General features: G+C 39.7%; 1 protein-coding gene across 1 annotated transcript; it reads right to left on the bottom strand.

Annotated features, from left to right (window-relative positions):
- Positions 1-65,005: 65,005 nt before the first annotated feature.
- On the bottom strand, positions 65,006-106,967 carry EMC2 (ER membrane protein complex subunit 2). The gene is made up of 11 exons (XM_040546748.1): positions 106,830-106,967; positions 100,256-100,369; positions 97,016-97,080; positions 93,125-93,210; positions 90,383-90,440; positions 77,648-77,733; positions 77,422-77,481; positions 74,843-74,924; positions 73,596-73,706; positions 70,348-70,452; positions 65,006-65,409 (listed from the first exon to the last, which is right to left on the bottom strand). Exons 1-11 carry the CDS (start codon positions 106,915-106,917, stop codon positions 65,323-65,325), a joined length of 942 nt encoding a protein of 313 aa, XP_040402682.1. The 5' UTR covers positions 106,918-106,967; the 3' UTR covers positions 65,006-65,322.
- Between the last annotated feature and the right edge of the window lie 37,212 nt (positions 106,968-144,179).

Raw genomic sequence — 144,179 nt, 5'->3', positions numbered from 1 at the left:
CCAGTACCAACATCGTCTTCCCACTGATTTGAAAACTGGCAGTCTTAGTATCAAATTTCTTTTACATTTCTGCTCTGAGGAGCAGAACTATCAGCACAGAAGAGCCTCACAAAGAATCACCAACACAATTCCAATGGCAGCAATGCTGCAATACTGATTTTATGCAGTGGACAATGTACATTTGTAAACCTCTCTCTTAATTTGCAATTTGGAGATCAATTACACATAGCTGAATTAATTAAGAGGCTCGTGAACAAGAAAGCTAGTATGTGGCTTGAAAGTAGGTAGGTGCAAGGGACACATACACAAAACATGGAGGAATAGTCTTGCTGGGTAGATGTATAGCCTAGCCCAGAGCCATGTCTCCATCAGCCACCAAAAGCAAATACCTAGGTGAAGAGCACAGGAGCAGCACAAGGACCTGGCATTACATCCCTCAGCACTCTCATAGTGTCCAGCACCTTATGGCTTGGGAACTTGCTGGGGAAGAGTCGTTGTCTTCATATTAGTAACCTTCAGCAAATTTTGTCTTCAACAATCAGTCCAACTTCTTCTGAACTCATGGGAGCTGTGTCCCTACAGTCTCCTGTGTTGAGCAGTCCCACTACTCTCTCACACCCTGAGCAATAAGCTGCCTCCCTTTGTCTGTCCTGAACCCATTACACTCTAGCTTCATTTGATATCCTGTTATTACACCAGCAAAGGTGGAAAAATGCACACACCTACTCCATTCCACTGACTTTATAGCTCACCTTTCTTGGTGGTCTCCTTGCTGTGCTGGACACTTGGCTGTTCCTTCATGGCAGTCACTCTCTGCAGTGACCTCTGCCACCAGGCACTAACAGTAGGACAGCCAAGGACACCAACTTAGAGCTACCAAAGCCACTAGGGCTATGAGCACGACCAGCCCCTAAGGATCTGCCCCTCTGCTCAGAGCGGCGTCACGCCAGCAGCTCTCGAGGAACCTTTCCAGCCCTGCTGCTCAAGCTGCACAAAACCCCAAGGTTCTTTGTCTGCAGCACATGCTGCAGTGTGGTGTGCTAATAGCTGAACTCGAGTTAAATGAACCACAGCCTAGCCACAGCGGCACGGAGCTCAGCAGAGGGTAATTTACCCTGCCTCTTAGCAGGGATCCTAAAGAGTCATGACAGGTCCAAGTAATCTGTCAGAGAGCAGCCTGACAAGCCAGCAGGCTCTCTCTGGAAGCTAATGCGTTACAAACAATAGACTCATTATATGCAAATTAACAGAAGAGGTGCTGATTGGCCACTGCATCTACAGAGCCAACTGCTCCACGTACGAGTTAGTCGGGTCTTTGCTTGAGCTGCCCTGAAATCTGCAAGTTTAGAGAACGAAGTTCCGGCAGCCTGCACCTTTGTTGGGAAAGGACCGGGTTTAAAGCTGGAAACAGTGCTCAGCGAGTGAAGTCCATGGGGGAAACAACACTAACAAATTGGTTCAGACACTCGATTTCTGAAGCAGCCCTGGTTTTAATTAATTTTAATTCCCAACTCCATTACACGTTTACTTGCTGAATGTCAGAAAACCCATCTGAATCCACGGAGTGAGTTCTGTATTTGTGGAACAGATATACTGGTGTTTTTTCTATACATTACACAGAGCCCTTTCTTACATCGGAGTCCAAGCTGAGCTGTATGAGCAGGGCTGCAGCAGGACACTGCATGAGAAACTGGAGCGAGTTCCCACCTTGGTTCAAAGCTGAACACAGAGCTGCAGTCAACTGCTCACTGTTTTCTCCAATGATATTTGATTGTGGGAAGGTTGTGAGTCTTCTGATGCCAGTGTGCAAAGCTGATCTTAATTAAAATATTCCATTGAAAATGTTTCATAAGATAGGAATACAAGGCTGACGCCAGTCTGTCACAATTCACTAGACCACTTGAAATCTGGAAGCAGCCTGGCAGGTCAGGAGCTGCTGTTGCTGTACTGCAGCCAAGTGGAGTCCCGGACACAAGTTTTGGCTTCTTGAGGGGTGTTTTTGTCTTTATTTTTTTTTAAAGCACACAATTTCCAATGTGTTTATAGTGTTTTTAGGTAGATAAGAAGCCTGTGGGGTCTCTATGATCCTGATCTATTCATGGTAACAACATGTAGGCTAAGTAAATATTGACTTCCACAGATTTGGCAGGAAACAGAGCAATTTTAAAATCAGAGGTATAGGGGTGCATCTAGTTACCCAAATACACACATCTATTTCTGAAAATCTCAACCAGAGCACCATTTTGTAATATGTCCTTAATTTAAACAACAACAACAAAAATCCCATCCCTCTTCCCTGGGAAAAAATCTACATAACTGGGAGGCTCAAGGCATCTACAGCAGATGTACGCATTGGTGAATATGGGGTTCACCTGGATTCCTGTTGTGTTCCCATTTTTGATTTTTTTTGCATAAGAAAGTACTTAGCACAGAGGACCTCCAGCACCAGTGCTGTTACATCAATGATGACCATACCATACAGCGCACAGAACACTTTGCAGGCTTTTCCTAATTAAAGCTAATACTAAACAGCTATTTCAGCTGTACACATAGGATAGGGGAATGTGACTCAGCCGACATAAAAAATATTTTGCACTTACATTGTGCTCTCTTTCCAAGGATTTCAGTATGCTTTCCAAAAGAACTAATTTAGCCTCACAATATCTCTGTGTGCTTATTGAAGGAACAATTTCCCCCCACTTACTGATGGAAACATTGGCAAAGAGGCTGTAGACCTAATTTTCAGATGTTTTAAGTACAGAAATATGCGTGCAAAATGTAGGCATATAGCTGAAAACAATTCTTAATTTCACTAACTACACATTCAGATGACCAGCCAAACACATGAATGGTCACTTTAATCCACATCCAGCTGGTTTTGGCCAAGATAGGCATTTAAAAAGTATGTATATTTGTAACCCTTAATCACCTGAACTTCAAGCTTTAAGGTTGTGAAGGAAACCTGTAGGTTTATTTGGTGATGTCTTGCAGGTATCTTTGCAGATCCTGCCTGCTTTCCTACCAAAATATATGTCCTTTTAGACAAAAGCCATGAGTGTTCTTGAATCGTCTGAAGCAAGAGATCGATCACTAGAGATCTTCAGTGATGCTGTTGGTGATGAGAGCAGTGAGGATCTTTGTAGAGATCAAGAAGAATACACACTGAGAAGTCACACACTCTGGTGGACCGACCCCAAAATTATAGGAAAGGAAGAGCTGGAAAGACAGATAGCCTTTTTCTATGCAAAGTTTTGTAAAAGAAATTGTTTTCACATAATGCAAAGGGTTCTCCTTTCCTTCTCTCTCTCCCCTCCAACCCCCACCCCACCCCCCACCCCCCATTTTTATTATATTCTGAGTAATTTCCCATCTAAATTTCTTTTTCTTCCCTCCACAGGCCACCATCCCCAGAAGTATCATATTCAGCCTTCCTCTGACTGGATTTTTGAATGATTATTTTGGAGTCTGGCTTTATCTCCCCTGAGTCTCATATCTAGGGATCAGCAAACTGGCTCATATAACTTAGAAACTGACTTAACCATAATTCAGAACTAAGGAAATGTTTTGAGGTTAAAAAAATCAGTGTATATTTCACATTCATACACCTCTCTACTTCCACCTCCTGGAATCAGCTAAATGCCAAATGATGCCAGGTTACCTGGTGCCTGAGGAATTTGGATACTGTTTTGAAAGCCCTGGGGGTTTACAAAACATCTCATTTCTTCGGTCCTTTTTTCTACACCAAATTAACAATTGTTAGTGATTGTCGTGGAGAGTTTTTTTGTCTGTTTGTTTTGTTTTGTTTTCCCGTTTTGTCATTTTCTTTAATTCAGTTGTGCAATAACATCTAATTGGTTTCATATTTGGAACTATATGAATCAGGGGCCAGTTTCAAGAGGACAATCAGAAAGAAATAAAAAATCCAAAGAAATTAATGGAAAGGAGAACACAACATTTGTTCTCAACTTCCAAACCCACTTCCCCCTCCCTTCCCCCCCCCCGAATATTTATATCTTTTTTTTTTTTTTTTTCTTGCAGTTTTCACTGTGTCATTTATCCCAGATGAGAAATTTGGCATGATTGTTTTGTTCTGTTCCCCCTTTTGCAACTGTGTAAAGATATGTAATCCCCTACATCTTTTATAGAGATAGCAAATGCACATAAATCTAACCTAAAGGCTTTCTATATATCATTTCTATCTTCAACTTCACATTAGGTGGACCTAAACTTACACGGCTCCACACCTCTGAGGGGACAGAGATGCCTCCCAGAATCATTGGCTGGGTTTTGCCAAACTGTCAACTGTTTTGCCTGATTTATGTGGCATCTAATCTCCACTGCTCACTTTAGAATAAGACTGTGTAAACATGCAGGCTCCTTCTCTAAAGGGGAAGAGAGATATTGGAGAATCAGCAGAGTAGTTTTGTGGGTTTTGTTAGTTCAGCAGCTACAAGGTGGCCTTTTATTTTTTATTAATTATGTTCCAGTTAGCAATGACACCACTAAAATGCTCTCGTTACACTCTGTAAGTCCTTTTCATGATACAGAGTGTTGTTCCTTGAACAAAGGACAATTGCAGACACAGTTTCATCAAGACAGAAAGAAGTACTTGATATCATAAGTTCCTGGCGTAGAACTTATTTCTGCTTTCACTGGAAGAAACAGGAATTTTACCATTGATTTCAAGGGAAGTAGTCTCAGGTCCTCAGCTACTACAGCAGTTTTAATATCTGCTAATATGATTTATTTATTTATTTATTTTTAAACAGAAGTTCATCTCTTTGCATCTGTGTACACCAAGTTAACAAGGCTTATTTGGAGTGCAGAGCTGGGCTGATGCGATACTGCTGAAATAACAGATGTTCCAGTGGTTGACTAGGCACCCAAAGTGATAAAATCAAAACTTGCATGTCAACTAGCATTTGCTTCAAACATGATAAAACATTGCCCTGTTGTCTGTCTTTCTCTGCTCATGGCTTTAAAATCATATTAAAATCTGAGAGAAAAAAATAATAATGCGCAGTGTCTACAAACTGTTCTTTAAAATATCCTTTTTGCTTTAACTATTCATTTACCAACACAGCTGCTGCTGTAACCTTTGGCTCTGTTAAAGTGTTTTGCTTTCTATCCCATCAGCCCTTAGAGTAACTGCTAAGAGAAGGCACTTAGTAACACTTTAGAATTTACAGACATTGGTCAAAACTATTGGACATGACCTTGCCAGAAGACATATGACTAATAACAAGAGAATGCTCACCTAAATGGAGGTACTGCTATTAGCAACATTTTTTTTTTTTCTTCAATGATTGCAGGCCCAGGATCAAGACCTATTGAATATTAATTTGATTTGACAATTTTATTAGCATTTTAGCTCCACCATTTGTAAGTGAAGCATCTTTCTTACATGTTAAAATGTACTGTTGGCTTTTGGCTTTGGCATTTGAGGAAAAATAGAGAAGTTCACAGATTTAATAGAACAACAGTAAGATTGAAGTGTTTTCCAGGGAACTCAGACATGTGTCCTCCTACATTTCAGCAGTGTTAATTCAATTAGTCTGAAACTAATTCAAATAAAGCATTATGGTCCACAATGGTGGAAGTTCTAGGGTCTTCCTTTGAAAGCATTTTTATCCCCATGAAAACTGAATGCCAAAAGCTAACTTAAATTTTCCTGCAACAGTATAAAGAGGCAGATCCAATTCCCACTGCAGCTCACAGAGTCATTTCAATTACTCCTCCAGTATGAACAATTTATTATGACAGTGTCTCACTCTTCATTGACCCCTGTTCAATTTATCTTCAGCAATAATACCCCCACTCCCAATCTCTGTGTTAAACTACTTACTACTGAACCAATTTCCCTCTCTTCACCTATTCTTATCAATTTCATGATTTGTTCTCCTTCCAACCACTTCAAATTGGCCTTCATCAGATCTTGGTGATTGATTTCAACTCAGTTTGCCAAGATGTAATTCTAAAGTTGATTGGATTTTCAGTCCTCCCAGATTTCCTTCACCCACAATTTGAAGCCTGCTATTGTCAGCAAGGAAAACGTTGGGAACTTTAAGTTGCTGGCAAATGAAGTAGAAAAACGTGTGCAGACTTTGATTATTGGAACATTGGGAGCTTATTTTCTTGCATCTTTTCTTTATGGATGTCAGGAATAATGTAAGAAGAAACTCAGAGCCACTTTGTCATTCACAACTTTGGCAGCTGATTCCTTTAGAAAAGCAGCTGCTACTGCCAAGGTTTTTTATTGCCAATGAGTATCACCAAAAATTACTGGAGGTGCAGGATGCAGGGGAAGAATAAGTACTCTGTTACTTGACTGACAAATGTTATTGTTTTATTTGCAATTAACTAAGAACTCCTAAAGAATATACCTTGGCATAACGATATAGCAATCACTTAAACACCCTGCTGAATTAGGTGTCAGAAATGACACTCAGAACTAACTCAGCTATAAATTGGAGGGAGCTTTAATGGCTAGAAGCCTATTCTGACCAGTATTAACACAGAATTTTACATCCTCAAAGTCCTGGGCAAACAAACTCATAGGCTTACAGTTATCCATAAATCTGTTTCAATATACTTTCCTGGATATCACTATCAGTGTGCACAAGTCCTGTGTCCACTGTAGGTTCACACTCACAATTAAGGTGCTGCAGCTGAAGACATTTACAGAGGTGATGGTGACAGGTCTAACAGCGCTGCCGGTCTCCATACACTGGTGTAAGAATGCAGCTGTCAGGAATCAGACAAAAGATCTGGTGGCCAAACTCTGTCAACAGCTGGTGACAGGGGCCAAGAGAAGAGTCCAAAGGCAGGTCAAGCATATACTGATGATTCCCCAGTCTCCCCTTCCAGCCTACAGCAGTCTGCAGCTCAGCAACCTCCTTTCCAGAAGTGGGATCTATGTATTCAATAGCCCTTGAGGAATTTCTCTCCCACAAATTTGGCTGCTCATGTTTGAAGCCATGTAACCCTTTTGGCATCCACAATTGACCATAAAACTGTGTGTTCCACAGCCTCACTAGCAGTGGCTTAAAAAATGTCATCTTCTGTTTAATCTAAACTTATTACCCAGTTATTTAATTTGATGATCTCTGCTTCCAATATAGAGAAACAGTAAACAAGCATTTCTTACTTGCATCCCTCATACCACACATTGTTTTATCTATCTGTTAGGTGTCTATCTGTCCTATCTCCTCTCATTTATCTCTTTTTCAAGATGAAGTGTCCTAGATCATCTCTTCCTGGTGTTGAAGTTCTTCCACATTTTTGATCATCTCTGATTTCCTCCTCTGAATCTTTATTTATACTACTACATCAGTTTGAGTCAGGCATCTGAACTGTATAAAGTTCTCTGTAGATGTACCGTGGTCTTACATGATGGAAAAACAGTGTTTTCTCTTGCTCTTTGTTTCCTGATATTTCATTTGGTTTTTGAAACAGCACCCAGATGATGGGTTTCTTGCTTTTACTTGGAACCCTTCTATGCTTACCTATATCTACACTGCAAGATGGTGCATTTTAAATCATTTTATTTATTTTGAAAGTCTGGCGTTAAAATAACAGTGAGAATAAGGTTTCAGTTCCTACTGACAGCTTGAGTTTGCCCTCTGACTTTCCTGTTGTCTCCAAGTCAAATCTCTGACCTAAATTGACTTTTATTCATTCTCACTTTAACCTAAGGTAGCCAAAATTTTGCCACTCCAAATAAAGAATGGTGCTTCTCACTATGCATCTTCCACTGAATTCAAACATTTTTGTTTCCTCACTTCAAAAGCTCGCAATAGCAGTACTGATCAAGGTCCTTTTTAAACTAAAACATTTAAAAACAACAGTTGAAATGATGCCGTGCAGTCATAAAGATGTTAAAATAACAAACAGTTGACACACCTAATTAGTCTCATTACTCTGTGCTTCACAATGTAAATTGTGTTCTAAATCCTCAAGATTTTAGCTAGAAAGAACATTTTTGTCAGCAGAGTTTGGCTAGTAGCAATTCTACGGAATAATTAATATGTTAATTATTCAGTCCTTCAACAGATTATTTCACATTTTTAAAGACCAGATTAAATTACATCAGAGAAAGCATTTTCATGTATTCTTGCATACTTACTCTCTGTGAGGGCTTTTGTTTTTGCTAAACCATACCCATCTCTTGGATCCAGAACAAACACAAATGCTATAGATCAAAGAGCCCAAATACTCAGCCCCTCTGAGTAAGATGTGCCACTAAGCAAATGAAAACAACATCTGACAACAGCTGTGGATTTTGAATGTTGCTCAGGTGAGCCCCAGTGGAGTTCAAACTTGAATATCAAACCTGAATAGACAACACAACCTAATTGCTGCTCTGTGTTTTTCACCAGCCTGAGTACAAGAAGGGATGGAGGGAACAAAGAGTTGATGCACAGCAGTGAACCTTTGAAGCTGATGATAAATTTTACCATCTGGTTCTCTGGGTGACAAAAGAATGCAGTCATTCTGCTTCTGCCCCACTCACAGACAAATACAGGCTTTGACTTAATGACTGATGATGGGCAGAAAGGTGAGGAGATGTGTAACCATCAGCTTTTCTTGGTTCCTTCTGAAAGGAGACTTTCTTTATTCAGGCTACAACATTTCCAAGTTTGGTTTCATAGAATCATAGAATGGTTTGGGTTGGAAGAGACCTTAAAGATCACCTAGTTCCAACCCCCTGCCATGGGCAGGGACACCTCCCACCAGACCAGGTTGCTCAAAGCCCCATCCAACCCGGCCTTGAGCACTTCCAAGGATGAGGCATCCACAGCTTCTCTGGGAAACCTGTTCCAGCGCCATACCACCCTCCGAGTGAAGAATTTCTTCCTTGTATCTAGTTTAAACCTACCCTCTTTTAGTTTAGCTTTAGTTTGGTTTCATTAGCTGAGATGTGTTTCCATTCTCAGCTAGTGGCGTGAGTCTCCCAAAGTATACAAGACATCGAGAGGCCCACCTTATGCGTAAAAACGTCTGTCATCCACAAAGAAATTAGCCAGTGCTCCAAATTAGAAAGCTGTTCACATCAAGTTGAAATGAATATTTCCATCTAGCAACAAATACTCAACTCTTCTTCCAAGTGTGAAGCATTATAAATACTGTTGGTAAACATATTACATGAAAGTAGAACCAGCCTTTTTTAAAAGATAATGAAAATGAAATATTTGAATGTAAAGCCAAAGTCACACTATCACAGCCACCATTTCCTTGTCCGATATCAGGCAGGCCTGAGCAGCTATCAGTCTTGATGGCAGCCATCTGCACTGGCCGACCAAACGGTCACTGATTTTTCAATTAGCTGGAACCCAAAGCCAACAACTCTCCAGTGCTGGCTGTTCTCTGAGGGGATCTCTTCTTGCTCAGACTTGGCACTGGTCCTCTGTTCCTCTACTACAAGAATTACAAGAGTGAAATAGACTGGAAAACATCAGATCACCAAGGTCATGTGATGAATGAGGCTATTAGAACAATTAGATGAACAGTTACTGAGTTTTATCTGCTTTGCTTGGTAAAATAAAATTTTAAGTGGGCTCATCTATCTCACCACACCTGATTACTCTGGAGGTCAGACTTACAGAAAACATTTACAACAGCATGAAAACTGCACATATGGGCATCAGATTACTTGTAAACACATTTTGCCTAGCCTATACAACAGAAGACTACAAGAACAGGACCTAACTGCAGAAAGGGTAAGGCTCATTTGACCTAAGAATATCTATCAAATGATTAGGCGTTTAGTTTAAGCCTGCTCTCCAGGCTCACACTGTAACCAAGGAAAAGAGCCAGACCCCACCAACAAGGCATCATTCCCTCACAACTTAAGACTCTAAAAGAGGTGAGAAGAATCACTCTCTGCAGATTTCTTTCTCTCTCCATTGCCTATAGAGCAACCCCAGATGTTTAGATCATGGCTGAAATGATCCCATGCCCAGTGACTGAGTGATGGCACTTAGCATTCCATATTGATGCACATAAGGGATTCACACTGGAAAACACAATGGTAATTGTATCAAGTGAGCTTTGCAGTAACTGAATCTACCCTGAAAAGGACCCAGGATACATATTGTATAACTCTAGGAATAGCAGTCAGGAAAGCCAAACTCATAGGGGGCTGTATTAAAAAGCATAGTCAGCAGGTTGAGGGTAGTGTTTATTCCTGTCAATTTCAGAGGAAAAGCTCATCTCAAGTGCTATGTCCCACCCTGGGCTCCCCCATACAAGCAACACATTGACAAACTGCAGGAAGTCCAGAAGAGGGCTTTGAAGGTTATTAAGGAACTCAAGCAAGGAGGGACATACAAGATGAGGTTGAGAGAACTGGGATTTTTCCAGTCTTAGGAAGGCTAAGATAAGACCTTACTGCTGCTTACAACTACATCATGAAAGAATACAGAGAAGAAGATGGGCCAGACCCTTCTCAGTGGTGTACAGTGGAAGAATGAGACACAAGGGACACAAATAACAGCAAGGGAAATTCAAAATAGTTATAAGGAAAAAATCGTCCTAATGAGAGTGGTCAAGAACTGGAACAAGCTATCTAGAGAGGCTGAGGAGTGTCCATCCTTGGAGATATTCAAAATTTGAGAGAACCAGTCTCTGAGCAACCTGAGCTAAGTTGGCTCTGCTTTGAGAAGGAGTTTCCAAAAAAAACCTCCTTGAAGTAGGAGTTCCAAAAGAAAACAAAACAAAACGAAAAAAGAAATTTTATGGTTTGTAAAGAACAGTATGGAATGTAATACTGAAATGATTGGGTGATATACAAATCCATGATACTGATTCAGGTTCAGTCATGTGGGTAGGACTGATCTCATTTAACCTTAGCTGTCCAAAATGTCAATATGCAGTCTTATAACAGAGACTCTATATTCTCCTCTGTAATTAAAAGAGACAGACAGACAAACCACTGAATGGAAATTGTCAGAGCTATTTCAAAAACTCATCTTACAATACAGTGAGACTCTCTTTGTATATTGGTGTTCCCATCAAGAGATCCTAGATGACTGTCTTGGACTAGACACATTTTAGGTAGTTACTGAGGAGGATAAAGCACATTCTTGTGCCAAAAAACAGAAATATACATTTATTCAAAGAAATATAGAAATGAATGATAAGAATTATTAGAAGGAAAACTTGTTTTAGGATAGAGGAGAATCAAAGTAACAAATGCAAAGGGACATGAATATTCCAGGTCCTTTCACATCCTACAGCGGACTTTCAACAAAAGAACAAGATTCAAATACTGAAGAGATGCATCATCTTCCCACAGCACATAACGCAGTGGAATTCGCTGCCAACAGGCACCATCAAACCAAAGACAAAACATAAATTAAATACTAACAACTTTTTTTTTTTTTTTTTTAACTGAGATTATATGTTCTTAAAATAATCCCAAATAAAACTACATTGGCAACACTGAAGTTAAGATAAAAACAGCAACTAATCATATGCCTATTAATATAATTAACTATCCAAAGTTACTTTAAGAGACAACAGCACAAAATAATCAGTTTAAGATAATGTGCTTTGGTTAATAAATAAAACTAGAAGATACCACAGACTAGGCTCAGAAACATACACTCAGCCTCTTTTCAACAGCCATATTGAAAAAGCAACGGACTAGGAGTTACACTCAAGAACAAAAAGCAAAAACTCAGCCATCACAGTACAAGTGACTTACTGATACGAGCTAGGAAATTCCTTGCATATTATCCCATATACAGTCTGCTCTCTGAAATATCTGTTACTGACCACGCAGTTGTTAATGCTCAATGCTAAATTAAATGATCTAAAATTTAGAAGTCTGATCTAGTACAGGAATTCTCATGTTTCTATGTCTAAATCCATTTACAAAAACTAACTGTGCATTTTAGATCTCTCCTTTTTCATTAAAAACATATTTTAGTCAGGTTCCTTTCCAAATTAAAAAAAAAAAATCTTTTTGATATGTACTTTGTATATTTTGTATATTTTGTATATTTGTACACAATTGCACAGATATTTCAAGTCAGATACACCATTATTATCATCTAATTCTTCTACCATACAAAAAGTTACAACAGTTCTGGAGTCTAGTCAAATATATCTCCATGTTATCCTTGAGAAGGAGTGGTCAACATGGGCCACCTCTAGTTTGCCTGATTTGTCTAACTGATGATCTGATTCCTGTTCCCAGCCTCCCTGTAGTCCCTCAAACACAATTAAGGGCCAAAGCATCTCACACTTTACTGTCTGCTGCCTTCTCTTAACAGACGGGGGTAGCTCCCCTTCTGTCATATGGTTCCTCTTCTGTCAAAAGCACATTCAAGTGAAATAAATACCATGAATTGAGTTAGTTACATGAAGAGTCTTTGAGGCTGCTACACACTATGATTCTATGATTCTATGATGATTTGACTGCCCTTTAAACCTATTTCTTGTTAAATATATACCAGTCTCATAGGGCTCCAACTGTAGGGATATATATAAATATATATATATATATATATATATATATATATACTTTGCAGGTCTTCAAACTGTTTCCAGCTTTTCAGTGACCTTTTTGATGCCACCACAGGACACACCTGAGCTCATCAGCCAAGCTGGTGGTGCCTCTGGGAAAAGTGATTGAAAGAAGGGTAAAAAACACTGCAGCAGCAGTGAGAGCAGTGAGAAAACATGAGAGACAGGCCTGCAGCTCCCAAGGGGAGTGCAGCAGGAGATGCTCCTGGCACACAGCAGCAGTTCCCCTGCAGCCTGTGGAGAGGCCCCTGGTGGAGCAGGCTGTCCCCCTGCAGCCCATGGGTCCCACATGGAGCAGATCTCCACGCTGCAGCCTGTGGAGGAGCCCCCGGTGGAACAGGTGGATGTGGCCTGGAGGAGGCTGCGGCCCATGGAGAGCCCCCGCAGGAGCAGGCCCCGGGCCGGAGCTGCAGCCCGTGGAGAGGAGCCCACACAGGAGCAGGGGGTCTGGGGGGAGCTGCCGCCCGTGGGGGACCCGTGCTGGAGCAGTTTGCTCCTGGAGGATGGACCCCGTGGTACGGAGCCGTGTGGGAGCAGTTCTTGAAGAGCTGCTGCCTGTGGGCAGCCCCCACAGGCTCAGTTTGGGAAGGATGGCATCCCGTGGGAGGGACCCCACGGGGAGCAGGGACAGGGACTGATCGTGAAGGAGCAGCAGAGGCAAAGTGCTATAGACTGACTGCAACCCCCATTCCCTGTTCCCCTGCATACTGGTGGGTGTTGGGGTGCAGCCCTAGAAGATTTGAGAATGAAGGAGTAAGTTGAGCCTGGGAAGAAGGAGTGTGGGGGTAAGATGTTTTCAGTTTTGTCTTTGTTTCTCAGTGTCCTATTTAATTTTTGATTTGCAACAAATTACTTTCCCCAAGTCAAGTCTGTTTTGCCCATGATGGTAACTGGTGAGCAATCACCACGTCTTTATCTTGAACCATGAATTTTTCCTGTCTTATTTTCTCCTCTGCTCCTGTTGAGTAAGGGGAGTGAGAGAGCAGCCAAGTGGGCATTTGACAGCCAACCAAGGTCAAATGCACCGCAGTACCATTTAGGGTTAGACTGAGTTTCGTTACATATACAGAATAATCTCACTTTCCTAGTCCTTTTTGCCTATTCAGTTTTGCTATCATTTTATCCAAGGATTGTATCATCTCTCACTATCACACTGAGAACACAGGGTAAATGTCCTTTAAAGACTGTCATCCAAAAAAATGCTTTCCTGAATGCAGCCTACCACCCCGTATGAGATCCCCTTTTCTTAATCTCTGGCCTTCTATTAAAGTGCAGTAGCTGGATTACATCCAGTTTGCAACATAAACCACACTGTCCTGTAAACAAGTGTTGTCATCAATGTTATTTTCCCCTACGCACCTGTGTTCTGCCTGTAGATTTTTTTCAGTAATTATTTTACCTCTTCTAACCTAACAAATATCTTAAGTAATATTGATCCAAAACAAGTTCTTGCAGGATTTCAGTAGAAGCAGCTCAAGTTAACAGTTTTCTATTGATAATTCTGCATTGTTATTCATTCCCTAGATTAAGATAGCTGTGTTGCTTTTTTTTTTTTTTTTTTTTTTTTTGACAGCAGTTGCTACCTGAACCAAGGCCACTAACACAGATATGCAACCCTGAGGAAGCAGAGATCAGTGAGTGCCAGCTGCACACCAGTTAAAATGAACCCTTCTGCAACACAGAGAAGAGGGGTAGAAATTTCTTTTTTCTAATTCTAAGAAATTTTTCTAATTTTAAGAAATTCTTCTAATTTCTTATTGTCTTTGCATCAAAAGACATCATTTTAATGGGAAGAATATGGTACATAAACAGGACTACCATGACAGCAGAGTCAATCTTGAGCAAAAAGGGAGCACTGTGCTGCCATTGTTCACTCAGTGTTACTTAGAAAATGCATACGTATCTAAATTGAGTCTTTGGCTTAGGACTCTGCACATGAAAATGTATTTGCCTGTAGGGGAAAAGTTTCATGGACTTTGCATCACTGCAGAAGAGATTATAATTAGGTACAATTGCAGTTTCAGAGAGTAACTACTCAAAAATCACTCAGTGAGATATTGATACTACTACCCCTTGCATATGATTGCACTGCAACTATCATTCTGCAGTTTCATGCTAGCACAATGTGAGCATCAGTTTTCACTGAACCAAGTACTATAAAATTCTTTATGAGAGTTATATTCTTAATGTGGAAAAGTGAGAAACTGTCACCAGGGAATTCATACAGTTCTTCTGGAAAAGGCCAGTATTTCAAATATGTGCAGGTATATCCATTAGGTGCAATTAAAAGGTCTAGCCAGTCTGACTAGGATCCCTGGGCACTCATACAAACACGTTCAACTCAAGATATCTGGGAATACTTTGTGGGCAGTGCTGTGCCTGACTGCTCTGTCTGTGAATGCGAGTGTTGTGGGTTTCCTACCTGAGACGGGGACGCACTTGAGCAGGCAGCTTGGGACTGATGAGTGCAAAAGGTAAGAGAAGAGATCCAGAAAAACAATCAAATTATGTTTTAATGAACAGAAAAAATACAATCTCCTTTCATGGCTGTTTGAGAAATGATCAAAAGCTCATGATAGAGCTGGTGCAAGATAACATCTGTGGGTAGAGAGAATACCCTTGCTAGACCATGAGATATAGCTGGACAGAATGGAGACGCTTCATCAAATCTGAAACAGAAGACAAGCTTCAAGTTCTGAATTGGCTGAAGACCTTGACAGGACAAACAGACTCATGTCCACTAATAGTAAGACTTCAAAAACAAAGCGCATGCAGATAGTCATATTTCTGGCAAACAAACAAAGGGACCAGACTTTCAACAGCAGTATCTAGTGGAGGCTGAGCCGCTGGGGAATATGGTTTTAAATCATTTATTTAAACAAGGCAAGATTCTGGTCATGTCAGACTGGTTAAAATCCAAAGTAATTCCTAAAGCTTCTAGACTGGGGTTCAAAAAACTAAATATCATAAAAAAAAAAAAAAAAAAAAGAGATCTTTTTCAAAATTGACATAACAGTTCTGTTTGATCTGAGGGGGCATATGCTTCAAATATTGTTTCGTTTTATTAAATAGAAAGCTTTGTTTTCTATTTTTTTTCCAAAAGATCATCTGTATTACTTCTTCACTAGTGCTGCCGCACTACTCCAAGATATTTGGAGTTTTTCATTTTCTGTTTCTACCCTTGCCAGTAGATTTATAACAAAAAAATGCTGTATATGAAGATCAAAGCTCTCATCCTTAATCTAGCATAATTATCAGATGTGAAAAAAGAAAAGAAAAAAAAAAACACATAAATATAAAGGTTTCTTAAAAAGCAGGGTGGGTGGGGAAGATGGAGACTAATTTTGCAGTTTGAAGTAGGATGCAGACTGGCAGCAGCTTTTGCATCAGGGAATAACTCTTACATAAGGCACACATTCTTCCAGAAGCTCTGAAGATATCCCAAGCAATTCTCCAGGCCCTTCTCCACCACCCCTGAGCCACACCAGCTGACTCTTTCCAGCCCTGCCCTAAAAGCCCTATGCTTGTAAATTTTACGTCTGGTATCAACTGCATTGACCTCACTGAAATACTCCACGTGTGCTCCCGTGGGTGCTGCAGAAGGTGAACACGCAGGGTGGGACCAAAATCCAATCTGCTGCAAACTCTTTGCCTGCGTAAGACAGACAAGATGCGGATACATCCATGGGAGATGGGAACAACTCGTGGGTAGCCAACCTGTGCCCCAAGGCAAGGTGCTCCTGGCACTGCCCTGGCAGCACCACCAGCATCAGGCCCTGCTGCTCCAACACATCTCCCTCCTCCTCCCAGTGCATCTGCCCCATCTCATCGGTGGGGTCCGGACTGCGGGTACCGAGTCTGCTCTGCAGGCAGAAGTCCCACTGCCATCTCTGACTAGCTACTTGAAAATGAGACAGCCATCTCCGCAAACTCGTCCTCAATTTCTAAATGAATGATTGATTGTTTTTAAACTAGCACAGTGTATATTTTGGGAAGGAATTTATGATTTACAAAAAAATTTCCTGCTGAAATAAAGCCAAATGGAGGCTGGTGTGGGCCAAGTTGCTCAATGTTCATGAACATGTTTTTCTTTTTCTTCCTTTCTTGTTTTATGCATGTTTCTGGACTCATTTCATCAGCTGTCAGTATTTAAATACCATTTCAGAAAAGGGTTTATTATTGTAATTTCCTCAATTATTCTGTTTGTTTCTGCTATGGTCTCTTGAAACAAAATCAGTCAGCTAAAGTACTAATAAAATATTTTCCCCGGCTGCTCCTTGCTAAGGGCCCAGTCTTCAAGGTGCTGTATTTCCTGTGCTGGTTTGCACCTCAGAGACCGTGGCCTTAAACGAGGGCTTTTTTTCAGTGTGCTGCATTGCTGTTTTCCAAGGGACCTCACTGTGGTTCACGGTCAGCTCATATCCTCAAGTCAAACTCAATGGCATGACAGTGCATGATAACCAGAACCGGATTCCTATAAGAAATAAAACTGAAAGCAAGAGCCCTTTTTCATCACATCTACGCAGATGGAAAACAGAACACATTTGATAAGTGGTGAAAGCAATCTAGCTTAAATACATCACTGGCTAATTGATTAGCTTAGGCAAATGCAGGCACTCATCTAACAGCATGTGTCTTTCAAATTGTTGAATTACGCATGCATAAAATATTTGGAAATTTCTGTTTTTAAAACTATATTCCGTATAGGAGAGAAAAGCAAATATTTTCTGTAGAAGGGCTAAGCAGAGCAGAGCCCAGCCTTCGGCAAATGGCACATTCTGGGCATGCAGGGGCTGCTCTGACACCGTGGAGATTGTTGGAAAGCTCTCACTGGACCTCGCTGGGCTTTGGATGAGGAACCTGGCAATGACTGATGGCAGAGCGTGACAACACCCAGTGACATCAGGCAGCCTCGGTTCTCTCTCACTGCTCCCCCAAACCAAGAGTGGATCACAACACGTGACAAAGACACTGAGCAAGGCAGCCAAACAATCATCAGCCTCAGATGTTTAGACCATGACTTTCACTTCTGGCTCAAGCAATTCTTATGTTGAATTCAGTTGCCTTTCCTCCAAGACACCTAACAGCAGATAACCTCAATTTATCAGTTCCCATTTCCAATACCATTTATCTTGAATAAGAGCTGAGATTTATTTGGCGCACAATGGAAATGCAACTATTTAAAAATAAAAACTAAGCAAAATCTATTTACAGCTCTGTAATTTCCCAATGAATCATGAATAACTAGGCCAATGCTTCCAGTGTCAGACATTCACAGTTATGAATCAAGCCTTGAAAATTAACATTTGGCTTTAAGAACTTCAATTTTTAAAAATAATACAAGCTGTTTTTTTTAAATTAATTTCTCTGCTTTTTGGCATTTGTATCTCCGTAGTCATTAGAATGGGAAATTTACATCTTCAAAACAGTGCTGAGAGTCTCCCTCACCCACATGACACGATGGGATGGAGCTATAAAGGAGCAACCAGCAATTCTGAGTCTAGCAATAAATTCCCAAGACTTGTGATTTCACTGCTCTGCTTGGGCAGGTTAAACAGGTATCAAACATAGATACTCATATTAGAAACAGCTTGCACTGAAACAGATCAGTGTCTTGGTATTTCAACATATGCATTTCACATACATAACTTTGCTGTCATCCAGAGATGGGATAATGAAGTGTCTGTTGAAATCATCAGGGGTCTTGAACCGTCTCAGGACTTTGCATCATTCCTACTTTCTGTTTGAGTTTAAAATTTTAAAATTTAAAAACATATAAAAACATAAAAAATAAAAAAGATGTTGCACTTTACTGCAAAAATAAAGGGAAAACTCTAGATCATTTGTAAATCAACACCTATCCATTCTATTTGTGAAGTGTAGCCCTCCTTCATTTCCTTTGTAGATGGTAAGTTCACTGAGGCAGGCAAAGCTGTCTGTGCCATTATGTTTGCACAGTGTACAGCACAGAGATCTGATGGGGCTGTGTTTGGTCTGCTACTTTTAATTTGCTCTTACCTCAGTACTTCAAGGCTGTAGTGGGCAATAAAAGCAAAAGTGCCAAAATATTGCAAGTGTGTGTATTCACACTTCATTTCTAGCCTACCTGGAAGTGAAGGTACCAGGGAATTCTGTGAACTCTTACGAGACTTCCAACAGCCCTAAACCATCCAGATTAGATAAGCAGCAGATAAACATCCGAACACTGGGAGGTTTATCTACAAGAAATCAAACCTTTTGAAGTTCATCTTTTACTACTCTAACCACTATTATCTGTTGCTTTGAGATCCTGCATCCATCCCTATCAAAGTTATGTAAGCTCCCCGTGATGCTCATAAACAGTCTCTCTATCATTTGTAAAAATGCAGCCCCCCCCACCCCCCCAGTTAAATGCATTTGTGGCTTCAGCACTTGATGCATACAGTATTTTATTGGCTTTTTCTCAGAAATACACATTTATTTTATCATCTGATACTTAAAATAACTACTACAAATAAATAAAGAAAAAATGTGTGTACCACAGAAAAAAAATAATACCATACAAAAGCTTGAGCTATGCCAAGATTGCTTAATTCTGATTAGCAATGACCATTAAGCAATCATTTATGGATTTACTGTGAGTGTTCATAGATACTAATGGGTTTTAGAATTCCTTGGGAATCCTCAAAGGTCAAAGGAAGAAAATGAACTATGAAGTGATAAAAAATGTATTAGGTGACTAATGGACAGGTTGTATATAGAACAGTTCCAGCAGAAAACGTTGAATTTTACTGCTCAGATTTAAGCAAAAGTAAATCTTGAGAGCAGTAGCCCTTCCTCACTGAAGTAACTAATGAAGAAAAAAAAAAAAAGTGCTTCATGGGGAGTCATTGCACAGCGTCTTACCCTGTCACTAAGAATGCATAGGCTATGGCAAGGTCGCTGATACGAAGTTAAAACTTATTAGATTTTTCGTTAGAGAAATAGCTTCTTGCTCTTTGTTTGGCTTCCTTGTTTTTAACCTTACATGCGCATTTTCTTGATTATATTTGCACCACCACACTCTGTGCGACTCAAGACTCAAGGCCCTCGCCAGCTTTAATGAATTTGCCTTTATAGCACTTAGAATGACAGCACGGCCCCCACTTCTATGAGAAGGAGAGGGAGATGGACTAGCTCAGAGGACTCAGTGTGCCTTGCTGCAGGCCTGGTCCCAGGACCTCAGCACAGGCCTGAGCGTCTGCCCCAGCCCCGTGGGCTCTCTGACCAGACTAACGCTGCTGAGGGCACACGAGTCCAAGTGCTCAGCCGGCACAGGCTCATTTTACGTGGTCAGATACGTTCAGAAATTTCTGAAAGGGTGCCTTGGTCTCAGCAGAGCTCGGGCCAGATCAGATAGTGTGTGCTGGGGCTGCCGGGAGCCGGTGCCAGCTCCAGCGCGGCTTTGTCTTCCCACGGCTGGCGGCACGCCAGCAGCTGGCACGCAGCCTGCGTAAACACCATGGCCTCTGCTCCGGCTAATTTGACAGAAATGCAGGCCCGGTCCACAGCAGATTTATACGGGTGGGTGATTCAGCCGTGCACAGATATGTTATTAATGACTGTGGAGCTGTGTGCGGAGCGAACATCCAGCCTGCGAGTGGCCTGCAGATTTTACTCAGCCCTCCTCCTGGCTGGAGTCACCTCGACCATGAAGTATTCTTCCCGGTACCATCACTCAAACGGTGATGACAAATCCAAAGGGTTTTTTTGGAGGCAATTTTAGAGTATTTTTGCATGGTGAACAGCAATTTCACTGTGCAATGAAATGGAATTGGATTCTTGTTAGCAAAATTTTCAGTCAGGGCAGAAGAAAGCAGTCAGCAGTTAATACAACCTGCAGTGTGATATATGCCTCTTACATAAATTATAAGGACTGGTACCATACTACATAACTTTAAAGTTATGTTATTAAAATGAAGTAATTCCCATTCCAGTTTTCTCAAGAACTTATTCAATCAGGTGGATACATATAGGCCTAACTTCTAGTTTGTCAGCAAAGCTACTAAGACCATCCATGTAGAAGGACAATTACTATTTTTGAGTTCATAATAGTTCCTTTTCTGCAAAAAACAAGGTTTTGTTTGGTTTGATTAATTTATAAATTCAAGTTACATAGAGAGAAAGAGAGATAGAAGGGAAGGTAAAGCAAAGGAAATGAAGGGAAGGGAAGGGAAGGGAAGGGAAGGGAAGGGAAGGGAAGGGAAGGGAAGGGAAGGGAAGGGAAGGGAATTTAACATCAACTTTTCCAAACCGGCTATTTTGGTTTCAGAAGCTGAATGCACAGGAGCAGTGGGAGCATGCAGTGCTGCCAGCTTCCCCTTTCCCTCTTCTCATCCTCTCCAGCCCAGTAGTTAATAGCATGCACGTGGGTTGTGAGAGATCCAAGTTCTGGTCCTCCTGCTGCTTGATTCAGTGCAGGGGATTGTTCCAAGGTCTCCCTCTCTCCTTGTGGGTGTCCTACCTGCTGGATTAGGAGCTTTACAGAGAAGGACATCTCCTCAACCTTTTTCCACTCTAAATTGCTTACACATTGCCTGGATGAGAAAGAAAAAGCTATGGCATATAGTGACTGAAGAAGGTGCCAAGACAGTCAACATACTGAATGGCTACAAAAAAAAGAATTATTATTTATGCAAAGGAAAATATCTTCATCCAGAGGGATTAAGACAACCAGCCCATAAAACCTTGTAGTGTACTATCAAGGCCTAGTCCTAGAAAACAGAGGAGAGACTATTAGCAAAGCACTGTTAATACTGAGCCATATATGGGAAGAATATTACCTCTCACTAGCTTCATGAATGCAATCTTTTCATTTTATTAAGCATAACTGAAACTACTTGAAAATATTTATTTAGTGAACAAAATAAACCATTTCAATAATATGGAAAACCTGCGTTAATATTGAGTGATTTGATTTTTACTTTTAAATTTCAGTTTATATAAGGAAGGGGAGATGGAAATAAAAACTGAAAAAATGAGTGGATGCAACAGTGCAAAGGAACTGAGGATTTACCATGGACAATACTGTAGGTTTAAGTACTTCTTTGCAAGAGAAAGATCATGCTGGTGCAGCTAGCTTGCTAGACTTCAGTGTGTGCATGGTAGGTAAAACCTTTGACCATTTCTATCAGTTAAGAAAACAGGCAAGGTGTTTATGTTCTTTCATCTCAATCAATAGCATTGAATATAGTAGCACTGAAAATGGCCCAAGTGTACTACTGGATGTTCACATTTGGAAAGAAAATAGAGTGCAACTGATCAATGGTCATCTCCATCAAGATGTATTTAGCTGGGATTCTTCCTTTCCAAATTATTTTGTCTGAAGGTAGTAAAAGTTGAAAGGAGGATGGATATCTGCAAGGATAATCTTTAAGGTGTCTGTACTGTTTTCACAGCTATTAGATCAAAGCCCTTTACTGAACTATTTTATTATCAGACTTATAAATCAGCCTCAGTTCATTTTGCAAACATTAGTACTGCCATCAATTACATGCATTTAGGACTAATGGTTTTACAGGAATGTTAATAGTACAACATTATTTCCTGAAAACCAGCACTGAAGGCTATTAAAAGGCTATTAATTGCTATATGTAGCAGAATTATTTGTTTCTGGTCTTAAACAATCAGTGAGTTGGCATGTAAGTACATTTCTAACCAGTTAAATTTCATGGATATCAAATTTAGTCAAAACAAAACCATTTATAAACTATTCTTGTCCAGGTTTCCTTCATGGGCACAGTCTGAGCAGACCATAGACATTTTTGCTGCTACCTTTTAAAGCCCCTGAGGTCTTGCTCCAGGCACTCCCATCATCCCTGCAGGGTGGCCGTCAGGGCAGACACTGTCCCCAAGCAGAAGACTTTTTATTAGGCAGAGGCAAGTGTCTGCTCTCAGCCTGTTTGCTCAGGTTCCAGAGGGAACAGTGCAGTACTGACACCTGAACAAAACATGAATAATGTTAGCAGATGTTTGAGGGGTAAGGGGTTTGAAGGAGAGAAGCTCTTTCGTGTGGGGGGTGTAAATCCCATTTCAGACACCCTTTGGGCTCTGGCTCATCCCATACCCCAGAAATGATGAAGCATCTCCAACATTTATTCAGGCCCCTCCTGTTTCTCTATCCAGCCCCCGGCTAATGCAGTAGACCTCCTCTCCAGGGGCACAGGTTTACCTCCAGGGGTACCACAGTACAAATTATTAAACATGATGTTCCTTGTTTTGTGCTGAAATCAACTGCTTGCCCCACCTGGACCTACCCTTAGTCCATATCAATTGCTGCAGTTCTGTTTCTGATATACTAAATAATAAAACAACTGAGTCTCAAGACTGTTACATGAGTTCATCTTATCTCCTTTCCCTTTCTAACTGTGGCATGAAACTGAGATCTCTGTTCATTAGTTTAAGAGGCTAGTTACACATAAGAGGAGAAGGGAAGGCAGATCCTGAAGCATGTGGAGCTACACCAATTTCCACCAGCTGAGGAGAGACTCCCAAGAGAGCAGTCAGACAATTTTTAATGAACTCCTATGCAGAGCACAAAGAGAACTTCAAATCTCAGACTGAGCACTATTCACTATTCAGCTTTTGTTAAATCAGACATTTATTATTACCTCAAAGGTTTGCAAAGTAGGAATAGAAAATTTCCAAGAAAAATTGTAATTACCTTTTATAACCCATCTCTAGGATATTGCCTTCAGCTTTGTTGAGGAATGGATATAAACTGTTTCACTCATGGCTCTTGGTAAACCATGTTGCCTTAAAAGTATTTCAGTAAGTTGTAGCTACCATTTTATGGCTGAACCTTTATGTCAATCCTTCATTCCAGAGTGGTTCGACATTGCAGTGACCTTCACATCCCCCTTCAAATTGAATCTGTTACCCTCAGTGAATATTAGGCTATAAAGAAGCACCTGATCATAAAATCCATTTGGAATGCTTTCTTAAACCTCCACCAATTATCCATTAAAAATTCTGCTTTTTACAGGCTTATTCCCCTAATGAAAACCGAACAATAGTATATTTTTAAGAAGTTTTTCTGGTTGTCTGGAGAAAAGTCTTGACAACTCAAAATAATCATTGATTGATGTGACTAAATAAAATCATCTGAGTACTTCTATGGATAATAAGAGACATTAACTATTGCTTTATAAGCAAGGCTCTGATCTAAAAGAAAAGATGTGGACGGTCTGACAATCGCCTCCCTAAATCAGCCACCAGACAGCCTTGAATAACAAATACGATTGATCTGATATAGGTAATCTAGAAAAAAAATGCATGTTGTTCAGAGGAGACTGAGGTGGATCAGGATTACATCCTCAGCTGGAAGCCTTTTAATTTGCAAGGAGCTCTCACACTGAGGAAGAGCAGCGGCCGGAGCTGGGGCAGAGCCTGCAGTGAGTCACTGGGCTGAGGAAGGCCGTCGGTGGCTGGAGCAGGGAGGTTGTGGCAGGCTTGAACCAGGCCAGGTCAGGAAGCTGGGCCATGAGGACAAAACAGCAGATGGTGTGTGTATGTGTCTGTGTGCTAATGCAGTCCTGCAGCCTTCCTTTAAAATAGACAAAATAGGGATTTTTTTTTTTTCTTTGCCATTTTCACATGTTTATCTCTCCTTATAATAAAGCCAAAGCTAATCCCTCTGCTTTTAAAAAGCAGCTCTTTGACTTCACTGATGCTGCAGTTATCAGCTCATCACCTTTTCCTCTCAAAGAGCAGTGACAGCTCTGTTCGCAGGTACTGTCTGGAGCTTTTTTCCAATCCTGTCACAAACTGCTTTAAGTGCAGCTTCTGCCCTTGGTGCCCCAGCACCGTCTGTCAGAGCAGTCTCAGACCTTACCTCTTGCTTCATCATCCTCAGTTTATCAGGATCTTTAACACCGCTGACCCCGATCCTTTTCTCATAATGTTGGCCTCTTCTGCACGCCCCTTTGGTATAACTTCTACGCTCCCCGCTCTGACTGTGTATCATCTGCCCTTGCTCATATCTCATCCGTAGAGCTTCTTCTCAGAGTTTTCTGTCAAGTAGCTTCAGACAGGCAACAAAAGTGCTCATAACTAAGTAAATATATGAGGAGTGACAAGACAAATCACACAACCCTCGGCTGCAATGCTTTCTCTGGTCCTCACACAATTAGCTATTTCCCCTTACTTAATGCTTTGGTTTATCCACTAATAATTTAATGTGTGTCATGAAAACTCATGCCATGTTTTGTAAGATAGATCCCAGTGTGAAAATTACATCACTGTGTGGTATGTACAGGCCTTTGCGCCTCACTCTTTGCTATTGTAAACTAAAAAGGGCAACAGTCACATAAAGCACTCTATTACTGCATCGCACTCGCATTTCTTTGCATACAAAGTACATACAGCTCAGACAACTTGAGAATTAGTTATGGCTCTTGGTTTCAGAAAAGCAAAGACAGCTTGAGGAATTTAAATTAATCTTAAAGAGAGTAGCACCACACCAGGGACATGACAAATTCTGCTTGAATCCCAGCTGAATACCTAGGACCAAAGTTGAAATTCGTATGACATTCCTTCAGAAACTACATATCCCACCAGGCGTTGACATTTTGTGACTGATTCCACTTCCCCAGGGCTAAAGGCTTGCTGAGGGGTGTCTGCATGGCCCTGCCGAGGAGCAGCGAGGCCTTTTGCTCATGCAGAGGTGCACCAGGACCTGCAGGCCAGGCCAGGCCGCGTCTGTAGCCTCCCTGCCAGGCTGCCCCTGCTCATCGTATCATCTCGCTCTGACAAAGAAAGCATTCCCTCTGCCAGGGTGTAGGAGACCAGAGCTCAGCTCCTCCCTTTAAGCACTAACTGGAACCAGCAGAAGGAGCAGCTGCACTTTGCAAGAAGAGAAGGACCACAGACTGAGGTCCGAATGACTTTGCCAGCACTGACTTTCAGAGGAGAGTTGAAGGCTCCTTGCAGGAGATACTGCAGGGCAGAACAAGTGGTCTGGGGCATATCCTTGCCCTTAGCAATTTTCACTTATATGGACAGGATCTCCCCAAAACAATGCTGTCAGCTTCATGGATACCTGCGCTTGTTGCCTGCTTTGTAGGAGAACCTAGGGATTTCGTTTGGGGATGTTATTATGATTTGAGGATGCTGTTATAGTCCTGTGGCTATGGGGTCTTTAGTGGAAATTAGAGCACAAATAATTAAATTCAAAAGGATTACAGAATTCATGCAGAGCCAAATACCTTCCTTAGCCAGGGGCATACAAACTGTGCTTAGGGTTTGCTTGTCCAAGTCACTAGTACTGCTAGCAAAAATGAATATATTTTTGGTCTAGGAGCTTTAAAAGGAAGCTCAACAGCTGAGAGACAAAAGTTATTAATTCTGAGACTAGTTTTTGGCAGGAGTGGGAAGACTACTGAGATTGCCTGAAAAGTCTCTGGAAGTCCGGTGCTGTCCTAGCAACCGTGAGAATGGCATTAAAGAGAGCAGATACAGGTCCTGTCCAGACCACAAACCCCACAAGTACCAATCCCTGGGCCCACTGGGCTCTTTTAAAACAGCTGACATTATTTTCCAGCTTTTTAAATTATCCCAGCTTTTCTTAACTGACATAAATCTAGACAACAGAAACATATCCAGCTTTTCAATTCCCTGCTGAATGCTGAGATGGGACTCGAACTGGCGAGAGGTTTGAAGTGAAGCTGCCCCAGACTTTTTGTGAAGCCAGCATACCAGAAGGCCTCCAATCCCTGAAGCAGTTTTTATTACTGAACAAAATAATGAACCAAACATTAAATTCAGTAAATAGGAGAAAACTCAGAATGTCTGGATGAGACAGATTGAGCAGAAAGTTTTAAAGCAAAGCTCCTTGGTGTCCTGCAGGATGGGGCATGTCTCCAGCACTGTGCCTTGGAGGTTTCTGAGCCACACTGGCTCATGTCCTCCCCGCAGATGCTCACAGCTCCATTTGTTCAGGAGCCTCTAGGACTTTGCTTTGCATTACCTTTTAGCTCTTTTTGCTTCACCAAGTTTCTGCTTCTTGTCCAAGCAGCTTGTATGTCATAAAATAGCTTGGGAGGGGGAAAGAAGGTGCACACCCTTGCTGGCTGTGCCTGTTACAGATCCTCTGGCAACCAGATGATTTTGTACCTCCACGGGGAGATGGCAAAACATGGCCACTGTTACTCCTGGTACTTGCAGACCCCGGTCACTGTCACTGTTGTTCCTGGTCCCCTGTGCCTCTGTCACAGCAGAAACAGACAGCAGCCTCTCTGGGGAAGGCACTGTGGCCAGCAGGTAGGGATGAGCCACTGGTGGCTGCTGCCTGTTTTGCCTAGTGCTTATGTCCTCTCTCCGGGCTGTGGTCCATGTCACATTCAGTAGCAAAAGGAGACAGACAATTCAGGCGTCTTAGCAATCAGCCTCAAATCCCGGCTCCAACATATACTTAACACAATAGAAAAAAACAGAGAAAGGTACAGATTAATTCTTATGCCTCAAAAAAAAAAATATTGGTGACATCCATCTCTTCTGGAGTCACAGAATTAGGAAAAGTGATTCTTGAGGCATTTCCTTTCTTCCGCCCCAAAAAACAGCAACAGTGCCTTTTATATGCAATAGTAGAGTTGCAGGCATTCTCACCCTGAAGTCTGGAGAGAACATCAAATCCATCTTCTGTTTTTATTTGTATTTGTGAGTCACAGTCAGATGAAGCTGGCAGAGGCAAAGGAGGAAAAAAATAACAGGACTGGCTTAATCTCAGCAGGGAGACAGCTAGTGAAATATAAAAGGCAGCAGGGTCTAGGCTTTATGCTAATGAATACTTAGTACATTGATAGAAAGTGGAACAGCATGGAGAGGAAACACAGATGTGTCCCGGAGTACCAGACGGAGGAGATAGGAAAGTCTGGGCTACATCCAGTTGAGCAGACAGGGATTTGCACTGCAGAACCCCATGTCACAGGCGATGGGATGTCCATGTGGTCCAATGGCTGGGACAAGAGAGGAGGACTTCATGGGTGGGTGAGGTGTGCTCAGGAAGCGCCCAAGCATGAAGCAGGGAAATGCAGATGGGAAATGAAATGCCTGGTTTGGGCACCCTGGCAGCATATGGCTATGAGACGTGTCACAGCTTGGCAGAGCACATATGTGGTACAAAACTCCAGGCACCTACCAGGCACTGGTGGCAGAAGTGCCAGTGACAGCTCCCAAACAGTATGTTGAGGGAAGTAAATTCTGGTCTTTGGGTCTGAAGCAGCCACTGTGATCTGATTACAAGGCTGCAGAAAGATAGCATCTCCCACTGCAGCTCCAGTTCTTCTCAGCAGGGTCTTTGTGAAAGATGCAGCAGAGAAAACCACGCCTCCTGTCAGCCTCAGTGAGGATGGAGGCCTACATCCAATACCCTGAATTACAGCTCTGTGTTCTTGTGTCAGACAATAATCACCAAGGAAGACAAATACCGTATGTATTCCTCTGGCCTCCAGGTGTCTGTGTGCTGTATTGAGTAACTCACTCCTGTGAGTTTTTTAATACGGATAGTGTAAAAACCAGAACTGAATTCAATCCACTGTAACGAGTACAAACACTCCAAGAATTTGGTCTGGTGATGTTAATGAATAGCTGAAGAATATGTGTCTTGGAAGACATTTCGGGCTTACCTGAAGGAGAATTAGTTAGTTCCACAGCTCATGCACATCAATCATTTGGCTCCTCATGGATCCCTTAGCAAAGTAATTTTCGTGACCCTTGATTTCTACTTCTGTATGAACTTACTATCACAACAGAAACCTTAATTAATTCCAGGCATTATTCAGAACAATCCCCTGAAATGGGGATTCACATTTTTGCCTCTTTTCAGTATTTCAAAGATGTTTGAAAGAAAATACAAAGCAAAGATGTATTGTTTTTAAATACAACGGGTTCCGGAAAAATATACAGCAAGTATTCACTGTGTTATTTGGACTCAGGTTTCTACACTGGACCTTCACAGTGCTGCTCAGAGCTGTCTGAGGCCATGAGCCATCCTAATACTCAGAGAGGAATGTGATTGTGTAGTATTGACTGAAGGATCCAATGTCTTTCAGCGAAAGAAAAACTGTATGTATCATCAGAGCAAAGAGATCTCAGATTCATTTCATCCTTAACTCTTATTGATTGATTGTAATATCGAAATCAGCTGATTTTGCGTGTAAATCAATGTGCTTATTCCTAGACTCTGTAGATGTGGGGACCATGCACCAGCTTGAGGGGTTACATGAAAAACTTCTTCCTTGGGGAGGGTTAGTTCTAGATCTAATGATGGCAGTGAGAAAGTCTAGTTTATGGACTGCAGTTTCATCTGCAGAACAGGTCATAATCTGTGATGGCTTACATACACTATGGGCCAAATGTTGTATAAATATGTACATATTTTTTATGCCAGGATGGAGGGAAGAGGCTTTATATCAGAACCTGTTTCAACATTTTCCTTGAGAACGTTGACATGCTACAAATAAGAGTATTAATTAAAATGTTTGTAGTTTATGTACTGCTAGGATACCGCCATTACTGTCACATCAAAGCTATAATTCTGCTAAAATGAACTGCAGTGATGAATTAATTATCTTCTGCTATATGAAGAGCTGGGAATCACATCTGTGCAGGATGTTTATGATACAAAGAAAGATTTGAGGAGTTTGGGACCAATTACCACATCCTAACAATGACATTTAAGAGAGAGGCAACCCGTCATCTTCCAGGGGCTCCTTCTTGCACCTGTGCAGTGCACTGAGCAGGCACCACAAGCAAAGGAAGCAGCAGAGGCAGACACAGAGGAGTGAGAGCTGGTGGGGCTTTGACTTAGCATCCCCAAAGCTTCAACCAATGCAACTGACAGGGCAGGAACTGGTAATAAACTGACCCAGAAAACTAGGTGGTGGCAACCTTGTTCCTCCCCCTAGGAGCAATAGGGAACAGGAACTGAATTGTGACTTTCATTGGCAATTTGATCTTTGCTGTGTTCCTGAGGCAGTGAGACCATGCCCTGCCCCTCACCTTAGTGGGGATTGCAAAGTCATTGCTAAAGGAGATAACCAGCTGTAGGTCTTTCAGAGAGCCTGAATTTAATCCCCCCAGTGAGAGCATTCAGTTATGTATTTAGAAAGCAAAAAGGCTTCTACACGGTATAAATCCTTGCTTGATAATCCCAAAGCTAATGGGGAAGGCATTCGGTAGTAAACTACAGTCCTTGGACAAAGACATCTGTAACCAGACCGGAGCTCTATGATTAAACTCAAATTCACAGATTGGTTACATGCAGCTAATTTTATTCACTGAGAATACGTGACCCCCCTAAGCGGATGTTTAAATTAAATAAGAATATTGATGACAAATGTTCAAAATGTAAGACAGATGCCTGCAACTTTTGGCATGAAATTTGGAACTGCCAAGAGGTTTGGGAATACTACTCTGGGGTCATTAGGAATTTGGATATCCAAAATGTTCCCCAGCTGCTGATCTCTTCAGAGGCTTCTATACTTGGTCCTGGAAAAATATAAAGTCAGTGCAGTGAGTGATGCCATATACATAGCTGGGCTGGTAGAAACTGAAGAAACTTCTGCCCTTTTCTTGGAAAAATGAACCAAAGAGATGGCTGCTGATCTGTGTCTGGGGTTAAAATATCAGTGCAATTAAAAAAAAATAATCCTGGTTCTTTAACAAATAAATATTTTAACTGCCTGGATCTGTTTTTTCTCGCTGTTTCTGAGCCCAGGCATGACCTCTGGGAGCTCAGTCGCATGTTGCATTGTTGTTTCCCACGGGTGCCTTTTCTGCCACAGCGTCGCTGCTCTGCTACTCTCTCCTGACCCTCACTGTTCAGCTGGCATCTGCACAAGGCTCCTTCTCAGGTAAGTAAAGTGGATGAAATAGAAAGAAAACAGAATGGAAGTTTAGTGTTTAGATCACAACAGGCATGAGGTAGAAATCCCCAGTGTATGTGCGGGGGTCTAATCTGACGCCCAGGAAGTTAAGGGAAAGAATCTCATGTGATTTTAATTAGCTTCACACTAGATTCAGTATTGCAATGCTATAAATAAAGCTGAGACACTTTGCATGGATCAGACATCAGACCAAAGTTGGGAATAGACCGTACATTTCCCGACTCTACTCCTAACCACCAGACAATACAGTTTTTTCCAGTACTGAGTCCCATAGCTCCTTCACCTAGGGATTTGATGGGAGCTCCAGATTTTGCTTAACCATGCCAAGCTACCATAGGTGTGGCCTTCAGGCACAAGACAGCATGTACTACTGCTTGCCTAGCTGACCTGGGAAAATCTTACTTCAATTTATAAAGTTATGTGATCCAGCTATACAACAGCTAGAAATTCTAGAAAAAGATTGAGGTGTTTGGTGTCTCATTTTCCTGCCAACAGCCAGAACAATTTATCCACTCATAACTGTTTCATAGTTAGACTGATAACTGGGAAGAACAAAGGTGTGTGTTACTAATACAGTGTTTTTCCTGAGTTTGTACGAATACAGGCCAGAATTACAGGGGAAAAAAAAAAAAAAAGAAAGAAAAAAAAAAAGAAATTCATTTTCAGAAAAAGGCAAAAGGCCTCTTCTCTAAACTACTAGGAAGTTTAGTTTTCCACAATGGCCACTGGCAGCTTTCTCAGCAATTCATTTTAATAGTACACACTTTCTGGCAATAAAAAGGAGATAGCAACTAATATAATTAAGTCTGCAAAACAAGCTCTAAACTGAAATGTGTCTCCCAACAGAACAAGCATAGGATTGTTCATTACAGTGCTCTCCAGGAATAACAAAAACAATTCCCAAAAATGCATTATTAATGGACATTCCCAGAATTAATGATAAAACAAACCAGATGTTCTCTTACATTTGTCTCATAAATGCAAAGTCAATATGCCAAACCAAAAACCCATCTTTGGAAAGCTATAGACTATTTATGAAGGCTCTTTAGCTGTATTTCCCTTTACTGTAAGAGATAGAATTACTTATCTGTAGTCTAAGACAACCTAGCTATGGTTTTACATTTATTAATGAAAAAAGGCTCCTGTCCAAGAGGAAATGCAGGTGAAATTTATGATTTTACTTAGCCTGTGTTTATGATAAATTTTGAATTATATTTCAAGTAACATGCATACATTTTTGTTAAAAAAAAAAAAAAACACACTACATTTTTCCCACATGAAGAACACTCCAGACACAATCACAACTCCTTTTTTTTTAAGCATTTTTTTAAGCATTACTAATCTGCTTAAAATATGGTTTAAGCCTAAAGAAGTCTTCACCAAATAAGTTTTAACTACATTATTTTGTACTTATTCTTTACAGAACATGATTACTCACAAAGAATGGATTTTATTGCCTTGAGTAAAGGTTGCAAAGGTCCACTAAAGTTGATAGAAAGCAAATACTACTGATAAAGAAAAGTACAAAGCAAATTATACATATGCTAATACCCTAATGTAATAATATCAAACATGGTGGGCCATCTGGTGTAAATCATCATAGCTCTGATGAAGTCAATGGATCTGGAGCAATTTGCATCAGATAAGGACTGATGTACAATTTTTTTTTTTTTTTTAAGAAAAACATTATTAAGAAAAATTGCTTTTGAAAATTTACAAGTGTGTGTTAGGAGAAAAAGACCGAACAGTAATCAAGTACATTAGGTTCCTATTTTATATATATATTTTATTTATTTAGTATAAATACTCTAATGGCTGTCCTTTTTAATTATTGAACATTGAGCATTTTTAGTTTTCATTACTAACACTTTCAGGTGCCAAATAACATACAGAAGGACGTCACAGCATTTATGTTGAAGGTTGTTGTAATGCCAGAATTCACTGCAGCACAGCGTAGAGAAGCATAGTCAAAGCCATCGAGGAAAAGGTAAAAGTAATTCTTAACTTTGTGCACTTCATTAACAAGACATGGATTGTTTTTTTTTGTTTGTTTGTTTTTTTTTTATATCACTATCACTCCAACTTCTGTAATGATCACCAGATATTGCCAAGATCTTTTCCAAAGATTCAGAAATTTTCTAAATCCTTTAGGCCCCTTGCAAAACACCAATACTGTGAGGGCTTGTCTGCCCTACTGCTCCTTCTGGCCAGGCCACTGTGCCCCCTACACAGACACCCAGATATCCAGTCTAAGTAACACTGAAAACTCTCCTTAGCATTACTGTTTCTCCAATTGCCTGTGTCACAAGCTCAACCTGTACCCACTTTTTCCAAGCCTTTTACCAGTCCCGACAGGTGGGTCATCTTCTACCTTCCTCTCCCACATGCCTGGAGTGCTCTAGATCCTCCTAACAAATACATGCATGATCTTTATTCACAAGTGGAAGCAAGGATGGGAAGAGAGTCTTCCAGGAGCATGTTGGTCCCTATGTCTCCAGCAGGAGATCAGACACTGAAGCGATAAAAAACATGTTAAAAGCTGCTACATAGATCAGGGTGATAAAAAGTATGTCCTGCACTTGGTTTGTATGTTTAGGAACAGTCAAGAAAAACAGAAAGCAGAGGTGGATGCATGTTTTAGCAGATATAGGTATACATATTACTTGAAAATATTAAATATTAAATAAAAGCAATGTAACTAAAAGAAATGAATAATAAAATCCTGTTTCTCCATTTCACAGTTGCAACAACAGTTGGAAGGACTTATTGTAGTCACTTCATCCAAACTCCTGCTCAAAGCAGATTTTATACAGTGGGGAACGTCCTTCATAGTTAGGGAAGATGGGTATTTTAAGCAGATTAAGAAAATAATAAGATAACACTAGGAGGGTACATCTTACTGAAAAAAAAATCAGATTCCATAGGTAAAGTATGCAAAAGTAAGCAAAACATTAAAAATTTACATTCAGTTCTGCTCATAGAAAACATCAATCATTTTTGACCAGCCTAACTGGTCAAATTAGGAGAAAGCAGATTTCCAATTCAAATGGAGTAATATAGCTGGAAAACAAAATATTAACTGATGCTTAACCAAGTGTTGGAAACTAAGTCTTCAAATTGACGGTCAATCATAACAAATTGACACAAATGTTAAATATTCAAGAGCTATCCACAGGAGACAAAAAGAAATTGAGCAATGAATACATATAAGGAGAGTGAGTGACTACATATGAGGAAACTGAGACACAACAGTGAAACATTTACCAGCCATTGGAGCTAACACAAATTTCCTAAAATACATTTAGCAAGCTTTCTCAGAGTCTGGGTAGCACAGGCAGAAAGGAATAATTGTCTTAAAATGACTTTTAATCTGATGTTGTTGGAATTGTCTCTCTTTCTGCACATGCCAAGTAACGATTTTGAAAAGCACTTATTCTTACGTATATGATACTGTAATTTGGAGGGGGGGGGGGGGGGGGGGGGGGGGGGCGTTCAAAAACAGGTTTGGTGCACTTCCTAGGAGCACAAAGAGCATACAGCACTTTGTAACTGACTCATCATTAATGAGGTCACACTTGTAACTGATACATAAAATAATTACAGGTAAGTGAAAACCAATCTTTCCTTTTACACCATCGCATTTTTAAAAGGCAGCTTTGGGAATAACTCAGCTTCACTATCTTTTAAATGGGTGTCAGTATCAACCCTACCACAAAGGTATTTATAAGGCCATATTCATGTTTACAAAACCACTACAAGCATATGAAGTCTCAGAGATTTCATTAACTCATCATAAATTATCAGATATTTAATGTTTCTTACTATTTTATCTCTCTATATATACCTATAAGTGCACAACTGTGTGAGTGGAAAAGAATTTAAAAAGCAAGGCTGCCCGTTCTGCTGGCTCTCGGCATAGCTGACCTCATGGCAAAGGGGTGATGCTGGTGATGTCTTGTTTTCCTTGTTGTTGTGTGTTGGGTTTTGCTAAAAGCAAGAATTTTCCCGTTACAAATTCATCTGTACTCCCCCGTGTTCAGTGCTTGTGGGATAGTCTGCAATGTTTCAGTGTTACTGATATATTGGGGTTCGTACCATAGGGGATCTTCTGTAGATATGGGTTAAGCCAAGCACAAATCAATACCCACAGCCGGGGCACAGATCATTGGGCCTATTTTGCGTAGTCTTCCAGGATGAAATGTATAGCAGAATAAATTTGTCTTAAAATATGTTAACTTTTTTTTTTTTTTTTTAATACCATAATAGCCTAATTCTTGTTCTCTTAGTTGCATCCCATGCAAAGTCTCTCTCTGATCCTTTCTCTCACATGCCAACACTATTTCAGTGTTTTTACGTGGATCCCCCAGGCTTAGAGATAATTAAGAACAAATTAGTTGGCAGGAGCCCAACATCTGTAATTAGATCTATTAAAGCTCAAAAAGTCTCAGTTATTCTTTATTGAAAAACAGGCAGTCAAAACATGTTTAAGCAAAGAAATTTATCATTCTCCTCAAAAACCATCATGAAGTATTTACCCGAAGGTACACTCAACAAGAGGTGAGTTGAAATCTTCGCTAAACCTGAAATAAGAAGCAAGCTCCGTTCTGGAGAACGAGAGGAGCAGCAGATAAACTTCAAGCAAGCAGAAAATATCATCGCTGCTGTAGCAGCAGCTGCCAGATCCTGCCTTGGTCTACACCCTGCGTAACCCCTGGTTCCAGCGGGAGCTCGCAGGGCCTAATTTAACCCACATGATGGATTAGCTTCTGTGCACCGCTGCTCGGCTCTTCCCTCGCCTCAGATAGCTTCCCAGCGCCTATTAATTTTAAGATAAAGTAACGTGTAATACTTGTTCTTCATGTGGCATTTCTATCTGTAATTTTCAGGCAGGAGGAACTGCTGAAGTGAATAATTCGTGCTGCAACACCTCCCAAAGGCTTTGTGGTGCTGGGCCCTCTGTAAACCTTGTCCTGGAGGCAGGCGCTGCCTTCCAGTTGTGGGCACTGTCTGTCAGGTGGGTCAGGATCCTCGCCAGTGCTCTGGGAGTCACTGGCTTGGCCCCAGCCAGAAACCTGGGATTTAAATTAGGTGGCTGTGGGATCTGGATGAGTGACATTTACCCCCTTGCAGCAAGGAGTCAGACCAAAGGGCCGGGTGAACTGAACCTCACTGCAGGGAGGCGAAGGAGGGGGAGAGGAGCACAGGTAATGGAGGCGTGGAAAAAAGTGACAGCAGTCCCAAGGGCAGAAGTGCAAAGAACATGACCAATAGATACAGCCTGGTCCACCCTTTCTCCATGGGGTGCGGCAACCCATTCTGCAGGGTGCATACCTGACAAGCTGCATTGCTCACCCTCCTCACAGAGGCACAGAGTGGCTGAGGCTGGCAGGGCCGTCTGGAGGCCACCTGGTGCCACCCGTGCCCAAGCAGGGACACCCAGAGCAGGGTGCCTGGCTCCACATCCAGGCGGCTTCTGAAGGTCTCCAAGGAGGAGACCCCACAGCCTCTGGGCAGCCTGTGCCAGGGCTCCGTCACCCACACAGCACAGAAGTGCTCCTGGTGCTCAGGGGGAGCCTCCTGGGGGCCAGTTTGTGCCCAGTGCCACCACCGAACACAGCCTGGCTCCATCCTCTTTGCACCCTCCTTTCAGGTATTTACAGACAGTGATGAGATCCCCCTGAGCCTCCTCTTCTCCAGGCTGAGCAGTCCCAGCTCACTCAGCCTCTCCTCATAGGAGAGGTGTTCCAGTCCCTTGATCATCTTGGTGGCCCTATATAGGACTCTCTCCAGTATGTCCAGGTCTCTCTTGTACTGAGGGCCCAGCACTGGACACTGCAATCCAGGTATGGCCTCCCAAGTGCAGAGTAGAGGGGAAGGGTCACTTCTCTTTTCCTGCTGGCAACGCTCCTCCTAATGCAGCTCAGGACACCATCAGCCTCCTTTTCCTCTTTTTCTTACCTGAATTTTCACACTCATTTTGGCAACGAAAGGTTTGGTAATAGTAACTCTCAACAAAACCTGTCCAGGCCTCGCTGATTGCCCTTGTCATTGGCAACATTGGCTATCATATTTCGGGTTACTGTGTGACAATCAGAGAAGTTAGAGCTATCAGTTTGCATCTGGTTGGTTTTGTAGAAAAGTCTTTATGACCAGAATTAAATTTATCATTTCTGATTGTGGCCTTCTGGCTAATTTTTAATGAGCATGAAGGCTGAAAATATTTCAGTTCTAAGCTTAACCGTCACTGTTCCCTTCAGCATGAAAAACAGAGGGGCAGTGTTTTCCTCCTGGCATTTTCTTGCTCTTCCCTCCACAGGCACAGGCAGTCACCTCCGACCACAGCAGAGCAGTGGAGTGTGAGCTGGAAGTGTTTTTCCCAGGATAAGCTCTTACCCTGAATGTTTTTCTAAGAGAAATTTGAAGAAATATTTCATCACATTCTTTTCTTCCCGTACCTCTTTCCCAAAACATCACCTAAGTCCTATTTCAGGGGATTGTTTTTTAGGAAGTATTACACTTCTGAAACACAGAGTTATTATATATTAAACCTGACCATTAACATCTGTTCACTATTGACTTAAAAGGGAGCACAAGGTACAATTTATTTGTTAAAAGGAGGCGGAGAGAGAGAGAGAAGTAGTCATCAGTAGATTTTTTTGCACTTATGCCTTTTAAATAGAGACTACAAGCATAAAAATTTTCTATTCCTTACACAGACTGCCCTATTTTATCCTTGCTGCACATACTGAAATATAGGTCTCCAGCATAACATTTGCACTGTCAGTCATAGACTCTTTACCTCTAAAATGTCAGAGAGAATGCCTCATTCTCAAGTGCATGAAGACATTTTATAGCCCTGTACGCCTTCAACTTTGTTAAAAGTAATCTCTATTCTTATCCAAATGTTTCAGAGCTCTGTCAGCAAACAGAGAATAAACCTTCGCAGCCAGCAGCGCCCAGCTCCGAGGTATTAACGTAAGGTATGTCTGCACCTGGAGTGGCAGAGCATTAGGATCAAAGTATTTACTAGGTTTTCCCTGGATTTCCCTCAAGCCATTTACATGCTTTCACCTGCAAGGTCCATGTGGCTGGGAAAGAGGAACAGGTAGCACAGCTTGGTTGACACTGAAACTCCACTGAAAGGAGGAAATGTTCCTTCTCCACATCTGCCCCCAGACCTGTGAAACACAGGGCATCTCACGCAGGAGGGCTGGGCAGGATGTCCTCAGCTCCTGCATCACAGGGAAGTCATACAGCTGCCTCAGCCGTGGCTCCATGTGAGACCCAGCTGGGGCAGGAGGTGCCAGGGCACACCGTCTGGACAAGGGTATGCAAACAGTGTTATACAGAAGCAAATCCAGCAATAGGTTTGGGGTTTAAAGATGATCTCTGGATCATTTCTGGATCATAACTCAGTTGTGCTTCCTTCAGATCCTGTCTCCATAAGGCTGCTTCTATCTCATGTTGGTGTGTTTGTTCTCTCTCCTTTACCTATCTTCTCATTAGCACCAGGCACAGGTACCACGTGTGCATCCATCAGGCAGATCGTGCATACAACAAATTACTGCATAACATCAAACACCATTTCCAGGCATGTGCAAGAGCTTCTGCCCCATGTTCCTGCCTGTTGCCATACTGCCCTAATGGGTAGCTCAGGGTCTTTCTGCAAGTGTTTGGAGACAAAGCATGTTAAAAGAAATATCTGTCTCATTATTACTACTTCTCTTCACTTCTTTTTTGATGCCAAAGGGGAAAAAAATGAACAATTTAAATATAGGCATTGTCATTCCGCTTATAATACCAGGGCTTGTTCATGCAGCCATTTACTCAAGCCTGGGATTTGTCATTTGGGGGATTTGGTGGGATTTGGTCAAAATTCAGTAAAACTATGTGTTTGCAAAGAAGACCAGACTTAATGACCTATGACAAATGTAGATGCACACTAAGAAAACAAATGAGGTTAAAGAAAAGCAAGGGTTAAAATTACATGACAATTTAGTGGCTGGAGATGTTATTTACAACTTTGGAGTAAATTTTTGTTGTTGTTTCAGGCATCTTAAAGTGCCTGAGTTCTGTTTATGATGCAGAACTCCAGAACAGAAAGTAATTACACGAAAAATGTTAATCTAGATGAGGAATTTTGCAGTACCCATAATTAAGGAGAGTGACAGCATGTTAAATACTAGCTAACTAATCTCTGGCAGAGAAGACTGCTCCTGGAATCTGGGGAACCCAATGGAGATCCATCTCCTATGTGCTTTCAAAATACTAATAGAAAGGCCTTAACTTTTCCAGATTCCCGTAAAGAAATCTCACACTCCAAAATCGCGTTCTTGCAGGGCAACCTGCACTAACAAAAACCACATTTGTCAGTGCTTTGGAATGTGAATTAACACTACAGCAACCATAAATAAATAAATAAACAAACAATCAGGAAAAAATATTTAAATAAATTGCCAAGAAAAAAAAAATCTTCAAAAGTATTGAAGACTGGCCTACATGTTCTAGAAGTAAAAAGAGGTGCTTTGGAAGACTTCATCAAAACTACTTGGCTTGCTTTGGCTGTGCAGTTCAAATTCATGCAAATGAGATTCAATTCTTGTTCAGCTAAGCTGGGACATAGTTTAATTTTAGTGGTGCAGTGCAGGGTGCCTGCACAGTTACACATTAGCCACCCTGAAGACCCTGCAACTCATCTGTCGTGAGAGGGTGAGCTGGAGTGAAATAGCAAAGGGCTTTGGTCATAAGACTGGCAGAGGAATCCTAAGCTACTCTTTTGAGGATAACCATGCACCTCTGGCTGAAAGAAAATGCTAAGGTGCACAAAATGGTAAGCTATAAACATCAAGTTTGTTGGATGCTTTTGCTGTCAGTAAATAACATATATTGTGTTACAGGATCCCAGGATGGCTGAGGCTGGTTGGGCCCTCTGGAGGCCAGCTGGTGCCACCCGTGCCCAAGCAGGGACACCCAGAGCAGGGTGCCCAGCACCACGTCCAGGCGGCTTCTGAAGGGCTCCAAGGAGGAGACCCCACAGCCTCTGGGCAGCCTGTGCCAGGGCTCCGTCACCCGCACAGCACAGAAGTGCTCCTGGTGCTCAGGGGGAGCCTCCTGGGGGCCTGTTTCTGCCGAGTGCCTCCTGTCCTGGCACTGGGCACCGCTCAACAGAGCCTAGACCCTCACTGCAAACAGCACAGGCTGCACCCTGGCTGTGCATGAGAGGCGATACCTAGCCTATGCTAGCCCCCAAAATGTAGTGTCACCTGAGCACATGACAGCAGTGTGCACACAGGCAGTTGGTGCTAAGTAGCCAAATCTTCACTGCTCACCACACACTTGTCAGCTTCCTCTCAGATGTATGCAGGGTCAGAACAAGTGATGGCAGCATTTAGGACAGTGTCACATCAGGACTCAGCATCACATCTCAGCCTGCGTGGCTGCCTGCTCCAGCTAAGCCAACGAGTGAAATACAATAAGAGATTTAAAGTATCATTTCCACGTGGGAGTGTCAGAAAATGTGGGGCTAGCCAAGGCGCAGCAGAGGGGAGGTTCATCACTCCCACTGCATCCTCCCCAGCTTCATGCAGTGTCTCTGGCAGGGCCGCCGCAGCAACACTTGCTGCATCTACACGGGGAAATCAAACTGGGTCAGGAACCAGGCTCGAGTGCTGGCATGTGCCGTCCGTGCTGGTCAGTTATTACTCTGCTTCCACCCCGGCAATGCCTGAGCACACTGTGGTAGATATCACATGCCTAGGACTTTTCCCAGCAGGTAGCAATTTGGAGGATGAAAAGAGTTCAGGTGCATGGACATGACCTGGGCCATAGTGCCCACCCCTAGGGCCAGAAAGAGGGGCTGCTTGGTTTGCTGGGGCCAGGCGAGGACGTGAGCGCTGCGTGGGAGCAGGAGCACAACATGCAGGGTGCTGCTGCATGTGAGCAAGGGAGTGCTACAGCTCCTTCCACTCCTGCCTCTGGCCCCTGAGCTTTGTGTGGCCCAGACTGGAGAAGAGAAAAGGTCTGCCTCAACATTTGTAAGGAAACAAATAAAATATCTTGAGTATTTTAGTGCACTTCAGTTTGGCTTTTTTTCAGTTGAGAGGTGCTGGCACAAGATATGCTTTCACAGGGAAAACATTTAAAAAAAAATAGCAATAACCCTATCCCAATTAGTCATCTTACATTTACGAAAGCTGCTCTGTGAATAAATTGTGTTTAAGCATGATTGAATGTCAGACTTCAGGGAGAAAAAAAAAATAAAAATCTAAATGAATCAAATACCTTGCAGAAGTCAGTGATAACTTTTACGACTCTTTGGAAATGAAAACAACTAAACCTTTTCTTCTCCTCTTATAGGCCAAAGTTCAAAAATTGGAGAAAGGTCGCTTTTAAACAGACACATTCCATCCGATCATTGTTTAGGTACCAAATGTGAAAGTCATCACAGATTTATGCAGTAGCCACCAATGAAATTCTATTCGATATAAATCAATGAAATTGGATCTATTCAGATTGATGGGGATCGGGGTCAGGGAAGCATGCCCATTCCTCAGCAGTCAAAGTGACAGATTGTGTAGGTTTTCCACAAATCTGACGTGGTTTCTTAATTAGAAACATAAAGGAAGCGGATATACAAATCCCACTGGTATCCGGTGGAAATGAGAGGAGAATGCCAAATGATAAACCAATATTTATAGGGGATTGTTTCCAAGAATTTATTACATTGTTTTTTCATTTAATTACATTGAACTGGTCCTATAGAAATACTATAAAGAATATAAACGAGCTCTTCTTTTAACAAAATCACAAATTCCATCATTTAAAATGAGCTAATTAGTCTAGCTAAATACATTTGAGATCTGCTATGAAATCCCAAGGCTTAGTCTGCTTACAGAATAATCACCTTAGCTGACATCTCTCAATGGAAAAGTCTAACCTTTACGGGGCACTGGGAAAGGCGATCTCATATATTATTCCAACATTTACAAATCTCTAAGGCAGCTGGATCCATTTTTAGAATAAAATCATGCATATTGCATGATTTGTGTTTCTTTATTAGCATTGAATAAAATAATTGTGTGTTTGTGAAAGAAGGAAGCAAGCAGCATTAAAACTGTTTGCCACAAAAATCAAATCACCTGGATTATTACTATTAGTTTTTAATTTCTTTTTGTGTTAGTTTTTCTAAAAGAAAAACCTTTAGGAAAATACTGTTTGTTTGTTTTTTATTTATTTATTTATTTATTTATTTATTTATTTATTTTTAAACTCCACTAGCAGCATTCAGAATCGAATAGGGGCAAATATGTCCCCTTTCCTCTCAGTCATATCCTTAAACCAGATTCTGGTTTGATTTTAATTTAATAAAAGCCACCTCGGGAAATTGCTGGAGTCAACACTTACTTTGAAATCAGAAATAGTAGTCAGGAACTACTATTCCAGACCAATAAAAGTGTAACAGCACGTATGAAAACAGACAAACACTGTGAGGCAGCAGAAGATAGTGTATATGTCTAGCAGAAAGAAGTCACGTCAGGCATTCTTCCAAGTACTATTATTGTTAAAAAACAATTTGTATTATAATAACAGTTTAGATTTTTATTTATAGATCCATTTCATTTAAAAATATATGCTACATCTTGTAGAAGAATTTAAACTTGAATTCACAAAAATACTGAGAATTTTATGTCTTATTAAAATGTATATGTCTAAGAAGCTTAAAGGTATTTGCAAACCTTGGCTTTTCAATCAAATTTAAAACAAAAGCTAATGGATACAGTTTGGCAAGAAAATATAAATGAATAGGAGCTATCAATAGTCAGTGTCATTTCATATTTGTGTAGTTTTCCATAGGCAGCACGTAAAGTGAAAGACCATGTATAGCTACAAGGACTGGGGATGTGGACAGAGATCTTGCCCACAGTGTGGGACAGTGAGGGAAGGAGCTTTACAACCTCAGCCTGAAAATCTAAAGGGTGGGTAATGAAAGGTGGAATCAACCCCTTTACATGGAATGATAGGCAATATGAAGGTAAAGTTTTGAAAAGTTTTCAGGTCTGATACAAAGGAACTTCATTTTGAAATGAGAAAGGGAGCCAGAGAAGGACTAGAATCACAGAATCATAGAATATCCTGAGTTGGAAGAGACACTTAAGGATTGAGTCCATCTCCTGGTTCCACACAGGACCACCCAAAAATCAGCCCATGTGTCTGAGAGTATTGTTCAAAGGCTTTTTGAACTCCAGCAGCCTTGGTACTGTGACCACTGCCCTGGGGAGCCTGTCCCAGCTTGACCACCCTCTGGGTGCAGAACCTTTCCCTAACACCCAGCCTGACCCTTCCCTGTCCCAGCTCCATGCCATTCCCTCGGGTCCTGTCGCTGTCCCCAGAGAACAGAGCTCAGCGCCTGCCCCTCCGCTCCCCTCGTGAGGGAGCTGCAGGCCGCCATGAGGCCTCCCCTCAGCCTGCTCTGCTCTGGGCTGAGCAAACCAAGGGACCTCAGCTGCTCCTCATATATCTTCCCCTCCAGACCCTTCACCATCTTTGTAGCCCTCCTTTGGACACTCTCTAATAGTTTTATGTCCTTTCTATAATGTGGTGTCCAAAACTGCATGCAGTGTTCAAGGTGAGGCCACAGCAGTGCAGAGCAGAGCAGGACAATCCCTTCCCTCAATCAGCTAGCAATGTCATGCTTGATGCACCCCAGGGTATGGGTGGCCCTCCTGGCTGCCAGGGCACACTGTTGACTTGTACTCAACTTGCTGCCGACCAGAACCCGCAAATCCCTTTCCACGGGGCTGCTCTCCAGCCTCTCATTCCCCAGTCTGTACATAAAAGCCAGGGTTGCCCCATCCCAGGTGCAGTATCTACACTTGCTCTTGTTAAACTTCATGCGGTTGGTAATTGCCCAGCTCTGTAATTTGTCAAGATCTCTCTGCAAGGTCTATCCACCCCTGAGGGAGTCAACAGCTCCTCCCAGTTTAGTTTCATCAGCAAACTTACTCAGTGTACCTTCAAGTCCCGTGTCCAATTCATTTATGAAAACACTGAAGAGAACTGGATAAAAAATGGACCCTGTAGAACCCCTCTAGTGACTGACCACCAGCCTGATGTAACCCCATTTATTATAACCCCTTGAGCCTGACCTATAAACCAACTGTTCACCCATCACATTATACTCTAGCTGTATGCAGGACATTTTGTACAGAAGGCTACTCTGAGAAACAGTATCAAAAGCTTTGCTAAAATCCAGAAAGAACACAACTGGCTTCCCTTGGTCAACTAGGTGGTTGTCCTTGTCATAAAAAAAAAAAAAAAAAAAAAAAGTTTATTAAACAGGACTTTCCCCTTGTGAACCCAAATTACAAAGAAAAGTATTATGGTCAAAGCAATGGGGCAGAAAAATTACCTGTGCAGCAGTACGCTGGATGGAAGTGAAGGACAAAACTGCATTTAACAAAAATAAAAAGAGCATATAGGGAAAATCAAGATATGAGCAAATGAAAGCTGAAGGGAGAGCTTTAACTGCACAGTTGGATAGGAAATGTCATGTCTTAGAGATGGTAGGCAGACTTCAACGCTTTTTTCTCTCCTCACTCCTTCATCCAAGTGTGGAAACTTTGAAAGAGATGTGGGAAGATGATTTGTGTTTTATATGGAGTAACAGATAGACAGAGCTGTTATCTGCAGTGATGTGTTATCTGCAGTGTGATGGAGAGAAGTGTTCGAAGCTTTGAGACTGGTCTTGAGATTTCCAAGTACAAAGGAGATATCTCAGATATAAATGGACTTATAAATGATGAACAGAGATGGGTTACAACCAGAAAACATTTTGTCCCCTTTCAGCAGAGAGCTGTTGCCATTTTATTTAGTAACATGTGCCAGGCTTTTTTTGGCTTTGTGCACCACCACTCATGTTTGTACAGCTGTATGTGCCTTCTCCCTCCTCCAGCGGGGTGCTCTTGTCTGTACTGGCTCCTGGAACAGTCCCTTGCTCATCCTTGTCCCCAGACTGCTGGGATGCCCTTTCCATGAGCACTCTTCCATGGAGAAATTACAGTCATCGCAGCCCAAACTATGCCAGAAGTTACGCAGTATGGCTGACTGCACAACAGTGCCATGTCTTGTTTAGAAGAAGTAAAGATGGATTTAATTCATTAGGCTAGTTTTGTTTTATTAGAGCCAACCTGAGGGCATCTCTATTGGTAGGGGGAATCGAGGGGGTAGAAGGAAAAATGTAGAGGAGGAAGTTTGTAAAAGAAACCTCCAGAACAAATCACAAGCTTAACTAACTCTTCATCAAGAAACAACTCTACCGTAAGCCTCCACCACTGCATTTTTACTGCCAGCCAGAAAAACTGTGATGGGCAATTTTCTGTATTATGCAGCAAGCCTGGCTTTCTATCCACAGCAGGCCGTGGGACTGATTGGATCAATTTTAGCTGTTATATAGCACTTCATACATACTAATCAATCATCCTATCACTAAGGAGACGCAAACAAGCATGCTGCCCCTGTTTAACAGGGAAAATTAGGGCCAGATTGTTTTATGAAGCTCTACACTCATTGTGAAAGTCACACCTTAAAGCTCCCCTGATTATTAGTATTTATTATCTGCACTGCAGTACAGCCTGTGCATCCCAAGCCTCAGCTGTATTAGGTGCTATATATAAAAGCAGAACAAAAAGATGTTCCCATGCTCCAATGAGCTTATTCTGATCTGGCTGCTTAGCAATATTGAAATGTTTTGTTGAATAATAAGATTGAATAAACAGACAAGGTATGTGGCATGTACTCAAATATTTTTTAATGAAAATTTCTGACCCAAATGACCCTTGAAAGGTAGAAGCTGTCATTCTGAGAAATGCGTATGGACAGGCGTCATACTTTATGATGCAGAATCTAACACGTTTTCAAAGTGCTGGCACCAAAAGTAAGAGAGACTTGGGGACAAGTTTTGGCATAAATATTCAGGAAAACTGCCTAAACACTGGAAGAAACTGAAAAGTTTACACCTTTTTTAGAATTTAAACTAACCTACAGTGCTTTAGTGTATTTTCCTTTAGAATAAATATTCTGTCTTATATGGCACTGTACAACACATATAGCAGAGGATACCATTTTTTGAGAAAGCAAATAAGCCTCGTGACACAAATTCTACTCAGTGCGCTCATGCAAACATTCTTCATATTGAATCCAATAGGGCAACTTATGAAAAGTAGAGAAGAGAATTTGGTCCATTATGTAGCTATCAGATTTAAATTACACCAATAACTGAGATGCATGGGGTATCAGTGACAGGAACACTGGACCTAGAGTGTATGATTACTCAATTACTCCAATGTCTGTTGGATGCTTAAAGGCTAAAACAATTTTGGGTTCCTTCCAGTCAGTGCATATCACTGTCAGCTCTTCAGATAGTTTACCTTTCCCAAGAAGCTTTTGCTTACCTTATCACCTTCCCAGATCTGCTGCCTGCATTCTCCAATTACTGCATTTAACTGCAAGCCACGTTACATATACTTTACACTTCATCTTTATCTGTTCCATTTTGGTGATGTGATAGGCAAACATCTTAAACTTACAGCAGTGGGCTTTAAGTCACTGACATCTTATATTTATTTCTCCAAAAGCTTTCAGTTTTAGCAGGAGCTCAAATGGAGCTCTGAGAAAGTGGAGCAGGGAGCTGTATCCACAGCTGTGAAGACAGTTTGGCAAATGAAAGTATTCTTAAATGCAAGGCAAAAAGGGTAAAAATCTGTACTTCTCTTTGTAGTTCTGAGCAAATTCATGAAGGAGATCACAAAACTAAGAATTGAAAAGAGAGCTGAAATGGATGATAATCTAAAAAAAAAAAGAATAATAAAAAAGGAACATGTGAAGCAAGGGGTCTAATTAACCGAAACAATTAAAACAAGTCTATAAAAGAGAATATATTCATTGGAAAGATTTCTTAATAGTATTGTTATTCCTATTTTTTAAAAAGTCTTAAAGGAAATCAGCTTTGCACAGAGTGAGCCAGAAATAGGTATTTCTTCCATTACACATTTTGATCTGATTTAGGTTCATCCCACAGTACCACTGTTTGAAATGTAATGCATCATTCAGGGAAATAACAACTAACCTGTAGATTGTCCATAAAAGGAATGTGATTAATACTTAATAACCAAAATCAAACTTGTTCATAGTTCTGGTTTGTCACATGAGTCTTGAACATACTTCTGTGTGCTTATAAAATGAATCCATAACCAAGTGGTTTCTAATTCCATATGCATTTTGAGCATCAGTCATTGCTTCTTGGTTTGTTGTTTTTCTGAACATTTTTCTGCTCCAAATCTAAAGGAGCAGTTATGTAGTAAAAATAAAAAAAAACTTTATTAAACGCAAGTGAGACAAACTTATCACAGAAAATATATATGCAAAATCTTGATTATCAATAAAGGGAAAGAAGAAGTCAGCAATGAATACAAAATAAATTATTAAACTGCTTTTCTAATATTATTATATTATTTAAAATACTGTCGTAACATGAGATAATAAAGGACACATTGAAAATACCACCTAGAAGAGGGGCTTTTCACATAACTCTAGAGTACTTCTAATCCTTATGCCTTCAGGGTAAGAGTTCAGGCCCACAAAGCTATTCTTTGAGGGCTAGAAACTTAAATACCTTTTCAGAGCTAGGCTACAGTCAGAACTGTGTCTCTGCAAGAGACTTTGTAGGCACTACATGCACTGGTTTATGTCCCTCTTTGAGTGAGTGACATGAGCTCAGAGAATATTCTTCTTCAGGGAAGTACCTAAGCATTTACCTGACCATAAACAAATGCTTAAATGGTGCTGGCTGAAATAGCGTGCTTTCCTGAGAGGGTACCATCAGAACTACTGGTTGCTTAGCAGCTTTGTAGATCATATTATTCCTGGAGGTCACCCTGTTTAAAATTAAAGGCACGAAATTTTAAAATATCATGTCCAAGTCACACACACACACCCCACCCATGTGTACATAAAACTCAGTTGTATGAATTCATGGAGTGCCTTGCCCAAAACGGCGATATAAATGCACTCCATTATTCACAATTTAAGGAAAAAAACAGCTCTCTGGATAGTTATATTAATCATTGATTGGAACTTTTCAGACTTTAGAGCTGGTAATCCAAAACCTGCCCCAAATTAGAAAAAAAAAATGGATGTGGTAGTAGTTAATATTAAATTGGAATTATTCTGATTGAACTATTTATCTGGTTGTGTTTCAGATAATTAAACTGAGCTCTGAGTAATACGAAAGGGTATAGTTATGGTCAGTTTTTTATCTTCTAGCACTGCAGGGCTGTTGGGACTTGAAAATTATATGCAGGCAGGTTTGGAAGGGGTCCAAGGTAGACCACACCGGACTCAGTAACATCTGGTGCATAGGGCTTCGATTTTTTAAAAGTGTGTCTTGACAGCTGTAAAATAGCAATGACATACATCTCTGAGTAAAGGCTAAATGTAAAGCTGGCAGCAAGTTAAGTGTATGACATTTGGAAAGGCACTGCTCTGGTCTCAAAGCAGGGTACAACCACCCCGGGATATACACAAAGACATTCCAGTTATGCTGTAAAGAATTTGTTTTACATCGGGCGAATGGGAAATAGTTGTAAAACCTTCATCTTTGACTAGCATTTCTCCTGCCTCTCTTTCATGTTTAACAAGTGGAAGAAGAAAAAAAAAAAACAAAAACAAAACAGTTCTAATACTTTGGGCCAGCACCGGGAAGTTACTGACGACATCTAGGCGACCTCAGAAACTGGCATTGTGGTATGAAGTGCTGATATGCATCAATCTAATCACTGAATTTGAATGGTTATATTTTTTTAGTTTTCAAATAAGATTTTTATAATGTGTATGCAACTTCTCCCATAAATGGGGTCTGTACTTTTATCCACATCGGTGTTTAAACATGCCGTTGCTTTTTCCAGTGAATCCATAAAATTGCCTTCCTGTCTCTCCTCTAGTGCATAGAGCAAAGCGAGGTGAAAAGAGATGCTGCGACAGGCTGAGGGCAGCCTCCTGCCTTCCCCTTGTCCCCTTGCGCCTCGCCACTGCTGGCACACTGCCCGTCATCAGGGATGGCTGTCAAGGGGGGAAGGAAGATGGCAGAAGTCAAAGTTTATCCCCATATGTTTCTGGCCAACTCCAGTGCCAAAATGTGTATTTTCTCATTTTCTCCATTTACCAAATGTTTGCTACACTTGCTTGCTGCATGCAGCCTTAAATAGAAATGCCTCCGGGACAGGTATCACGATATACATCCCTGAGCACCCTGAGTGTTGCAGTGCCCCTACTTCGCTGCGATGGTGCTGTGGAAGCAGGAAACAGCATCTTAGCTGATGTATGGAAAATTCCCTAAAAAGGCTTCTTTCTGTATTTAGAAAGAGGTGGAGGGAAGAAAAGAGATGGCTCTTACAAAGCAATAATGAACTGACGTATTTGATCACTAGTCAGAACTGGAAATATAGAAAATTTCAAATTTTCATTAAAACAAAACCAACCAACCAAAACCAAAACAACACAACAAATGATATTTTCATGATAAAAAAAAAAAAAAAAGGAAAAAAAAAAAGAGAAAGAATAATTTTCTGTTGTTTGAACTGCAAATTTCTGGTAAGAAAACGTTCTGGTGAGAAAAAGGATTTTGGCAAATATATATCTCTATCTATCTATCTATCTACCTACCTATCTATCTAGATAGATAGATAGATAGATATAGATATCTTTCCTAAACAAATTTAAGTCAACCATGTCGGTAAAACTATAGACTGCCTTAAAAATAAATTATTCATTTGGGTCTTTTCAGGTTTGTGCATGGTCAGTTTTACCATGCCTCAAGAACAGTCGGCTGTTCTTGTGGGCCACTGCAAGACATACGCAGTGGGATGGGATGGCCTCAATCTCAGCCTTCTGAGTTAGCTTCCACACATCAAACACACATGCTGGAACCTCAGAGCACAAAACTAAATAGGCTGAAGTTGTTCATTTGTTTGTTTAATAGGGCCAGTTCAGATGTCTGTTAAATAAATTCAAATTGATTTGCCTTATCTGTACCCGACCACACTGGAATCATGAGAAAAATGGCAGAGGTCCCTAACGGGGGAGTTCTCACCCCACTAAATTTCAGTGTTTAGCCACTTCATTGCCAGGACATGACGAGCAAGCAAAGCACAGAGGCTGGGCTCCTGGGGAGGCACAGCAGGGCAGCTTGCGCAGGGCGAGGACTCGGCTTTAGCATTTTGAAAGAAAGGGGAAGGTGAGGAGGAGTTTCCTCGTAGCTAGAATCACCATGAAATGGATGTATTTTCTTTTTACTGAAGCTCATAGCTGACCTAAATGCATGCCCTAAATGTCTGAGACAGTAACTACTTCCCAAAAAAAAAGCAAACCTGTGATAAGTAAAACATTTTCTCTTACTCGTCACCTGAAAGGCCCATGGGACCCTACTCAGAGCAAACCCCTCCCAGCTACACACTGGCTTGGATGCACAGTGAAGTTCCAGCTACACTAATTAAGTCCAGTTAATATCTCAGTTAAGCATGGGCTGCATATGTGCAACGGGCTGAGTCATTTCTCCTTGGGACTCTGTGCGCTGAATCCTTTTTCTTCTGCATTACATGAAATACAGCACTTTCTTGTTGTGGTCCTGAAGAAGCCGCTGTGTGTAGCCCTCGGCAGGCAAGGCAGGGAGCTGGGCACACAAACCCCAGCATCACACCAGTGTGTGTAGCACCAGCCCTGGTTGCCTGGAAGCTGCTTTACGAAGCTCTGGGACAACTTTGAGAAATACCCCAACAAAGCACCTGCAAGATATGCTCACTCCAGAAATACATATATTTATTTTTCATTTAACAGCGCCTGAAACTATTAGGTCAGCAAATAATATCGTTCCTGAAAGTGGAAAAAAAATAAGCCAAACCATTTTCCTTCCAAAGTCTGAAACAAAATTCCTAGGCTGCGAACATCGCCAATTTTTAACCCGCAATTACGTTTTTGCTGTGTTTAAATCTAAACTTATTGCAAACTGCGACTCGTTTTTTATTTACACCATATCAACTCCATACTTAAAACTCAGTCACTATTTCCAGTATGTTAAATTGGTTATACCAGCAGTGCTTTACATTAAGACCTTAAAAAGGGTTAAGAAACTATTTACAATAGGAATGCTCGTTGCAAAGGTTAAGCAGGGAGAAGTAAAAATGCAAGAGCTAGAAATGGTATCATTTGTCTTCAGAACACGAAATTGCCTATGGAAATACTCCACTGCTGAGCAAGCCTTTCACAATGACCAGGGTAAAGGATGAGCAAGAGTTTCACTATTAAGAAACGGGACTCAGTAATAGGTCTGGCACTGCTGCATGCCTCCTGTCTGTGCAGGAGATGAAAAGGTGAAGAGAGAACAAAGGACTGAAAAGGTGAAAGACACAGAGCTTTGTGCACACTTTCTCAGGATACTCTGGACAGGATCTGACCTAGGGGAGAAAAATTCATCCCTCCTTCAAGGTCCCCCACGTACACCATCTTTTATAAGGTCAGGCTTTACAGTACTAACAGCTTATTACTTTCACTTCTTTTTCACTTCTACATGGAAAATGCTATTATTACTAGAAAAGAATTTGCAGCTTTTCTTCCCCATCTGAAAATATTCTTCCTGATTTGAAACATAGGGAGCATGGAAAAGGTCCAGCTACAACCTGAAATACACACCAGCTCCCACGTATTACCACAGCCGGGGACAGCTTTACACTTTTCTGTAATTCCAGAAAGGACCGATCAATTTTCCTAAGGCCCAAATACCTCGAAGGTCAAGAAAAAGGCAAACGTGCTTTCTATAACCAAATTTGAAAGGAACAAAATAATAACATAAAACCACATCACCTGTAAGTGCATTCACTCAGTAGCATACAGATGCTCGCTCATAACAATGAGCTGAGATAGGGGTAAGCTATAGAGAAGACCCTCATGTTACAGAAGGCTACTGGATGGAAAAATACAAACCCTATTTCTAGATAGTACTTCCAAGGCATGCCCAAACCCACTCATAAACCCAAACTCACTTCTTATTCATGCTGGGTGGACACAAGAAAGCCCCTGCTCAAAGACACAAAGCAACTCATTCTTGCGAGCAGCTGTATTGAGAGAAGGCCTGGGCTCTTGGGAGCGTGGGTCAAAGCATCCATCAGCACGCACCTGCCACAGGTGACCACAGTGTTACAGAACAGAGGTCTTTTGGTGCTTTTGGGATCCCTTCATTTGTTGTCAGTGGATGCTTTTGATCATGCAAATACCTGAAAGGAGGGTGTCGAGAGGATGGAGCTGGTCTCTTTTCAGTTGTGTCCAGTGACAGGACGAGAGGCAATGGGCACAAACTGAAGCACAGGAGGTTCTGGCTCAATATGAGGGGGCACTTCTGGGGTTGCCCAGAGAGGCTGTGGAGTCTCTTTCTCTGGAGATATACAAAACCTGCCTGGATGCCATCCTGCACAATGTACTCTAGGTGATCCTGCTCGGCAGAGGGTTGTACTAGGTGATCTTCAGAGGTCCTTTCCTACCTTGGCCATTCTGTGACTCTGTGATGCCTCTAACCAGCTTGCATGGAGCACCAAGGGTCCCTCACCCCATGGCGAGCTCTGTTGTTGTGCTCAGGCATGACGACTTTAGTCCTGCTTTTACTGCATTGCTGGGAAGAGGGAGAGCCCGACAGACACATAAGATTTCGTGTCGTTATGAGTTTGCTCCTTCCCAAAAGACAGGAGCTTTTGCTGCTTTCTGTAGGAAGAACTGCAACTTTCATATGTAAAAACTTTGTTCATATGTGACAACTCAAATCATATCCCAGCCACAGTTAACAATCCAGCACCTACCTCCAGACACACTACCTGCTTAACCAAAACGTGTTTTGGGTCAATGTAAACTGAATGGAAATTCATACAGTAGTGTACCCCATATAATTACAGTGGATTAGATTTACTTTCCCATTTAGTTTACACTGTTGAGCATTCAACAATGCCACAACAACCTCCACCCATGAATAAAGTATGTTGCTGTTGGATCTCCTCCTTGGAGATCTTAAAGAGCAGCTTCCTGGCGCTGTTCCCAGCACAGTGATCTATGGTGGGTGAGCTCCTTGGCTGAGTTGGGTACTACATGAACAATTTAACCAGATTACCTGGATAATTATTTTCATAGCTTCACCTCTCCCAACATCCATATATACAGTTGTAAATAAAATTATGATCAAATAGAAGCTCTCGGTATGGGTTTAAAACAGCTTTTACTCCATGCAAACCTGATTACTGTGTTTTCTCGACAGTTGTACGGAAAAATAAGGCAGTGGGTGACACGGTGAGAACACAGCAATGTCTCTGAATGACTTTTGCAGAAAGATTCTCCTTAGCCTGAATCCTGCTCTTCAACTCATGCTAAAGCAATATTCCCCATTAAAAAGCACGTAGGGTGGGAGAGAAAGGTAATACGGCACCAGACATAACACATTATAGAAGTGTATGGTTGCAGCCCTAACTGCATGACCTTGACAAGCAGATGACAAGGCTTAGCCCATTCTCAGCCTAAAAAGAATTAGGTTTTCTGCTACACTTAGGTCAAACCCCTCCAGTTCCCAGTGAATCCTCCGAGATATCATGAGCAGGCACAGAGAGACATGCAGCGTATGGGCCACTATGCCACATACTCCACTGGGCATCTCTGGGTCACGTTAACTCACTGGTTTCACTTCTGAAGGTGGCACAAAGCTGGCATTCAAAAGCATCTTGGGTCTCAGAGCTTCACAAGCTCACGGGGGATTTATCCCCAGGGCTGAAAACTCCTGTACAGCTCGGCTGGAGGGAAGGCTACCTCGCAGTGAACAAACACAGCAAGTTCTGATATACTATACCTCATCAAGTAGATGGTTTATCAGGGCTTAAACCTCACTATATGCCATAAACATGTCCTTTAAAAGAGCCACCCATAAACTGGAAACAACACATCCTGCAAGGGGAAAGTGTGGCCTACAGTTAACTTATTTATTCCTATCTAGCATACTACAGACGTCCTGATTTTTACAGCATTACATGTTTTGAACCTTTTCAGTAAAGTGGAGGTTTCTCATTTCAGTCTAACTGCTGTTAATCTGTTCCAAATGTTAACATTGCAAATAAGGTCTGGTTACCATCTCTGCCCCAAGTCGATAATAGGAACAGAGCTGATCAGCATCTGGTTTAGTTCAGAGTACAACTTGCTGCCTAATACTGCAGAATTTGGGTTGGAAGATCGTTGCATTTCATGAACACCACAAAAAAAATTAAACTAACAACACTCACATACAGTCATGTGTCATTATTTATTGCTCTATAGGCTTGCTAAAGATGGAATATCGCATTACTAATTTTGGCAAATTCCGGCACACATAAACAGGCCAAAACCTCTTAACATAAATTATACCAGAGCTGCCTAATGATAATTAAAAAAATTCAGTTGCTTATTTTCCAGACTTAAGATGGAAAAATAGTTTAAAAATAAGACAAAATTTTAAATCAGTTTCTTATTTTGTCATGTACTTTAAACACTTGAATTGTTATGTGTCCGATTCATTGCAAGGTACTTGATAATACAGCACTTTGAATGTATAGAAAACCACAGTTATAATTAAAAATGTCCTAAAATGGATTATAAAATACAAATTAGTATTTTAAGGGAATACAATCATTGCCCTAAAACTCACAAAATCAGGTTCACATCTACATCAAAATAAAACCTCTTGCTAAATTAAATCAGAGCTGAATCTGACCCCCAATATACAGAATGATCCATCTGAGGATTAGCTGTGACCCCTCTAAGATTCTGAAACACTTCTTCGTTTTCCTTAAGCACTTTTTATACTTTATTTGAAAAAAAACCTTTTACTGTGTGATCTATCTTTTTGCAGTTGAACCTTTAAAAGATTCTGCATACAATATATTTTAATGACATTTTTTTTTCTTAATCTAGATGGCAGATTATCCTTTATAAACTCAGTTAAGACTACAGGATCAAAGGCTCTTGACATGTATAGAAAATAAACCATGAATAAGTAATGAAAGTTTTAGGTTAGTAAGACAATCTAATTTATACCCATCAACTATTCATAATAAAGTTCAATTTGAACAACAACAACAAAAAAAATCACCTCAAACACTGAAAGGCTTTTTTTTTTTTTTTTGTAACAAATGCACAGAATGGTTAAAACATCTGGAGTCTGTACAAAATGTACGTGAATTCTGCCAAATTTACCCTACACTTCCCTGTCACCTTAAGTCCTGACTGCGGTGACCCACATGACATAAATTTCTTGTTACCTGTGAGAAGTGGCTCGACACAGAAATTACTTCTTTCCCCAGGCAGATGTAGCTGGTTGGTCAGCCAACTAGTAATACAATATTTATGATGTTAAACAGGATAAAACTGGTAAGTGCTGTATTAATTTCGTGGCAACACCTCCAAGCAGCGACTTTTTCTGTGCAACAGGTCCCATTGATCCTATTCTGCATTAGAGAAACCTGAAGCAGAAGAAGCCCAAGCTACCGAACTGCTTTCAGTTGCAAAGCCAAGTCGACAACATAACTCAGTAAGTGGCAGGCTTCTTCATGCTAATGACAAACGATGCCATCGCCCACATATTAGCAAGATTTCTCTCATCTTAACAGATGGACTAATTCCTCTTCCACTCTGCAAGGGGAAAAATAATTCATCAAAGATCATTCCCAGCAATATACCTCTTTTCTGCATACAGATTTCATCAGAAAGATTTTAAGGCAGGTGAGATCATACCCTCACAGGCTGAATGCCTCAGGAGGTAAGACACCTTCCTGATACCACAAAACCCAGCATTTACAGGTGTCTTTTACAGAAAGATGGACATTATAAGGAAACCTATTAACTTCACCTAGCTAAAATCACAGAAAAAATGAAACCCACCAACCTTTAAGCAGGTATGAGAAATAAACTTGTTTTAAAAAGACCTGTCGTTACTATAAGGCATCTTCCTTACCAGCACCAGCTATGTGCCTTTGCCCTCCAAGCCAAGTGACAACACTAGCAGCAACGTGCCAAGGTAATTGATCATCAAGATATGAATATGCATCCATGTGCCTGATATATTGCTCAGTTTATTCAAGCTATCACTTCAGCAGTTTGCTGATGTATTAAGCTCTCCATGAAAGAAATGCAAAGCGCCTAGGCGATGCTTCTTCTCCTTTCAAGCTGCCAAGAGAAGTAAGATTTATGAGGCTGGCCCATCTCTCCAGCTCCTACTGGTTCACACAAAAGCGAGGACTTCTTGTCACCTTTCTCTTCCTCTACACTCCACGGAAGTCATTTTCTATATATTGTTTACACAATACAGAACTTCATTTAAAAATACCAGAAGCACTGTTCCCTGATGTTTTTTCTTTTTGCATTCTTATGAAGGAAGGAGGGAAGGAGGGAGGGGAGGAGGGAGATCTCTGCCAAGCCAAAGTATTTCCTGGCGTCTCCCTTTGCCATAGCCATTACCTGAGCTGAAGCCTGCCCCTGCTAACATCTACACGTATAACAGCTTTCCTGGGTTACTGTCAGTGGATAAAAGCCAGGATCCAGGCTCTGCAGAGACAGCAAGGAGTTTCTTCCCCTGGTGTATCTGCACTTGAGGACCCCAGGCTGAATTTGGTCCCTGTAGGTGGCTCCGTCTGTACTGCTCTCTCTCACATTTTCGCTTGGGGACTCGCACTTAACAGCCACCACTCCCGAGGCAGCCTCCTGCCTCGAGTCTGCTCTGAAAGCACAGCTTCTCCTCATTCTCCTCTCCTGGGACACACTTGGGAGATGCCTCTTCCTCCAGAGAGGGAGAAGATGATGGCTGGTATAGGAACCTTTTGCTGCCCAAGCTACACACAAACCCTGGCCCTTCTCCCCAGCTACTGCAGGAACAGAAAGCTGTGCACAGAGAAGGCAGGCAGGCAGGCTGCTCGGGATGAACAGCTCACCTCTGCCTTTTCAGACACAGGCAAAGTTCCATAAAATTTTTGATCCCAGGCAGCCTCTGGCTTTCCCTGCTGTCCTGAGCTGCCTCAAAGCTCAGCAGACCCATTCACGTCCTTACAACACAATGCACGTTAGCAAGCAAAGGGAGCAAGTACAGATTTCTCATTTTTCCTTTCTCTGTAAAGTTCCAGATTTGTTAAGAGAAAAAGATGTAAATGGCTAGTTTTCAATGCTGCCAAGCCACTGCATGTTAAAGAAATTGTAAAGTCCACGTCCTGGTTGTGAAATATCACAATTAGTGTTGTCATTAGAAACCATAAAAGCTCGATGATTTTCAAAATAATAAATGAAAAGAAAAAAATGGTTCACTGAAGCTTTCTCAGGGTTGGGTTTATTTTAGAGAACTTTTGCAAGAGAGAAACCCAACCTATCAAAGCTAATTGGCCACTCTCTCCTACTGAGCTCTTCCATTTTCCAGCCATCAGTGGGCCAGAGACTGACTCAGCAACACGACGGTTGGGTCACTTGCCGGGAATAAGAGAAATTCAAGTTCAAATTCTCTCTTAATCAGGTAGACGACTAAACTTAAACCTTGATCTCCTGCAGCCCGGGGAAATGAGTCAGTCATTAGGTTACTGGTAATCCAGTGTGGATTTCAACCTTGTGGGTACTGCTTTTTTAGCAATGAAAAGGTTTCTGTTTTTTTCCTCAAGTGGAACAAAAACACGTCAAACTTCAATTTTATTGTAAAACAGAATTCTTGCCTTCTGGCCAGTCCTCAATAATATCATTTCCCATTTAAATAGCCTTCTGTATTCAGAGTTCAAAGTGGGACCTCCCTCCCTCCCTCCCAGGCCTGTGGTGAAACCGAAGAGTTAGCTCCACCACTTTCTGCCGCTCCCCGGGGACCTGATGGCAGGCGGGATCCTCCTTAACCCTCCTGCCCTTCTGTTTCGTTTACTTGAAGCGATCAGAAGTAGGCGAAGATAACCAACATCTGGCAGCCTTCTGATATTTTTTGTTCGCTGCCAAAGAACACACCCGCAGTCCTCACCCAACACTGAAAAGGAAACAGGACAAAACAACAGAAAAAAAACATCAATCACCCTGGAGCGGGTAGATGTCATCTCTCAGTTCTCGTGCATGTCATGGATGACCAGAGTGTAAGGACAGAAACCCTGCCCCATAGAACCACAGCAAAAGATGCAACTGGTGGGATGTAACAGGAAAGAGGCTGCAGGAATGAAAGGAGCGTGAAGAAACATCCAGGCAGCTCCACAGCACAGCACAGCCGTTTTTTTATCTTCTGTATTTCAAGTAGACCTTTTACTTCACTAACTTCTATCATTTTCCAGTCTCTGCAGCTGTCCTTGCATTAATTTGGTTCAGGATGTTATTCTTACTGCATTAATTACCAGTCACATCTGGTGCTTTCTTCCTATGGTTTGACACATAGATGGCCATACATGAAAATGTATTTTTCAATGGCTTACAAATACACAGACAGGGACATTTGGACAACTACCCATTCTGCTTCAATTTAAGAGTCTTGCAAATGGAAGATTAAAAAAAAAAAGTTGGTGCCTAAATTTAAGAATCAAATTCATGTCTAAGCACTTAAGCACTTGAATATGTGGTCTGATTTGGAAAAAAAAAAAAAAAAAATTGGAATCAAGAAAGTACCAGCAAGGCCAAATGGAAGCTGATGACTTGAAGAATTCAATCCCTTACTTCATTGTCTAAGTAGCAATTCAGAAATAGGGCCTCAGAGCTCATTTAAAAAATAAAATAGAATAAAATAAAATATTTGTATGTATACTGGCTAGAGCTGGAGAAAATAATTCAGATCACTGATCCCCTCTGAACTGGCAAATCGCTGGAATTTTTTTTAAAAAGCACTATTCCTATTATAAAGGCATTCAGAAGATTCAATAACACAATTAGGCATAGAAAGAACATGCAAAATGTTGCTCCTGTCCTAAAGGCATGTGTTACAGTGGGGTGACAAGCCCCACCACCTTGGCCTGGGTGCTTTCAGCTTGGAACGCACTCGAGACACTGATCCTGTACTAACATACCCCCATCACCGGCCTGCTAGTCAAAATTCTGTCAAAATTCTCTTTCTGATAAGTAGTTAAACAGCTGAAACCCAGATACCAGCCAACCTAAATGAACCTTCTTCACAGAGGGCTTCCCTCCCCCGCCACACCCCCCCTCCCCCCAGCTTTACAGAAAGGGGCCTGAAGAAAAGCAGCCATAAATCTCTTGCTGGACTTCTTCATCCGATTCTCTCCCAAAGTGATGGCATTATGCATCGATTTGCTCTCAAGTGACATCACCTACATCTCTGCTTCACTCAGTAGATGGCTTGTGTATAGGAAAGCCCTGATGTTCCTTGAAACTACTCTGGTAATAGGCATAGCCCTTTCTTTCACATGGCAAATCAGGCTCAAAATTACTCGAATATAGGAGCTTCCCAAGAGGAGTGAAATATCCGTATTAGCAAAGGTTCCTTCCTCAGTCTGGGCAGTGCCTCCACTTAACTAAATCAGTTTACTTAAAAGCTTATTAGTTTCTGGCTCCATACAGACATCACATTTCTGGGAAGTTTTGATCAAAAAGCCTGGCACGGCTACAATTACAATATTGTTACAATTCACTAACTGTTCTCGGTATGTTCAGAACAGAAATTCTGTGTTCATTTTATATACAATTCATCTCAATTTCAGCCAGCACGACCAAGGTATTTACTTTATTTTCAGAATTTTCATTCTCTCTCTGAACCCTTCAAATATATTTCCAGCTTACAATAAAGCTTGCTAAAAAGTAATGCCCAAACAGCCCATAACTGTTCAAAGAAAAAAACATAAAGGAATAAGAACAGGGATTAGAGAATTATAAGGACACAGCATCTACTGACTTTCAATAGGCCTATTAATATTTTTTCATGTTTTTCATTCCTGATTCTAAGAAGCAAAACAAACTGCAATGGTTGTCCAGGGGAGGAGGTACTGTTCTACTGGGTAGCTTTCTTACGTGCTGTCCACATCGTGATCTATCCACATTTACTGACTTCCAAAGCCTAAACTGAAACAAACTGTCTCAGACGGCCAGTGACAGCTTTGAGTGTTGTATCTGTACTTAATGGAATAAAAAACACAAACCACCTTGTCAGACACACCACTGTGTCAAGCTCAATTACCTAAATAAACACGAGTAATGGTTAATTTTACTTGCTGCTCACTTTTTCGAAACTGCTTCAGTGTCAATTTTTGCAGTCTCTTCCCTGGAGGACTACATCTGCCTGGTTTAAAGTTTCACTTCCAAACACCATGTCCAAAACTGAAAAGCTTGCTACAGAGGAAAAAAAAAAAAAAAAAAAAAGTATAAATTTGAGAAAAAGATCCTTCATTCCTTGGGGAAAACTGGCCTTAATCCTAAGAGGAGTCTTATTTAAGCAAGTACTGTCTATGGGCAAGTAGTATTTCTGTTGCCAATGCAAATAGGTCACGACCTGCAATGATGGAAGCCCATCAATAGTTTTTCCCAAGGGAGCAGTCACTCTCAATGTGTCTTTCTCCACTGACAGCCCTGAGGCAGATGACTCCGTGCTAGCCAAATGGCATGACGAGCCCGAACATCAACAAGGTCATATTGAAAATGGTTAAAATACATAGGGCTGAGGAGAAAGATATTTTTTTCACATTTTTTTTCTTGATACAACCTTACACCTCTCATTGTTTATGCAATGCAAAAATGCATCATACTTTGTGATTTTCCACAGGGAAGACAACTACCGGACCTATGCTTACACAAGCTGAAAAGGTGCCTCTTCAGCCATCCCTGTGCCCCTGGATAAATGGCTTCCCATCTGGAAATGTTTTCACTTAGTTTTTCACTTCATGCACTTTCTCCCACACAAAAGATGTCCCAGTGATCGCAAGAACTAAACTACAGACAGCACGAGTAACACATCTTCCTATACATGTGCACATTGTTCAGCATGATAAAATCCACTTACATTCTTTGTCAAGCCCCGACAATGAACTGAGCAGACTGCAGACACGTAGTAGGAGAGGTCTGCTGTCTGATGCCCTTTCAGTCCAAGGCAAAAGGCTGTGCTTGACCTCTAGGTGCACTGAGTCAAGAAAGTGCACAATCTTCACAGACTCAGGATCAGACCAGCAAACTGACCTGCCTCTACCCTCAGGATTTTGCACCTAGCACCAGTGAAACTAGCAGGGTTGTACATCGGCATGAATTCTGCAAGAGTCCTGCTGTGCAGAGGCCAAGGGGGAGAAAAGCGAAGTGCAAAGGGCAGTCCCTAGCAGGGGCAGAGTCCTGCAGGCAGATTCACGCTGATTCAACCCTGCCAGGCTGGGTGGAGATTCACCAGCTGGGTCTCTGGCCACCTACTCTGTGGACTCTGGGCTGTGCTGTCCAGTCTCATTCAGCCCTGTTCAGTGGGCTTGGTGCCTGCACACCAGGAATGCTCTCCTGTGGGATCCTACGTGCAGATGAATGGTGTTCTCTTTGAGACTTGTCACAGAAAGTCCTACTGTGGCGTAGAGGTTGAACAGGCATTTGCACCGCTCTTTCTGCGTCCTAGACAGGCATTTAGAGGATTGCACCACTTTATACAGAAGGGAGGACTTTGACATCACACAACAAACTAAGTTTACCTACGAAGTATACTGATAAAGATTTTTCATTTCACATTCAGTATCAGAAAAACAACTCTACCAGTTATGTTTTTGAAGAGGCAGGTAGATTAGTGTCTCCTTATTTCCGAAAACTATTTTCTGGGTTAAATCCAACTTCCGGCTAGTGCTTATCAAGAAGATACAGATCTCTAAGCATCAGAGAGATAAGACCGAGGACTAATTTCAGATACTTTATTCTCCACAAAGACTCAAATATCTGTAATTAAACAACTGTTAGTCCTACAATTCTATTCAAGCACTGAGCAATGCGAGTAACAACAGGTCTGGAAACAGTGCTTAAGCAGTAGTAGTTTTCTAGAGGAAAAAGTCCCAACATCAAAGAACTGTTCTAATGCTCCCCTCTCCAATACCAACGTGAGTGAGGGTAGGAGAACTGTCCTGTCCCCGAGCTTCAGGGTAAGCGCACATTGCACAGCACTGTCTAACTGAAATCTGTATGTTTTAGATTTCAATGGAGTGTTGGTTTCACAGCTGAATACATGGAAGCTCCTGAGTTACAAGAAGAAGAATTATTATTGCAAACCTGACTACAGCTACAGTTGGTGTTCTTGGAAGATGACTGTGCAAGTAACAAGAAGCTAACAAATTCATGCCAGTAAGTCAAGTTTAATTTGCTTTCCTTTTCCCCTCCCTTCTAAAGCTGGCTGAAATACAAGTTCCACAGTAAATGCAGTGACTAGCAAACATGGATGCCATCACAAATACAATGCTGCCAAGAGGAAGTCCTCCGTTGACTAATAACAGAGTTTCCAATAGCAACTGCAAGATATTCTGGGCACTGAACTGAAGAGATTTAGGGATATATTCTAAACAAGATGTGCTTTCTGCGACTAGAGAATATGCATTGTATAACATTTGGACAAAAGGTTCTTAAAATTCAGCAGTAACTTGTATTACAAAGGCAGAATCAGAGGATTTGCAGGCTCTTCGATGACCTTTACTTTAACAGATAACACTAAGCCCTCCTCATCAACCCTGTTATTAAAGCACAGACGCACAAAATAAAGATACAAGTCATTGCTACACTTTCAGCACTGCAAAGGCCTCAAATTTTTTCTGTCAACTGAGACAATATGAAAGCACAGCCTTTTATTTTGGAAAGAGGAGATGGCATGCTTGGTAATTTTTTATGCAGCATTTGTTGCTGTCAAAGTACAATACAGAACATAATCAAGTTCATTTGTTAACTAAGTAATCCATTCTTTGAAAACATACTCTCTAATGCAAGACAGCGTCAGCAACGGATTATAAAATCATTTACTAGAAGAGGAAAATGAATTTTGAAAAGATCACATTCTATCAGAGCTTCTCCTCTGTACCCTTTGCTTGCTCAGACTGCAGGGCATTTCACACAGTTACTTCCCCTGCAGACGCAGGAATTCCTTTTTTTTTTTTTCTTCTTCATTTGAGTTCAGAAAAAAAATAATGAATCCCCTATTCCTGCAATTCAATAGTTGTATCAAAGGCCACCCGTGGATTTTTGTAAGAGTAATTTACTTTATCTTTGAAGTAAATACAGATTTGTCAGAAATATTTGCTAGGTCAATTTGTAAGCTCAACTATGTGGGAATTATGCCAAGATACAAGCACAAATCAGAGCGCTAAGAAGCAGTTTCAGAAGGATGCTAAGCACTAGTGAGAACAAGGAGGTTCTAAGCAATGAGATGAAATTTGTCACCAAATCACTGAAAACAACAAACAAACTTTACAGAGAAACAGATATATTATATGCCCAAGTCTCACACTTAAATTCCTTGCTATAGGTTGTCTCTGAATAAAGCACTATACATGACTCTTCAGGAGCACAGATGAGTTCTGCTCTGCTATTTTTTAAAATACCTTGGAGTTACACACCTCTGCTGCATAATTCAAATTCATTGTATAACTGACTAAATACAGGTGAGCTGTTCATTATTGCAAATTCCACACAGTAAAATACTTGAACAGCATGAACAGCTTTCTACAAATCAATGTGGTAATTTTCAACAAGATGAAGCTTTACAATATGCATCCTCTACTATACTACAAAGTCAAAAGATCAACCTACTCAAGCTTCTTTGTGCTACTATATCTAGAGTACTACTTTCAGTAAAAAACATTTGGAAATAATGTCACAATTTAGACATAACAAAACATAGATTTACATTGAGGAAGGGTATATGAGGCAAAATCCCACTGTACAGAATGAATTCTGATTGCTGAACTGGTCTTTAGTCCAAGTAATTTTAGTCTACAGTACATCTTCCCACCATTTTTAATTTTAGAATGAAACCAAGTTATTGGAGATGTAGGTAAAATAAAAACAAGACTAATGAGGATTTAAAACTCTAGATGGCACACTAATACAATAAAAGACTATAAATCTGAAAAAAATACATATAGATTCACCTATGAGACTTACTTTGTTTTCCACCTGAAATATACATAATCTATCTGCAAACACTGTTTTCAGGTCAGTTAGCGAACTGATGTCATAAAAGCATCTGCACCACTTCCCCAAGTTAGAACTGGGTAACTTAATACCATACTATGCAGGATTAGCAGTTTTATGTTTCAATAGTACCGAATTGAGTTAATTTGAGACTCTACATATAATTTACTCATGGCGTAGCACCCGAATGTCACGTCACACCATCATATTCACTGCTCATAGTAACGTATTTCATGGATAACGGGAACGAGATTGTATGTTTCCTAAAGACATGGATTCGTGCAACAACCAGTTACACATATTTTCAAGCTTTGAATCCACAGAGGTTTTTGTTGTTGCTTTGTTTTTGCGCAAGAATTCAGCTTTATTACCTCAAGTCCAAGGTCATCAATGCACTGACTTTAACCTACCTGTCGACAGAGCAGGCAGTATAAAATCTGAAACCCATTCAGCTTGGATGGTGACAACAATCACGAAAATGACACCACAATATTTTTATTAGAATTTGTCAAGGGTATGTTGCTGTCATGTAATATGACTGAAGCAGTGATAAATGAAACGACAGCTGTGCAACTGAATTGCCACAGCATGCATATGAACACCAGCGAGAACGATCAGAACTGCAGAATCCATGGGTTAGGGTGGCTGGCTAGTTTTCTGAGTAAATAAGCAAGCTCCTAAAAGGCAAACATGATACAGACTTAGAGTGCACTAGATCCTTCATGCTAATGCCTGTAAAAATACTTGCATCCTCCAGTAAGTACAAGGCAGTAGAACAAAGTGTCTCATCCTTACAGCGCAGTAACACTCGGTTACTGCAGAGAAGCTCACATACCATAGCTTGCACCAGAGTGAGCAGGCAGCCATACTGCGGGTACAAAATCAGTACAGACCAGCATGCAGCCCTTTATTCAGATGGTTTTTAAATTCATGATGTGCAACGCACATACAACAAAGGACACACAGAAGGAGTAAAAAAAAAAAAAAAAGTGCCTATGCATATACTGATTGGAGAATTAAGTGGACATGGAACCATTTGCCTGCAAAGCCACAGAGATCAATGTCTTTGGCCTTAAGGCAGTTCAAGACACCCCCTGAAACAAAGTATACAAAAAATTTTCTCCATTTCTACAATACAATACCAGATGCCAATCCATTAATAAAATCATTAACTTCTTCCTCTAATAAAGTGTATTCATGCAGGATAACCTCTTCTTGATATATGGTAAACAGTCACCAGAAAATTTACATCTGTAGCATGCTTTACTTTACATATTTCACTCTTAAATATTCAAATATGATAAAAACTTCTAACAGACATTATTCTACATATATAAATTTGTAACTTCCATTGGCAAGTCCAATAAATCACTGTGTATCTTTTAGTCATTTAACAAGTTTATTTCTACAAATTATGGCTTAAAAGCAGGTACTGTACATACAAAAATCTTGATACTGATGTGCAACTCATTACACTTCTTTATGCTGTCTTCGTTGGTAATTCATTCATTTCAGTGGGTATTTATCACATTTCTCATAGCAGCAATAAATAGTCATTTACTTCTCATAAAACATTATTTTAGATAGCCACATTAATCAATACAAAATTAATTTTTAACAGCATTTGAGTAACATAACCCATAGCTCATTAAAGTTTGATCAGGGAATCTGTGAATTTAATATTGCATGTCTTTGTGCCAACCTAAGACTGAGTGATTTGCAGGGTCTCCAACATGTCTTCCACTGCCTTCAAAGAGTATTTACTTTCTTTCTTACTGCGACCTGCAAACTGGAAAGAAAAAAAATATTTTTTTTTCATATATAATAAACTTCTGTGCATAGATCCTGTGCAAGAAATGGTTCTAAAAAGTAAGTATGACAAAAACAGCTCTAAAATTATTAACTGTATTTCCTACAAGCTCAAAAGCATGGCCCCTTTAATGTTTTATTAAAACACAGTGTTTTTACTACAACACTAGCTATGTTATCCTTCCCCTAGTAAGTCATGAAAAAATATAACAAAATCCTTAATTTCAATCATTTGCTCCGAATTTGGATACTGGGTACTAACAAATACTCCATTTGTAACAGTAACACTTATCTAATGACAGAGATCATCCTGTTGTTTTGTTTGCTCTGTAACCTTTAACACAAATTTTATTTGACTTGAATTTTTGATGTGATTCAATATAGATTATATTCATGATTTAAACAGTAGCAAGACTTGGATTTGATAGCTAATCAAGAAGCTCATCTATTTTCTATTTTTATTTCAGCATGACAGAGAAAGCTCTACTTACCAAAATCTACAACAGAACAATGAAGTCATCGTATAATTACATTTTATGGTTCAAAGTAACTGCGAGTAATGACCTTGTGTTTGATTGTAACCTACTGCTATAACATCTATTTCAGAGAGCATTTGAAATAAAGCCTGTCTTGATAACAAAGAAAAATACAGCTCAATAGATACTACTTTCCAGTGCTATGGCTTTACATTCCCTAAGATACATGCAGCCAAATTTGGGAAAGGAAGGGGAAGAAGGGTAGGAGATGTTGATTACTCCATGATGACTTCAAAAGGGGCTTCCTAACTGTACTGACAGCTCCCGTCACTCATCAGCCCCATCTAACAAAGGGGATTTATTGACTAGGTTGGTCTTCAGACAAATGAAACTCTCAAGCATTTTAATACACCTGCATTAAAAAACAAGTTTTGCATTTGGGGTTGGGGAAGTGGTAAAGGAATTACAGAAGCAGCAGCTATAACTTTCAGTTAGTAAAACAGCCAATTCTCTACCTAATTCTTAACATCTAAACACTCAATAAATTTTCAATTTCGTTTTTTTTTTTTTTTTTTTTTAATTTCAAATACCACTGCTGTCTTGCACAGTTAGTCTTTGATTTATAATGTGTCCCTCCTCTCTTGTAATTAACTTAATTTAGCAAACTCTTCATGACCTGTTAAGAAAGATTAAGTCATCAGACCCAGGTAATATCACACCAGCAACAAGCTGCAGGTCCTGTTAACCTGCTTTTGACCCCTAGGCTACAATCTAACATTGGGATTCCCAATCAGTACCGGGTTCTTAAAGAGACAGCTTTGGTACAGTAAAGGAAAAACTATTTCAAATTAAATAATTAGGAGAATGAAACACAGCTATTGTGACAACAGCAGTTTGGGCACATATTGAAAACTCCCTATTTTCATACTTCTTGTTTTCAGAAGATGAACTGACATTCTCTGTTTTACTCTAGCAGCATGTACAAATCCATTCTCCAGGTTGCAGTTTCCATAATGCCCTGCAACAGTCAACTTCAGGGGAAAATCAAAGCTTTCATAGCATTCTCCCAGGTGAGAGAAGAAACCTCTGCTTGAATCTGAACTTAATACAGCATCTTCTTTTTCTTCATACTAAACAAGAACAAGATACTTGGGGAGGTCAAAACCCGTTCATACAAACAAGCAAATGCAAAAACAGAACTCAAAATCCTTGACAGAAGAATTGTTCCAATTCAAAGCATTTCAGAGACTCAATAAAAAAGCACAGAAGCCTAAATAGACTGTGGTCAAACAGTACATTTGGCAGAACACACAGAAAGCAGGCAGAGGAAAGCTTGAAAATAAGAATTTTACTTATTTTCCTTGTCTTTAGGGACACTGAAAGCAAAACTGACACAAGACATTAGCTTAAAAATGTTACTTGTTAGTTTCAGGACCGGCTGCCTTCATGATATTGACGTGTGCTTCAAGCTACACAAGCAAAACCAAACTCTGCGTCATAACAAACAGAAGTATACTTGGAAACCTAATCACTTCAAATTTGCCCTGACGAACAATTATTTTGTCTATTCTGCCATTACACAGCAATTTGACTGATTGAGCCGGAATCCATTTCTTAAAATCATGATTTAATTTTCTGTTTCCCAAATGGTTTGTAACAAAATCACCTCTCCAACCATAAATAACATGTGGATTGCTAACACAGAAGAATTTAGCAATATACCCAAGAAGCATGTATCTGGAAAATTACTGTGAGTAGGATCACATTAAAGATTTTTGTGAGCATTAATCAAACTTCCCTGCCTCTGCTGAAACGCTTCTACCAGAGGACATGCTAAACCAATTACCTAATTGAGGAGCACTAGAGGTAGCCATAGTTTGTGTCGAGGTTAAAGGAACCGTGTGACTCGTGTCCTCAGCCAGGACAGTGAAAGGCTTCTGCACAGGATTGGCACCGACTGAATAATTCAGAGTTTCCCAGTGATAAAATAACACAAAACTAAGCCTGAACTTTTAACAACTCTTCAAATAATCAGTACTTCTGTAACATTTCAAATAAAAGTTTAATTTTGTTTGTTTTTTTTTACCCAGTCAATTAAAGTTAAGCGGCCTAGAGAATGATGATGACTTTTTTTTTTTTTTTTTTTTTTTTTTTTAAGAGCATGTGTTAGCAGCCAGGAATTCCAGCTCCAAGAGTAGCAGCTCTAGCTACAAAACCTTTCTGACTTCCTTCATAAAATTACATTTCTTCCAGATTAGGCACAGATGAGAAGTAGTAATCAGCACAAATGGTTACATATTTAACATCAAAATAATAATATTAACCAGGTAAAGCACAGATATTTGATGATCTTAAAAAAAAAAATCCAACCCAAATCCAAAAACTTAATTGGACTGTTCTTTACGACCACATCTTTCTGTAAAGAAACTGCTCTGTAGTCTGACACTGGTGAAAGTAGTGAAAAGTAGTAAAAAGTATTTTCGTTTTACACTCAAATACTCTCTTTTAAAATGACAATAAACTAAAATGTTCCTGTGATTTCAAACAGGAATGCACAGAAAAAGCAAAAATCATGAGCCAAAGAAAATTACCTGTGAGAGAATAAAAGAACCAGCAAAAATATTTAAAGTAAACTGTATGAAAAATAAAAAAAATGCAACTATAGCCAGTGTTGGATTTGAAAAAATAGAGCAGGTTTCCAAAATTACTAAGCACGCTGTTTGTACTTGAAGTTCAAAATCCAGACTGAAAATGGGGAAAGATCTCATTGCAAGACAATTGCTCGAAACTAACTTTTTGAATAGCTTCATATTTTAAAGTCACAAATGCACATAGTTTGACTTGGCACCCATGTCAGGATTCAAAATGCATCTTATTCTCTAGAACATGACTAAAGGAAAAATTGCATTTAACAGTGTAAGAAGGTCCAACTAATAAAACACGTCAATGCCAAACTCAATAGGCTTTTAAGGCTCTTATTTCACTTTGCAAAGAACTTTGGATAATGCCTGGAAAGTGCGGAGGATTTATAGCGATAATATAGGTATCTAGCTTAAAACCTGGCTAGACAATCGTCCACTAATGGAGGAAGGCTGTGAGGGCTTCCACTGGCACCAGCCACTGAGGTTTCATCCTTAGGTCCAAAAGATGACAATTTCCAACCACTCAACACACTAAGGGAGCAACAAATCAGTACTGACTCATAGGGGAAACTGCCACCTACTACATCACCAAACACCATTTGCTGTAGCAGTTGGATGTTGCAAGCCTCTGACAAACACTAGAGTGGCCAAACCTTTCTGCAGTCATGTCAGAGTAACAAGCTCAATAGGGTTGGGCTGAGGAAGTCCTGTCCAGCTGTAGTCACTAGAGCTTCTTATTGTACTCCTCTGAAGATGAAAGGGGTGTTCACACCAGTTGCTTGCCAAATCCTAGGTTGAACAGATACACTTTCTGCATAGCTGAACTCCCCCTATGATTCCAGTCAGATATGGTGTTTGTCACTTCATGTTCCTAACAGCTAAAAAGAGCTGCTAAAGTGTGCAATGCATCACAAGAGTATGAAGTCACAAAGAAGTTACGACATTTGTTTTAAATATATAGTCGTGTTAACATGATCTGTTCTGGTAAGCGTCAACCAAAAGTTCTTAACATAGGTTCCAAAACAATTTCACAGAAACAATGGCATTGCGCTTTCCAGTAAAAATAAAGAACAACAACAACAGAAGTAGTCATATTAGAGGTAGTGATGCTAACAGGAAAAGCTATGTGGAGGAAAAAAAAAAAAGGCAAGCTTATCTGGCTGTGAGTCAAGTGACTGCAAACTATCATAATTAAACTTTGATTATAATTAGAACCTGGAGATGCATATTTCTAAGTCTTAATCGTGGTATGCCACCAACCCACAGCCAATACTGACTTTACATTCCCATTCTGATGCACCCTGAAGGAGGCCATTTCCCAGAAACACTAATGGGTCTCTACTGGTGCTTTGAACTGGAAACCTTAGTCATAATACTCATTTAAAACATGTGTTCAAGGCCCCTCCAATCTAAGCAGATCATTTTATTAAGATGTAAAACATGGAATAATAGTTTTCACCCCAAATTCACAGATCTTTTAAAACCTATCTTGTTCTGTCAATAGTGAGTCTACTGTGTGTTCTACTCTTTAAGGTTTGCTTTGTTTGTTTGTTTTCTCTCATAAATCCTGCAGGACTTGTGTTTTCCATCGATATTGTGCTTACTGGAATGTCAGACATACTGAAGTCAAAAATAGTCCTCCTTATTTATGGTAAATGAGACACAAGTAGAATTCAAGAAATCAAAGCAAGTTACGTTGATATACACACATCACATCTAACCTGTTAAACGGTAGTTGATAAAAGTGCAGACAAAACTACAGAGTATGTCGAGAGTATCAGAAACCAATTATGTACTAACCTGGTATGCCCTGTTTATTTGATTAGCTGCCCAGCTGGCATATTTCATATTATCTTTTTTCATTTTTGCGCTTGCTTTTGGGTTGGATGCAATATGGCTTGCAGACTAGAAATGAAAGCATAAAAAAATAAAAGCAGTATAACTACAAAATATATGTACATGAAATAAACTGAGAGTACTTAGCACCTTTGCATACAGAGCCCCAGTAATAGCAGAAACAGAAAAACTGGTAACTGGTAAACTGCATCCAATTAAGAACTACATAAACTATTTAAGCTATTGTTTGTTCTAATTAAGGCTAAAGTAGACTTAAGCTCAGTTGTGTACTGAGTTAAGAACAGAACCTGGACATAATCAGCCAACCCAATTTGCTTTTCCTAAAGTAAGAGTTACAAATTAGTTTTTCCTATTTGATTTCTTATCAGAGGAGATTAAAAATGCATCATTTGTGTGTCCAGACTGCCATTTTTTTCTTGTGACATTAGAAAAGTTTTAGAAGTAGGTTTTATACAAAAACTATGCCCATCTTCACTTGGAAGAATTGCTTAAGAACTTAACTCATCTTGGAGACATTTCCACTTATACAAATAAATCCACTTTGTAAGGAATCTTTGCTATTCTGAGTGCAAAAGTACTCGAGTGCAAAGAACCTTACATTCATCAATGAAAACCTATAGAGATCTCAAGAAAAGAGCATGAAGCCAATGTCTACTTGAGTACTACATTTAGAATTCAAACAATTTTCCCCTATTGCTGCAACTACTTCCAGGAGTGAAAGCAGTGGAAGAAGAAGCCTCTACAAACTCCTGAATGTTCTTTCTGAAGCCAAGTCTGCATGAATTAAATTTGCAATCTAGTATGCAGTCATGGCCCTAAGCTGAGGCACAATTCTCTACAGTTTTCTAACTTTGAGGAAGCATTACCAGTTTCCTCAGCAGATGCAGCCAAAAGTCTTTTGGAGAATTTACCATGGTTAAAGACTGTCTTCAGGGACTACAGATGCTGGGCATGTCTGTCAAGAACTGAAGTAGCAGCCACAATAAAAGCTGATCCTAAAGTCTAGAAACAGCATTAAAAAGAAACTAAGAGCCAAAGGAAAGATACAGAAATAGCAATGGCAAGCTGAACTTGCAAACATCTCCTAGTGAAATCTGTCAGCCAGCTCCACAAACCTGAAGAAACTGACCAGTCAGTAGTGTACTTACATTGTGCAAATCAGGGTTTGTTTGTACAACTTTCAAGCAGTGACAAAACCAATTTTCTCAAATTCTTGGGTCATATTAGCTTAAAGTGGACAGTCAGATCATCGTGGAAATAACAGGCTCTAAGTCTACCTTACAGACTGAAAATAACAGGCAGGACATTAAGATGTGACAGAGGACAAGTCCAATTGCATGACGTTCAACAAGGGTAAGTGCCAGGTCCTGCACCTGGATCATAATGACCCCATGCAGAGGTGTAGGCTTGGGGAAGAGTGGCTAGAAAGCTTCCCAGCAGAAAAGGACATGGGGATGCAGGCTGAAAGCCAGCTGAACATGAAGTGGCCAAGAAAGCTGATGGCATCCTGGCCTACATAAGAAATAGTGCAGCCAGCAGGACAAGAGAAGTGATTGCCTCTCTGAATTCAGCACTGGTGAGACCTCACCTCGAATACTGTGTTCAGTTTGCGGCCCCTCACTGTACGTGGGATATTGAGATGTTTGAGCATGTACAGAGCAGAGCAACTGAAGCTAGCAGAGGGACTAAAAACAAGTCTTACGAGAAGCAGCTGAGGGAATTGGGGTGGTTTAGTCTGAAGAGGAGGCTGAGGGCAAACCCCATTGCCCTCTACAACTACCTGAAGGTAAGTTGCAGCAAGGAGGGAGTCAGTCCCTTTCTGCAGGTGACAACCGATAGGAAGCAAGGCAACAGTATCAAGTTGCACCACCGGAGGTTTACACTGGACATTAGTAACAATTTCTTCACAGAAAGGGCAGTGGACCATTAGACAGGTTGCCCAGAAGTGGTGGAGTCCCTACACCTGGAGGTATTTAAGAAATGTATGGATGTGGCACCAAGGGACATGGTTTGGTGATGGGACACAGATGGTCAATGGTTGGACTTCATGATCTTGAAGGTATTTTCCAACCTAGATGATTCTTTGACTCTAATTACTATAGTAATGGCCAGTCACATTCTTGTCAATAGTTCTGTACAGGCTACAGATTCATTTTGAAATTCTAGAAAGTTCTATTTAGAAATTGGACTGAGAAAAACAAAAACAACATTTTATTTTTTTTTAAAGTTATAGTACAGTACTACTCTTCGGCAGTTCAACATCCTGCAGAGAAGAGTGTAACTGCAAATCCTTTTTCAAGAAGTTACCTTCATGTGTTAATTATCATAATTATTTGGAAAACATGGACAAAACTTACAGCTTAAAAGCACTTCAACTAAGGAGACAGACTACAACTGCAAAGATCTGCTTCTTGTAGTTGCAGAAAATACCCAATCTCAATGCACTTTATAAATAACACAAGCAAGGTGGCATCTCATGATGAAATTACAGTGGAGCACAACTGAACTCCTAAATGTGGGGATTTACAGCCATCCAAACTGCCTGAAGATGCATTAGTGTAAGTCACCTATCAATACTATGCGACTGAAGCCTCTGGGAGCACTAACACCCCGAACAGCTTGAGGTAAAGGAAATTTTAACAAATAATAATGATTAAAAATATGTTAAAATAAATTAATCTTTGATAAAGTTGACCTGAAAGATAGCTTGATAGCTAAAGACAGTTAACCTTGGAAAATGTCTACATCGATAGTCAAACTATGTGAGGATATCCACGGTGAAAACAAGAAGTTAAAAAAAAAGAAAAAGACAGTGTTTGAATTTACATATGGGAAGTACATGAAGGAGAGACCTTGCTTCTATAGGAAAGCACATTCAAAAGCAACTGGAAATTACAGTTTAAACTTCTTAATAAAACATTTTGAAAACTGATTTAATAAAGTATCATTACCCTATCCAGGATATGGGAAGCAAGATGCACATCCTGGAATAGGGGTGACAACTTCAATGTCTTTTTACTACTTTTGATCACTGGCATAAAATTATCCATACTCAATATTTAATAACAGTGTTAATAATCTAAACCACTAAGTTAAACCAAAAGGAAGAAAGCCCAGCAAATAGTAAAAGAAAATATACAAGCATAAAGATATTCAAAATGATAACATGGAAAATATATAATCAAGCTCACCATGTAAAGTCCAAACAAAGCTCTCATATTTCTGTTGTTAAGCTTCAGTGCTTGTGCAAAATACTTTCTTGATAGCTCAAGGTTTTCAAGCCCCCCTTGAGTGTATTTAACCTGTAAAAATGATAGGCTCTTGAAAGTTGCATGTCATCCATGCCTCTAGCATTCGTTCTTGATTCAAAGATATTATGAAATTTCTTGTCACGTTTGTTTCACACAAATATTTCAGATAAGTTCTACCAAAGGCAAAATACTGGCCTGTGAGAAATGTTAACTCTTTTCAATAAACACAAAAATATTTACCTATAGAGAAAAAAGTCAGTGTTAATTTAATCAGTTGCTAAAAGAATAAAAAGTGATTATTTTGCACCTATTCATACTTACAATATTGGGATAGTCTCTTATGAAATTATGACAAACTCTGACAAACTCTGAAATTATGACAAATTCTGACTGCTATAAATCCATACTAACTCTAAGTTCCTTCAGCATAGGATACACCAGTACAGAAAACAACACAGTGTCTTTCATTAGCTATTCAACTGCAAAATAATGTACAAAATTTAAAGATCACTCCACTATTTTCTACCAGTTTTGCCTGTTATTAAAACAACAAGAAGAAAGATAGCTATTGGAAGACATGCGTCACAGATTTTCTACCACAAAACTATTTAGACTTTCAACTTTCACTGTTAATTCAATTTTATCCATTTTAAAAAAACAAATCCAATTAATTCCACGCAGTTAAAGTATAGTTTAGGAAAAAAAATATCATACATCTGAAAAAATGAATACAAATGACTAAAAACCTTGAGCTAAAACTTCAGTGTCCTCTTTCCGCCCAGTGCTCTTTCAAGAAAATAATTCTTACTTGAAGGATTCCAAGATCTGGCTCCACAATAGGTAATATATCATAACTTCCTAGATATGATATATAGTCTTCCATTACAGTGGAAAAATTTTACTTCTCATTTGAAAAGTACACAAACATTTCAACAAGAATTGCTCATTTAAAAGGAATTTTTATCCTCAATAGTTCCTGCCCTTACTCTTATTTATACATTAGTCACATTGAGCAACAAAACATTTTTTTTTAACGTGCAAGCTCTTTGAGAAGTTAACATTCTCTGTGTACTCTCTTACATCTCCTAGGGAAAATTAAAGAAACTATTTTTATTCTGTTTTCACCACTTCAGCAACATAAAAGCAGAATACATTTAAACATAATTGATTTTTCTGAAAATACTTACTTCAGCATATTGCTGACAATACAAGTGGTTGTGCGGATTAGTCATCATAAGCTCCTCTAAGCAGAAGGCTGCCTTTGCATAGCTGAGGAACATAAAAACAGTGGCAGATAAAAAACAAAACAATACACAGCTCTCTCCCTCAGTTTCTCTACAGTGCAATAAAAGAAGCCTTACTTTTTTCATAAGTCCATGATTTACGATCAAAAGAAATGCTTTATTTTTAAATGACACTTGAAACCACAAATCACTACTTTTTACATTATAAACAGTGAAAAATATACAAAATGTAATTGTGTAAGTATATATGGAACAGCTTATGGAAAGCATAAAATTTAGCCATTTTTATTAATAAGTGCCATTCTTATTAACAAAAGTAATGAGTAGCATCAGCTATTATGTACTAGAAGACACCTAACACAGACTACAACATAGTCCATGTTTTTTTTTTTCTACAAGAAAATTCAGCTACATGATGACTGATATAGCAAGCTATAGATCAGAGCATTTACACTGCTGGTTATCTATCTACCAACAGTCAACCACAGAAATGCGATCAAAAAACATAAGGAAAGTTCTAAAAGTCAGACAGTCCAAATACATGCAAGAAAATAGCATTATACCAGTCCAAACTGGCAACAACTTATTGTTGCAAAAGAAGAGGCGGCTAGCACTTGTTCTTTATATGAAAGCTTTCAGAAAGAATTACAAGACAAGCTTATAACAACTTTGTTCAAGTTAATAAAAATCCTAGCTTCACAATATTTTGACTAATAGGGTTTCCTGCAGAATTTGCATCTTCTACAGATACGTAATAGCACACAGAGCTTAAATGACAGGAGTCCAAAATACAGAGAGACAAAGTTTATAACGCCAGTGTTGGTAGATACTTAATATCAGAGTAAAAACAATCTAGCAAGGATGAGAATATTAAACTACATAATCAGCCAAGTCTTATTTCTTAAAATAAACTTTTTTTTTTTCTTTTTCCTATGAACGTTGTAATGGTCAGATATATATATCTCAAATGAGATATATATCTCAAATGAGATATTTCTTATTTGGAGATAAAAGAATAGTAGCTCCACTCTCCAAAACAGAAGCCGCAGTCCTCCTATCAGGACAGAATGAGGACTATGTAAACCTTGTAAATGTAGGCGTGTTTATTAACAACAGTAACAGCACGGTGATTTCACAAGCAAAACAGAATTTATGAGACTGATAAAAGAAGTGATGAAATATTTCCTTTATTTCTAAAATTAATATTTAGTTGCTTTTTTAACCAAGACTGCATTTTTTCTCCAAATCAAAATAATTGTAATAATACAAGATGATCATAAAATAAAACTACAGTGAGCAGAGTCAACTTTTTCAACAAATTGGAGAAAGTTCAACTCTTTTTTTTTTTTTATTACAAACCAAGGCAAATACAAGCAAAACCAATTTCCTTCTCAGGCTTTATTATATGATTTTGTAATAAAGATTACAGAAAAAAAAAAGCTGACAAAAGCTGTAAAGGAATACGTATTCCGTTTATTCCATTATAGCCATATTCCAGCTCCAACAGATTTGACAGCTTAAATATATTTCTAAATATATATGTATACATAATATTAAATTTCTATTTTCTTGGAAAAGTTGGTGAATTTCTCAGAAGAAATGGAAATCTCGGACATCAAAATTCTAGATTAATCCCAAAGTCAGCATTTGAAAGAGTTTAATAATTATTTTTGAGAATGGGGTGGAAGGAGAGACAATGGGGAACAAATTTTTCATCGCAGTGAGAATGGCTATTTCTTGAGAATTTGATTCTTTTACTACCCTCTAGAAAGGAAGGAAGGAAACAATGTGATATAATTTAGGCTGGGCTGAAGAACTAAAGTTGGGGGGAAATACGCCTTTGGGTGGGGGTTAGAATTAATGCCGTGATATTAGAAAACTTGCACTAAGGCTTTGAGCTAATCCTCTCACACTGGGATTTCCTCCTGTCACTACAGCAATAAAAAAAGCTAACAAAAACATTAAATATCCAATAAGCAAGTTACTACAACATTCAGCATTCTTGATTGCACTGGGTTTTGTACCCAGGCGACCAAATTCCTCTAACTCTGGATCCATGTTTTATTTATTTATTTTTAAAGGTTACTAGAAGTTCTTGCAGAGGTAGGCTAAGAGAAAATAAGAATGTTACATACAAATGATGTGATAAATTGTTTTTAGAGGTAAAGAATTTAAAATCTATAACTAGTAAAAAACATCACTTGAATGAAAAATTATAGAAAATGCATACTGCTCATTGCCACACTTAAAACATTTCTTTTAAAATAGTGGATTTAAAAAAATGACTGAGACATACAGGTAATTAAGTAAATTGTTTCTGTTTAAAAATCAAGTATCTTGTTAAAGCACTAGTAGTCAGATAAGGCTGATTCTGTGTTAATTATTTCCTGACAAAGCTGATATTGGAAATGAGACTGTATACTTTCTAACACTAGTCCTTCAAAACAATCACCAAGGTCTTTGATTTGCACAGAGAGCATTTCAATTTAACAGTTTTTATGTGGACTTAGCAAACAACTTACTCATGCTCATTGATGTAAAGTTCTGCAAGTTCATGCCAAGCTTCCTGGTCTCCAACAAATCTGTACAGAAAAAGGCAAGAGAGGAAAAAAAGTAAAAAGAATGTGTGAAGGGATTCTGTAAATGACCAGCCTGGAAGCAAAGCGTAAATCAAATGCAAATTCCATTTTAATTAAAAAGATTTATCAGAATAGCAAAACACAATCCGTATTCTTGTGAGACACTCACTGTTCCAGATACTCATTCAGCTCTCGGATGGCCTCAAGATTTTTCCCCTGGGCTTTTCGAATGGCAATCTTACGCTTTCTTGCTGCCTATGGGTTGACATTAATAAAGGATTAAGGTCTCATAATTCCCTGGGTTTTTGTAAAGAAAGCAATTTGACTGTGCAAATTATTATCTCAATACCAGCGGAATTCCACCGCAGAGCAACTGCTAGGTTGGAGTTTATAAACATACCCTATGACATCCCACTGAGAGATTGAAAACCTCTTCTTACAATCACATTATGTATGCCTTTCTTTGGAAGTACAAACTGTATGCATTATTTCATTCAAATAAATGACTGTCCAGATTCCGATAATTACAAAACAGCAGGGGACGCTAATCTTCAGCCATTCCAAAGACCCCCACCTTGCCATTCACAAGGTCCATGACTACAGAGGAGAGATGGGGACTGGGTTTTAGAGAATCCCACAGACGCACCTTGGTTGCCACTTTATGGCTTTCAGCCACTTTTACAGATTCTTGTCAAAGTGCTGAATGCCATCTTTTAATTCCTGTTGAACATGCACCAACTTCATAAGCAAGCTTCTCACCACTTCTGAAGCACAAAGTAGGCTTTTCAATGTTAAGGGAACATAAAGCAGCCATTTCAATGGCAAAAGCAAAGAGTACTCCAATACGTAGGTAAAAATTTGTTTCAACATAAAAAAATATAAAAACAAAGAGTTAAAAATTATACTGTATTCATATTTCAAACTCCATATAAGTTGTTACAGAACACCAAAAGAAAGGCTACAGAGTTTTAATAGCTGATTATTCTAAATTTCAGTCCAAAATTCCAGTTTCTGAAGTTTTCTAGTTACAGTTCTCTAAAGGCAGAAAAAATTCCGACTCTATAAAACTCCCTACCTCTAGGAGTTTTAAATCAAGGTGCACTTCAGGTGTAATTCAAAACAACAGACATCCATCTTGCTAGCAGTCTGACACAATTTGACAGCACTACACCTCCACCAGCCTGAAAGTCATCAGACAGGGGGTCTGACAGAACGGAAGGAAAAACAAATTCCAGCACAAAGTGCCCCAAAGAATGAACGCCATCTGGGCCACTGCTCCATGAGATAATATTCATGAAAAATTTGTATGCTTTTCCTGTGCCATTGCTCATTCCCCTTGTACCTCTCAGCTCATTTCGTACTGTATGAAGTGGTTACACAGCTGGGTACAGCCTTACAGAAGCCTTGACTGCACGGGAACAGACACCTCTTCCACAAAAACTCAAAACATTTTAATCTTTGACATCAAGATAGCTCTGAAATTGGTTTCTTCACGATGTACCTTCCTAAGGCAAGAGTCACATTAACCCTGTAGGGGTTTCTGTATTTTTACAGTATTTTAAACATGACTGTTCTTTTACGTAATTTATCTTTTAATCATCGTTTGACAATGTTAATTTCTCCTGGAAGAGCACTGGAGCACATCATTTACGTAAACTAGTTCAAGCTGGTTAGTAACACAAGAAACCAGCATAACTAGAAGTGCTTTTAATGCTAACTGTCAGCTCATTCTTTCCTTCAAGCTCGTCCCCTTCACCTCCCTCACAAACACATATTCAGCGCGAATTCAGTGAAAATGACTCGAGCTAAAAGTATTTCACTCTTCTGCTTAAACACAATGCGGAGGTAGAGAGAAAATCTGTAGGCAGGATCGGGAGACAAATGAGGACACAGGCAGCGCGGCGGGTTTACCCACAGTCACTCCGTTATCCAGCGCTGCTTTGTCAGACTGCAACCTGTGAAATTACATTCATCTTCCTACTTTTACTGGGAGACGTTTGGCTAAAATCCATAACCGGCTCGGGAAATTTTAACTGCTGACCACATCTATCACTCTAACAATAATATACACTGCTTATTTTCTTGAAGGCTTTTAAAATAAAGATAACAGCAGGATTACACTTTTTTTTAATCTTACAAGAATCATCTCACATGTTTATCAAATAGCAACTACTACTAAACCAAGAAAAAACCTAAAAGACAAAAAAAAAAACAACTACATTGCTCCCTATCATGTTTTATGAAGAGGTGGTCTCCAAGCATTTCATAAAGCAGGTCGTTATCCCTGCCCTGGGGGAAACGCTGGGGCAGCGCCGAGCTGCCTGCCCAAGGCTGGGATTACACAGCTCGGTGACCTGCTCGCTGAGCAGGAAACCTGAAAGCAGGGAAAAGTGGGGATAACAAGTATACGCAGCCAAAGGAGCACAGCGTGCAATTACAGCTTACGAAGACACAAGTTTCTTTTGCAGGTGACAGACTAGCTACTTCAAAATGTAGCTTGTAAATTGAAAACTCAGTTGTTATTTGCAAAATTATAAGAAAAAAAAAAAATCGTAAGACTGGAATCGTCAAAAATAACCTGCGTGAGAACTGAAATCATCTGTTTAATATATAAAATCAATCAATGCATCCGACAACTTAATTTGCAATGACAACCAGGCACAGACTACATGTAAGCCATCCTCCCTCTTCATTTCTAACGAAACTCCTTCAATTGCATGCAAACAAAGTCCTCCAAAAGCGTCTGCAAACAGATTCTCTCCATGGGTGCTTTATTTCTTGACCACAGCACTCCCAAATAATGTAAATCACTGGAGCCTCAAGATGTTAATTTCCAAAAAGCTACAATTATTTCTAGTCACAAACTTAAACTGATGTTTACCTATAACAAGCATGTCGTGTCGTGTAACCAAATATTGAGGATACAAGGATTAGCCATAATTACCAAAACCTGATGGTAGCACTTGAGAGTGAAATTAATTATATGCCCATTTGATTGAGTTTATTTGCTTCTAAACTGCACACAATATTTCCTCAAAGTAACATTTTTTATTTCATAGTTGAGAAAAGTAGTATTTAAAACTTCCCACTTAATTCCCCTTATCAAAAATAAAACAGCATCGGGGCTTGAAATCTGCACTCACTTCAACCACAAACACACCTTCAAAACTCCTGGGATAAATTAATTTATTTAAGGAGAACTCTTTGTAAACTAAGACACACTGACATTCAAAACGGTGCTGACATTCAAAGGAAAAATCTGGGAAATGGATGCACAATGTGTTTTGGAGTGACAGAGAATTTTTGAAGGTATTTAAAATTGCTGGGAAGAAATCAATGATGCTGTAGAGTTGTTTTTTGTTTTGGTTTTTAAAAAGTAATTTACAGCATTTTTCAATCACATAAATAAAATTAATACAAAAACGTTCTGAAAACATTGCCAAGAGACATTCACATAGATGTTCAGCAGAAGAGACTGAAAGTATTTGGATCTGTGACTCCAAGGAGTCATAAGACTGTTCGAAAAAATAAAGACCTAGAAACAAAATAGTATTGCTTTTATCTGTATTCACAAACTACTCCTCTATCTCACTTTCTAGCTTCTCTTAAAAGACCATAAAAACTATCAGTTAATTTTTTAAAATAAAGACTGAAATCAATATGATTCCAATAGTCCCTGCTTTAAGAAAAACAAGTATGAAAAGGCCTAAAAACTAAAACCAGACCTGGGCAATTTTGTGTGTTGTAAACTTCTCATCTTTCTTTTTTATTTTTTTTATTTTTTAATTTATGCTGTCTCTGACCCTATCCAGGTCCCTGTGTGCATCAGTTTCCTCCTCAGTGAACTGGGCCTCACGTGCAGGATGCTTCCTGAGCATCTTGAGGAGAGTAGGCTACATAATGACAAACATAGCATCATTTGCTTCTTTATTTCCATCAAATTAAACCAACTGTTTTACTGCGCAGAACCACTACCAATGCTAACAACCACTCCACCAGACAAAAACTAGTCACTTTTAAGAAAAAAGGCAGACTCCCAGCAGTACTGCAGAAGATTTTCATACATGCCATTCGTTACCTGCCTTAATATCAGGTGGTTTGAAAAAAAGGTCACGTCATATGTTTTATTAAAGTTTCAGGACTTTGTTTAGTGTAAGTCTCACATTTCAAAATATAAGCTCATTTTTGAGCCTTTCTCAGCTCATTTTGACCTACTGCAAGAGACTAAAAGACTGCGGAATGCAGAGTACAAACCTGTGCAATCATTAACTTCAAGTCCACTAAGAATTGTCACAAGAGACCTATTTTCAACTACCAGATTTGAGATTACTTTGAAATCTATGTAGTGTACTAAAACAGTTGCAACAATTATGTTTAAAAAGATAGCAAAATAACATTCAAACCTTACATCTCAGTTCGCCACTTCACAACAATAAAACTCTTAAGAACTAGTCTGATACGAAAATGAACTCAATCTTCTTCCACCTTAAATTGAAAAAGGAAAAAAAAAAAAAGAAATTTCTATGCTGCAACAAGATATGCAGTGTTTGACCGTGCAGAACCTATGGCATGGAATTCCCCCTATCAATTTTCCAGGGTTTAAAACAAAATACTGAAATGGTTATTGGCTGATTCTGTAAATCCAGCATTCTTAATGGAAAGATATATGCCATCTTAAAGAAACACTTATACCGTAATCAGTATCATCTGGACTAAGGTACTTTAGTATGTCACATTTATTAAACAGTGAACCTTTCCAAGCTATTTCTTTTAAAGACTAATAATCCCCAATCTGGCACAAGAACTAATCCTCCATTTGTCATGATTCTTTTTAATTAGCATTAAGTAGACTCAAAGTGAAGTGAGGATTTGAACATTTATCAACTTCTGCATTTGATTAGTAAAATATACCAACAGAGAGTCTAAGATCCGTCTAATTTCATGGTTGCAAATAAGGTACTAGGAGGAGAATTGTCAAGGACTGACACGTCTAAGAAAGGAACAATTTCCTATTTGTTTCACTGCTGCAACGTTAAACAAATTATATATTGCAACTTAAAATAAATTCATAGTTTTGTTTTTGTTAAGGATTTAACAACTTAGAAAAGGGTCACTTGGTCTGAGTTTGACACATTAAAACAATTTCCTTCAAATTGGAGTATGCAAATCAAAAGTGTAAACAACTACAACAAAGATAAAGGGAAGGAATTACATGGACGTCAAAAAATACCACATAATTTGAATACAACCACCACAACGAATATACTGTTACCAGATTTTTTATTTATTATTTATTTTTTAAAGTTAACCGAGGAAGACAGTTAAATCAGGCCAAATCTTGCAAATGAATCTATGCAGGCACAGAGCTACTGACTTGAAACTGCTACTTTAGGGATAATGTCGAGTGTAAGTAGCAATGGTCAACACAATTTTTTACAGGGTTCCAGAGAGGAATCCAATAAACCCATGTCTGCCACCAGCATACAGAAAATTGGTGGATGCTATAAAGGCTAAAAACTCACGCCTGGAATTGAAAAACATGAAAAGTGTTATATATCAAAGAAGAGTGAGCAGTTAAGGCAAACAAAAGTAAGGCTTTCCAGATCTACTGGAGGTCTTTGAGAGAGTCACCAATGGTCTGGATGAATAAAGATCCATTTAAAAGTCAACTTTGACTTCAAAAAGAATTTCAAAAAGATCTCTCACTGGAAGCTCTGGAGGAAACTAAAGTGCCACAGGGTAAGAAGGGAAGGTCTTTGTGTGGATAAATAAACAGCTAGACTATATAAAGCAGAAAAAGATTGTCTACTAGTCAGTTCTCTTCACTGAGAATCCCAGAGTTACCTGTACTAAATATTGCTCAGCATTGTCATAAGTGATCTAACACGGGAATTAACAGAGATGTTATCAAGTTAATTGATGATAATGAGTTATTCAAGTATAAAAGTCAACTGCAAAGAAAAACATTCACAACAGAGAATGCCAGCTTGAAAAAACAGCCCTTGAAATTTAATTCATATAAAGGGATATATACAGGGTAAAACAATACTAATTTAACGTACGCAGAGAAGTTCTCTGTATTTGGACAGTCAGAAAAGAGATGCTGGAGTTGCAATAAACAGCTCTATAAAATGTCAGTTCAATGTTCAGAACAGGTCATAAATAAACAAACAAAATAATTTGCCCAAACCCCCTTCAACAGTGATGCTGGAATTATCAGAAAAGACTACAGAGCAGAACACATCAGTAGTATCATTTTGTCATTGCACAATTCCATAACGATCTTGCTTTTTGAATACTAACTGCAGATCTGTGCTCTCCTTCCTCATCTAAATATAGAACAAAAATCAGAAAGGATGCTAGGAACAGCAGCAAAGTTTCAGGGTACAAAATGGCAACAAGAACTGCTACACAGGTTAGGACTTTCTCTTTCCTCAGCTTAGAGGGAAGAAAAATGCAAAAGATCCATAAAATCATAAAGAATGAATAAAGTGAACAGAAAACAACTAAACAAGTGTTTACCATAACAGAAAAATTAGGGGCATGAAATGAAATTGTTAGGTTGAAGGTTAAAAAAAAAAATTGAAGATGTGCCCAATCCATGACTAAATGATGAGGCTTCATCATTGAGTGATATTGTAGACACCATAATTATTACAAATTTATACAAGTTCAAAAAGCATCTCAAAAAAAAAATCAATGCAATGAAGAGCTATAAAATATACCGTTACCAATTCTGGCACAGGAAAACCATAACATGAAGATTAATAGAAACTGGCAGGGCAGACTAGAGTACACTGCATGACTGCCCTGTTCTTATACACTTCTTCCAGTATCTGCTATTGGTCACTGTCAGAACAGTACAAGCTAAATGCACATTTGGCACAATTTCAGTATAGTCCTTCTTCTGTTTTCAGATACTTAATTTCAAGGGACAAAATCCCCACCAACATTAAAAAAAAAATGCTACAACCACAAAAGTAAAACATAGGAAAAATGCTAGAAGATACCCTGCTGCTATCTCACTTTGTTGATATGATTCATCAAGAAGCAAAGTAAGTCTCACAAAGGTCGATGATGTGTGTCAGAAGTGTCAGTAGATGAATACATTTCTTCAGGATCCATATAGTGCACCCCCAGCTTAATCACCAGATCTCCTTGGGGACTATCCGAAGAAGCAGCTGCAGCATTTCATACCTCTCACTAACTCCACCCTGTGTCAGGCACAGTGCCAAACTTTCTTTGTCAATCCCCCTTAAACCTACCACCATACAAACCTAAGTGTAGGACTAGTGGAATCTTTCCTGGAAGGGCTAGCAACATATTTAATGAAACATTCACATCACTTCACAAATTTCCTTTATGAGTAGGGATTTCATTTGGTAAGCAACTTTACTTTTTTGAAACTTAAAAGACTCCAGTAGATCAATGTACAAATCTGCAAGAGCTTCAGAGAGGTCTCTGTCTGCTCAAAATGAATGTATGGCTACTGCCAGAGTTGAAAAGAATTATCACTATTCAGATGATAAATAGATAGACAGTGCCCAAACAGTGCTCGTTATTCTCACCTTGTTTGATAAAGGAACTGGAAAACAAATAAATTACCTATATTACAGAATCATTGAACAGCTTGGGTTGGAAGGGACCTTAAATACCACCCAGTTCCAACCCCCTGCCATGGGCAGGGACACCTCCCACCAGACCAGGTTGCCCAAGGCCCCATCCAACCTGGCCTTGAGCACCTCCAGGGATGGGGCATCCACAGCTTCTCTGGGCAACCTGTGCCAGTGCCTCACCGCCCTCTGAGTGAAGAATTTCCTCCTAACATCTAATCTAATCTCCCCTCTTTTAGTTTGAAACGATTCCCCCTTGCCCTATCAAGTCAAGGTAGTAGGTAGTAGTAATATGCAACGGTAGAAAATGGTAGGAAGAACAAGCTCAGATTTAATGATATATAATTCCTGCTTATTTACATGATATACATGCCTAAGACTTCACTCTTTTTTTTTTCTAGTGTCTGGATTCCCATCTCTAGATGGCTTGACTGGAAAAATAATCTCAAAATAGTATAGAGAAGTGTTAATTCATATGACTCTATGCACTCACTTGTGTTCATTCCTAAAAACAGAGCTGTTCTGGGTGAAGCCACGGTGTTTCTGGGTTCTTAAAGTACTTCACTATCATGTTCTGAAAATTCCATTTTTAATTCTTCGTTCAGTGAAACAAAATTACTAGACCCATGAAGTTAATGAGATTATTCACATGCCCTAAGCTAAGCAAGCATATACAGTGTCTTGTTGTATTAAAAGCTTAGCTGAAAAAGTGTCAAGAGAAACAGCAGAATTACACCAATAAAGACTTCAGATTTTCCGTGGATTAGAAGACAGAACTGTGTCTTATCTGACTTTCCCCTTTTGCTGACTAAGTGCTCTGCAATCTTCTTGATGGTTGAGTTGAAGAATCGGGACAAACTGCAGCTGTACGAGGATGACAGTGGAGCAGTTTAGACACCAGCCCAATTCTTGGACATACGAACTTGATTTCGTTTCTTATTATCAGCCTTCTTTGAACTCCTGGACAGGCCATATCGAGAAGAGCCCAGTTCACAAAAATATTTAGCTATTTAGTTACAAATAGATGGGTCTTCATTTAAATTGCTCCCCAAAAGGAGAAATCTTTGCCAGGGTAAAGTAATGCAAAAAGGCATTCAACTTAATCTGATATAGACATATACACATAGTTTAAAAATTACTCATTTAATATCCATTACAGAATTGAAATTAATGGCAAAATCGGAGAGCTGTCTACTTTGAAACTGAGCCCTAAAAAATTCTGCAGAGCTGTGCTTTCATCTGCTCTCCATATGTAAAATGACAGTACTGTTTCATCTCACATGGATGCTGTGGGACAAATGAGAGGAAAAAAAATGCTCAAGACACTACTTCTTCTGTAAGAGCCTCATCCCAAGAAATTACGACTTAAGCATCAGTTAGAAAATATGGATATATCAATTCCAAGCAAATTTCCTATCAAATTTTACAAAAGCAATTTATCCAGAACACAAATGCTACTGTAGTATCCATAACACTAATAAAGATATTGAGAACATTGTGAAAATGAAGTTACAAATTAAAAACACCTAGAGATTGAATCTGGCTTTAAATTTCATATTATGAAATCATATCAAATTTTACCCTTTATTTTCTTAACCAATACAGCTCAACTTCACTACACACTTCAAAAGACTACTGGTCATTTCAAGGGTGTGCAGATTATCTTCAGGAGGTATGACGTATACTATACCTGTGTTCTCTTTAGTGAAATAACAGAAATTCCATCCTGCAGAACTGCAAGTTTTGTTATTTGCAACATTCAAATGGTATATGGCTTCATGATTAGAGCTAAAACAGTTACTGACAGAACTAATATACACCAGGTACTATAGGGAATAAAGACAACTTGCACAAGTAGGTCTCAAAGCTGTTTATTGACAGCAGAAAATATGGTGCCTCAAGGCGAAAAGTGGTTTTTATTAAAAAAAAAAAAAAGGGGGGGAGGTGGTAGTCCAAGACACAAATGCCAATACAAATCTGTTCTTATCTCCTACCCACCCTTCAAGCCATCTGTTCCCCTACATCTGACCCGACCTTTCTTCTTAACTAACCACCTAACCTGTCCCTCTCTCTTTAGCCCTCACAATTCTGCTTTCCTCACTTTTTATTCAGTTCCTTCTGAATGTTTTTTCCTTCTCCTACTCACTGCTGGGGTCCAACTCGAGAAAGAAAGGAGCCTCCTTACTTCTCCCTACTTTCTGCCCCTTTCCCACAGTGCTACAGCCATGAGGAACAACTTCTAGAAGTCCTGCTTAGTTTCCATAGCCTGGGATAGATCATGCTCAATACAAATGGGATTTTTAGAAGATGTATTTAATAAAAATTCCGTCAGTCTCTACGGAGTACATGAAATGAAGACTTTCAAATGCCTGTAACTAAGCCAATTTGGGTGTTTTTTCATAGTATAATACAAGTCACATTCTACCAAGTGCTCTTTTCCTGTTGGTATCCAACGTTGTACTCCAAAGCAGGATGAGGTCTTCTCAATGAAATAAATTATCAGCAAAAACAAACAAACAGAAGTCCTTCCTTTCTGCTAAAAAACAATGCTCCCCTTATTTTGTTCTGAGAAATAGGCTAAGTATGTTTGTCTACAAACAACTCAGTCACTGTTTGGCGTCAGTATAAAGATTTTCAATTGGATACTAAATTAAATTTTAATTAATAAAAAAGGACCTAAAATGGAAAATGTTATGCAGCCTTAAAAACAGCTACAGCTTGAATATGCTTGCATTTCAACGCAAACGGACAGGAAAGGAAAAGGTTGCCATTCCTACTGTATTAAAATGCACGCAACTTGTGGTTTTCACAAAGTCACGTTTCATTCACGGATGTTAATCTCTTTAGAAGGGACAGACTGTTACTCAATGCCTACAAGATCTGATGAATGAAATGTGATCTCTGAAATGACAGCATTAACATTGCTCTATTGTCAAATGAGTCATCTTTTTCAGCAAGTAAGCCTTGAGTGAGGCAAAACATGGAGAGATGACCATCTTTTAAAAACAAAGGCTACTTAAAATTCTATCCTGAGAAATGAAATAGAATAATTACTCTTAATTTCAGAGTTTCATACAACAAAACCTGATCTGAAAGCGTAAGCTTTCTTGAACTAATTGGAGTTCAAGATTCACTTAACGTAACAGAAAAGCCTGCTAAGTGTTTAAAATAAAAGATTTTCTGAAAAAGCTTTTACCATTCTTCACTATAGTTGAAATTGTCAGTTGATGCAAAGTATGATTTTTACAGGATTCGTGTGAACAAATGTCTATGTTTTACTCACAGCACTTGCCAAAATGTTTAATATATATAAGCAACTCCATGTGTCAGCACACCAGAAGAAATTTCTATACAGTAAGGTGACTGCCAAGACAAACTGAGCAACAGCTTCTTTTTTAAAATCTTGAAATACTTATTTCCCTACAGCAGCCATATGTGTGCATGGAAATAATTAACAGGTAAAAGACACAAAGAAATCTACTCATGTCAATTTATCAAAACTTTCTACTTAATTTTCACTTTTGACATGCAAGACTGAGCCAACATATCCTACAGTTATATAGCAAGGAACTTTTGCACTGACTTCAACACTCTTTGCTTCTGGTCTAAGATTTTCAGAAATCTAATAAATGATGCAACTGTTTTATGGGTCTTTATGATTTTCTTATGGAGGAAATCCAAATCAGGCATGTTACTTATTTAAATATATTATTTTGTTTTATAAAAATATCCTACAAGCCACTTACTCAGATAACATTAGCCATGTTGAGTCAGGTGAAAAGTAAAAGTGCCAAAAATGCACCCTTCGAAGTTCTGTGGTCTATGGATGTCATTGTAATACGGTGCTCCATTTTCCAGTGGCTTCAGCAGAAGGTCATAAAATGTGCACCTAAGTGATCTATTCTTGTGTAGATGGTTTCCATCTTATTTTAACATAACTTTGAAGACTTAGCATCTCTGAAAGCCTTTGGTCATACACTTCTAAAATATGTCAAAATTAACAGCAGTCAACTACACAGCTTGTGCTCAAACTTCTACTCAAAAACACTACAGACTTTCAAAGAACAACTGCAGATCACCTATATTTGTCTTCCAAAGCAAAGTTCAAGAAAAACTGCTTTAGGGAAAGAAAAAATAAGAGTGAGGAGCTGCAATAGTTCATTTTATCTGCACACCAAAAATGGCTAAATCACTGCTCAAAGACAAAGACTTTAATCTACTACTGTTGTCTGAGTGTTCAACTTGGTATTAACATTTCAAGATGTGTTTTCTTAAAATATATTTATTTATTTACTTTAAATGGTTTACTTCATATAAGTGCTGACACTTTATACCCAGTTCTGGCATACCTTAGCTACCCCAGTTACATGTTTCTATTCCTCAATAACAGACCTCATCAAATAAACCAAGTGCAGAAATGCTGAGGTTCAAAAAACACCACTGAAGGTTTACATGAGACTGCCAAAGCATCGACAATAGCTAAATTATTATATTTACATAGAAGTCATAGGTCCAGTTCCTCAAGACCAAGTAACACAGACAAACATATGCCACAAATGGACAATGAATAGTAATAATTGTTAACTGACGTTGCACCATATGATATAAAAATTATGAAACTCTGTATTTTCTTCATATTTCTAATTTTATCCTTGCTGGAAAAACCAAAAACAAACAAAAAATAAGTTGTTTAAATACACAGCTACAAGTTAGACTTTTATTTTTGCATGTAATAACTCAAGGTGGCTTACACAACCAGTACTCAAAAAACCCTTAAAAAAAGTGTAGTCTGTCTCAGACTTTGCTTTATACAGCTGGCCAGCTTAATGGCATTTTGTTTCAAAAGCTAATGAAGCGTTCCAGATAATAAATCAAAATAATTCTAGTATTCAAGCACTACCTGAGTGCATTCATACTTAATCTTCAAGTAAGATTAAGCTTTAGGAAGACAGAGGACACATGGTGGACTATATTGGTCCTTTAAATACTAAATATTCAGGGAAAATGGAAAAGCTGAAAGGCCCAATATAAGTCCTATTAAGCTTGCTGGAAAGGTTAACAGTTATAACCTTGTGTCTTCTAAATTCAGCGTTAAAGAAAAGATTAAATCATACCTTCTCTTCTTGAAGAGAATCTCATTTGTTCTAACAAACATAACATACAAGGTTATTACACTAGGAAACTAAAGGAAAAAAATACAGTAATACATGCAAACTCATCTCCACAGTGAGACCATCATCAAAATGTTATCAAACAAACCACTGCAGTTCAGAAAAATCTCTTGAACTTACTGTATTAGTTGAATCTTCTTGTAAAATTCGATCATATAACTGTATGGCATCATCATACCTGTTCAAAGAAATCATTCACATTTATTTCTGTTAAGACAGAACTCTTTGACTTTCTGACTATCCTATATTTATGCAAATTATAATCATGCAGAATTTCTCTTAAGTGAGTGCTGAATATGAACTGCAATATTTTATGTCACCAAGTTAAAAACAAAATAAATGGCAATTCATTCATGGAATACTGTTTCAGCAACAGCTTACAGGTTCTACACCAAAGTTGTCTTACTCTCTTGTCTGTTCTCTTCTTCTGTACCCAACAGGTCAAAACACCACATCCCAACTCTCTCCTTCTCCTTTCCCAAGCAGCAGAAACCCCAAAACTTCAAAGGCCATCCAAAATAATGATTTGTCACCTCATTATTATAATTTAAAACTTCATACAAGTCTTTTCTGTTATGATTTTAAAAATCTAAGCTTTAATTTGCTTGTTTAGCTAGCCCTGTACAGAACTCAAACTGGACAAATGAAACAATTCAATTCAAAACACATTTGACTATACAGCTATTGCTCTATCACCACGTAACTAGGGCATACTTCATCTCTTCATGTAGACAAGTAGTTTGACAAGCAGTTTTTCAGAGGTACTGCTGATTTTGCTACACATCCCCTCCTCACCTCGTGCACCCATTTACGTATTCGTACTCGCACTGTTTCCTGAGCACTGCCGCAGTTTGCACAGCCAGCTATGAGTACAGTACTGGGCACTGCACAACAATACTTCTCCAGTCCAGTTACCATAAGGTGTAGAACAACTTAGAGGCAGATCCTGTAAAATGTTATATTCTTGCTTCCCGTTAGCTGCTATTGCATCCAATGTATTTTACAAGGCTGAACAAAACGGCCATAATCCCAGCTTAACCCAGTCGATTCCAGTCAAGTTACAGAATGGTACTCTCGATCAACGTCTACAAGGTCGTTCCTTCCTATCTCTTCCTTCTGCTGAGGAAGGAAGGATCTTAACAACTCCTGGAGTCACTCAGAATTTAATGAGAAGTGCACGATCACTGCTGCCTAGGCCTCCCTAGGCTTCCCTTGCAGTCCCTGGGGACAGGCAGGCCTTTCCAGGGCACAGCTCAGAATACCAACAAATGCATTCCCATACAAGACAACCTAGAGCTAAAGCCCTTCTTTCTCCTCCGAGTTCTAGAGAAAACCCATGGAGATGAAACTTCGACTTTTGTTAATACCTCTGCTGCCCTGATAGTCCAGTCTCAAGGACCTAAACTGACAGCAACATTCTGTCAAGAATTTTCACATGCACTTTTGGAAAATTGCAGCTCAATCCCACTTCACAGCTGAAACAACACACGGTGTTTTGCAGCTATCATCTCTTACAAAGACCTACTCTCACTCAGTAATGTCTTCAACATAGTCACCTAAGCTTGAACATAATTATGATCTTTTGCACTTTTGGAGAGGTTTTGGGAATGGGGGAAAATGTGCTGCCAATCTCTCACTGTTAGAATCGTTAAGGAAAAGACCTGGAAAAGACCATTTCCATTAATGGAAAAGATCTCCAAGATCATCTGGTCCAGCCATCCCCCTTGTAGGCAGAAAGAAAGCTAAGTTTTAAAGGACATTCTTCAGGAAGATGTGTAGAGAGTATGAAATGTGGAACATCTAGTTGCACCAACACTGCTCCTATGGCAGTGGAGCCCAGTTATCCTCTCTTTTTGTTCCAAGCAATGGACCTTCACTAGTGGCTCATATCAAACTACATTTTCAAAGTTAATTTTGCAAGAAACATCTGCTAAATATATAAATTATAATAAAGCATTTAGGAGTTTACTTTTAAATTCCAATTCCCTCATACCAAGATGGGCCAAAAGCTCAAAATCTCATTAATTCTGTATGCAGAGTGTGGCATGGAATAGAGTTCAAAGGCACAGGAAGCTAAGACTCTTGCTCATACTTTTGGCCACACTCTGCAAAACCCAAAACAAGTGCCTGAGAACAACATGTTGGTATTAAGGAAATAATCAAAGGAGGAAGGTAGACAAAAGTGGTCAACCTCAAGCCTTGAGGTCATTCCTCTCGGAAAACTAAGTTCTTAGCTGTTCATAGAAATTCCTATTAAATTTTGTATGTTATAACCATTCTATAGGATATTTCAAAAAGGTCACTCTAACTTTAAGTTTCTGCCATTCTATTCCAGGTTTGGTGGAGGTGTTTTTTTTTGAATTGTTTCTATGAAGAAGTCTATAGATTTAATTCTTATTAAATTCCACTGGATTTATTCACACTCAGAAAATAAACAACAAAACCTCTATTTTGCAGTAATTGGGAGTACAATGAAGCAAATAAATAAATAAATAAATAAATAAAAAAGAGCTGTCACTCATTTTCACATGCTGCTCCAAACCTGTAAGATGAAATGTATACCTCACAGGCCTTGCCAAAAAAATGCCTAGTGTTTTAGTGTATAATAGCTTAAGCTGTCAAGTAATAGATCTTTTTAATCTATGAAACCTGATGAAAGATTGCAAAAATGTAACATTGTATAGTACAAGCAAAAATGCAATAAAAATGTCTAAACATAATATGATCGTGCACGCCATTATTTTCTTTAAAGAAAATGCACAGTATTGCTTTGCCATGTGCTTATTATGCCTGAATTCCTCTTTAAGAAATAGCATGCACCTTTCCATACAGAAATTACATTTTTTTTAATCCAGGTTTTACCTTTCCATAGCTTCAAATCTCATTCCAGTTAATCGCTTAACTCTGTGGCTCCCAGGAAACTGCCTTCTTAGTTCCTGAAGACAAAACTGTACAAATAAAATCAAAAATACTATTGTGAACATAGTTATCTACACCAAAGCAGGAAAGGAAAAAAGCCCTTGACTGATGAATTCAACAGCCTGCAATGATTAAAAGCAAATATCAATTTTTGAAATAATAAAAATTATTGATAAAGAGAAGTTCAGTAACTGAAACTTTGTCTGTAAGAAGACTAATTCTAAGAAATATTTTCCACACAGTTTGTTAAATCATCAAGGCTTCCTGGAAATAGTCGTTTGCCCAGAAAATTAAACTCTTCTACTAAAACTGTTCATATACTATTAAACACTGCAGTCTACTTAGTTGCCTCATAATAACACAAGAAATTAAAAAAAAAAAAAAAAAGAAAAAAAGAAAAAAAAATGGTAAGAGCTCATGTGATAATTCTTTAATAAAAGGATACCTCATAACGGAACAAACTATGCTACTACTATGCTCTATGTTTAGTTTTTAAATAAAACTTTGAAATCCAAAGAAAATGTTCGTCACTGGCTTGAACTGAGCCCACTGGCAGAGGAGGCATAACTTCTACCTCCTGAAATCAATGAGACACCTGGGCTGGATAAAAAAAAAAAAAGATGTTTGGTAGAGGGATTGAGTCACAACTTCCCCAGAGCAAACTGACTCTAACCATATTACAAATGTGGCTAGATAGCAGTGCAAAGTTTGTAGGCGACTCATTACTCTTCGGTATAAGACAGAATAGACCCCAAGCTCTTCAAAAGACCAGTGGTTTGAATTACATAAAAAGCTTCACACACAACCCTTCTTTTCAATAGCATTTAGTTTATGCAACTGAGCTTATAAACCTGTTCCTGAGATCTAAAGTTCTGGCTAGGGCCTATCCACATAATCTGTTCCATCATCACATCCACTGGTTAAAGGAAAAAATACGGACAGTCAAGCAAATTGGTAAAAATTAGCAGATTGTGCCCCACAATCGGCAGATAGACTTGCATCTAGAAGAAAGACATCAACAGCATAAGAAAAGCTGATGAAGTAGCAGGAGTACTGTGAAACTAGAACTGTTCATATTAGAACTGACTACAGGATCACTATCCAACTAAATACAGAAGCCACAAGGCCAAAATAAACTTGTGTAGATTAAGAAAGGCATCAGAATCACTAATGTGACATGAAAAGCTGTGAGACAATCTCAAAAAACTTGCTGCAATACTTTAGAAAGCAAAACAAAAAAGCCCTCTATCTGAATTAATTACATTAGGTCTACCTTCAGATTGTTCTGAACTCAGAAGTGCTGAATGTCATCTTTTGAAATTTAACCTGTAATCCCCATAATCATTTATAATAATATCTATTTTTGAAATACTGCATTTTTTAATAAGAGATTATCAATTCTTACAGAGAGGACTGGTTCTGCACTATGTTAACTAACTACTTTTCAGTTTCTCTCAGAAACCCAGCAGTTACAAGGGCAAATCTAATTTATATGTGAAATTTTAATTAGCAGTTAATTTTCTTCCTGATTTTTTTCAGTCACATAGGTTTTTAACTTTAGAAGTCTGACAAAAGTAAAGAAATATAAACCTGAACTTCAGCATGTAAAACACTGCTAGTGCAGGTGTCTGCCAGCAGTAAGTAATTTCCCTAAAACACATGCTTAAAAAAGAACCAGGTAATTGCAGTAGCTGCATGCATTATACATTGTCATCACGTGCATGACAAAGAGGACAAGTCATACAAGAAAAAAAAAAAAAAGCCCAGATAAATAACTTTGTGAAATCCATCTCAGCCTCCTCATTTGGAGCAGATGAGACCCATTCCCCTAAGCAAAACGCATCACAGCTGTCAAAAGCTTTTCTAAAAAACAGAAGTTCCAAAGCTGCTTGTCTACGGCGGGGCTACAGCTGCAGCAGAAAGCCACATATGATGTTGACTTGCTTGAATTAACTACTTATAAGAAGTCTATCAAAGAAAAAAAGAAAAAGTATCTCAGTTTCCCTCTAAGCTTTTAACCTGCTTTCTGAGCTGCAAATAAAATGCTGCACTCCCTGATCTTGAGCAATATACCTTAGAGGGCACAGAAACTGAAATTCAAAATCCCTTTCAGGGTGAGTAAAAACAAGTAGTGTTTCAAAACCAATCTTTCAACACTGGCTGCCTCAACAATTTCATGAAAGTCTTCCTAAAAAGACCCTGAAAATAAAGACCAAAACTGTTTTAGATATAAATCAGAACACAGAAACACATTTATTTAAACAGTAAGTCTGTTTGTTTTTGTTTAAACAGACAGTTATATGCTACAAATGTTTTCTTTTGGGACACAAAAGAAAGGGAAGTTCAGTGGGTTCACAAGTTCAATGAGTTGTGCTGTGTTTTCCAGTGTACTCCATTTTACCATACACATATGAAAAATGAGATCAACTTGTCTAGTTCTGCCTACTTTCAAATTGCCCTTCTCCCAGTTACATCCTCTAGTCTGACCCCTTGTATATCACAGGCCATTAAATTTCACCCAAATGACACCACATGAAGCCCAAAGGCTTCATGTGGTGTCTTGCTTTCTGAGGCAGAATAAGGCACTAGAAGAGTAATTCCCATGAAGGACCTGAACTTTTGAAAATATCTTTCTTTTTACTTTGAATGAGCTCAATGTTGTTGGCTTTCAGGGCACAAGACAAGCCCACGATTTTTTCTCATTCGTTTGTGAAGGACGTATGAAAAAATTATTAAAAGTTGACTGCAAAGCATTTTTTTTTTTTGCCTTTTTCAGTTCCTGCCTTTAAAGGAGCAGCTAAGGTCATGGTATTTTTTTTTTTGGGTGGTGGTGGTGGTGATGGTGGTGTAATTTTTTTATTAAGAATTCTAAGCAAGCTCATTTTATCTGAATTGCTACTTGTATAATTCAAATAAATTTGCATACAAAATTACTAACACCAAATGCCCATTACCAATATTTATATTAAAACCACTGAAAAATTTGAATTAGAAAGGGCCTTTGGAGGTCACCTGTGCTAAATCCCCACTTGTCACAGAGCCAGAAGGTGGTTCACGCCATATCACAATATTTCTGAGCATCTCCAAAGAAGGAAATAATACTGCTTCTCTGTGCCATGTGTCCCAAAGTGTTCACCATCTTCATTGTCACAAGCTTTTTTCCTAATGCTGGAAATTGGAATTTCCTCTGTTGCTGCGTATGTCTATCGCAGTTGTCCGCTGATGCACTTCTACAAGTCTGTCTCTACTTTCTTTATAACTTCCCACTACACATTACATATGCAGTCAGAGATTTGAAGATCGCAGTAAGATCTCCTCTTCACCTTCTAAGGACTTAAACACGTATCTCTCGGCCTTTCTGTATACATTATGAAGTCCAGCTCCTTATTCATCTTGGTGGCCATCTGCTGGGCTTGCTCCAATAAGGCAATGACTTTGCCAGCAAGGATAGCCAGCATGACATATAATATGATGTGTGTGACAGGGCATTTTACCTCAAAACATTCAAGAAACAATATAATTGGAGAGGTTTTTAATAAACAAACACACTCTGTACAATACGGCAACTTCAGTATTATTCTTGACATGTAGCCCATGCCAGAGTAGCTGTAAATATTTTCATGGCTATTGGAAGAGACACGATCTGTCTAAACAAAAGTCACACGTTATAGAAGGTGGGTGGAGGTGGTTTCTTCCCAGCAGTCTGTTTCTTGATACTCTACAAGTCTAAGCTATGAAGTTCAGAATATCCTATAACTGTCCAAAGAGCTATCTGGAAGAAATACCCAGGAAAAAAACTTAAGGTTTGAGAGAAAAGTCAACTGGAAAACTTACCAATGCCAAATCATCTCGACTGCAGTCCAGGGCAGCAATCATCACCTGTTCATATATTATCCAAACTGGACATAAAAGAGATATGAAATTTAGATAATTGTTGTTGTGTTTTGTTGTTTTTGTTTTTTAAGGTTATGGGAAACACCTACAGTGTAAATAAGGTTAACGAATTCTGTCTATCTTTCCCCTACTACTCCTGTGGATCACTACTGAAACAGGGACATTTAAAGAAACTGCTGGAATTAATTAAAAATGCATTTAAGCAGCTTTATTGCTTTCAGTAACATAAAGTACCTTTTGACATCTTGAAAGGCAAAAAGCTGTAATCCTCTGCTATTCCTAACATTATAGCTGCAATCTTTTAAATAGATCCCCATTAGAACATGCTCTCTGATCAGACCTGGAGAATAGCCATTTCAGTCTAGAATGAAAACAATTTTTTCTTAACTGCCAAAAGTCCTATAAATACTGTCTTCTTCCTGGAGTTGAAAAATGTCTCTAAATCAATGACAGATTATATTAGTTCTGTTCTAGGCCTACTGAGTTCTTGAATGTATAGAACTTAATACAGCTACAGAAGCGATAGAAAAGTCATGCTATGGCAAAAGGAAATATGTAACATAGGTGCTGCAAGTACTGACTGCATTAAGTTGCCTGTAACCTTTCTTCCTCACTGGATCTATCTGTAAGACATATATTCTCTTTTTACTATATAACATACATAATTTTTTCATGAATGTAAAAATACATACATACGGACAAAATACAGATAACATATATACAGGATTTAAATTTTGTGTTAAGTTAAAAAAAATCAAAATACAAGAGTACATTTATAGCTTATGAACAGCTCTCCTCATTAGAGCAAACCTCTGCTTTGATACTCTATCCCTAATACATGTCAACGTCAAATATTTCACAAAAGAACATTTGTAGTAAGAAGCTTAAATAACCATTTCAGCGGTAGGTATGTGTTTTTCTAATGTGTATTAAAACTTTATTACTTAAGCTTAATAAAAATTAATACAAAGCCAAGGGTTTTACTCTTCTACTTTGAAATCTAGCTCTGTAACTTTGGTCTACTGATTGTCCATGTGAATCCCTACTTTTCACGAAAATTATGAAGTGAGTAATAAAACCCTCGCCCTTTAGGCTCAATATTCATTTAACTATTTTTATTTTTAAATCTCTTCAGTAATGATAAAATATTTTTTTTTCTTTTCCAATTACACTGGATGCCTTCTGCCTGAGGACGCAAGTTACAACGATATTGAAATAAACCTACCCTACCGCATTTACTATTTTGCCTTCTGTATGCATTCTGGAATTAAGCACTGTAATATCCAGGGTTTTTTTTTTGAAAATACTTTAAGCAACAAGATATCCATCATATATAACTCATTCACCTTTCATAGCTATCCAATAAAGAATTCTATGTGAGCTGTAGGTCTCGTTGCTGCTGCTGTCTTGTTTTTTAAACTGCACAAAGTTGCCATTCTGACAGTACTTTTTTTTAAAAAAAAGCAACCCAATTACATAAATAACTTTCAGATACTTTTATGCATTTGTTGAGAAACTTAGAAATACTGCAGCTACTTAACCTAATGAATCCTGAATGTCAGGTTTATGAAACAACGAGATACGTACATCATGAAAAGGTCATATTCAACACTGACAAGAAAGGAATGACAAGTAGTGACTTTGCTTGTGTTACTTAGGACAGTGGTTCAGAAGGGCACTGGTGAGATCTGAGAGGAATACCAAAATCCTCAATAACCCCTCAATAAACTACAATTCTCATAAATTATTAACAACATTGTAATGAGAAAGTAAAACCAAAGTTAGTCTTCATTTTTCTTCTATAGCAGAGGGACATGATGACAATTCTTCTGCAGGTGACTGTATTAAGCCCATCCTGCCGCCTACCAGCAAGTGCATTTCTCACAGTTACAGCGTAAGACAAGTACAGAACATTGTCTTCAGGTACTGAACCTCCAAACACACTTCATGCTTCACTGCTATGCAGTCTTTTACATGATATATATAATACATGATTGATTCTTTGGGTAGATTATCCACATATTTTTATCTAAAGCGTATAACATTGGCCGTGGCTAAGTTCCTGAGAAGTGAAAGAGCTTCACAACAGAATTACTGCCCAGAGGTTCTGCATGGCAGAACCAGAGCAAAGTACTGACATGAAAGTAATCCTACCTGTAGGAGGTAGGCCAAACAAAGCCAACACCAAAAAATGCCTCACTTAATAAATTAATGAAGCAAAACGTTTTTCTGAAATAACTATGTGAATTCTGGAACACTGCAGTTAGGTATCCAAAACTAAAGTTAACTTACTAAAGCTGAACAAAGTTATTAGAATACTATAGCTTATATTACTAAATACATTGTATTATTGTGGCTGCAAAAATCCACTAGGTTCTATACAACAGCAATTAAGAAAAATTCAAGAACTAAAATAAAAATGTATTAAAAGAAAGTCTATATAAAATTATCTGAACTATAAAGAAGGGAAAATGAAGAAAAAAGAATGAGCATTAAAATAAAAACCTGCCTGTGTGACACTTTGTTATACTTTGTTTTATATTATGCTTATAGTACAGAGTGCTATTGTACGGTTGTGACATGTTTCCAAACAACTCTTTTGCAGTACAAAACATCACATGCCAAGTTTCTGTCTCCTCCTGTCTATGAAGTTAGTATAAGGCAGTTAAAATAATGTGAAAATAATAATTGCACGCATAGTGAAAATCTAGAGTTAATCTTCAACTATAAAATCACAAACATAATGATATAATAAAAATGGCCTTAGTATTAATTTCTGCAGTTTGTATGACTTGATTAAGGAATAGTTTTCTCTGTTATAAAATTATCCTTTTAGATGTTTGCTGTGCTGTTGAAGAACAGAAAATCAGTCAAATGACAGCTACATAGAAGAATTACTTTACTTCACATAATGGTCTAACTAATAGTATAGCAAACTAAGTGTTCTAGCAGGTAATTTTTCCATCTGTTTTCACTGCACCCCATATTTGGGAAACAAATAAAATCTGGGAATTTTGGCAACCTGATATAATAAAAAGTTAATATATATTTTACCAACACCAGCAGATACACAAAGGCAACACAGAGGTATAATACAGAGTCTGAAAAGAGAAAAACAAAAGCAGACAAATGCATAGAATCTAAAAGCAATGGATGCTGTAAAAAATAATGTTTCCTTACTGTCATCTCCAAGCTTAGAGGCATATTCATTAATTAACTCTTCTCCAACATCCACTATCTGTTCACTGTTTCGGTAGTTTTCTTCCCTCCATTTTCTCATTTTATCACGCATATCTGAGGGTAAAGAGGAAAAGAAATCAGAAGAAAATATTGCAATTTCCAGGTAGTAATGGAATTTGAAATTTATTTCTTGAAAATACGCATATGAAGAACGGTTTAGAGAGCAATAGGTCTAAAAAAGTGACTTCCACTATTAGAAGAAAACTACAAGAGAACAGGTAGATGTACTAGACCTCTGGAACTGTACCTCAAACCTTGCTTATGCTGTAATATAAATAATCAATTCAACTTCTAAGTTTGCAGACTATTTAGTTAATAAAATATGCACTAGAAAAAAATACAAACACACACACAAAACTGACCCCTGGTTATCCAATAAATATTACAATTTAATGGACGTTACTCAGTGTTAGGAAACACAAGATTCAGGAGTTTTCGTCCAAGTACTATTACACTTACATTTACACACCATAACCAAAATTGCACTTCTGCTCCATATACTTTCACTTGAAGAAAGAATGAGAAAAACGATGAGAGCTCAATCACTGCTCATTTTTATCAGCGTAGGAAAAATGTATATAAAATTCTATTCCAAAGAATCTGCACGCTCGTACCAATGGGAGCTGCAAGACAGACGTGGGAACAAAGTGTTTCTATGCCAGGGAAGTGCTCAGAGGTGAAAACTCTCATTGCTCATCTAGATAAGATAAAGGCAGTTTCCTTTAGCTTTAGGGTTTTTGTACTCTTGGAACTGGAAGCAAATGTTAACTATGAACAGGATCTCCGAGTCCACAGACATACTCAAGGTCATCCACAGAGCACCACCCAGCCTAGGTTTTATTCATCCTTTGGATGAGAAAATTGCTAAGAATGACTTTGTGCACGTATTTACACTTCTATACATGTATGTGTCCCATACACAAGAACACATTCTGGGGGCACTCAAGGAAAACAGTTTTTACTATTAAGTAGCGGTTTTACTCGTAGGAAGGTACCACGAAAACCACTGCCAGTATTTTATTTAACTTTACAACAGCTGGAAAAACAAACACAATGGTAGATCTAAACACTGACAGCTTTTCTTGCACTTCAAAACACACAGTTAGCATAACTGACAGCTAAACATTCAGCACTGACTTTTCCTCCATCTACCTGAAGTCATCTCGGATCACTCATAACACTGTTATTCTGGTACATTTTGTGTTTTGAAACTTGACCAAAACCACCACAGGGTTAGGTTTCACATGCATGAGCAAAGTTAAACTGTTCTAGACACATAATGGTCCCTGGAAATTCAAAGTTAGACAGCAAGAATGTGAGAGAACACGAACAGTCACAAAACCTGACAAGCTACACGCATAAAAGCAGATAAGCCATCTGATTCCTAACTACACATGTAATTGGAAATTATCAATGCCTCCATTCCAGTGCAGTTCCAAATTGAATAGTGTCTAAATTATGTACTAATAGAATGTACATCTACCATTCCTCAACCAGTTACTGAATTTACCACAATGGAAAAAAAAAAGAGCATAGTATATCAGATGATGACTGAAAAAATGAAGTAAAACTAGATGTTCTCATTCATGTGAATCCATTAAAAGGCTCATTAGTTTTAGAAGTACTGAATTCTAAATTAAAGGTAGAAGAAAATACTAAAAACTATAATAAAACTTATCAGGACTTTTTAGAATGTTGTCAATTTTTTAATACGAAAGCTTTCAAAAGAGTCAGGCAATAATAATTTCAGTCTTGGAGGCAAATGTACACACGGTACGTAATACAGGGTTGGACAACAGCACTCTGGGATTAAGAAATGTCTAGCTTTAATTACAATTACTCCTCTGTCATGTATGCGGGTTGGTCTTGAGCAACTAATGAACCTGGTTTAGGCTCTCTCTAAGTCAGCAAGCTCTGCCTATATGAACCAAAACATTTTAAGTTCAAAGGAAGAAGCACACTTGCCGTGAAATCTGTTGTTCCCTAAAAACGTACACACAGTCTAAAGAAAGCCAAAGGAAGTAACCATTATTTTATTTTTGTTTCTGTTAAGGTGTCAGTTAATTTGGCCAGATACTAAGTAATCCATCTATAAGGACTCATACTTTGTTTAGTTGGACCAAAGGTTTCAAGTCCTCAGTATGGAAGACCTGGTCCTTACCCCAGTGCCTGACCCAGAGCTCCCACTTGCAGGAAGAAGCAAAGGAAATTCAAGCGGGCAGTGCTGGTGCTGCCTTCAACTGCAGCGACTCAAAGCAGCCTCAACTCAGATCTCAAGATCTCACCTTTGCCTGCTGTAATCACGTAAATTCATACATAAAATCCAGAGTAAACTGATCTGTCCTTTGGTTATGACAAAAATTAGGAATACGTAAAAGCAAGCAAACACACCATGGAACACACACATACAAAATTCATCATCATTTAATTGCACGCAGATGAAAACAGAGATAAAATGGTAGGCTGATTTCTATTTCTGAGAGTCTTTCCATACAAAGTAAACGTGAATTCAGAATCTAAGTCATAGCAAGGAAGCAATGTCGTCATCTCAAGTGGATGCTTCTAATGACCAGAGATGATAAAGTCAAAGTGTTCAGTTCTAAAATTAATTTGGTATTTTCTTTGTTATATACAATGTTCCCCAATACATTCATTTGCAAGAAAATGGCCTCACGTACAGGCAGTAAAATTTCATTTTATAAAGCATTTAGGTGATATTTTAAAAAATTACAAAGAATCACTTGAAAAAAGTCTCACATGAACCTGTAACAAAACCTCTTAATGTACCTCCACTTCAGCAATTTTTAATACCGAAAATAGTAACACTACACTTAAGCAACAGTCACCAGAAGAACTACTCAAAAGACTGCAAAATACTCTTTTAGCTTGTTTCCAATTTATATTAAAAGAAATGTAGTTTAAAGCATAAACCAGCTCTCTTTTTCCCCCCTCTTGTTTTTGGTATTCGGTGAAGAATGATGGACTGACTGCAACAAGAGCTGCCCTGAGAGCACGTCAGGGTCTCCAGAGAGGACTTCTGTGCTACAAAACCAGCTTCTAAAACAACTTTACATGGGTGTATTTTTCTGAAAACTCCCACTCATGGGCCAAATTCGTCTTTACTGTGTTACTGAAATCATGTTGAACATTTATGAACGGTCTCCACCAAGTTGTATCTGGCTTAAGAGGGCTTACAGAAGGCTGCACATCACCAGTTAGCACTGACATGCTAACCTACAGCATCAGGCTGCTCTGCCAGGCCTGCAGTTCTTGGCTCCCTGCCACTCCATGGAGTTTCTAATTCTTGTACACAAAAAGGAGACAGGAACGATAATGCCATTTTCCATGGGATAATTAGCAACAATGACCAAAAAAAAAAAAAAAAAGCTATTACTTCAGCCTCAAATAAATAAGCTGTAAAATACATATGATGCATGCCCACATTGCACTTACCTAAAGTACAATTTAATCACTGTTGAACACCCAACTTTGCCACAAAGAACACAAGTGAAAAATGAAGCAAGGTACAGAATGTAATTCACATGCCTCACATTCATTCTTCTCTAACCCTCTAATCCCTGTTTCATCTCTGAGCAACATGTAATTAAAGCCATCCTGTTTAAGAAGGACTTATAATATATGAAGGACACTTTTCAGATAAATACCAACCATAAACCTGGTTGCAAAATCAGGCACTTTGTTCGGGTTCTTAGTTAGGGACTAGGTCACAACACTACCGGGATCATCCCATGAATGAAAAACCTTTGTACTGGGGATCTGTTGAAATACACATGGAGTAGAGAGAAAGCCTTCTTCTCTGAGAAGAGTCTTTGTGCAGCCTGTTGCAAGAATTTGTTCGCTTGTTAAGAGGTGCAAAATCAAGTAAGAAAGAGGAAAAAACCACCACCATTTCACAGAATCATCTAGGTTGGAAGAGACCTCCAAGAGGACCTAGTCCAGCCTCTGACCTAACACTAACAAGTCCTCCACTAAACCATATCACTAAGCTCTAAATCTAAATGTCTTTTAAAGACCTCCAGGGGTGGTGACTCAAACATGTGCTTCTGAAACAGACGTAGACCCTTGTACCAACACAGGTCTTCAAGGTCAAGATGCTCAAAAGGCTTGAGCATCCTATACCTGACCTGCAGTCTGACTTGGAAGACTCCTCTGGAGATATCCAAAGCCCGCCTGGATGCCATCCTGTGCAATGTGCTCTAGGTGATCCTGCTTGGCAGGGGAGTTGGACTAGACGATCTTCAGAGGTCCCTTCCAACCTCGGCCATTCTGTGATTCTGTGACCTTTACATTAAAGCCACGTTGACTCTGTAATACCCTCAGCCAAAACAAGGCAAGGCTAATTACAGAGAACATGTGTATAGCCAGTGCACATTACTGGTCCGCAAAACATCCTACTTCTCTTCCCAATCACTCACACTTTAAAAATGAGAGGAAAAAATATAAACATCTGATTTTATATTTGAAACAGTTTATATTCAGGCAAAGGAAAAATGGAAAAAGTTATTTTCACAAGCTGTTTTCAGAGCAACTTTTGGGAAATCCTAACAATAAAGCTAGTAATACTCCACACAATTTTCCTTCCCATGCAGTGGCCTCCCCACGAGTCTCTATTTCAGTTGAGCTTCACAACTGTTATTACCTTCTCACAAGACACATGAAAGAACTGGCAAGCCATCTTTTTCCAAAGTGCTAACTAGCCTAAGGACATCAAGGTAATGCAAGTGAGCATCAAAGAGAAAACTAGCTACAAACAAACCACCATGCACGCTGGCAAGGAAGTCCTCTTTTTCATCCTTAAGCATTTCTTTTCTATACCAGACAAAATGTTTTCTGAGATTAGTGCAATTTGACCTGAAAACTAAACATTTCAAATTCCATTTTGTTTTACTTTGCAGTCTTCTAGAAAAAGGTGCTGGCTACTGACATCTGCTAAATTACATCCCATGCAGCGTTCCTCCTCTTTCCCCACTCTACAAAACCAACCCAACCAATAATCTGTGCTGAGAATTATTGTTAACTTTTTTCCCCCAGTTGCTCCATTAGTTTTTCATAGATTAACAATAAACAAACAAACAAACAAGATCACACTGCTTCTCCCTAACAATGCATTATCTTCTCTACCATATAATATTTGCAACTCATTGGACTACTTAGCTAAAGGTTATTCCTTTATGGACAAAACTGCATAGAAGGATTAACTTTTTCCTGATGGGAGACTAATGGGCTCCAGTGCTATATGGACTTGCATTTGAACATGTGCTGCTTATGAGATGAGCCACTCACAATTTAAGGTAAACCATAATAACTACTGCCATAAAATATCGTTACGATCAAATGGATAGCAGAGCTATAAAAATCTGTGAAGCAGGCTTTTCAAAGACTTGACGTTCATCTTCAAGATCTAGCAAAATATGAGATAATTTTCAGGCATTCAAGCCAATAGTGGGTTTCTTAGATTTAAAGGCTCTTGCCATTTTATCCTAAACCCTGACTTAAACTAATTTACCACTTCTGAGGCTTTGACTAAAAGAAAAAGGGCTGACCACAGGTACAACAGCAAATTGATCAAGTATTGACATACTTTGTCGCAACAGGTTTAGGGCAATGGAAGAAACGGAGCAGCCTTTTCTTTCAAATTGAACCACCGGCTTCCCCCTCGCACAAACAATGGCAGAGCAATTGAGAAAAAAAAAATCAGTTTCTGGCCAACAGCGGTCACATCCACCAGGAACTTTGGAAGGAGAACAACCTGAGCAGCAGTTGCAATGGTTCAGAGCTGCAGCTCCTTGTAGAGGAGCTTAGGACAATGCACCAAAAGAAGCCCGTGTGTAGCCTGATGGCCAGGAACAAAATTAATTTTTTCTGAACTGCTCTTACCAAACTGATAATGGCCATGAAGCATAGCTTAAAATATGGTAGGGAAATAAAGTTTAGCTGGTGTTTATAGAATTTTTGAATAACATGAGTGGTGAGGAACATGTCGTGGGAAGCGACAGTGGCACCAGCCAGCAGGGCCTGGATCCAGCGACCTGTGCCTCCGGTGGCACCACCAACAGCCTGACTGGTATCCTGCTGTGATCTGCAGCGCCCTGGGCCAGCAGAGCTTAAACACAAACCTGAACGAGTAATTAAGTTTGGTTAGAGCTCAAAAAATTAAAAAAGCGAACTGACACGAACTGCTGACCCGGTTCAGTTGTTGTTTATTTTCCTGCAGGCGCACGAGGGGGAAACAGCAGCGATGCCCCCCAGGGGAGCAGGGGGTCCTTCAAGCACAGGGGGGACCCGCGACCCCCTCAGGCGTGCCCGGCCACCGGGGCCAGCACGTCCCGCGGGGACACCCCGGCCCCTCGCGGCTCCCCCCCCGGTGCTGCCGTGCTCCAAGCCGGCCCCCCGAGGGATGCCGAGATCCTCCTCCTCCGGCCACAACGCCCCCTGCCAGAGCTGCTCCGGTCTCCCGAGCCACCCGCCCCCGGCTCCCGGTTCGCGGCGGTACCTTCCCAGGTCACGTCGTACATCTCCGAGACCTTCGCCATCTTGGCGGCCGCCCCGTGACGCGGCGCCGTGACGGCCCCGGCCCTCATTGGCGGCGATGGCGGCGGCCGCCCGCGGTGGGGCGAGGCCGGGCGGGGCAAGGGGGCGGCCGCCGGCGGGACCCCGCCTGAGGGACGGCGCTGAGGGGTTCCTGCTCGCCCGAGCGTCCCACCAAGGGTCGCGAGGAGGCTGTACGGCGATCCGCCGAAGAGCCATTCTCGGCAGAGAATTAATAAAAAGAGGGCGCTTGGCCTCTCGTGGTTTTGGTGTTTGTCTTTTTTTTCTTCCCCTCCGCCATTTGGCCGTGTGTCCTCCCCCAGGGCCGTGTACTGAGGAGCTGCCAGATGCCACCAGAGCTACCGTGTCTCACAGAAACACGGCGAACAGCTCTGCTATCCCTGGCCACTGTTAACACGGCTTCCATGCAGGCCCGCCAGGCAAATGGAGTGACCAGCTCATCCAGGCTTCTTCATCAAGGCACCAAAATCCATGGGTCAGCCCCAGATGTCACCAATCCTACTGTCCCACAAGCTCAAACATAAAGCCATACTGAGCTAGATCAAAGGCCCACCCAGTCCAGTATCTTGTTTCCTGCAATGTCCAAAGCTGATGCTAAGGAAAATTACAGGACAGGGCAACTGTAAAGCAGTGCTCCCCTGGTCTCAGCAAATGTTAGCCTGGGACATCCTGAATCAGATGCCATTACTGTCTGTAAATAAATTTGTATCATTTTTTAATCTGTAGATGCTTTCAACATCCGGTTCAGGTGGCACAAAGCTTTACAATTTAAACACATGCTGCAGGAGGAGGCACCCGCTTTTGTTTGCTTTAAGCTTATTAACTACTAGTTCGTTTCATGCTCCCAGGGCTGGTTTTGGAGAAGACAATGAATGGCGGATTTCTGTTCATTCCTCAAACCACTTGCTGTTTTATAAACCACCAAGATGACAAATTTCAGGTGCTGAATCAGAGGAGTCCTGAGATGCCGGTGACCCACAGGCTATGATGTGCTGCATAAGGCCACCTCTGTCCCTCTCTATCCTTCAGTTCCATAACTTGTGCAGGCCACAGACTATGTGGATGGAGGTTTTTGCAGTAACGTAAGCTCTTGATTTCAGCACAGCATAAGAAATAATTGTAACTCCACTTCCAGAGCAATATAAACTAAAAGGACATTCAAAAATGTTTTAACCTCAGATATGTCAAATGATTTATTTATTTATTTATTTATTTCAGAAAGTATCACTAGAAACTTACTTGTTTCTCATTCACTTTCAGCTCTGACAAGAGCTCTTCTAGGAAAGGCATCAGACTCCATGATCAAATCCATCCCTAGCTCCATCAGTAAATGTGCCCTACTATCCGATAAAAAAAAAAAAAAAAAAAAAAAGTGTTTCTGTATTTATTATGTTGCTTACTTTGAACTACAATAAACTACTAATTCTTAATACCAGCTACAGTGTAATTATGTGTAATGTCTTTGACAGCTGAAAGATCTAAACTAGAAACTAGAATTCAAATGGTCGTCTAGAAAGACTGCATATACCTGATTTTTCTTCCATCAGAGGTGTTCTTTAATATTCTTCTAAATCACTGAATTGGAAGGACCACTGTTTAGACCTTGTACAACAGTGCAGTCTTTCCAACTAATTCTACAATGCCTGTGTCTGTGAACACTTCAGAAAACCTATATGTATTTATTCTCATAGTATTCCTGTAGGGTAGATAAATCTTGCTCCTGTCTTACAGATAGAGGAATTGAATACAGAAAGGTTTAGTGCCAGGTCCATAAAGGATTTAGTACACACCTGCTCTGCACATTACAGCGTAACACAGACATAACTGAGGTAAACTGAGAAATTAGCTTGCAGAGGGCAGTGCTTCAGGATTGCTGAGCTAGCTGTAATGCATAATGTGGGAGACAGACAAAACTTTTAAGCATACAAATCAAAATTTTTGATCCCTTTAAAAGCCTTGTCAGCTGCCACCTGATGATGAATGTACTGAAATTTGAGAAATGTGTGTTTGAAGTGTTTGCGAGGGTTCTGACTCACTTCCCTGGACATTGAGCTTTGTGCTTCTGCACCTGCCCAAAACTTTCTGTCTCAGCAGGACATAGGAAATTGTGCCTCACAAGCGCTTGGTCCAGTTACTGTTCTCAGAGATAATTCTGACCTCTCTGTTAGCTAGATTTAGACAGCTCTCCAGTTATTTTGGATTGCTTCCTAAGACATGCAGCCCTCCACCTGCATTGTGAGAGGAGCCTGGATCCTGTAGTTATGCACTGTAAGTGTTGCCTACTGCATTTTTTGGATGTAGTCTTGAGCAACTTGCCTAAAAACACACACGTTGTGTTCTGCTGAGTATAAAACTGACCCTTCCACTGCATTCCTCTGTTCTTACTGTGGAAGAGAGAACCTTTCATACTCACTAAGAGCAGGGAATTATGGTTATGATATCCATTTATGCCGGATAGTGTTGTAGTTGGAAACAGAAATGTTTTTCGTATTAAGATTTTTCTTCTTGGAAATGAGAACAGCGGTTTTGAAAACTGTTTTGTAATGCCAATGAGCTCCATCACTTAAGTCAAAGTTGAAAGCGTTTTGCTAATAAAGCTTAAAATGCTCTAAAAAGGCAATAGTCATGTGAAATCTGTTTTCTGGATCTGACATGTTCTGCTCTTGTGCCACTTCTGCATGAAACAACAGGAAAAGTAGTGATCCAAATTTCACATAATAATGTTAAAGGTGTTTTGAGGTGACCGATTAAAAAATGCACAAAGCTCACAATAAGCTTGTTGTATGTATCACAGCTAATATTACATATTACCAATTTAAAAATTAAAAATGCATCATTTTTTTCTCAACTTCTTATTAAAAAAAAAAAAAAAAAAAAAAAAAAAAACACAAACCTGTCTCTTTTATTTTGAAATCCATCAGTCAGATCAATCATAATTCAGTCAGAGTGTCAGAGTTACAGTTCAGAGAGGTGACACATACCAAGGAAGAAGAACATAGTAATTGAATTTACAGTGTACCAATGTAGAAAAGCATGGATGTCTCCATCCTGTGTATGAGATACAAGGCATATAGAGATATTTGGGCTCAGTACCTAAAGGATCTAGAACCTATTTTAGTTAGTAATATCAAGGTTAATTCTGTATTGTAACAATGGTGGCATCCTTCAAGTAAACGACAGGTAAGAGAAGACAACTCTGGGACATCTGTGCCACAAGAAAAAATGTACGTGTATAGGATCCATGGAAGCTGGGAATTGATAAGGTACATATTTTACTTTGTCTTTGATGCCAGCCAAATGATTCCTGTGTTTGAACAGTAGTTCAAGAGTGTGGACAGGCTTCTCAAAGAGAGAACTTACTTACAGATATTATTAACTTGTGTAGTGATGGTAAAGATGAGTCCCAGAAAATAAACTAGTGGATGAATATAGGAAATTCAAGCCATTTGAATCATATGAATTAAGGACTCTGTATTTAACGCAGCTGCCTTTGAACCTGATCCTACCTGACACTTATTTATTAAATTTGGAACTTTAGATGGTACCATACATCTAGTTTAAAATTTCCCAACATGAAAGAAAAATAGGTAAGAAAATAAATTAACAAACTTCCTGAAAGTGGATTACTCTACAAGGCAATATAGAGAAAAGGACATTTTAGCGTGCTTTTTAGTTTTATCACACCATCACCATGAGTGAGAAATTCAAATAAAAATTTTGTATGTCATCTTGATTTTTTTTCCTTATTTTGACTAGAATGAAGTATTATTATATATTTGGAATATATATATCAGAACTGTAACATTGTGAATTTCTAGTTCAGCCTTAGTATTTGTGGTCAATTTAAAATGAATTCTTTCTGACTACCAAAGTAAAGTACAAGAAAAGACCATAACCACAGGAGGTTTTTATGCTTAAGAGATCAATCTTCCTAGCTATTGACACTCACAAATAGAGAACACTCCCAGAATTACATCATTCAGCACGCCATGAAAAAAGACAAAGAGGAGACAGTTTGGGAAAGCTGGGGAAAACGAGAAATATAAATCAACTTGATGAATCGACAACACTAGCAATCCTTAAGCAAGTCAAACAGTATTTCCTCCAAAACATGGTTCTCTAAGCCATATCCTGAGAGCCTCCTGAGACTGGTTTTAACATTGGCAGTGAACACTGCAGATCCAAGTTTCTGAGTTCATATGATAAGGTAACATGAGCTTAATTTTTAGAATTTACTAGCCCACTATACTTAAGCTTGAAATCGCTGTCCCAAAGACAACTCTCTGCATGCTTAATTAAGAATTTTTGTATAGTCTTAACTAGATCCTGTGGGCATTAATTAAGTATAAGAATCCATTAATAGTAATAAGTTGCGGAAGCTTAGATTGGGTGGGAAGTGTTGGGAGCTGTTAACTCCTATGGCTAGAATTAAAAAATCGGCAGTAACGAGTGGCCGCTGGCGGGAGCTCTCGGGAGGGCAGGGCTGGTGCCTGGGCCCCACGAGGCTGCTGCCCTAGTTTTGGTCCTAACGAACAGGAAGAATGGGGCCAGCCCAATGGGGAGAGCTGTCCCAGTTCTCCCCACCAAAGGTGCTGGGCGCAGGAGGGAGGGATGTGCTGCGGTGACTGGAGAACCTAATGCCATCGGGGAGGTGGGGGACGTGGGATGCAGGCTGGCTCTCCTGTATAACCTGATGCCTTGTCTGCTTTGTGAGAGTGCCTCTCCCAGGGCAGGGAACACTGCAGTGCTCCAGAGCTGCTGGCTGTGGTGGGAGCAGGTGGGGAAGAGCCAAGGGGGGGCTTAGGGTCGGGGTCTGCAGCTGAGCGGGGCCCAGGGACCTCCATCCACGGTGGTGGGGCCTGCAGGCAGCTGTATGCCTGTAGGCCTGCGGCTGAGGAGGGTCGGATGTTCCCTCCTGCCTTCATCTCTCCAGCTCCCAGCCCAGTTACTCATCTCCTCATAGCTGCAACAGTGTGTCACGGACATTTGGGGTCTTTCTTGTCTGACTTGAAATAAATTGTACTGAAGTTAAGGGAATTGCAGCGCTCTCCCCGGGCTCTCAGAATGAGTCTGCTCTCTGAATGTTTTTTTAACACCCTCCTGACATCCTGACCATTTAAAACATCTTCTCATTTCTGAACCTCTTGTCTGTCTCACAAGGAATTCTCCTGTGGTTTCCCCCGATCCTTATTTATTAATTTTATTCAGTTTTTCAGTTTTTTCTTGTATCCAGCTATGTCTCATTATTTCCGCTATGTTCCTAAGATACTTTTGTAAGGACAATCTTTAGCCTTGGAGGGGAAATAATCTGTCTGTAGGGCAGCATGTTTTATTCATGGATACAATGGTTTCTGTTTCTACACTTAAAAAAAAAAAAAAAAAAAAAAAAAAAAAGGTAAGCCAGAGTGGAAACAAGGGCTGATTATCATATCTGCCATGACAAAATGATGGTGAGAGCCTGTCAGCAATAGCTAATCCATTCTCACTTCAGCAGAATCAGAAGTAAAATCCATGCCATGCCATGAGATAGGCATGTTCTCACTCTGAGAGAAATTATAGTTTTCTGTCTGTTTCAGAACACATTGGAAAGGTGTCCTATGCTCAGATGAGAAAATCAAAATAGAGAAAGCTGATGTAACTTACTTAAACTCAAAAGTGGAATGAAGGACACATCTCATATTCATGCACAAACTACCTAATTGTCCAATTTGAAAGTCCTTTTCCCTGTTTCTAACCGTATCACTGTAAAGGCTGTTCAGTATTGAGCCATGTTTGTCTTACGTGCTGCTCAATGCCAGGTCCTGCTGTGATTAGGGAAGGTTTGTGGGGTGTAAAATGTCAGTGTTAATTTTTCTAGGTGTTTCAGCTCTTATCCTCCCTTGACTTCTTAGAAGCTTAGTGGCAACATACATCTTGTTATTCATCATTCAACGCCTTATTTTCCTAACAATGTGTACCAGGCTGTTTGGGCAACCTTTATGAGTTTCCATGCCACCAGTTAGCTGCTGCTTTACCAGTCCAACCAATTGCTGTCACACTTGAAGCTGGTGTTTAGAAAAGTACTGTCCGTACCTGAAGGATGGGGAGTGCTGGAAGAGGTACAGTGACCACCACCATTGCAGTCAAAGCAGCTGTAACACACAACAGTATTTGCAGCAGCCTCCTCAGCTGCGTGTTTATCCTACCAGGCTGCAGAGCCATGAACACACCAGCCATATGAAACAGCTCAATGGGAAATCATAGGAAATTCATTAGAGGGCCAGGAATGCCTTGACTACATACTTCACTACAAAGAGCTGAGTTAGATACTTGCCAGTCCTCTGAGTGCTAATCTTCTGATTGCTTCATCCAGTTCTTCTTCAGCATGGAGCTTCTTTTGGGGGACAGAAGCAAAGCGCTGAAGATCAATACTAGAACATGGGTACTGCAATGGCAGAGCTTTGGCACTTACACATGTGGATCTCTGAACCTGCCCAGTTAGGTGGCCTGGGCGGTTTTGTGCAAATCCTTTCAGCAGTGCAACTTCAGCTGCATCCCTAGCAGCCCTGCAGTCTCAGTTTCTGCCTTCTTTGATTTTGGTGAAAAAATGTTGGGAAATTTTCTCATGGACTGATAATGAAAACAAAGCTAAGGAGGATTCTGTCTTTCCTGGGGTGTCGCTAGCTTTGATTTGGGTTAGAAACGTTCATGGATGATTTGCACAACATTTTTCCCACTACCCTAACATCTCCCCTGCCTTGCCACATCCCTGGCAGTATGGCTGCCAAATGAGAGAAATAACAGTTTAAAAGCACAAGCCAGGCAGAAAATGCCTCATAATAATCTAAACTGTGATTCTAATTACCATGACATTGTTACACACTGGAGCTGTTACATAAGATTTAAAAAAGAATATACAATACATCATTACAATCTGCATGAGTGAGTGTTAATGGACTGCAGCTTCAGAAAAAAATATAATCAAAACAGGCTGTGATTTTGCCTGCAAGTCATATGAGTCGTTTTATGGAAACTGTTCACATTAAAAGTCAGCAGTAGTAGTATTCATTTCACTTGACTTTATATACATACAGATGTCTATATACAAGCTATTTATCTCAGGGTTCATTTGTAGGTAGTAGAGCCAATTTTCGGGGTGCCTCTCAACCTAAAGTAGGTGTCCAAGGCCTAATCTAAATCACAGCCTAAAAGCAACCCTTTCTTTCCATTAAGTATAAGGGGAATCAAGAGGATTGGCTCAGATGCAAATGTCTTCACTCTAAATGCTTATGTTTAGTTACATGGATTCTCCCTAAGTAATATTGAGATTCTTGGAATATTGGATCTGAGGAATATTGGATTCTCCCTAGAGGAATAACTGAGCCTTGCTACAGCCACTGAAAATGAGAAAGAGAAAACAATGCTTTTAGCATCTCTCTCACACAGGAGTGAGTCATTAAAGTTCCCAAAGTTCCTGCGAGTTATCTCACTTCTCCCTCTCCCTTCCCCTTGGTGATGTTCAGGAAGTGCCAATGTTCTTTCACTGTGGTTAAGCAGTGACATTTGCAAGTTTTTGTACATCTACTAATTGGTTGGTGAAGGCAATAATCATAGAATCAGAGAATGGTTTGGGTTGGAAGGGACCTTAAAGACCACCCAATTCCAACCCCCCTGCCATAGGCAGGGACACGTCCCACCAGACCAGGTTGCCCAAAGCCCCATCCAGCCTGGCCTTGAACGCTTCCAGGGATGGAGCATCCACAGCTTCTCTGGGCAAAATAATATAATAAATTCCCCTTTTTCAAGTAGATATATTGCAGTCACCAGACTTGCAAAAGAGTTTTTGAAGGAAGTTCTTCACCGGTGTAAAGTGCCACCATGCTTTGCCAGCCAGTAACCTGTGAAACGTGTATGTTCCTAACTAGATGATCAGCTTGAAAGAGAGCAATGGAGCCCTGGCTAGATATAACAGATATAAAACACAACCATGTTCCACATACAGGAAAATTGCTACCACTAAGACATATCACCAAGTTAAAATTGGTAAAGATAATTAAGTGTGGTAAAAGACTGCCTGGGCAGATTGTGGAGTCTGTCACTGAAGGGCATTAAGAACAGACCATTAGGGGATGGATTTCATGTTTGTATGATTTCCTATATTTTTGGTATGGAAAGGAAAAAAACTTACCATCTGATATGACTACAGTTGCTTTGCCTTCCAACGTTCACCTCTTAATCACCTTTCATGGATATCTGTGAGCATGATAAAACCACAAAATGCAAACTGTAGCTTTGTAATGTTGAAGATATGATATAAGAGGGAAGAAAGAGAAATATATGCACTTAACTAAAAGAAAAACAAAAAGCAAACACAGCTAATGGACTATTTTTAATTTGCATTGAAAGCACCTGGGGTTTTACGGGGTTAAGTTGCCTGCTGATCAGCATGAATATGCCACTGCTGCTGCAGATGGACAGAGGGTGAGCACTGGTGGTCATTCCATGGGAGCTGAACAATCTCAGCAACTGTGAGGCCAAGGCCGTCCTCTCTTCTTTCACTCTAGTGCACTGGACAAAGGATGGGAAGGAAAAGTAGAAAGCAAAGGGGAAAGACAGTACTTCCAGGGGGGACAAACTCATGCTATACTTAAGATTAGGCTACAAGGCTTACGGGAGATCACAGAATCACAGAATCACAGAATCGTCTAGGTTGGAAGAGACCTCCAAGATCACCTTGTCCAACCTCTGACCTAACACTAACAAGTCCTCCACTAAACCATATCACTAAGCTCAACATCTAAACATCTTTTAAAGACCTCCAGGGATGGTGGCTCAACCACTTCCCTGGGCAGCCCATTCCAATGCCTAACAACCCTTTCAGTAAAGAAGTTCTTCCTAATATCCAACCTAAACCTCTCCTGGTGCAACTTTAGCCCATTCCCCCTCGTCCTGTCACCAGGCGCATGGGAGAATAGACCAACCCCCACCTCGCTACAGGCTCCTTTAAGGTACCTATAGAGAGCGATAAGGTCGCCCCTGAGCCTCCTCTTCTCCAGGCTGAACAATCCCAGCTCCCTCAGCCGCTCCTCGTAAGACTTGTTCTCCAGACCAGCTTCATTGCCCTCCTCTGGACTCTCTCGAGCACCTCGATGTCCTTCTTGTAGCGAGGGGCCCAAAACTGAACACAGTACTTGAGGTGCGGCCTCACCAGAGCTGAGTACAGGGGGACAATCACTTCCCTAGACCTGCTGGCCACACTGCTTCTTATACAAGCCAGGATGCTGTTGGCCTTCTTGGCCACCTGAGCACACTGCTGGCTCATATTCAGCCGGCTATCAACCAGTATTCCCAGGTCCTTCTCGGCCAGGCAGCTTTCCAACCACTCATCTCCCAGCCTGTAGCTCTGCTTGGGGTTATTGCGCCCCAGGTGCAGGACCCGGCACTTGGCCTCGTTGAACTTCATACAGTTGACCTCAGCCCATCGGTCCAGCCTATCCAGATCCTCCTGCAGAGCCTTCCTACCCTCGAGCAGATTGACACACGCACCTAACTTGGTGTCATCTGCAAACTTACTGAGGGTGCACTCGATCCCCTCATCCAGATCATTGATAAAGATATTAAAGAGGACTGGCTCCAGTACTGAGCCCTGGGGGACTCCACTAGTAACCGGCCTCCAACTGGATTTGGCTCCATTCACCACAACTCTTTGGGCCCGGCTATCCAGCCAGTTTTTAACCCAACGAAGCGTACGCCAGTCCAAGCCACAAGCAGCCAGTTTCTTGAGGAGAATGTTCTGGGAAACGGTGTCAAAAGCCTTACTGAAGTCAAGGTAGACCACATCCACAGCCTTTCCCTCATCCACTAAGCGTGTCACTTTGTCGTAGAAGGAGATCAGGTTCGTCAAGCAGGACCTGCTTTTCATAAACCCATGCTGACTGGGCCTGATCGCCTGGTTGCCCTTCAAGTGCCGCGTGATGACACTCAAGATAATCTGCTCCATGAGCTTCCCTGGCACTGATGTCAAACTAACAGGCCTATAGTTCCCCGGGTCTGCCCTCCGGCCCTTCTTGTAGATGGGCGTCACATTTGCTAGCCGCCAGTTGACTGGGACCTCCCCTGATAGCCAGGACTGCCCATAAATGATGGAAAGCGGCTTGGCCAGCTCTTCCACCAGTTCTCTCAGTACCCTCGGGTGGATCCCATCCGGCCCCATCGACTTGCGTACATCCAAGTGCTGTAGCAGGTCGCCAACCATTTCCTCGTGGATAGTGAGGGCCACATCCTGCTCCCCATCCCCTTCCACCAGCTCAGGGTACTGGGTATCCAGAGAACAACTGGTCTTGCCGCTAAAGACTGAGGCAAAGAAGGCATTAAGCACCTCAGCCTTTTCCTCATCTTTTGTAACTAAGTTTCCCCCCGCATCCAGTAAAGGATGGAGATTCTCCTTAGTCCTCCTTTTTGTGTTGATGTATTTGTAAAAACGTTTTTTGTTATCTTTAACGGCAGTAGCCAGATTGAGCTCCAGATGAGCTTTGGCCTTTCTAATTTTGTCCCTGCACAGCCTCGCAACATCCTTATAGTCCTCCTGAGTGGCCCGCCCTCTTTTCCAAAGATTATAAACCCTCTTTTTTCTCCTAAGCTCGAGCCACAACTCTCTGTTGAGCCAGGCCGGTCTTCTTCTGCGCCGGCTCGTCTTTGGGCACGTGGAGACAGACCGCTCCTGAGCCATTAAGATTTCCTTCTTGAAGAGTGCCCAGCCTTCCTGGACTCCTCTGCCCTTCAGAACCACCTCCCAAGGGACTCTGCCAACCAGTGTCCTGTACAGCTCAAAGTCAGCCCTCCGGAAGTCCAAGACAGCGGTTTTACTGGTCCCCTTCCTGACTTCACCAAGAATAGAGAACTCTACCACTTCATGGTCACTCTGCCCAAGACAGCTCCTGACCACCACATCTCCCACCAGTCCGTCACTGTTTGTGAACAGAAGGTCTAGCAGGACACCTACCCTGGTAGGCTCACTAACCAGCTGCATCAGGAAGCTATCTTCCACGCACTCCAGAAACCTCCTAGACTGCTTTTCTCTGGGTTGTGTTGTGCTTCCAGGATATGTCTGGGAAGTTGAAGTCCCCCACGAGAACGAGCGCTGATGATTTTGCAACTTCTGCCAGCTGCCTGTAGAACTCCTCATCCGTCTCCTCATCCTGGTTCGGTGGTCTATAACAGACCCCCACCAGGATGCTTGCCTTGTTGGCCTTCCCGCTGATCCTAATCCATAGGGACTCAACCTTATCATTCCCAGCCTCAAATTCCACAACATCAAAACACTCTCTAATATGGAGAGCCACACCACCACCCCTTCTGTGCTGCCTGTCTCTTCTGAAGAGCCTATAGCCAGACATTGGAGCACTCCAGTCATGAGAGTTGTCCCACCACGTTTCCATGATGGCAATCAAGTCATAGCCTTCCTGCTGCACGATGGCTTCCAGCTCCTCTTGTTTGTTACCCATGCTCCATGCATTAGTGTAGATGCACTTCAGTTTGGCCATTGCCTTCTCCCCTGGCCTTGCCATTGTTGCCCCTGGCACAGCTCCAACAAGCCTTATTTCAGCCCCGTCCCCCTTCTTACCTAGTTTAAAGCCCTCTCAACGAGCCCTGCCAGCTCCTGGGCTAGGATCCGTTTTCCCCTTAGAGATAGGGACCCGTCTGCGGTCACCAGGCCGGGTGCCGATTAAAGCGCCCCATGGTCAAAAAAAACAAAATTTCTGTGTTGGCACCAGCCTCTGAGCCACGTGTTAATCAGGTGGGCTTTCCGTGTCCTCTCTGTACCCCTCCCTGCCACTGCAGGGATAGATGAAAACACCACCTGTACTCCCGCTCCATCCACTAACCGTCCCAGTCCCCTAAAGTCCCGTTTAGCCTTCAGGCTTCTCTCTTCAATATTATCACTGCCAGCCTGGACTATCAAAAGAGGGTAGTAGTCAGAGGGGCGAACCAGGTTGGGAAGCTTTCTAGCAACCTGGTTCACCTGTCTGACTACTATTCTCTTTTGATAGTCCAGGCTGGCAGATGTTGCCTGCCTACATCCGGTCCTGTCGTCTCATCTCTGAGAATGCAGCAGGTCTGCAGCTGTGCTGGGGCAACTGTTTGCTGGTTCTCATCCAGTTACTATAATCAGGTGAAAACTAACCTAACAAGAGCTTTAAAAAAGGAGTATCATTTGGTCCGGCTTGGGACCAGGGATCTGGTCTCTCTGTTATGTCAAACATATTGAAAAAGCAATGCACTGTGGACAAGGATAGGAAAAAATGGCTAAGGATTTCCTTAACTGTGGAATGATGAATCCCTTCTGTTGTGGAACTGCAGCCTGATGGTGTGACCATTCTTCTCTTGAACTTTAATTTTATACACACTTCAGTTTTGGAATTATTTTGTGTTTCAGTTGTGCTGAGTCTCATTTGCACATTATTTTAACATTTAAAAGAAAACACTTGTTTGCTTTTGGCACAGCTGACTGTGGGCTTGTTTAACTTTCTTTATCACATGTATTTGCCAGTTTAATAAAATTCTGTGTTTGTTGAACTATTTATTGCTATAAATGCAATTGCAATGAAACAGAAAGCCTCAAGACATTACTGAAATGTTACAAACCACCAAGCAATATGTAGGAGCCTCAGAAATCATTTTTTGTGATCTCAAAATTGCAGGCAGAAAACTCCAATTAAGTCAATACTTAATTCAGCAGCAAAATCAGTGTTTTATATACTTTGAGACTTAGAACTTATCAGGGATAACATCTGCCCTGTGGATCAGCATCTTCTTCAGTGCAGTATTGCAATGGTAGGAGCACTTTCAGTCTGCAGAATAGCACTGAAGTTAGCAGGTGAGTTCTTGAAAGGGTAACTATGTGTGGCATGAACGTGAACACATACATTGAATGCCATATGGGCTAGATTTATTTGGCATATAGACGCAGAGGAGAAAAAAATGTTTGTGTTACATTTCACATAATAAAACAGGTGTTGTTGCTTTTTGTAAAACACTTTTTGCCCTTCGCATGCATTTCTGTGAAGGCAGAAAAAGTAAGCAGAAAAAAGAAAAAAAGTAAAGAATTTCAATAACAAAGGTGCTATAAAAATGCTATTGACCATAAAGTGATCCTGAAAAATTTGTAATCATTATACGCTAAAGTTCCAGTGTGGCTTTCCTAGTTTCCCTAGTCTATTGAAATAGGACCTGCATTGCTCTGGGGAGTCCTTACCAGATTTTCAGATCAGCTAATGAGCTCATCAGTATCCAGGTACTATTCAAAAAAGGAAAAAAAAAAAGCCTCCAGTTTCCCATATATTGCCAAAGGTAACGCAGGTCATCATCATATGTATAGTGTTTGTAATATTGGCATCCAAATGACTCTGGAGACCATGCCTTCTTGCCTCCAGCCTTCTCAGTAAATAATCCACCACCATTCTGCAACCATTACTGGCTGTAATGCTGTGCAGTGGGTGGATGCACTTTGTGTGTATTTGGCTTCTTAAGTCCTGGCAGGAAAAAAAACAGATGGAATGCCTCAAAATAACAGGAGGCACCTGCACCCTGATGCAAATGTTGTTAGTGGGAGAGAATAAAGATCTCAGCTTGTCCAAGGCTCTGTGTGTCTTATCTCCTCTAAATACACATGTTGTGTATCTTGCCAATGCCTCCCAGGCTGGTGCTCATAAGCTTGCTCTGTGGTCCTCAGGGCTCTTAAAGAAACTGCTATGTTCACTTGTTCACTGGTTGCTTCAATGAAAGGTCAAACATCAAGTATTGTGAAGACTGAGGGGAAATCTCATCAATGCATATAAATGTCTGCGGGGAGGGTGTCAAAAGAATGGAACCAAACTATTTTCATTTGTGCCCAGTGACAGGATGAGAGGCAACGGGCACAAACTGAAGCACAGGAGGTTCCGGCTGAATATGAGGGGACACTTCTTTACTGTGAGGGTGACAGAGCACTGGAACAGGTTTTCCAGAGAGGTTGTGGAGTCTCCTTCTCTGGAGATATTCAAACCCACCTGGATGCCATCCTGCACAATGTGCTCTAGGTGATCCTGCTTGGCAGGGCGTTTGGACCAGATGATCTTCAGAGGTCCCTTCCAACCTCAACCATTCTGTGATTCTGTGATTCTGTGATATATGACCATAGTGCAGACTCTAAGCCCCCTTCTCTGCAAGCCAGATCTCAGGATTTATTTCTCAAAGCTTAGCAACTTCTAAAACAGCATCACAAACTCGTACTACTACAAACATTGTGAAAATGTTTCTTCCAAGAAGAGACACTAGTCCTGAGTGCCTTCAGGTCATTATCTTGCGCTGTCACAGGCCATGAGGTTCATGTGGTTTGATACTAGAGTAGTGGGTAGACTTTGTAGGTTGACTGTGGAATAGGAGATTGCCTGGGGCAACATATTTCCCAAATCTCTCACTTTTTCTCACTGTGCTCTAGATCTTTGGCCTTGAACATCTTAGAAAATTCCCCAGAGTTGTTCAGCTTCTCTCTGACCATCTGCCTGCATCACAAACATTTGGTCCACATTCTGAGATTTTCTTCTGATGGATCTGTGGTTGTTTGCTTCATACCACATGACTAGTTTGTTTTTTTTTCTTTGATTTACAGCACTTCTGTGAATATTTTCTTTAAGATGATACAGTCATTTTACATATATTTTAGCAGGAAATTCACTATGACATTTAACCCAAAGTGAAGAATGAATTGTAGACTTTTTCTGGTCCCATGAGGATCCTTTTGCCTGCTGGCCTACTCTTCCCAGGCTTGAAACTGACACCATATTTACCTTTCTGGTCTACCCTTCTGTTCTCTACCATTGCACATCTATTACTTTTTAACAAGGGCTCCCCTGTGAGGCAGACCTGCCTTTTCTTAGTATGGGTCTTAAGTCCTGTTTTTTTTTTTTTTTTTTTTTTTTTTTAAATATTCTCCCAGCTTTCTGATTATCATCCTGCCTTTTGTTCTTTCTGATGTTCTCCTAAATATTGTCACCATTTCCTATCTCCACTGTATTTATTCTCTTTTTGTTGAGCCAGGATCTCCAGATCTCCTTTCTGTTCTTTATTATTATTATTATTATTATTATTATTATTATTATTAATTATTATTATTATTATTATTTTCCTCCCTTCCATTCTCCCATGAGGCAAATATATTAATAATTCTCTTTTTCTTCTGTGTTGTCCCTCTGGCTATACTGTTTTACTGTTCCCATCCAGATATCAGTTTTTCAGGTCTTCTCATCAATATGTACCTGAGAGTCTTGTTTTTCCTCTCCTCTTTTCCACTGCGTCCCTCTCTATACTTCATGGTGGAGTCCAGACACATTTCTGGATATTCTCTTCCCTGAGGTCAATCAGATGACCCAATATAGCACAAGGTCCTGTTGAATGCTCAAGGATAACATTCAACTCACAACTGCTGTGTGCAAATATTTTCATTATCTCTGACGTTTTTCAGATCTCCTTTACTTCTTTAGCAGCTGTTGTCTTCTCTTCCCTGTCTTACTTTTCCCAGGAAAACAACAATAACACTACCAGCAGCAGAATCCTTCAAACCTTTCCCTCTCTCCATCTCCCAAATCCTTTCCCCTCTCCATCCTGTTTATAATCAAAAGGATGGAGAGCAACTTTTTGCTCAATCAGATAATGACGGAACAAGGAGGAATGGCTTTAAACTAAGAGAGGGGAGATTTAGATTAGAGGTTAGGAGACTCAGAGGGTGGTGAGGCACTGGCACAAGTTGCCCAGAGAAGCTGTGGATGCCCCATCGCTGGAAGTGTTCAAGGCCAGGTTGGATGGGCCCTGAGCAACCTGGCCTAGTGGGTGGCATCCCTGCCTATGGCAAGGGGGTTGAAACTAGATGATCTTTAAGGTCCCCTCCAACCTGAGCCATTCTATTATTCTATGAAAATCACTAACAGTGATAATCATACCATTGAGGATGGAAAAGTACAACTGAGAATTTTCTGCCTCTTCCACAGTGAGGCCCTGTCATTACAACAAAAGGGACTTCTATCCATCAAGTGTCCAACAGAGAGTTTCTCTGCGTTGATCCTGAGGGCAGATGACGAGTTACCTATGGAGAAGATTGTATGTGCTTAGCCTCTGCACTGCTTACCTGGTGTGCACAGCCGGAAGCCTGCCCTGTTTTATCCCTCTCCCTAGGCTGTAAGTAGCCCTGACTTTATAACAGCCCGGTTGCAAATAATAACAAATTGTTTGAGGTGCTGATATAATGTGCTGTAGTATATACTTCTTTGCAAGCTACGGTACTAATACTTTTTTCATTTTTCATTTAGGGACTGATAAGCATGAGGAAGTATTTCCTACATTCCCTAACAAGATGCTTCTTATTCTGAAATACATCTGCAAGTGCTTCTTGGGCCCTCTGTCACATCTTGCTAGCTTCCTGATAAAGGCCACTAGCACAAAATTCAAGTGAATATTGTGCCACTACAAAACCATATAAACTTACAACCAATTTTCTTGGAAATTTAAGGGCATAATCTCTAACTAGGTATTTTCACACACCTTCTATTTTTTTTAGTGCCCTAACTGATAAACGACTTTTTTACATTAATACCATTGGGAAAAGATCAAGCAAATACACAATCAAAACAAAGTTCCCTGAGTTTTAATGAGATTGTGCTATAAATATAAAATTAAAAAATATTTTTTTCTTTAAGTCCAGTGTTTAATTTTATTTTTTTTTTTTTTTTTTTTTTTTTTTTTTTAATTAAATAGTTTCTTTTCATTTATTTTTATTACTCATTTGCTGTTCCATGGAACTGCAAGTTTTGCAAAAGGCATCAGTGAATATAAAAATGCATGATGTGTCCTTGGAGGTGGATAAATAGAACTCTGCTGTAGGATCTGTAAAAATTAACATCAAAATGTTATATGAATTCAAATATGAATTGCATATGGTCATTTTTTAAATTTCTGCTCCACTCATCTCCAGGTCTTAAAATCTCCAGATGATTGTCAGTGGCTGTGCAACCAGACTTAGCAGGGAACCCAAACACTTCTATAACCACGTAAAATAATCAACTGCCTTTTTTTCTAACTACAACTTTTCTCAAAGGACCAAAGTGTAAGGGAAGTTTTAATCTCAAGCTGCACACCAGACCTGCCTCAGACACAGCTTTGACGTCAACAGCCTTTCCTTGCAACACAACTGCTTGTCTTCCAGCTCCTGAAAGTAAGCTGCAGATGGAAACTTTGACCAGAGAGGAACACAGCGTATTTGCTGAAATTGCTTATTGTGGAAACCCAAGGAAACTGTGCACATGTCTTTAGCCTAGTTCCACAGGCAAGAGAAAAAAAAAAAAAAAAAAGTGAATATATACATTTTAACAATCCCTCTCAACCATAAGAAGCTATACTGTCTTGCCATTTACACTCCTAACTTCTTCTGAAGAACTGGCATCATAAAGACAGAAATAAGAGGTGATGGCCATATCACCCCTAACTATAATAACAAACTTCAGGATGTCGTGAGAGAAAAATCTCTGAGATGCTTTCACAATGGAGTTGCCTCTAGTGAATGAATCATGGGGCCTGAACTCAAACCCAGATGCCAAGAGTGTGAGAGCTTTCTGGCTGAAGACCCTTTGTAGTGAGAATTAAGAGGGTTATTAAAACTTCATGTACTTCTGTGGTGGTACAAAAAAACCTCATGCTTGTGGTCAGTGCTATTCAGACAGCCATATTCTGTACCCGGAAATTCTTGGAAGAAGAAGTGCATGTACACTGCGTGAGATCTCAGGGGCTGTGCTCTGATGTGGAGCTCACCAAATAAGCATATACAAGTACATTTGTGGGTGCAGGACCATCTTGGGTACTGAAAAAAACTGTCATTTAATGGTCTGCATCTCTACTGTTAAACTCTCTTATCCTCCAAAACATGATTGCCACATCTGAACTACCAAGGTGTCTGGCCTGTGCCTCTTCCTGAGTTGCACCCAGGAACTACTTGGAAGATTGCTAGCTGGCCTTGCACAAAGTCATCCCAGGGATTAGTATGGCAATTTAAAAGTAGAGCCCATTGCCTTCCTGCTCTTGGGACCACCGTGTGCACTTACTGATTTGCTAACTCAGATGTAGCTATTGGATACTGCTTAGAAGCATGAATGGGGCCCCCAGGACACGTAAACTGAGAGAAATCGCTGAGACCACAGGAGCGGTGATAAGTTATATCGGTTATTGATTTTTAGATAATAATATGGATTGTCTCTGTATCATTTAAAATGTTTTTTATTAGTATTATTTTGAAGTTTTCATAAGTTTTAATAATTTTAGTGCCTGCACAAGCCCAGTATAAATATAAGGGAATTTTGTTCACTTTCAGTGAATAGAGTTTTGCTCTGTGACAATCCTACATATTATTTCCAGAGTATGTTCATATTCAATGGGTAGAAAAGAAGAAAAACAAGGTCTTCAATGTATGGGGGAATTAATTGACTATGCTTGTACTCTCAGTTCTCCTAGAAGCATCACAGAGAGCTTTGATTGCAAAAGACAAGCAGAATCTGGACCAGTACATGTGTAAAAAATTATTTAGTCATCAGCACTTTGCTTTGCAAATAGATGGCTGCTAAAAATAATAGTTGTTACTGTCTTTCCCTCAATTGCACAGTAGTTCTACAATGAGTACCAGAGATACATTAGTACAGCAATTGAAAGTTTCAACCACAACATTCTTCTCAAAGGTATCACTGGTAAAAACCCCAGGGTCATTAAGTGAAAAAGAACAAGAACTTATTCCACTACATGAACCACAAAGTATTTCTGTAATAGAAATGTGCAAAAGTTGTCAAAAAAGTAGCTACTGTGAACCTCACCATACATAAAGTGTTGTAACTGGATCACTTCTCTGTTGAGTGGTTCAGGCTGTCGCTTTAAAGATATTTTACCTCTGAAAATCAGAATGAAAGAAAAAGTTTCTACTGATGAATGGAATTCATCATTAGCTTCAGTATCATCTTTCATTTTACTCAGTGTAGTATTTATTTTGGTTTATATTTACTGACAGATTAGGTAAAATATTTTGCAACCTAATGACAAACGAGTAAGTATGATCTCATGAAATAGTTGATATTCACTGGTGTACTAAGGAGATCCACGAATAATGTTTGGGATTTGTTTTGTCCAGAATTTACAATACTTGGTCTACTCTTAATAAAGTGAATTTCTATTTCTATAAATTGCAGGAATTTGTAATATACCGCAATATAATTTTTCCAGTAAATCAGAAGAAAGAGACAATATATCTCTAATTAATACTGCCCTAAGTGTTAGGATTGTCATCTGGAGCTGTAGGGTGTGCTCTTTTTACCTCTCAGACAATTTATATTCCACATTTTTTCTTACAAAAGCATGGTATATAACAGCACAAACAGTTTCTTAAGTCATCCTATGGGACACATTTTCTTCTGATGTGATCCTCATGTGTCAAAAACAGTTCATGCACTAAATAATACTGCGATGGTATATTTAGGCATTTGCAGAGAGCTCACATCAAGTGGACAACTTTTAGATAGAATGTGTTTTACCATATCACTATTTCCTGATAGTAAGCAAGAAAATTAATGCTTTTATAACTTTAAAGATGAAGGAATCCCTAAAGACCATAGCTTAGGCTGCTGGAGGTGGTGTAAGAACTGTTTGTAACTCTTGGTTTGTAATGTCTGTGGATTTACTGCTTTTATTTTTACATACAGTTCATGATATGAACTTTAAGCAAATGTAACTGAAACTTAACAGTTTGTAATAAACATTTAATAATCTAGGTCATAGAAGTATGCATTTATATTCCACTAATGTCTTTTTACTCTTCTCTTTTTCCATCTTTATTCAATAACGTGAATGGCTTTTGTTGCTGTAGGAGAAGATCTGCCACAAATCCTTTCTTGAACCAAAACACCACTGATGTCTCATGGATGCCAAAAGAAGTTGTATCTGTATTTCTGTAATAATTCTAGAACTTAGGACTTGTGCTGTACTTAAATCTGAACGTTACTTTAATTTTACATTCTTCTCTTCAGACTATCAAAACTTCTTGGTCTTTTGCCTTCCTGTGCTGAGATATAACCTTTGAGTTTTCCGAAGGTATCAAAATTGTGCTGAAGTAATTTTAAACAGAGAAAAAGAGCTCTTTTGTCCTTTTATGAAGTTCTAACTTAACATAGCCATAGCTATGAGAAGACTTGGCTGAAGTTTGAAAACTGAGATGCCACTGCTAAATTGACTAGACAGCTGCAATGGCTTCATCTGACTGAAAAATCACTTCTGAAAATATTCACTGGACATCTGTCAAGAAGCACCTCCTCACTCATAATCTCACATAAGAAATAGGAAGGGCATATATTATTTATCTGCTGAGTTTGATAAAGCTGAAACTGAAAAAGCAATTGTATAAAGAAGACTGCAAATGCCCCATCGCAGTGCCCAAAACTGTTCCCTTATCCTAAGGGCGAGGGTGGAAAATCCTACAGGAGCTAAATGCAGTTAGTCTGATGCTGGAGCACACAGGGAGCATTTTGAGGGGTGGGTCCATGTAGGCAAGCAGCAGTGGGGTGACAACATCACCTTAGCCTCCTCCTTCTGCATGTGCATTCCAGGAGAACAATGTGCTCAGAACAAAGGCGAACCAAAACCTATGACAAAATTGACACTGCAGGGGGAGTGTGTGGTGACGGGGGTAATGCCTTTTTTTTTTTCAGTTTCAGTTGTTCCACACACACAATGTACTTTTGCAATATTTAACTTTTAGGGAATAGGTTTACGCAATATTTTTCCATTTTGTGACACTTCTTTGTGATAGAAGTTTTGCTTTCTTTTTACATTTAATCTACAGGCCACTAATTCACTACAGAAGTTAAGTATTGCAAATACTCTGTGCATTTAGGAGTTCTCATTTCCAAAATTAACTACTCAGTGATGCAACCAGTAAGTCCCAGTCCCAGAAACCACTGCCACAGGTACAATCTAACCAGATGTCTTTGCCCTAAGCTTTAAATTCTTAGGCTTGAAAATCTTGACTAACTGTACCAATCTGTTGTATAATGATAGGGTTTGTAAAAACACATGGCCCATGAAAAGCTAAGGTTGCACTCACATTTTGTTTTCACTGGGAATTATTATGAATTTGTGACTGCACTATACGTGATGTGCGTGTGCTTGGCTGAACACCATAAGCTATTGAAGGAAAAGAGGCAAGCTGTAGCCAGTGACAGCTTTCACAATCTTCTAGCAGTAGGCAAAGCTCATTTGTGGGAAAACCTTAAAGGTTTTCCTCCATGCCTCCACAGCTGCTGTTCTGAAGGAAATGAGTGCAACTTGTGGGTACTATGAATTATAAAGATAAACTTGGACAACCACAAAAAAGCATTAAAAATTAAATGCAGCCTGACTCCTGTTCCATTTTCCTTTCAGAGGTGCACAGCTGACTGTCTGTGTTGGTGTTACCTAACCACAAGCAGCCTTCTCATCTTCTGCGAGCTGTGTTTCTGTCCAACGATAGTGACGACCCAACCACTCAGTCTAAAGATGTCAGGGGAGGAGAAAAACCAGACTGCTACAAGTGACACAGCGAATACTCCTTTCCTGTTACAAATTCCACATTAAATCTAAGTAATTACTTGGCTGCAGTGATACTTAGTCTACAGGACAATACGTTTACAGACATTTAGGAACAGCAGTTTACAATAATGCTTGCATATGGGTTTGATATCTCGTGTTGTTAAAACAAATCAGCAAGTCTAGACTGTAATTTGCTGAAGCAATTTATGGTTATTTCATGCCTTATTTTCTATAAGCAGAGGTGAATACATTTGACTGTCCTAAGAGGAAGGATGGTAGTGCACATTCTTTTCATTTTAACTGGATGGCTGATCTGAAACAGAAGCATTAATGTGCTCATTTTCATATCACGGAAAAGCTGCCCTAGACTATTAGTGCTTTATTCCAATATGATGCTCGAATATTTTGTCAGCTGCTGCTTAATCATGAAAGAAGGCAATGCAAGGTGGTCAACGCAGCTGCAGCCGTTTCTTTGCAAATGAATAAATTGGGAATGTCAATACAGTAAGTCAGTAGCAGAGCAGGGGGAAAGGACCCACCTGGGAACCCTCAGCTGCCGTACAGTGTTACTGAAATCACTGGAGCTTAGTTAGCAGGAGCTGAGGATTCTTCTTGGCTCTTCACTTGCAGGCTCCTGCTTAGTAGCAAGGTGAAACAAATGTTTTAGTATTTAGGGGAATGTTGCTTTTCAACAGACTTGCTGTTGCCTTCCTGCTAGAAGAACATTGGCAGGTAATTGTGTCACCCTATTTTCCTATCAGTCCTGCACGGCAGCAAAACACCAGAAGATACCATGTTAAGTCTGCTTAGACATGATCGCATTTCTGAAGAATGTAACAAGATATACAGCTAAACAAAGTAAGAACTGACTCTACAAAGCTAAGAAATACTTTCCCAGTGAGAGTTTGGTTTCCTTGTGCTGTTCAGCCGGGAAAATGCCCCCCAGGCCCCACGGCTGGTGCCCAGCATACCAGTGCTGAGCCCCTGCATGAGTAAAACCACTGCAGAGGACAGCCCCAGGGCAGTACACCTTCACAGAGACTTGTCCTGCTTTGAAGCTGCCTGTCCTCCACAGAGGAGTCGCTTTGAATACGGTGGGCTATAGCTTCAGGGTACTCTGCAGCGAAGGAGTACACTTGGCACTGGCAGAACAGAAACTGGATTTATACAAACTAGCCATTAGCAGTCTACTAATCAAAAGAAAGTTCAGGCTGTGTCTTTTTAATAAAGTTAAAAAAACACAACACAGCAACTTGGCCAACAGAGGCCTTTACATTTGCATGGACAGCAGCGCTTTCCAAAGCTAATCAGTTATTATAATGAAGATCCTCATGGATTTCATGGAGCCTTGTACTCTTCCACTTTCCTTTTTTCTTTATTTTTTTATTTCTCATGGAAATATATATGAATTGCATCCTCAGTAACACACTAGGGTGCTAGATCAAGTTTTTTTTTTTTTTTTTTTTTTTTTTTTTTTTTTTTTTTTTTTAATGTACTGTGATTGTCATACTACTGACAGAAAGACTTTGGAAAACCAAATACATTTGTTTTTCCTAGCAGTGGTCAGATTTTGAATTTACAAGGAAGTGTGTCATTTTATTAAGAAGGTAGAAAGAACATCACCCTTTATTGGTACAAAGTGGTGTAACTCCACTAATTGTAATAGCGTGCTGCAATACTTTGTTTTCTTTGAAAGTTGAGATCTTTAAGGAAGACACAACTATATATGCATTGCATATTGACCCTAATACCCAAGCTCCTAGGTGTCGTTCTTACCTTTACCACTGGCCCTCATTTCTATACTTCAGACAAGCACCAATTTGTAACAAAACATGAAGAAGACGTTACAGAGCACTATGTGAGGATCTTACAGCACTGTGCAAGGTGTAACTAATTGAGCCTTTGAGCCTCCCAGGGCTGAGGAGAAAGGAGCTGAGCTGAACTTCAGCTTCAAATAGACTGCAGTTTGTAACAAGCCACCTCATTTCAAATTATCGCTCTTCTGATATTATTACACTTCGGGCTGTGTTTGGTTTTACTTACTTTGCACTGCACATATGGACTGCAGTTTTTTCTGTAACTTAGTCCTAAAAACATCAGTTCTAAGAAGGGATCCTCCTTCATGTAAAAAGAGATGTGTGTATTTATCAAGAATCAGACTTGAGCTTCTATAGACTGGAACTTGGAATTATCTAAACAGGTCAAAAAATCCTGTCTGATGATCTAAGAAGGCTGTAGAAAGACAGACATGAAGCTGTGTGATTGTATTGGGGTGATTTATGAGCAATAGCTGAGTACCTATCCCTAATTGCTCTGAGAGATGTGCCAGGTTATTAAACCAACAATCATAAGTGAAAAATGTCCTCAGGCTCACACTGGTGTTTGTAGAAAGCCTCTGTCCATGTAAGATGTTTTTGAAATTTCAACGCGACATTCCAGGATGTGTGTCACGGCCTCTTCTGAGAAGAGTGAAGTCACTTGGCCTTTGGCCTTGTGACTTCCAGCACACCCCAGGAAAGGCGTATCTCATCAGCAGCCACAGCCCATGTAACTTCGTCGCCTGCAATTACTGCTCCGGCTGTGCCAGGCTGAATTAACCCTTATGTAGTGCACGTGCTGCTGTGCTCCCTGGGTTGCCTGTGCTTGGAAGATGTTTAAAAAGGCTGACTGCAATGCCTTCATCTGTTACCATACATGATCCCAGCATGAGTGAATCGAGTCTGTCCAGTTCCACAGAATATGATTTATTCTTTTACTTTTCAACATCCTTCATTTAACACAAAGATTTTAAATGGAGTACAAAACAACAAAAAATCCAGAAATATGAAGCCCCAGCAGTCAAATCAGGCACAATCCTCTCATGCTTCTTTTCTCCTATGACTTCTGTGAACGGTTTGCTCCTGAGCGCTGGATGACACTGGAATGTGACCGCGACACCACAACCAGTGATGGTGTCACGTTCCTCTCACAGACAGGGTCGCTCTGGGCTTAGCAGGGAGACGCATGTAACCCTTTTGTCCCTGTGCTAGGTGGGGAGGTAGAATGATTTGTTTGGTGCCAGCAACCTAGTGTCCTCCATGCAAGCAGTCATGATTGCCTGTACATGACACTCACCGTATCTGGTAAGACACATTGTATTAAAACAAATGCTTCTAACTAGACTCTTGCCTCCTAGCACTCTGTTAAAGTTTTAAGTGTTTAAGATAAATAAATAAGATTTATTTATATGTTCAGGCAAATAATCTACCTGGTGTTTTTTCCAGACTTCTAAACAACGTTTCTGGCAGCATCTTTCATGATCTCGAGTACAAATGTTGTTCCACACCACCTATCAGCAAGACAGGGAGAAAAGATTCAGGTGTCATCTTTTGTCTTCTTCCCTGCCAATGCACACAGATCAGACAGAATTTCTTTTCTAAGCATTAGAGTAACTAGCTAGTGCAAAACCAGATCTACTGATTAATGAAATGTTCCCATGGAACACAGGGCTTCTCTTATTCCACTTTGGCTAATTAGTGTGCAAAATTAATTTTCTCCTGATTATCACCAACATGAAAACATGATTGGCCTGTCCTTTTTATCAGAGTCCTTACCTTTCATCTGGAAATTCAGACACTGTTCCAGATGAAATTAAATTTCACTAACGACAGGTAATGAGTGTCAGAAAAACAGCATATAACGTACTACATACAATATATGCAGTAATCAATCAAGCCTAAGGCTTTATGGCAACCGAACTATTTATCACTGTTTAAAACATAGGTAAAATTTTTCTCAGGGAAAAAAAAAAAAAAAAGAAAAGAAAAGAGAAAGAATTGCAAATTTTTCACAGTAGGCCTAGCTGAGAAAACAATTCACTACGGAAGGTGTTTTAAAACACTTTTCTCAGTGTGTGCTCATTTCTTCTGTTGCTATTGCTCATTCTTGTCCTGAATTTTTGGGAATTAAGGGGTTTTCTGGCCCATGGCTTGAAATGGCCCTCCTCCTGTTCTCAGAAGCTCTCTCAGAAGTCTGTCAGCTGCAGCACAGCTATCTTAGGCATTTGTCTTCTTAAGATATTTTTTTCAAAGTAAATACAACCAACAATCATAAAATGACAGCCTCCACTTGCAATTATAACAGAACAGAGTTATATATTGAATACTGGAACAAAGCATTTGATGGGAAAGGACCACACCATCCAGGGCAATGTAGCTACACTGGTTTGTATTGGGCCATAAACTAGCTACCCAATCCAAAAATCATATTAAAGAATGTTGGAAACTATTCTGAATGTGTTACTGCTTCCTTCAGGAGAAACGAATATCTAGCAGAAAGCTGGAACTCAGCAGACAAGACATCTTGCATACTTCTTTATGAATATGCTTTTTTAGCTTCTTTTAGACTTGTCTTGAATTCCATGGTAAGGATGTGCTTGGTTCCTCTGTTGAGAATAGCATTGTCCTTGCTCCTAAGAGTTTCACTGGGAAGCCATCACTCAAACCATCTGCTCACCATGGCCACAGTGAACAGCTCAGAACCAGGAGCAGCTTTTGCCTCCCAGAACACTCAGCCAAACAAAAGTACGTTAAAAGTACTTTTAAATGGCGTTGCATAGAATCAAACAAAATTTACCTTGTGTAGTGTGCACATGGTGAGAATCAACAGGGGTAAGTGAAGAGATGTGACATAGGCTGTGCCATGTCTTACAGGCTTTGTAGATAAAAAAGTATAAGCTCTGGCATGTGAAGGGGAAGAGATTTTTGTCTGTTGCTTTCTGTTTTGAAACAAGATGCTCTTTGAATTCACTGGTGTGACCTTTAAGCCTGACCGGACTAAGTGAGCCACTGGGCTTCTTGGAGGGAGCACCATTTTTCTAGTACTCACCAAAGTAACTTTGATCTGAAGGAGCATGGACCAGTTGACTGGCTTCTGCTTGCCTCTGAAAGAACAATGATCAGGGGAAGGACAACAGACTGAGAGCACATTACCCACAGCATGTAAGAAACATGAAGCAGGAGACTAATACCAAAGAGAGCTGTACAAGAGGCTGCTCTCCGGATGACTGCAAACAGCAGCACAATCACTATCAGACTTTTGGTTCACGTTTCCACAACCTGAGACTACCAAACAATTTTCAATGTACATAATGCAGGATTTGCGGGACATTTGGCAAGACATCCCAGGTCCCATCTGTATAGATAGAACATAAGTGCAGTTCTTTAATATAAACTTTTGCTGCTAAGTAAGATTGGCTCATCAGCTCTGTTTTGGTCAAGGTAGTCCATACACAGATTGACTGAAGATATATTCTGCCCCTAAGGAGCTATGCTGAGGAATAACACAATAACATAGCAAACACACCTCAAAGGAGCTCCTTAAGTCTTCTTCTGAACCTGACCTTCTACACCTGACTTGGTTGTTTGCTTCCACTTCTGCTGGGAGGCTGTTCTGGAACTCCACACCTTGGATGGTAAATGTCTTCCTCCAGATGTATAACAAACAAGCCAGGCTACCTCAATATGGCCATTTTGACTAATGTGGTAAGTTTCTGGGAAAGCAGAAAGAAGCTCATTTTAGTAGATGACTGAAGAAATAATTCTACCCTGGATGCAATTTCTGCAACGGGAATTGAAAGCATAAACATAATCTGATACTGGAACCGAGAAGAAAGGAATATATAACAAAGCCAAAATTACGAAGAAAGAAGAGAAAGACATTTGTGGGGGAGGATAGTACGAGAGCTAAGTACTTCAGTTGAGCTGGTAAATGGAAAAGTGTCACTGAAGATGCCTGTGATCTGGTTTACTCTTCCACAAATCCATCAGATATTCCTGTAACATTGTGTGCCATTATCCCTTTAATTTGATGTTGCCACTTTTATGTCATGTGAAATATCTTTTGAATGCCAGGGCAACTGAGATTCTGGCACACACTGCTGACAGCTGTTTTGAAACTAAGAATATGATGGATGCTACATCTGGTGGTGTTGGTGTACAGACGGTGGAAAAGTACAGCTTCTTGTTTGGGATGGCTGGGAAGGATTTTCAGTATCTAAGTCCCTGTAACGGACTTAGCCCTCCTCCTAAGAGACTATATAATGATCTACCCATAGAGATAGCCTTGGAAAATCAGAGCCAAAGATTGATATGAGTATCTCTGACAAGCTAGTTCACTGTTTGTAACCAGGAAAAATGACACAGCACATGAAAGAAGAGGGAAGTTTAAAATGCATGAATGAGTTAAATGAGTGAATCAATAAATGATCTAAAAATATTTTTCATTAATTTTCATGACACAGATGTGACTGTGCCAAACCAGGCATCATGTGTACTTAAGCCTAATGAAGTCTAATACCAATGACTCAATGGCAGAAATGGCAGCTGGTCCCCTGGAAGCTACAATGAGTAATCAAGGAATTGTTGGTTTGGGGCTGACACTGAAGACAGTGTAGAGTAGTAGAGTGAAACCATAAATATTGTGCTTTAGAGAATTTGTAGTCTAACAGCCAGGTGAGCAGTGTTACCTCTGCTAGCTCCAGATGCGAGCATTTTTCACAACTGATTTTTGAGTATGTCTGTAAATGATCTGGGTGTCTGTACTGATTCACTATCCTCCTAGTCCTGTTTTTCCAAGAGAAAAGTTATCAGTAGGCAGAAAGAACTAGGAACAGGAGGGAGTCTGTGAAAGGATATGTTTCCTTTTTCTTTTTTTTTCTTTTTTTTTTAACAGAGACAGAGGTGTCAGACTGAGGTGTATGAGTGGTGGACATAGTAGAGGTAGTCTTGGTTCCTGAACAGATTCAGGACAGTCATTCAAATCTGAGCACATCATTACAGGTGGGTGCTCAGCACTTAGAAGTTAGGGCCCTCAGTACATGAGTCTGAGTTGCTTGACAGATCATGAGGTCACCTGTTTAACCAGACACAAATCTTCCTTTCAAATTAAGGTTAAATGGCAGATTTTTATCAAGCTTTTTAATCAGCTTGACTTAATTTTGATACGCACAGGACCATGACAGCAACAGAGAGAGCAGAATATACTTCAGATGAAAACTAAGGATCTCCACAATTTCTCTGGGCAGCCTGTGCCAGTGCTCAATTACCTGCAGAACAAAGAAGAGCTTCCTGATGCTCAGAGAGAGTCTTCTGTGTTCCAGTTTGTGACCATTGCCTCTTGTCCTGGCACTAGGCACCATTGACAAGAGCCCAGCTCCATCTTCTAATTAAAACTAAACAGGACTAGAATGGTCATTCTCTGGCATTGTTGTTTGTATACAGGAAGATAAGTAACAGCAAGTAAAAATGAATAGTGTCACATACAAAGAAACCCTTAAATGTTTTTGAAAAATTTACTCTGAGTCTCTAAGACACTAAAGCCTCTGCCGAAGATGGCTTCCACCAGTGGGGCCCTCAAGGACTCCTGGAAGTGCATATGTGCAACCAAACATAACAGACAGCTTAGTTCAGGAAAAAAAAAAAAAAAGGCTTTTTCTTTACAATCTTCCTTTCATCATTTAAATTTTCATATAATTTAGATAAATTTATGCAATGAACTGCTAAGATGTATGAAAAACATAGCTGTAAAGAAATTATTAAAAACAAACAAACAAAAAACATTGAAAGAGTCCATTGATGGTGAATACTTTAGGACAAAAGATTCACTTACTTTCCTTTGGAGATTCAGAAGGTTCATCTGTACATCCATGATGAATAAGCAATGGTTTTTAAAACTTATGATTGCCACAAATGAGTGTGTATATTTATGAGTGCATAATGTATAAACAATTAAAAATGTAAACAGTGACATTTTAAATGTCAAAGAAATTATAATTCAGGCTTTCATTATATTATTATATCATGCTGAAGCTAACCGTTTTCAATTACTCCCTGAATAATATGAAATAATGATTTAGTGTTCAGAATAAAAAATTGAAATATCGAAATTCAACCACAGAGGTTCTGGAAACCATCTAACATCTGGGTGCTGAGTAAATTTCAGACCACCCAACCATCACTTGGTCATTGGTTCTTCAAGTAAAACCTCACTAGCTTCTAGAAGTCTGAAGCACTACTTTGTCTTTGTATTCTGGATGGGAGAAAACAGAAAATTAACATTTCATAGAGGTAAAACTGTAATTTTGAACTTTCTGTGATATTTATGATAAGATGCCATGAAAACACAGGGCTCTAATAATAAACCATATCTAAGTTATGATAAACAAGGTTTCTCTACTTAAAACATGCAGTGAGTGAAGCTGACTAAGCAGCTTTGAAATTTTCTCAATTTTCTTTTCCTACAAGCAGCTTTCACTTAATGTAGAATCACTCTGTGGCTGATACTCAAATCCTTTAAATATGTAATTTTAAAATACATAAAACTAAATTCAAGTGCTTTAATATGGATTGATTAGACTCAGTGTCAAAATTCAATTAAAACCATCTGATGGTGGAGCTTGCCTGGGGAAAGTGACTACATTAACAGCAACACTAGTATTTTGTTTCAGATGGAGAAAGTCTTTCTGTTGAAGCTACACGTTTTTCTGTCCTGGAATGATTTGGATGGAATTTTAGCCAGAAAATATGAACACTTACATTTCATACTTCTACATGTTTTAGGGCCTTCAACAAAGAGTTGTAGTGCTGTCAGGCTGTCTTAGGCTCCACTAAATTTTTTGAAACACAATGAGAGTGGAAGTTTATTTTGATGACTACCTTACTCTTAGTTGGCTGATTTTAGCAAAGATTCCTGAATTTCCATGGAACAATGCCAGTGGCATCAAATGAAAATAGAGCCTTGAAACTGGAAGTGGACAAGTATGATTCCATGCTTGAACTGGGATCTGATCAGGTGCAGCTACAGAATAAAGCACTCAGTAGTAATCAACATTTTGAGCACAAGGGTTAAGTCTGGATTTTCTGTACTAACCATTACTGCAGCATCTAAGTGCATCCCAAGTAGGTCCCCAGTTGGCTTTATCAAATCACAGAATCGTTTCATTTGCAAAAGACCTTCAAGATCATCAAGTTCAATCATTGAGCACCAATGCTCTGATCTATGTTCCAGAAGCCTCACTACTCCGGGCACCCACGCACGGGTGTTGGAGAGGAGCAGTGCTTCTCCATGCCTTGCCAGATCCTCTGCTGCAAAAGGGAGTTGTGGAACTGGGTAGAGGTTGGGAATGCTCTATCCAGCCCCAAACAATGCTTTTAAGTGAGGTCAAGCTACTGTTAAGTGGCACAACACAGTCCTGAAGAGGGATTAGTGTGGACATGAGAGATCTTCAGCTCCCCTCTGATCGCACACTTGCTTCAGAGATGCATCCAAGATTAACAGCTGGCGTTCGGCTCACTGGAAGCACCATGTGTCATCTAGAAGGATGAAAACACATGTAGAGCCTTAGAAAAAATATAAAGAAAATGCCAATAACTAAACCAGTGACCTTCCCAGCCAGTCCTGTCACCTCCTTATGTATTTTAAAACACCCAGGATATTTTTTTTTTTTTCAGGATGAACATTTTGGATTGATAGAAACCTGAAATATTTGGAAAGTACTACTCTCAGGAGTAAGCGTTGCAGGAGGAAGGCCTACAGTTCCAATATGCTTGAATACCACAGTATGTAGCAGAATATGACCAGCTTTATTTTTAAATATACAAGTGTATGAAGTGAATTTCTATTCTGCTCTTAAATAAAGCAAAATCAACTATATTTTTATATGGCACTTCTTTATAAAGAATTACTAAGTTCCTAAAAATTGAAAAATTCTTTTATACATAAGGATGTACTGGTTTTATGTGACACAGATGTGTGAATTAAGAGCTTTTGATGGGACAGGACACAAAATCATTAATAAGGGTTCATCATTATCCCAGAAGAAATATCTCAATAGATCGAGATTAAAAAAATTACTAGCCAACCCTCTTACCTTCCACTCCCCTTTTTTAAGACACATTTCATCTTAATTAAGTAGGGCTGAATTTATTGAGATTGATATTATTACAATTTTAGCAACTCTCAAGTCATCCATAAAGTCTGTTATGAATTTGAGATCCGACTTTACAATGGCATACAGAAATTAAACAAAAACTTATCTTAAAAATCAGATGAAAAAATCATTTGGGAAACATGTACCATTCAGCTCCCATTTCAGAACAGTATAAGCAATGTCCATGAGTCCTCTAACTGAATATTTAACTTGTTCTTACTTAACTTATTCTGTAGTATCACAAAATGTGCCATAGAATCTTTGGCTTTGATTTTGCAAAGGCATCTGCCTGAGTAGATCCTTATGGAGTCCCCTTCCTGAATGAGAGCTTAGTTATTGTAAATCTATCCCAGTCATCCCTAAAGAGAAATTGGACTTTTCCACTGTCTGCACTCAAACCTCAGCACCTCCATATGTAGCACGCATCACAGACTTCACTTTAAAACAGCTGTCAAGAATGTGCGCCAGACTTTCAACTGTCATGCCATACAGACAGGATCCCACACAACATACAAATGACAAAATACAGTTAAATAATAGTACATGATATGAGAAGAAAAATGCAATAGATTTATAAAATGGTAGTGGTCATGCTCACTGATTTTACAAAATTCAGAATTTCTCTGTTGGAGTGAGTTTAATACCAGACAGATCTAAATATCATGATTCTAAGATGTAGAAACATTTGTTGAGAGAAGAATAACTCTACGTGACGTACTTCAAGAAAGGTGTCCCAGAATTGCTCTGGACTGTTAAATTGTCTGAAATACCCATTCTATTTGATCTATTTACAGTGTATAAAGCTCTTCTGTTCAGAAGAGATGAGGCACAGCATATAACTCGCAGCTTTCACATTGCGGTGTAAAAAAACACCTCTGAAACTGTCTCTCTATATAATTTGGAATGATTTCACCAATTACCAACACTATTCCTAAATATAAGTAGAATTTTAGTTAGTAGCATATTTGACGAGGCAGATTAAGGTGACAACTTTCATTAATCAGACACTGTAAAAATCTTCCAAACCAAAAGGTTTGTCTTAAGAAACTAGACACCGATGTTGGCAGGTTCCAAGATACTTTTTCAACTTTATACAACAGTACATCTGTGCCATTATAAATGACTGAGAAAGTAATATACTGAAATATATACTGATGGCCTGACACTGAAAAATGCCAAAAAATAAGGAAAATTTAGATGGTCCCAACCAAGTGGTTTTATTTGTATATGTGCCAGATGCTGTAACACCAGAAGCAAACAGTTTGAAATGAAACTCAGATAAATACTAGGAATTACGTTTTTCATTGGATTTTCAAATAAACATCATCAAAAAAGGCAATTCAAGAAATGTATTGTGAAAATTATTTAATTAAAAATCTATATGACAAAGTGTTTCATTTTGTGTAATAGCATCGTATTTTATTAGTTATATAGTATCAAATAAATTGAGGAAGAGCCCTCTCAGAGGACTCTCTAAACATTGCTTTTATGTAAGATCAAGTCAGACCAGATGATCTAATAGTCCCTCGTGACAATAACATTTATAAATCTATGAAAAGTTTAATAAAACCTAAGACCAAAGATGAGCTTGTATTGCTAAGTCCTTTGAGCTTTTGCTTTTTTATTTTTTTTCCTTTTGTGTTTATCTCAAAGCAATACAGCTTTTTATTTCAGATTTTTTAATATATTTAAGCACACTGGTTGTTCACTTTCCTCTAGTTATTCTTGAATTTGGTAACCCACTAGTCACAATTTCTATGTTTTTGTCTAAATATTTAAGCTTCTTATTCATTATTTTCAAATTTAAATAGAATGTTTAAAACAAAGTATTGGATCCCAAAAATCCATCAAAATCAGTTTTTAAATTAATACTGTAAAATTTTTTCCTACGTCCTCATTGGACAATTTGCAATTTATCTTAAAAACTTGTTCCTTGTTCTTATATGAGAATCCCAGTCAGACATAACTCTTCATTGCTACAGTGCAGGTTACCTCTAAGGTTACCTACCAAGTTACTTCTAAGTAATGATATAATTTGATTATTACAGCATTTTGGGTATGTCCTACTAACCAATAAGTGTAAATGTAGAGAAAACAGCTCATCTTTTCATTTGTTCCCTGTTCATATAGCCTGTCCTTTTATTCCTGCCAAATGGCACTCATCTATAGTTGTTCAGGGTGAGAACTTCCCATGTGCTAACTAACTACTATTTTTTACTACTTTTTGCAAGTGTCATTTGAGAAATGTTGCAGTATGTCAATTTTTCTTGAACATCAATAATGCTGTTCAAAGAATTCTGAACGCGTTTTCCTATATGACAACTTTTTTATTGTAGGCCATCCAAAACTAACAGTGAATTACACAGAATGGTTGAGATTTGTAGGGACCTCTGGAGGCCAGCTGGTCCAACCCCCAACTTAAGCAGGGCCACCCCATAAAGCAGAATGCAGGATGGGTTATGGGCTTTTTTCTGGTTTTGAAAAATTGTAATGAATATGCAAATCTATTTTAAAAATTATTTTTTTCATTTTTATAATTAATTCAGAAAATACTCTATGATAATAAAAAAACAAATAATACTAATGAATATTATTTTAAGAACGTACATAATGAGATAGACTGAACTAGTTCTCATCTGATTTGTATGCACTTAACAGGAACAGGAAGCACTCAAAAACCCCTGTACTTACTTGACATTTTGCATACCAGTTTCACAGACCCATAGAGTTATGTCTGAGCTGCCAAACATAGGTTGCTCAGCCAGCCTGAGCACTCTCAGTCTATCACCAGCTTACCTGCTGCTGCTGTTCTAATACCCACACCCTTGCTATACACTTGTACCTCGTGAAGAATCACAGTCACTGCAGCATACCCCTTTTCAGGGTGCAAGCCACAGTTAAAATACACCTGGAAAAGACTGTAGCATACAATGTATCCTAATATTCACCTGAGTTTCCGCCTGTGCTTATGATTTCCATGAGGTATTGGAATCACTAACTTTTTATGGGTGTCCGTATCTCAACTGACAGCATCCACTGTAGCCTGACACTATCCCAATTGGTTTCCAACAGAATTCATGCCAGTGGGCACAGTCTGGATCTGATTTGGAGGATGGAGATGGAAATAGGGATTGTTAAAAACACTCCATTATCATATGGTCTGGTAGTTGGCTACAGTGCTGTTCTACAAACATGATTTGGTACAGATGTTTCATTTAAACTCTAGGTTTATAAAGGTACATATTTTTTTGGTTTACTCTGATTATAACCACAGTCTACTCCTTCCCAGTAATCAACTGCTAGAATTTGTCAAATGTTGTCATTTAATATGTGGGTCACTTCCAGTGCCGTGTTTGTTGCATGGAACGCTCCACTTCCATAGAAACAGATGTTTTAACTTAGCAGCAAAAAGAGCTAAACAAGTGCATGTGAAGGCACAGTGCAAATAATGTGTTTCATTTCTGTTATTTATAGCTGTCCACAGCTATCATAATTTTTTTATTTGAAAATTATTAAATCAATTACAAGAAGTTTATTTGCAGACACTGCCAAGAATGATGCATGCTAGGCAACTGCTTCTGGAGAAAAGTGTCTTCTTCTTGGCCACTTGCACTGACTCTCAGTGTATACGCAGAAAAAATCACCCTTTTTAGATCTCCCAGTCCTTCTTGCAGATATGCCAGGTGGCAAGGGCAGTGGAGCTAGTCCTTAATTCCCCAGCATATTTGAACAGGCGAAGGCCAGCTGAAATGATTAGAAAGAAGATGTTAGTGAGAGTGCTCTGGCTGGGAGAATGGTTTTGTTCTTTCTTTTAGTTTGGTTTGACTGACTAGTAATAGTCTTACCTACAATGCAAGCAGGAAATGGGATTGTTTCAAATTTTTTTTTTTTTTTTTTTTTTTTTAGACAGAGAACTATTTACATACACCACAATGAAGTGACAAATTAGCCATCTGTGAAATTCTTTGCTTGTGTAAATATTACCTGGCAAAATTTTGGTTACTGAAGAAGCCACTGTCTTTTATAACAAAAGTGATGTTTGAAAATGAGCCATAGTACAGACTTATCAAAGCACACAGACAGAATCATTTTCAACAATTCTGTAACGATGCACACACATGGGCTGACCACGTAAAGAAAGACCTTGTGGAACCAAGTTAAGGGCTGATAGCTGAAGCTGCCTAACATCTTTTTCCAAACAAATCTCAGAATTTCTACTCTTAACTGTGGGCAAGGCTGAAAGCACAGCCCAGGCTATTCCAAAAGTTCAGCGTGTTCCCCTTCACAGCCCACTCAAACACCCCTGACATGTACTCCACCCACCTACACTGGGCTTTCTGTGCAGAAGACAGAGCCAGGCCAGATGAGAGAAATATCTGTATTTGGAAAGCCTCTGCAAATGTGGGACACAAAAGCAGTAAACAAATCAAATGGGATGCCAGACCAAATGTGTTTCACATTTGTGAAAATAACAAAGTTCAGTCAGGAAGAAAGGTTTATGTGTCTTCTCCTCATATAATCCTTCCCAAGGTACTTTCCTTCAATCCCCCCAATATTAAACCCAGCACAGACAGCAGCAGTATCTGTGAAATGAGCATGAACACACAGCATCACCAAATTTGTTGCAAAGCCGCCACCGACTCCATGCAGCTTGGCACCGAACGGAGCTGGGAAGCATGAGCAGGTGTTTCCTTCCCTGGTTTTCCTCCACGCCCTGCTCTGAGCAGCAGCAGCAGACCCCGCTGGTCTGCTGTGAGGGCAACACGTGTGTGAACATGGTGGGGACAAAGTTTCATGCCTCACCTGCCACTTGCAGTAGCCCCGAGCTCAGCAGCCAGGCTGGCAACTTCTTCCCACAGAGCTCTCGCATCTCTCCCCATGCCTATGAATTCCTGCATCGGAAAATCTCCTCATCATTCCCCTAGCTGTGACGAGGAGCTAGGGAAGCCTGCCTCCGTTTGTGTTAGTGCCTGAAAGCTTCTTCAAAGGTCTTTTTGAGGAACTTGTGGAGATATGGGAAACATTAGAGCTCTTCTGAACAGATCACACAGCGTCAGAGAGCTCCATGGTTTGGCATCCTGCAGCTGCACTAAAACAATTTGAAGCAAGGTGCGACTGAAACAGCATCTAGGCAGTACGGTGTAGAACTCCTGCAACATTAAATTCAGGTTAAAAATTAAATATAAAAAGCAGAAATTACTGAAAATTTTGTCCAAGTTTTCTACTAATTCATTTTTCTATGAAAATCTTGATGTAACAAAAAAAACACCTGGGGCTATTCATTAAAGATATACCATCGCACATCTGTAATGAAAGATGAGAATTTTGAAAGCTGGGAAATCTGGAAAGCTCTTACAGCTCTCTTCAGTGTGTTTAAACTGAATATTTAATGTCCCTACAGTGAGCACAGTCCCACTGAACTATGCAATAAATAAAATTAATTTTAGTTGATATTTTAAAAGCTTATTTTTTACTCAAATGTAAGTCAGGATCTATACAAAGATGCCTTGAACTAATGTATTGCCTATTAAGGCGTATGGGCATATTATTTATTCAATAAACTCAGTCCTTTCACTGACTGCGAGTTTTCTACAAAGTGCTATACATCTGTTTTGAACTCATTTTTGTCATAAGATTAAAAAGTCATTTTATGGTACAATTTATGTGAATGAGACTATTCATTTATTAATTTAAGTTTAGAATTTAATTGTTCACCTGAGT

The sequence above is a fragment of the Cygnus olor genome, chromosome 2 (assembly GCF_009769625.2).
Source record: "Cygnus olor isolate bCygOlo1 chromosome 2, bCygOlo1.pri.v2, whole genome shotgun sequence".
Lineage (NCBI taxonomy): Eukaryota > Metazoa > Chordata > Aves > Anseriformes > Anatidae > Cygnus > Cygnus olor.
Note: the sequence above shows the minus strand (reverse complement) of the source record. Positions and strands in the feature narration are given on the sequence as shown.

Bases quoted from the DNA above. Each gene is read 5' to 3' on its own strand.
- EMC2 (XM_040546748.1), bottom strand. From the start codon at position 106,917: ATGAGGGCCGGGGCCGTCACGGCGCCGCGTCACGGGGCGGCCGCCAAG. The intron at 77,482-77,647 runs GTGAGTGTCTCA...TTTTCTGTACAG, and splicing joins CTGAATGAGTATCTGGAACA to ATTTGTTGGAGACCAGGAAG. The intron at 65,410-70,347 runs GTTAGTACATAA...TTTTCTTTCCAG, and splicing joins AAATAAACAGGGCATACCAG to TTTGCAGGTCGCAGTAAGAA.